The sequence below is a fragment of the Peromyscus maniculatus genome, chromosome 1, assembly GCF_049852395.1.
Source record: "Peromyscus maniculatus bairdii isolate BWxNUB_F1_BW_parent chromosome 1, HU_Pman_BW_mat_3.1, whole genome shotgun sequence".
NCBI classification, from domain to species: domain Eukaryota; kingdom Metazoa; phylum Chordata; class Mammalia; order Rodentia; family Cricetidae; genus Peromyscus; species Peromyscus maniculatus.
Genome location: NC_134852.1, coordinates 12,709,277 through 12,846,016, shown reverse-complemented (window position 1 = coordinate 12,846,016; position 136,740 = coordinate 12,709,277). Strand labels below are relative to the sequence as shown.

The 136,740-nt window shown below is 51.9% G+C and overlaps 11 protein-coding genes and 1 long non-coding RNA gene across 27 annotated transcripts in view; 8 read left to right on the top strand and 4 right to left on the bottom strand.

The window, feature by feature from the left end:
• Positions 1-10,167: 10,167 nt before the first annotated feature.
• Ube2s (ubiquitin conjugating enzyme E2 S) lies at positions 10,168-14,486 on the top strand. The gene is made up of 4 exons (XM_076569783.1): positions 10,168-10,391; positions 11,027-11,174; positions 12,093-12,283; positions 14,022-14,486. The coding sequence occupies exons 1-4, from the start codon at positions 10,389-10,391 to the stop codon at positions 14,337-14,339; spliced, it is 660 nt and encodes a 219-aa protein (XP_076425898.1). The 5' UTR covers positions 10,168-10,388; the 3' UTR covers positions 14,340-14,486.
• Positions 14,487-25,792: 11,306 nt separating this feature from the next.
• Positions 25,793-27,322, bottom strand: Rpl28 (ribosomal protein L28). Its single transcript, XM_006991940.4, has 5 exons — positions 27,191-27,322; positions 26,784-26,875; positions 26,563-26,686; positions 26,105-26,223; positions 25,793-25,929 (listed from the first exon to the last, which is right to left on the bottom strand). Exons 1-5 carry the CDS (start codon positions 27,264-27,266, stop codon positions 25,840-25,842), a joined length of 501 nt encoding a protein of 166 aa, XP_006992002.2. The 5' UTR covers positions 27,267-27,322; the 3' UTR covers positions 25,793-25,839.
• Positions 27,323-29,423: 2,101 nt separating this feature from the next.
• On the top strand, positions 29,424-34,091 carry LOC121827211 (transmembrane protein 238). Its single transcript, XM_076569765.1, has 2 exons — positions 29,424-30,099; positions 33,984-34,091. The coding sequence occupies exon 1, from the start codon at positions 29,553-29,555 to the stop codon at positions 30,090-30,092; it is 540 nt and encodes a 179-aa protein (XP_076425880.1). The 5' UTR covers positions 29,424-29,552; the 3' UTR covers positions 30,093-30,099; positions 33,984-34,091.
• Positions 34,092-35,100: 1,009 nt separating this feature from the next.
• Tmem190 (transmembrane protein 190) lies at positions 35,101-37,138 on the bottom strand. The gene is made up of 5 exons (XM_006991942.4): positions 36,630-37,138; positions 36,503-36,538; positions 35,662-35,787; positions 35,487-35,571; positions 35,101-35,369 (listed from the first exon to the last, which is right to left on the bottom strand). The coding sequence occupies exons 1-5, from the start codon at positions 36,685-36,687 to the stop codon at positions 35,144-35,146; spliced, it is 531 nt and encodes a 176-aa protein (XP_006992004.2). The 5' UTR covers positions 36,688-37,138; the 3' UTR covers positions 35,101-35,143.
• Il11 (interleukin 11) lies at positions 35,773-46,919 on the top strand. The gene is made up of 5 exons (XM_042270997.2): positions 35,773-36,897; positions 43,544-43,716; positions 43,834-43,920; positions 44,011-44,172; positions 45,601-46,919. The coding sequence occupies exons 2-5, from the start codon at positions 43,714-43,716 to the stop codon at positions 45,769-45,771; spliced, it is 423 nt and encodes a 140-aa protein (XP_042126931.2). The 5' UTR covers positions 35,773-36,897; positions 43,544-43,713; the 3' UTR covers positions 45,772-46,919.
• A 910-nt stretch (positions 46,920-47,829) lies between these two features.
• Garin5b (golgi associated RAB2 interactor family member 5B) lies at positions 47,830-57,632 on the top strand. Of its 7 annotated transcripts, none has more exons than XR_013050537.1 (11): positions 48,054-48,415; positions 48,642-48,796; positions 48,894-49,152; positions 51,082-51,106; positions 51,320-51,384; positions 52,032-52,135; positions 52,219-52,271; positions 52,365-52,441; positions 52,628-54,325; positions 57,265-57,348; positions 57,435-57,632. XR_013050537.1 is itself a non-coding variant. In XM_076569734.1 (11 exons), the coding sequence occupies exons 1-11, from the start codon at positions 48,266-48,268 to the stop codon at positions 57,265-57,267; spliced, it is 2,559 nt and encodes an 852-aa protein (XP_076425849.1). In that variant the 5' UTR covers positions 48,058-48,265; the 3' UTR covers positions 57,268-57,632. The 7 variants fall into 7 exon arrangements, 5 of the variants coding, with proteins under 5 accessions (XP_076425843.1, XP_076425853.1, XP_076425865.1 ...); XR_013050542.1 differs by having other exon boundaries at positions 48,058-48,415; positions 49,086-49,152; XM_076569734.1 differs by having other exon boundaries at positions 48,058-48,415; positions 52,628-53,122; positions 53,153-54,325; positions 57,265-57,632.
• A 132-nt stretch (positions 57,633-57,764) lies between these two features.
• Cox6b2 (cytochrome c oxidase subunit 6B2) lies at positions 57,765-59,103 on the top strand. 2 transcript variants are annotated; one of them, XM_006991946.4, is made up of 4 exons: positions 57,765-57,907; positions 58,011-58,140; positions 58,720-58,820; positions 58,925-59,103. In XM_006991946.4, the coding sequence occupies exons 2-4, from the start codon at positions 58,011-58,013 to the stop codon at positions 58,976-58,978; spliced, it is 285 nt and encodes a 94-aa protein (XP_006992008.2). In that variant the 5' UTR covers positions 57,765-57,907; the 3' UTR covers positions 58,979-59,103. The 2 variants fall into 2 exon arrangements, with proteins under 2 accessions (XP_006992008.2, XP_006992007.2); XM_006991945.4 differs by having other exon boundaries at positions 57,770-57,918.
• A 3,473-nt stretch (positions 59,104-62,576) lies between these two features.
• Positions 62,577-75,219, bottom strand: Kmt5c (lysine methyltransferase 5C). Of its 5 annotated transcripts, none has more exons than XM_076569707.1 (9): positions 75,105-75,219; positions 67,449-67,665; positions 67,143-67,308; positions 66,715-66,824; positions 66,339-66,502; positions 66,187-66,206; positions 64,137-64,273; positions 63,820-64,025; positions 62,577-63,708 (listed from the first exon to the last, which is right to left on the bottom strand). In XM_076569707.1, the coding sequence occupies exons 2-9, from the start codon at positions 67,556-67,558 to the stop codon at positions 63,197-63,199; spliced, it is 1,425 nt and encodes a 474-aa protein (XP_076425822.1). In that variant the 5' UTR covers positions 67,559-67,665; positions 75,105-75,219; the 3' UTR covers positions 62,577-63,196. The 5 variants fall into 5 exon arrangements, with proteins under 5 accessions (XP_076425822.1, XP_076425834.1, XP_006992010.2 ...); XM_076569719.1 differs by lacking the exon at positions 75,105-75,219 and adding an exon at positions 69,330-69,566 and having other exon boundaries at positions 66,983-67,308; XM_006991948.4 differs by lacking the exon at positions 75,105-75,219 and adding an exon at positions 69,330-69,442.
• Positions 68,699-69,783, top strand: LOC143272901 (uncharacterized). The gene is made up of 2 exons (XR_013050534.1): positions 68,699-68,796; positions 69,362-69,783. It is a non-coding gene; the product is annotated as an uncharacterized LOC143272901 (long non-coding RNA).
• A 20,877-nt stretch (positions 75,220-96,096) lies between the features above and the next one.
• Tmem150b (transmembrane protein 150B) lies at positions 96,097-104,425 on the top strand. The gene is made up of 6 exons (XM_006991949.4): positions 96,097-96,313; positions 96,546-96,605; positions 96,696-96,763; positions 97,042-97,169; positions 99,769-99,952; positions 104,083-104,425. Exons 1-6 carry the CDS (start codon positions 96,246-96,248, stop codon positions 104,292-104,294), a joined length of 720 nt encoding a protein of 239 aa, XP_006992011.1. The 5' UTR covers positions 96,097-96,245; the 3' UTR covers positions 104,295-104,425.
• Positions 104,426-104,506: 81 nt separating this feature from the next.
• Brsk1 (BR serine/threonine kinase 1) lies at positions 104,507-131,040 on the bottom strand. 2 transcript variants are annotated; one of them, XM_076569679.1, is made up of 19 exons: positions 130,584-131,040; positions 129,132-129,226; positions 128,939-129,024; positions 127,073-127,213; positions 123,173-123,289; positions 123,032-123,065; positions 122,878-122,946; positions 116,308-116,454; positions 115,795-115,826; positions 115,219-115,389; positions 114,317-114,414; positions 113,995-114,154; positions 113,727-113,787; positions 112,978-113,347; positions 112,522-112,570; positions 112,305-112,428; positions 111,729-111,927; positions 110,226-110,315; positions 104,507-105,179 (listed from the first exon to the last, which is right to left on the bottom strand). In XM_076569679.1, exons 1-19 carry the CDS (start codon positions 130,711-130,713, stop codon positions 105,022-105,024), a joined length of 2,331 nt encoding a protein of 776 aa, XP_076425794.1. In that variant the 5' UTR covers positions 130,714-131,040; the 3' UTR covers positions 104,507-105,021. The 2 variants fall into 2 exon arrangements, with proteins under 2 accessions (XP_076425794.1, XP_076425801.1); XM_076569686.1 differs by lacking the exon at positions 130,584-131,040 and having other exon boundaries at positions 128,935-129,024.
• Positions 131,041-136,626: 5,586 nt separating this feature from the next.
• Hspbp1 (HSPA (Hsp70) binding protein 1) overlaps positions 136,627-136,740 on the top strand; it is a 21,270-nt gene continuing 21,156 nt past the window's right edge. Inside the window, exon 1 of one of the 4 annotated variants that reach the window (XM_006991952.4) lies at positions 136,627-136,740. This exon is cut by the window's right edge and continues 32 nt beyond it. The gene's annotated coding sequence lies outside the window, so the exon portion shown is untranslated. The other 3 variants (XM_006991951.4, XM_042271091.2, XM_042271084.2) reach the window with 3 other exon arrangements.

Below are 136,740 nucleotides of genomic sequence, written 5' to 3'. Positions count from 1 at the left end.
AAGGCGCAAAGCTACACAGAGAAACCCTGTCTCACAAGAGAGAGAGAGAGAGAGAGAGAGAGAGAGAGAGAGAGAGAGAGAGAGAGAGAGAGACAGCCAGTTCATTCAAAAGGCAGTAATTCCATAATGCCTTGTGTGATGGTTTCCTCTAACAGAACCCTTAGTTCTGATAGGTTGACCTTCCGAACTCTAGCTGTCACTGCTGTGTACTCTCATGGGCTTTTGCTACCAGCGACTCTCAATAACTCAGAACATCTAGAAGATGACTACTGGGTCATCTCTCCAGCCCATGCATGGTCTTTTCCTTTTAAAGATGTGTGCATGTGTGCACGCTTGCACAGCTGATAAGTGCTTGCTTACCATGGACAAATCTCCAGCACCAGTAAATGTGGTGGTGCACACTTGTAATTCCAGCATTGTGCACACCAGGCAACCAGAAGAGGATGTTAGAGCCTGCAGGGCGGGAGTTAGAGGCATGACCTGCATGTTGGGATCTGAACTGTAGTCCTCATGATTGAACAAGTGTTTTATTTTTTAAAGATTTATTTATTTATTATTTATACAGCATGTATGACTACAGGTCAGAAGAGGGCACCAGATCTCATTACAGATGGTTGGGAGCCACCATGTGGTTGCTGGGAATTGAACTCAGGACCTCTGGAAGAGCAGTCAGTGCTCTTAACCTCTGAGCCGTCTCTCCAGCCCGTACAAGTGCTTTTAACTGCTGAGCCATCTCTCCAGTTCTAAGACAGGGTCTTGCAAGTAGCCCAGGATGTCCTCCTGCCTCAGGTGCTGGGATTATGGTAGTACATGTGAACAAGTCCAACATTGAAGTAATTTTTTTCCTTTTTCTTCTTCTTCTTTCTTCTCCTTCTTCTTTTTCTTCCTCCTCCTCCTCCTCCTCCTCCTTCTTCTTTGACAAGGATTCTCTGTGTAACAGCCCTGGCTATCTTAGAACTTGCTCAATACACCAGACTGTCCTCAAACTCAGGGATCCACCTGCCTCTGCTTCCCGAGTGATGAGATTAAAGGTGTGTGCCTCCTCACCCAACTTCACAAGTGGTTTTACGTGGTGATGAAGACTGAACCCAGAGCTTCACAGATGACTGGTAAGGCTCCACCCACTGAGCTCCATGCCCAGTTTGGGTTGAAGAACTTTTGTTGGACAGAGCCGACTTTAACCCAAAAGGCCTGTGTGAAGTCCATGTGTGAGAATGGACTCGCTCCTACCTGGTTGACACTAGGCATTCCATTGTAAATCCCACGTGTGTGCACGCGTGTGCACACCTTGTATATGTATATGCATGTGGCGGAGGCCAGAGGTCCACTCAGGGTGCCTTTCTTCAGGCACTGTTAACCTTGTTTTTTGAAACAGATGGCTCATCGGACCTGGAGCTCATCAATTACACAAGGCTGTCTGGCCAGCATGCACAAGGCGTCTCTGCCCGTCTTTGCCTCCCCAGTACTGGATCAAAAGTGACTGCTCACTGGTCAGTGGTGGTGTACGCCTCAGGCAGGCGGATCTCTGTGAGTTCAAGGTCAACCTGGTCTACAGAGTGAGTCCCAGGACAGTCAAGGCTACACAGAGAAACCCTGTCTCAAGGAGGAAAAAAAAAGTGAGTGCCACCTTTTCTGGCTTTTTATGTGCTGGGGAACTGAACTCTGTTCCTCATACTTACATGGTAAACTTTTCACTGAGTGAGCCATACCCCCAGTCGCTGGGGTTAATTTTGATGTGTGCCAGCGACAGTGCTTTTACAGCCCTGAAAGAGAGCTTCAATGTGCGGTAGTGGTTCTCGCCTTTAATCCCAGCAATCGGGAGGTGGAGGCAGAAGGATCTCTGAGTTCCAGGCCAGCCTGGTCTACAGAGCGAGTTCCAGGGCAGCCAGGGCTACACAGAGAAACCCTGTCTCAAAAAAAAAAAAAAAAAGTTACCAACTGCAAAGCCTCTGCCTTTTGCTCTGAGTCTGCCACTAGAGGGAGCACCTGGTCCACTGACAGACATATTTACAAATCAGTGGGGTCCTTCCGACCCAGGGGTGCAGGCACAGTTGAGGTAGAAAGACAGTAAGTGACCCCTTAGAAAGATTCAGGCTGCCAAGAATCCACACACAGCACAAAAGGATGCTCAGCCTCCCAGAGAGATAGGAAACATAAGGGTCCACAGTGTTGTTTGTCCAGGATTGCTACATACTTTGAAGGCTGATAATATCCAGGCACACTCCTCTGATACCAGCTGTTTCCTCTATCAGAAGTCTTCCTCTAGCCAGACAGTGGTGGCACAGGTCATTAATCCCAGCACTCCAGCACTCCGGAGGCAGAGGCAGGCGGATCTCTGTGAGTTGGAGGCCAGCCTGGACTACAGAGTGAGTTCCAGGACAGGCGCAAAGCTACACCGAGAAACCCTGTCTTGAAAACAACCCCCTCCTCAAAAAGGGGGGGGGGACTTCCTCTGTGTTCTTGTTTTGCTTTGTTTTGTTGTTTTTCATTTTGGTTTTTGAAGACGAGGTTTCTCTATATACCACCCTGGCTGTCCTGGAACTCACTCTATAGACCAGGCTGGCCTTGAACTCACAGAAATCTGCCTGCCTCTGCCTCCCGAGTGCTGAGACTAAAGGTGTGCGCCATAACAACCAGCTCCTCTGTGCTCTTACACAACTTCCTCCCTTGTTTTTTTTAACCCTCAATTCAAGTGTTCTTTTTAAAATTTGTGTGTGCCTGAACAAATGCATGCGTGCTAAGTGTGTGCTGGCACCTGAGGAGGCCAGACGAGGGTACTGGATGCCCTGGAGCTGGAGTTACAGGCAGCTATGGTCTGTCTGGTGTGCTGAGGGACTAAACCTGCCGCCTCTGCAAGAACAGTGAGTGCTTCTGTTCCCTGAGCTGCCTCTGGCTCCAGCTGCCACCTTCTCAACGAGATCTACCCTGTTTAAGTCTACAGCGTCTTCCCAGCATTCCCAAACCTCCTGGGGGCTCCGACTTCCACAGCAATTGATAGCTCTGCATTAATTACTTTTCTCGCTTTTTGTGACAAAAATACCAGGCAGAAGCAAGGTGTGTGTGTGTGTGTGTGTGTGTGTGTGTGTGTGTGTGTGTGTGTGTGATGTATGTTCATACACTTGTGTTCCGGTGTTTGAGTGCAGGCGTATGTGTACCATGTCCAGGGAGTGTGTCAGGCCTCACCAACACTTTGTTTGAGGCAGGGTCTCCTGTCTGCTGCTGCATACGCCAGGCCGGCTGACCTCTCAGCTTCTGGGGATCTCCTGTTTCTGCCTGGGATTACAAAAGCATGCATGCTACTGTACCTGGTTTTTACATGGATCCTGGGAATGTAAGATCACCTCACTCTTGCACGGCAAACTTTACCCTTCATGCTGTTTGGTTTCTTTGTTTTGTTTTTCAAGACAGGGTTTCTCTGTGTAGCCCTGATGTCCTGGAACTCACTCTGTAGCCCAGGCTGGCCTCAAACTCAGAGATCCTCCTGCCTCTGCCTCCTGGATGCTGGGATTAAAGGCGTGCGCCACCACTGCCCTGCTTGGTTTGGTTTTTTTTGACACAGTCTCATGTAGCCCAGGCTGGTAGACTAGACTAGGCCACCTCCCACTCAGCCATCCCTCCAGCCCGTCAATGGCAGAGTCTAGGCAGGTGCTCTGAGTCACACTCAAGCCCGTACCCTTTCACTTTGGATGGTCCTTTGAACAGGACATATTGGGCTTTGATAAAACCCAATATTTTGTTTTTCTTTTTTGTTTTTCTTTTTTTTTTCTTTCTTTTTTTTTTTTTTTGGTTTTTCGAGACAGGGTTTCTCTGTGTAGCTTTGCGCCTTTCCTGGAACTCGCTTTGTAGACCAGGCTGGCCTCGAACTCACAGAGATCCACCTGCCTCTGCCTCCCGAGTGCTGGGATTAAAGGTGTGCGCCACCACCGCCCGGCCCAATATTTTGTTTTTCTTTTGCTGTGTTTTTGGTGTCATGTTTAAGAAACGGATGCCTGGCCGGGCGGTGGTGGCGCACGCCTTTAATCCCAGCACTCGGGAGGCAGAGGCAGGCGGATCTCTGTGAGTTCGAGGCCAGCCTGGGCTACCAAGTGAGTTCCAGGAAAGGCGCAAAGCTACACAGAGAAACCCTGTCTTGAAAAACCAAAAAAAAAAAAAAAAAAAAAAAAAAAAAAGAAACGGATGCCTAATCCAAGGTCATGTATTTGGGTGTTGTTTGCTTCTTGGTGATGCTGGAGGCAAACTCGGAGCCTTGTGCAAAGCTAGATGTGATGTTAACCCTGTCCACTTGATGTCTGTAGCTCATCTTCACACCAGCAGGGAACCTGAAGACAAGAATCTGCAAAATCAGGGGGCAGGCCTGTGACCCCCTGAGACAAGGGGACCTGGGAGAGTGGAACTGATTAATGAGGCAGACTAAAATCTCACAGCCAACTTTATTCAGAGCCTCAGACAATTTATGCTGCTGGTTCTCAACCTTCCTGATGCTGCGACCCTTTAATATAGTTGGTCACCCCCAACCACAACATTATTTTTGCTGCCATTTCATAACTATCATTTTGCTATTGTTAGAATCGTAATGTAAACATCTGTGTTTCCCAATGGTCTTAGTCGACCCCTGTGAAAGGGTCATTCGGTACCTCACAACCGCCAGGGAGTCTCGACCACAGGTTGAGGAGCCCTGGTTTATACCCTGGGGGTTAAGAAAGGTCCCACGAGTGAAGTTCTCACGACTTCAGGCTGTATCCGATCACAAGACAAGCCACATGTGGCAAAAACGTGTTTTTCCATGGAGATATATAAAGGGTAGTCTAAACATTTAAACAACATCAGCTGCAAGCAATCAGGAGTAATCGGAAGTAAACTCATTCCCATCTGCTCTACCTGGTTGGAGCACACACACACACATTCCAAGAACAATTCCTCGTTTTGAAGAAACTGAGGTCAAGAGACTCCTGTTTTGTTTTCTTGGAGTGTTCTCACGAGCACTCAGGATTCTTCTCACACCAATCCATTCTTGGGGTGTATTCCAACACTGAGCAAGTAGACTGGTGGTTAAGAGTACTTGTTCTTACAGAGGACCTGAGTTCAGTTCCCAGCACCCACGTGGTGGTTCACAACCACCTGTAATTCCAGTTCCAGGGGCTCTGACATTTCTAAATCGGCCCCCACCCCACACCCCACCATCCCACACCCCACACCCCACTATCCCCCACCACCACCACCACCACCACCCCCCGCCGCCTGCCCCCCCTCCCCACCGCCCCCCAGGGACACCAGTTATGCAAGCAGTGCACATACATTCAGGCAAAAACACTCCTACCCATAATAAACCCTGTCTCGAAAAACAAAAAAATAAAATAAAAAATTAAAAAATAAAAAATAAAATGAATTAAACAAAAAGAATTGGTGAAAGAAAGTAGAGTTCCCAACAACTGTGGCCAGAACTCCTTGGGGAAGGGCGGTCTTAGTTTCTGCTTCCCCTCTAGCAGAGCTACAATTTTACAAGAGTCAGGACGCATGCTCATGCAGGGTTAGCTGTGAGCCGGGCTGTCAGCGCTGTGGAATCTGCCTAGGAGACGGTTCCGGCTCCTCGGGGGTCAAGGTTCAGCCTGCTCTCACCCAGCACCTGGTTCCTGGAGCTGCGCGATGTTGTCACAGGTAGACGGAGAAATACTTCTGACATTAGTAAGAGCCACCTCTGGGTTAATTAAGGGTGAGGGAAGACAGGACCTAATGTGGGCAGTACTATCCCACAGCTAGAGGATGGATAAAAGGAATGAGGCCAGAGTGTGGTGGCGCACACCTTTAATCTCCGCATCCAGGAAGTAGAGGCGGGGATCTCTGTGAGTTCAAGGCCGGCTATGGCTACACAGTGAAAGCCTCTCTCTCTCTCTCTCTCTCTCTCTCTCTGAGACAGGGTTTCTCTGTGTAGGTTTGGTGCCTGTCCTGGAATTCACTTGGTAGCCCAGGCTGGCCTCAAACTCACAGAGATCCGCCTGCCTCTGCCTCCCAGAGTGCTGGGATTAAAGGCGTGCGCCACCACTGCCCGGCAAAATCCTCTCTCTTAACAGACAGGTATAGGGGTGAGGAAGGTGTATCTCTCTGTGTGATCCTGGTTCTCATGATTTCAGTTTCTTCACACCACAACACCTCGTCATGATGGACTGAAACCTCAGAAACCATGGGCTAAAATAAATACTTTTCTCCATTTTTTTTTCCCCTTCGAGACGGGGTTTCCCTGTGTAGCCCTGGCTGTCCTGGAACTCGCTCTGTAGACTAAGCTGGCCTCAAAGTCACAGAGGTCCACCCACCGCTGCATTTCCGAGTGCTGGAAATAAAGGTGTGCACCACCATAGTCTGGATATTTTTCTCAAGTATTTGTTTAAAAAAAAGAGGGGGGTGGGGATTTATCTCAGTGGTAGAGTGCTTGCCTAGCAAGCACAAGGCCCTGAGTTCGGTCCTCAGCTCCAAAAAAAAAAAAAAAAAAAAAAAGACAAACGTTTGACACAGTAGGCAAGCACTCTATCACTAGACTGTAATCAATCCAATCCCCCACTGTTTGTTTTTCTCATGAGTTTTATAATTTTTGTTCTCACAGTCAAGTCTTTGATTCAATTTTTATGTATGCTATGAAAAATAGCTAAAGAATGGATTAAGAAAATGTGGTACATATACACAATGGAGTACTACTCAGCAGAGAAAAACAATGGCATCATGAACTTTGCAGGCAAATGGATGGAACTAGAAAATATCATCCTGAGTGAGGTAACCCAGACCCAGAAGGACAAAAATGGTATGTACTCACTCATAAGTGGATACTAGATATAAAGCAAAGAACAATCAGACTGCAACCCACAGATCCAGGGAGGCTACATAGCAGGGGGACCCTAGAATCACAGGGCAAGCATCAGTGAAACATTTCACTATTAGGATAAGAATTTGTACTGTATCAAGCTGATGATAGAAAAATAATAATAAAAAAAGAGAAACAGCATTTTTTTAAAGTTTATTTTTCACTGTACAAGACTTCATCTTATTTCGTATTGCTCATCTCCCCGCCCCATATCACCCTGACCTGTCTTTCCTTTTTAAACGGGTTTGGCTGCAATCTACAGCAAGAAATGCTTTTGGTGAACCAACCCAGTACACACGGCCACTCACGAGTCTGTGCTCCAAAATGACATCCCCGGAAAAGCTACACTGTTATGAAAGCCCATCACCCTGATTATCCTTTCTTCCTGCCCCTTCCTTCCCCTCCTTGGGGTTTTCTTTTTAGTATTATTTTTATTTATTTATTCATTTACATTTATTTATTTATTTATTTTTGTTTGTTTGTTTTCCGAGACAGGGTTTCTCTTGTGTAGATTTGCGCCTTTCCTGGAACTCACTTGGTAGCCCAGGCTGGCCTCGAACTCACAGAGATCCGCCTGCCTCTGCCTCCCGAGTGCTTGGCATTAAAGGTGTGCACCACCACCGCCCAGCCCTTAGTATTATTTTTAGATAGCCGCTCACATAGTCCCAGCTAGTTTCGACCTTGTTATGTAGCTGAGGATGGCTTTGAACTTTTTTTTTTTTTTTTTGAGACAGGGTTTCTCTGTGGGGCTTTGCACCTTTCCTGGAACTCGCTCTGTAGCCCAGGCTGGCCTCAAATTCAGAGATCCACCTGGCTCTGCCTCCTGAGTGCTGGGATTAAAGGCTTGCGCCACCACCGCCCAGCTGGCTTTTAACTTCTGACCCCCCTGCTTCCACCTCCCCCGAAGGCTGGGATTGCAGACATGTGCTTCCACACAAGAGTTTTAATGTATGCTGGAGCTCTGCAAGCACTCCACCACCTGGGCTGTAGCTCCAGCCCTGTAGATTTCTTTCCATTACCCTTTTCCCTCTTTGGTCAGTGTGGCTGGTGGGGGTTGCCATTGTTTGAAACATTGTGATTCCTGTCCTTCCTTTGCAAGGCTAAGAACACTAAGTGGGAGGCACCCCTCTGTTCTCCTGCCTGGCATCCCGACAGGAAAGAAGCCTCTAGCTGGCACCAGCTAGGTCTCAGAGACCAGGGCTAGTCTCACTCAGTACCTATGACTTCTCCCAGCACTTCTCACCCCACCCTCTCCCCTAAACTTCTCAACTCAAGGCTGGGCTTTACTTTCCTCCCCAAGCTTCCCATTCCGAATTCCTTACATAACTCAGCCGTTTTGGCTCCCTGCCCTTCTGGCTCTGCTCTTGGTTCATGCACTCTGTCGGCCTGCTTGCCCCTTCTAAAGGGACTCTAGCTAGCCCGAGTGTGGCGAACATGGTTCTGGTAGGCCTTGCCCTTCTCCCCCATCCCCTCTGCCTTGCTGAAGACCATTAGACTACATTCCTAAAGCTGGACACCAAGGTCTGTTCCCTTATTTGGTCTCTTCCTCATCCCGGGGCTGACTACCAAGGTCCAGCTATCAAAGTATTGAAGTCCAGCAATCAAGGCCCCCTTTTGGCTACCCCAATCAACATGCCCAGTTAAAATTAAACATCTTAGCCGGGCGGCGGTGGCGCACGCCTTTAATCCCAGCACTCGGGAGGCAGAGGCAGGCGGATCTCTGTGAGTTCGAGGCCAGCCTGGTCTCCAGAGCGAGTTCCAGGAAAGGCGCAAAGCTACACAGAGAAACCTTGTCTCGAAAAAATTAAATTAAACACCTCATTCTAACACGGGGTTTCCTCTTCCACCTTTATAAACCGCCATTTGCCTATGGGCCAAGTCTTGTGTCCTCTCCATCCAAAGGCAGCCCTTTGTCCCCGGGGGACAAATACGCCTTAACCCTCTCCCTTGTTCTCTTGTCTTTGTCTCGCATTTCCTGCTCCTTGTCCCTCTGGGGCAAATAAACCTTTGTGCTGAGAACTTGGTGTCTTGTACCAAATGTCAGCCCCTTCTCCTGCTCTCTCGCCCACCCCGACCCCCCAATGTCCAGTCTGGACCCTTCCAAATGCCTCCTCCTCCTCGTCCTCTCCCACCCCCAGGAGCAAGCACGTCCCCATGGCCAGCGCCCTGCTCCCCTGCACGGAGGGCTCCCCTGCACGGAGGGCTCCCCTGCACGGAGGGCTCCCCTGCACGGAGGGCTCCCCTGCACGGAGGGCTCCCCTGCACGGAGGCACCATGGCCAGCACCCTGCTCCCCTGCACGGAGGGCTCCCCTGCACGTCCCCATGGCCAGCACCCTGCTCCCCTGCACGGAGGGCACCCGGGAGCCAGGCTCCTTGCCAGGCGTACCCCAAGGCCGCCCCGACGCCCCGGCACCGGTTTCAGCACCGGTTCCGGGTACTTCCTCGGGCTGACCCTGAACACGGGACGGGGGCAGCGGGGCTGGGGCAGAGCCACAAGGCCACGCCCTGAGCAAGACCACGGGGCTTCCGTGACACTCCAAGGAATCGCGGCTTCCCCGCCACCGCAGAGACCACCAGGGGCGCGGGCCACACACCACGCACTGGGGGACCAGCGAGGGCAAAGCTTCAGAGTCCCCCCACCACGTCTGCAGGGCTTCCTAACACAGAACGGGGGCCACAGCACAAGATGGCGCCGCGTGCACAAACACAGACGGACTTCCGGACTCGGCCCCGCCACGACGTCCAGGCCCGGGCGCCCCCCTGCGCGCCCGTTCATTTGCATACAATGATTTCATTGGCCAGGGGTGAGGTCCATCACGCTAAGCTGGCTTCCCATTAGTAGCTTTCCGCTCCTCCCCACCCCACAAGCCCCGATCACGACCGCCACTCTCTATTGGTCAGTGGCCCTTCCGTCACTCGTTTAAACCCCACCCCTCCCAAGTCCCGCCTCCCCTCGCCCCGCCCCGTCCGCGGGTCGACCGTTAGCCGCGGGCACGACTTCCTCGAGGCCGGAGCGTGCGCGCGTACGCCGGGCCTGCCGGCGTCTCATTCAAACGGCCCAATCAGCGGCCGCGTCGCCTCGGGGGGCGCCCCTTGACGCTCGGCTCGGGGTTTGCAGCCTCCTGGGTCTCCCCGGTCTCCTCCCGAGCCGGCGTGAGCCATCACTGGAGAGACTGACCCATAAACTCGGCGGGAACGTGTGGCCCCGTGCGGGGAGGAGCGGGGAGGAGCGCGTCGACCGTCCATCAACGTGCGCGCTGACGTACGCGGCCGGAGCGCGCCCCCGGAGGGGGCGGGGCCTGCGAGGGGCTATAAAAGCGCCGTGCTGCGCGCGCGGCCGGCTCAGTGCGGCCGGGCAGGCGTAACGTCGCAGGCGTCTTTTTTGTAGCGGTTGTCGGAGCAGGTCGGGAGCGGAGCGGGGCCTCGAGGGGCCTCGCTAGGGCCACAGCGGCCGGCAGTTGGGCCCCCCGCCCCGGCCGGCGATCCGAGGAGTGCAGGAAGGGGGCCGGGGGGACCCGCCCCCGGTCGGCCGGAGCCATGGTAAGCGCGGCGCGGGGCGGCCCGAGGGGCGGTTGGGGACTTGGGGCAGGGAGGGCGGCTGCGGCCCGAGTGTTCCTCGCCAGCTCCCGAGCGCCTCGGCGGCACGGCCGGCTGCAGGTCCGGAGCCAGGCGTCGGCCCGGAGGCCTCTCTGCGGCCGCTGCAGGAGAGCAGGCGGGCCTTGGGGCCTTGGGGAGCGCTGTGGGCCCCTTTTCGGCCCGCCCATGGATGTTCTCAGGAGCAAGACATCCCGCCGCCATTTCGCCTAGGGCTTTTTTTTTCTTTTGCGGGGGGAGGGTGTGTGTGTGTTCAAGGCTAAGCAGGGAGAAGGGTACAGGCTAGGCCTCAGGCCCACCTAGTACTACTAGTGGACACCATTCGCGTCTTAATGAGCGGGTCTTTGGGGGGGTTTGAAGACGTGAAGCCGCCTGGAAGCCGTTTCCGAGACTATCTCTCGCGTATCTACGGGCCGACTAGCCTTAGGGCAGGCGACAGCCTGAGGCATCCGGGGTGAGGGTTTAGTTGATCGGCGATGATTGACAGCCCGGAACCAGCAAGGGCACGATTCTGGCGTCCACCGAGTTTCTAACCCCAGATTATTTCGGGCTGCTCATTCTCCTTTTCCCTCCTTGCCCAGAACTCCAACGTGGAGAATCTGCCTCCGCACATCATCCGCCTAGTGTACAAGGAGGTGACCACACTCACAGCGGACCCACCTGACGGCATTAAAGTCTTCCCCAATGAGGAGGATCTCACGGACCTGCAGGTCACCATCGAGGGCCCCGGTGAGTGTGGGCATGGGCACGAGAGGGAGGGACCACTTTTGTCTGTCTGTGACTGGATTCCAGCAATCTCAGGTGCTGGTGACAACGTGTGGGTAGGTCAGCAGCATTGTGCCCGTGAGAACTATATCTAGGACATCACACAAATATGTCAAGAAGTTCCTGGTCACTGAGCATGTAATAGAGCTCTTGCCTAGGCTTGGGCCAAGACTGTCATGCGTGACTCTCCAGGGACCTGAGGATGCATAGAAATTTAATAGGAACAGAAAGTGCACCAGGTGGTCCAGATGGTCTGAGACACTTTTAAGCTGTCCAGTGTCTGGATGCATTGCAGAGCAAACAAGACGGCATTGTGAGGGAAATGGGTAGCGATAAACTGATTGAGATTTTCTTTTCAGACCTCATTTGTCATCTGAATTTCTACAAAGTCAGCTAGGGTGTTTGAAGATTCCATGAAGTGTCAGGTCTATAGTGCTGGGGTGTGGAGTCTGCCTGGGCTGCTCCACACTTACGTAGTAAGTGGGTAGAACATCTATGATTATGATTTTCAATCAAGGCAAGTAGGTAGATGAAAACATGTCTCGTGAGGATTGGAAAGGGCCTGGGAAATGGTGTGCAAGAAAAGTTGGTGGGTGGGTTCCTTTGTCTTGAAGAGTTGGCATGTGCCTGAGACAGTCCCTTGGAAAAGAAAATGGATATCCAGGAATCCAGGGGTGTGGGCTGTAGAGCAGGGCATATAATATAGTCAAAGCATAAAGACATGTTGGCTGTAGTGCCTGGGAAGCTTGTTTGTTGCCCTAAATTTCCCCAGCCTGGTGAAGGGATTGACAGGCTATCTGCGTCAGCCAGATCCAGAAAACTGATGTTGAGGTGTTGAAGGATGCTAGGCTATCCTAACCTAGTTCCCGTCCTCTCTTCCAGAGGGGACCCCCTATGCTGGAGGTCTGTTCCGCATGAAGCTCCTGCTGGGCAAGGACTTCCCTGCCTCCCCACCCAAGGGCTACTTCCTGACTAAGATCTTCCACCCAAATGTGGGTGCCAATGGTGAGATCTGTGTCAACGTACTCAAGAGGGACTGGACGGCTGAGTTGGGCATCCGACATGTGCTGCTGGTGAGTTTCAGCCACAGTGCCTTGTTGAGTTTTTAAAAATCAGCTGTGAATAGGCACAGTCAAATAAAAATCAAGTTCCCAGCCTTTCTGAAAGCTAGCCCTATGGCACCACTTCTGTTCTGCAGTGTCAAGGGGTGGGCACCTACCTCACCACACTCAACAGCTGTAGGTTGATACAATTAAAGTGTTTGCTTACTAGCCCAAACTGCCCTTGGACTTGTCCTCCTCCAGCCATAGTTGTTAATCTTTTGAGCCAAGCATGTGGGTAATGAGACAAACTCCCCCAAAAGCTAGATTTACAAGATTGTGCCACGCTATTCAGCTAAGTAGAGTGGGTTTTGTTGTGTAGTTTGGGGGCGGGGGGGGGGGGGGGGGTTGGCTTTTCCAGGGTGTTTTTTAAACAGTGCCTGCAACCATCACTACTGTCTATAATTCAAATGTGTTTTCCTGTACTAGTGTTTTTTTTAGCTGGGGGTGGTTACACTGCCTGGGACATTTTGTAGTGTCAGGAGATATGCTTGCTTGGTTGTAAGTACCGCTGCTGGCATGTTGTGAGTGGAGGCAGGGGACACTATTAAGCATCTGCTATGTATAGGACTGTACCACAGTTCTCCCAAGTCAGTTGAGGTGGAGATAATGGTCAGGTCTAGGCCAGTGTTCCAAGGTCTCTAAAGGCCACTTTAGTAGTTAGGTCACCTGGTGCCTCCTTTGCCCCTCCCATAGACTTGAATTTTTTTTTATCTCTAATGAGCCTCTAGGGCTGATGGTAGTGAAGGTAGAGAATTGGGGTTTCCTTCAGGGCACCTGGAGAGGATTAAGTTCCAAGGTAAACAACCCCCAAACCTTTCCTGCTTTGCCTTCCTCTGGATGTCAGTTAAACTTGGTTCTGTTCCACAGTGCTGGGACTACTGTCGGGCTATGGGGTCTGCTTTTAAGCCTCTATCGAGGACAGCCAGGCCTCCAGTTTGGAGGTGCAGTCAGTGGTAAACTCTGACAGGGAGATACTGTGTCCCTTTTGAACATCTGCTAACTCAGATGTGTCACAGAAGCTCTTAGACGTACCTGTTAACCATCAACTAGCTCAGGATTAACTTTTATTCATCATTCATCTGAACTAACATTTAGAATGAACTGGATTAAATAGATACAATCCCCACTACCACCTGAGACAGGGTTTCTCTGTAGTTTTGGTGCCTGACCTGGATCTCACTCTGTAGACCAGGCTGGCCTTGAACTCAGAGATTTCCCTGGCTCTGCCTCCCAAGTGCTGGGATTAAAGGCGTGCGCCGCTGCCACCACCACCCTGCTAGACACAATTCTTAAGGCCTATGGTTACTTTAGTGTTTTTCCCTCTTGGGTGTAATCTATGACTCTGAACTTGGCGACTTGGCATTCCTGGTAAAGCCAATGATCACTTTAGGTTTCTGTACCCCTACATAGTAGGGTGGAAGACAGGGGGAAAAAATGTGAGTTCTCCAATCCTGAGTGCCCTTAGTCCCCCTGATTACTAACTCTGAACTCATGATCACCGGTATAGGGCAAGATCAAAGCTCCATTAGCTACAGAAAGTGGCTGGGACTGATAAATCAGGCTGCATAACAGGAAAACAGCCTTTAATGGCGACATAATTGAGAAAGAGGCTTGTGATCTCGGGGATGATTTGGGATTGAAGGGGAGATACAGTGTGGAGGCCATGAATCTGGGTACGTCCCCCTGACCCTCGGCCCTTTCCCCACAGACCATCAAGTGCCTGCTGATCCACCCTAACCCAGAGTCTGCACTCAACGAGGAAGCAGGCCGCCTGCTTTTGGAGAACTATGAAGAGTATGCTGCCCGGGCCCGTCTGCTCACAGAGATCCATGGGGGTGCAGGTGGCACCAGCAGTGGCAGGGGTGAGGCTGCCCGGGACCTGGCAAGTGGGGCCACAGCCTCCACTGACCCTATGGCCCCAGGAGGAGCTGAGGGTCCCATGGCCAAGAAGCATGCAGGCGAGCGCGAGAAGAAGCTGGCAGCCAAGAAGAAGCTGGACAAGAAACGGGCACTGAGGCGACTGTAGTGGGCTCTTCCTTCCTTCCTCCTGTTCTGTCCCCTCCCACTCTGTCTCTAAGTTATTTAAATTATGGCTGGGGTGGGGGAGGGATGGGGGGCACCAGAACCTGGATTTGGTTTTCTAAATAAAAGTTGGAAAAGCAGTTTCTGTGCATGAAGGTGTCGAGAACCTCTTTCCTTCCGTACTGTGGCTCGGAGCCGCTGCATTCTTAATCTGCCCCAATCCTTGCAGAGCCACCAAAGCTGGAGCCCTGGATCCATCTCGCTCCAATTAGAGTTGGGGTCACCTTTACCCTGTGCAGTGGGATTTAGAGTCTAAACGAGCAGAAACCTGTGTCGAATAGTCCTCTCTTTAACCCTCTAACGGTTTTTGGTGTAGCGGTGCCCCTTAGGGTGACTGTCCTGAATAGGTTTATTGTCTATTCCCTCCACAGCAGTGGTTATCAACCTTCCTAATGCCACGACCCTTGCCCAACCATAGAATTATTTTTGTTGCTGCTTTATAACATTTTGTTACTGTTATGAATCATAATGTGGAGATAAAGGTGAGTTGTTACCCATAGATTGAGAACCACTGCTCTAGACATCTGAGCTAGTCCTGGATTGGGGCAAAGTTACATTTCCTGTGTCACATTTCATCCCAGCTCTGGGCTTAATTTTTTTTTTTCTCGTTCTGTGTATTAATCTGCACCCTGTGTATCCGCCCCCCCCCCAACCCAGGACCATTACCACTGAGGCTGAATCCTCAGCCCCATCCATGTGTTTTGTTTTTTTCTCGAGACAGGGTTTCTCTATGTAGCTTTGCGCCTTTTCCTGGAACTCACTTGGTAGCCCAGGCTGGCCTCGAACTCATAGAGATCCGCCTGCCTCTGCCTCCCAAGTGCTGGGACTAAAGGCGTGCGCCACCACCGCCCGGCTTGTGTATTTTTAACTGTCAGAAACAACATGCCTTCAAAGACATGTTGGAGGTTCCTCAGGTTTTCACAGGCCACTTTCCTTTTCAGGAGCTTAGCCACTTGCAGTATTGTTGGGCCTTGCTTTGCAGCTCTGGCTGGCCTTGAACTCACAGACCTACCTGGATCTCTGCCTCTGGAGACTTAATTGCAATTCTTATAGTAGCATCTAGGACTCTTGTAGTAGCTACCCCTCCACATAGCCTAGCAGGACTAATTACGGCTCTTAGCTCTGGTTAGGTGAGAGTTCCAGAAAGGCTGATTAGATGGCTCAGTTAGGGATTGTTGATCTTGCAGAGGACCTGGGTTTCAGTCCCAGCACCCATATGACTGTTTACAACTGTAATTTCAGTTCGAGGGACTCCAGCCACCTCTTCTGATCTCCACCAGCACCAGGCACATACGTGGTGCACAGAGCATACAGTCAGGCAAAATATAAACATCAAATCTAAAAATAAAAAACCCAGATACTCCTGTTAGGAGTCTTGTGTTCTATTGTAACCTAAGGAGTGATTCTGGGTTTGTGCACCAGAGGGCAGTATATGCTTTCTGGTAATGTACTTAGGTTATTTGAACCAGTTTTCAACCTTAAAGGAAGGAAAAAGGCTCAAGTGATAGCTCATATTTGTAGAAAAGCTCTAAATCCAAGAAGAGTTGGATTCTTAGCACACAACTGCCCAAAACTTCAGCTCCAGAGGATTTGACACTTAAGAACTTCAATAAAGGGGGTGGGGGTGGAGAGAGCTCAGTTCAAGAGCCCTGGCATCCTGAGTTCAATTCCCAGCAACAACACAGTGGCTCACAGTCATCTCTAGTGGGATCTGATGCCCTCTTCTGGCATAAAGTTATACATGCAAATAGAACACTCACATTCTTAACTAAATCTTAAAAATAAAAGGGGGATGGTGAGCTGGCTGGCTCGTGGGTAAAGGCTGTGAACCCTGAAGACCTGCCTCTGAACCCACATGTTGAAGGAGGGATCACTGCCTACAGGTCGTCCTCCAACCACAAGTATGTCAGTACATACACATGATATTTAAAATTGTTTTAAGGGAAGGAATATATTGAGTTGCAGAGAGGGTCATAAATATCCAGGCCCAAACTAAGTGCTAGGCTTAGTAGTCTAAGCTTGTATTCTGGAGAGTGTGAGGCCAGCCTGGGTTCCTATGACCCTGTCTTCGAAGAATGAAAAATTTGACCCTTGGTTAAATGGGAGCCAGGCAGTGGTGGCTCACGCCTTTAATCCCAGCACTCGGGAGGCAGAGCCAGGCGGATCTCTGTGAGTTGGAGTCCAGCCTGGGCTACCAAGTGAGTTCCAGGAAAGGCGCAAAGCTACACAGAGAAACCCTGTCTCGGAAAAAAATAAAATAAAAAAATAAAAAATACAAGATACCAATTGATACGGAAAGTCAGAGAGCTGGGTATGAAGTGAAGGAGAAACCAGTATATTAAGTGTGAAGTGCTGTAGCACAGTGGGGGTGGCTTACATAGCACGCTGTTCAACCCTGAGTACCTGGTGTTAGGAGAAAGCAGGAATACAGCTGCATGCTGTAAAATGACATGTACAAGAATGAACTGAAACTGACCAATGAAGTCAGTAGGACTAGAATCATCAGTAGCTGCTTTTTTTTTTTTTTAAAGACAAGATTCCTGTAACATAGTGGCCTTAAACTTTCAATGTAAAAAGGGATGGCCTTGAACTTTTTTTTTCTTTTTTCTTTTTGAAAAAAAGAAAAACGCCGCCACCCGGCTGGCCTTGAACTTTTGATAGTCTTTCATCTTAGTGCTAGAGTTAGAGGAGCGTGCCACTGCGCCCAGCTCATGGTTATAGGCTGTATGCATGCTAGGCAGCTGCTCGACCATCTTGGCTACACCTCCAGCCCCAACCTGCTCATCCTAAACTGTCTCTGCTGAAGGTCAAGGGCCAGGCTGCAGCTCAGCCTATAGAAGCACACACAGACTTGTGCTCCCAGCTGCAGGGGAGGCTGAGTGTGAGGGCTTTTTGGGTTACAGAGTTCTAGGCCAGCCTTAGTGACTTGAGGAGACTGTCTTAAAAAAAAAAAAAAAATGAGCTGGGCGCACGCCTTTAATCCCAGCACTGGGAGGCAGTGGGAGGTGGATCTCTGTGAGTTCAAGGCCAGCCTGGTCTACAGCATGAGTTTCAGGACAGCCAGGGCTACCTAAATAAAAAATGGATGGATGGACAGATGGAGATAGATAGATAGATAGATAGATAGATAGATAGATAGATAGATAGATAGATAGATAGATAGGAAAGAAGACTGGGCCTACTGGACCAGGCTTGTGATCACAGCTACTCGAGAGGCTCAAGTTCAAGGCTATGCTGGCCTACAGAGAAAGTTCAAAAACAGCCTGGGCAGTTTAACAAAATCCTGCCTCAAAATAAAAGTAGAACCAAGCAAAAGAGCCAGACATGGTGGCACACACTTTCAATCCCAGAGCCAGGGAAGCATAAGCAGGCTAATCTCAGAGTTTGAGACCAACCTGGTCAACATACTGAATTCAGCAGGGACTTAGCTACAAGGTGAGATCCTGTATTCAAAAAAAAAAAAAAAAGCATTGACAAAGAGTTTAGTTAGGCATGTGCCTAGCATAGTCAAGGCCCTGGGTTCAATCCTCAGCCAGCACCACAAGCAAAATGAACATTTATAGGTAGTACACATGGAAATAAAAGAAGTAGAAGAACTGGAGATGTGAAGGTGATAGAGTGCTTGCTTGGTATTCAAAAGGCTCTAGGTTCAGTCCCCAGTACTGCATAAAATGGGGTGTGGTCCTCTAAGCCTGTGATCCCAGCACTCAGGAAGGTAGAGGCGTAGGGTTGGAAGTCCAGGATACAAATAAACAAATTGTACATACCAAGGGCCTCAAGTTGTTGGTTCAGCTAGTATAGGCCCTAATCCACCAAGCCTGACCATACGGGTTGTATTCCTGGGACCCATATATGATGGAGAAAGCGGACTCCAGTAAGTTGTCCTCTATCTTCCACATATGTATCATGGCATTCACACAAACATATATATACAAATAAATAAATACAGTATTTTTTTGACTTTTCAAGACAGGATTTCTCTATGTAGCCCTGGCTGTCCTCGAATTTAAGACATCTGCTTGCCTCTGCCTCCTAAATGCTGGGATTAAAGGCCTGCGCCATAACTGCCCAGCATGTGCCATACATTTTTAAAACATATCTATCTAAGGCATAAAAGTCCCAACAGGGGACCTGAGAGAGAGCATTTAAGAGCACTGGTCGTTCTTCCAGAGGATCCAGGTTCAATTCCCAGCACTCACAAGGCATCTCAACCATTTCTAGCTCCAGTTTCAGGGTATCCAATGCCATTTCCTCTCTGCAGGCACACACACACACACACACACACACACACACACACACACACATATATAAAAATAAGATTATATAGGGTTGGGGATTTAGCTCAGTGGTAGAGCGTTTGCCTAGCAAGCACAGGGCCTGGGTTCGGTTCTCAGCTCTTGGGGGTGGGGGTGGGGGAGGATTATAAATAAAAACAGTGCACAAAAGAACACAAGGAAGCCAGGCGGTGGTGCCACACGCCTTTAATCCCAACACTCGGGAGGCAGAGGCAAGCAGATCTCTGTGAGTTCGAGGCCAGCCTGGGCTACAGAGCGAGATCCAGGAAAGGCGCAAAGCTACACAGAGAAACCCTGTCTTGAAAAACAAAAAACAAAAAAAAGAACACAAGGAAACGGTTCCCACTTAACTCATGGCACTGTTATAGACAGAGCTCATTGTGGTTACTGGAGTAGTCCTAGATTTCTTTCCTTTGGTTGGTTGGTTTTTTTTTTTTTATTTTTTATTTTTTTATTTTTTAGTAAATTTATTTTACAACATCATTCAGTTCAACATAATAGCCACAGATTCCCCTGTTCTCCCACTCTTGCCCCCCTCCCCCTCCCCCCACCCCACCCCCCATTCCCACCTCCTCCAGATCATGGTCTCCCCCGAGGACCGGGATGGACCTGGCAGACTCAGTCCTGCCAGGTCCAGTCCCCCCTTCCCAGACCGAGCCAAGCGTCCCTGCATAGGTCCCAGGATTCAAACAGCCAACTCATGCAACAAGCCCAGGACTGGTTGGTTGGTTTTTTTAAGACAAAATCTTGACACATAGCCTACTAGCCTGGAACTCACAACAATCATCCTATCGCTGTCTCTTCAGTACTGGAACCACTATGCTTAAATCAGTCTTCGATTCCTTTATCTTGGTATTTGTTACATGGGTGTTATGTTTTGCAAGTTGTTGTTTTTTGTTTTTTTTTTCTTTTTTGTTTGTTTTAAGGCAGAGGCTCACTTGGTAGTCCAGGCTGGCTTCAAACTAAAGGCAAAATGACAGTCATTTTGCCCTGGCCTCCCAAGTGCTGGGATTATAGGCATGTGCCACTACAACCACCTTTACTGTTCTCTTAAAAGGTATAAATAGCCAAGCAGTAGTGGCTCACACCTTCAATTCCAGCACTCAGGAGGCATAGACAGACAGGATCTCTGTGAGTTCGAGGCCAGCCTGGTCTACAAATCAAATTCCAGGGCAGCCAGGACTGCTACACAGAGAAACCCTGTCTCAAAAAACAAAAACAAAAACAAAAACAAAAAAAAACCCATAAATTTCGCCATAATGGTACACACACCTGTAATCCCAGAATTCATCATATTGATGACAGGAGGATCTCAAATTGAAGGCCAACCTGGATGACAAAGCCACAGATTGTTTCAAGGAGAGAGGAAGGGAGAGCAGGAGAGAAGAGAATAAAACTTTTATGTACTGTTTAAAAATGCTATTGGTGCCTTGAGGAGGTGACGATCGCCTTTAATTAACTAGCACTCTGGAAGCAGAGTCAGGAGGATCTCTGTGAGTTCGAGGCCAGCCTGGTCTACAGAGTGGGTTCCAGGACAGGCTCCAAAGATACACAGAGAAACCCTGTCTTGAAAAAAAAATGGCAAAAACTACAATTGGCAAGACGGTTCAGTTGGTAAAGCACTTACTGCCAAGACCTAAGGACTTGAATTTGATGCCCAGGACCTACCCTCTTTGCCTGGAAGGAAAGAACTGACCCCACAGAGTTGTCATACACTTACTGTACCCACACATATCACACACACACTCAATTTTTTTAAGTTTTGTTTGTTTGGTTTGGTTTTTTGGGTTGTTTGTTTGTTTGTTTGTTTGTTTGAGACAGGGTTTCTCTGTGTAGTTTTGGTGCCTGTCCTGGATCTTGCCCTGTAGACTAGGCTGGCCTCGAACTCACAGAGATCCGCCTGGCTCTGACTCCCAAATGCTGGGATTAAAGGCGTGCGCCGCCGCCGCCGCCGCCGCCGCCGCCGCCGCCGCCGCCGCCGCCGCCGCCGCCGCCGCCGCCGCCGCCGCCGCCGCCGCCGCCGCCGCCGCCGCCGCCGCCGCCGCCGCCGCCGCCAGCTGGTTTGGTTTTTTATAGACAGGGTTTCTTTGGTAGCCTTGGCTGCCCTAGCTCTGTAGCCCAGGCTGGCCTTTAACTCATAGAGATCTGCCTGCCTCTGCCTCCCGAGTGCTGGGATTAAAGGTGGTACACCTTACCACCCAGGCTTTAAAAGCATTTTTGAAAGACAGGTGATATATTTGTTATTATGTGTGTGTAGGTCAGAGGACAACTTGAGAAAGTCAGCTCTGCGCTTTAATCAGGTGCAGTCCACGGTCTGAACTCAGGTTGTCGTGGACAGCAGGTGCCCTTACTACCAGACGAGCTCGCTAACCATGTCCCCTCCCCCAGCCCTGGCTGGCTGGAATGCATCATATAGACCAGGCCTCAAACGCACAGAGATCAACCTGCTTCTTCATCTCAAATTAGTGCACATATCACCAAACCATGTTTGGCAGTCTTTTTTTTTTAATGCAAAATTTAGTCTTGGGAGAGGAGGAGAGTGGTTAAGAGGACTTGGGTTCAAGTCTCAGCACTACATGGTAGCACATAAGTCTGTTAACTCTGGTTCCAAGGCATATGAAGCCACCTTCTGATTTCCATGTACCAGGCACATACATGGTACACGTGCATGCAGGCAAAATACTCCTACATATAAAAATAAATCTAGCCAGGCAGTGGTGGCGCACGCCTTTAATCCCAGCACTGGGGGGCAGAGGCAGGCAGATCTCTGAGTTTGAGGCCAGCCTGGTCTACAGAGAGAGTTCCAGGACAGCAAGAGCTACACAGAGAAAGTCTGTCTCGAAAAACACAAACAAACAAACACACTTTTAAGTTTTTAGTCTAGGGAGATTGCTCAGTGGGCAGTGCACTTGCCACACAAGGGTGAGGACCCGAGTTCAGATCCCCGGATCCTTATAAATTCTCACAAGTGTTCACACAGAACACACATGTGTGTGCACACAATTGTTAGGACTCAAAGGAACCCAGGACCTGGCTCCTCCAAGCACTTCTCTCCCCGACCCCTACCCTAAACCTGTCCCTCCCGGGGTGGGGGGCTGGCTCGGCTTCCCTTCCCCTATATAATCAGCCATTTTTGCTTCAAGCCCACCACTCTCGGCCTCTAGATCCAAGGTTCCTCTTTTCTTCCCCTCTCACCCCCTCTCCCTCTCATGGTCTAGTTCAGTCTGGTCCCTTCCAGATGCCTCTTCCTCAACCATACACACGTAAAATGCAAAAAGTTTTACAGGTATTGTGCTGTGTATGTGTGTGGACATGTGACATTGTACATGTAAAGGCCAGAAAACAAGCTGCAGTTCTCTCCTGTGTAAGCTTTCCAGGGATGCAGCTCAGGTCCTCAGACTTAGAGGCGCGCTCTCCCTTTCCTCCTAAGCCATCTTGCCAGCCCAGAATTTTAAAGATTATTTTCGTTCTACATTGTAATAATTAATTCTCGCCCTCTCTTACACCTAGGTTCTTTAATCAGAGACTACCCATGTTACCAGGAATCTTGTGCATTTTGTAAAGTCTACATGAATGCAACAAGCTTAAATATGGAGGGCTGGTGAGGTGGCCAGTGGGTAAACGTAAATGCTCAAGTACGGCCAGACTGACTCTTCAGTCTGAGGTGAATGTTTGTGCGTACATATTTACATGTATGTGTGTTTGGTTAAGTTGTCCCCCCCCCCCCGCCCCCCCCCCCAGACAGGGTTTCTCTGTGTAGTCCTGGCTCTCCTGGATCTCACTCTGTAGACCGGGCTGGCCTCAAACTCACAGAGATCCGATTTCCTCTGTCTCCCGAGTGCTGGGATTAAAGGCGTGTGCCCACCACCAGTTTCGGGTAAACAGAAAAACTGTAAAAGTTGCTAAGTATGATGGTTCATGCCTGAACCCAAACTAGTCTGATGCCCAACTGAAAAAAAAAAGACAACTGTGTCTATAGACAGCATCCCCATAGCTGGATCGCTGTATTAACACCTGTTTGGTGTAGTTAAGACAAGGGTAGGGTGCACATACACATTGGCACAGCCGACCTGGTCGGTCACTCAGATGCTGCTCATGCCAAAGGAAGACTTGTCTTTCTCTCTGGCCCTTGACCTTCTGAAGATAACTGAGGCCTTGGAATGCCTCTCTTGTAAATGTATCTGTCTGCCTGATTAATGAGCACAATCACTGTATCAATTTGACTTCTGTGGAAGGAAGACTCCCTTGTGAGGGTGCCCTCTGCCTACTGATTGGCTCCTGACCTAAAACTGGTATGTTGATGTGTTATACAGAGATGCTGGGAATTGTTCACTGTGTGATTCCATTGGGAGTCTATGGGGAGTAGTTAACAAAAGCTGGAGATGGATCTGGCCTCTCCGCTCATTCAGGGACAGACAGGTATTTACTGAGCACCTGCTACCCAGCAGGAACTGTAACGGACCCCAGGTGCTGTGCAGAAGTCCAAGGTTGGCTCTTTCGTGCTTTATTATTTATTTATTGGTTTTTTGAGACAGACCTTCTACGTGTAGTTTTTTTTTCCTGCCAGAAGTATGTATTTCAACAGTATTTTGAGATAACCAGAATATATGAAAAAATACTTATACCCATCCAATCTGTTTCACTAAAGGTCTTTAGTATTATAATTGAAGTTAAAAACACATTTAAATGGTCATATAAAGGCATGAGGGTCACACTGTTCATAGCATCTAGAATGACGTTGCCTCTACTAAAGATGAGATCTTGCTGTGTATCAGGGATTCCATGACTGTCGATAAATTCTCTTTTCATTTTCTCGGAACTTTTTATTTACGACTTATTTTTGGTTTTTCGAGACAGGGTTTCACTGTGTAGCTTTGCACCTTTCCTGGATCTCGCTCAGTAGACCAGGCTGGCCTTAAACACACAAAAATCCACTTGTTTCTGCCTCCCAGTGCTGGGATTAAAGGCGTGCACCACCACTGCCCGGCTTATTTATTTTTAATATATTTTTTTTAATTAAGAAATTTTCTACACCGGGCGGTGGTGGCGCACGCCTTTAATCCCAGCACTGGGAGGCAGAAGCAAGTGGATCATTGTGAGTTCGAGGCCAGCCTGGACTACCGAGTGAGTTCCAGCAAAGGCGCAAAGCTACACAGAGAAACCGTCTCCAAAAAAGCACAAAAAGCCGGGCGGTGGTGGCGCACGCCTTTAATCCCAGCACTCGGGAGGCAGAGGCAGGCGGATCTCTGTGAGTTCGAGGCCAGCCTGGGCTACCAAGTGAGTTCCAGGAAAGGCGCAAAGCTACACAGAGAAACCCTGTCTCGGAAAAACCAAAAAAAAAAAAAAAAAAAAAAGCACAAAAAAAAAAAAAAAAAAAATTTCTACTTACCCTACATAGCACCCACAGATCCCACCTCCTCCCATCCCCCAGCCATCCCTCCAAAGCTACCCTGCCCACATCCTCCAAATCAAGGTCTCCCATGGGGAGTCAGCAGAGCGGTCCCCTTTCAGGCAGGTCCAAGGTGCCACACCTCAGGCACCGAGCTTCCAAAAGCCTGCGGATGCACCAGGCGTGGGCCACCAGCGCGCAGCTCTTTCATGTTTTATATATTTGTGTTATGCACAGGGGCAAGACTGAACTTCCTGTGACGGTGCATAAGCTGTATTCCCAACACTGAGGTAGAGACAGCGTGAGGACCCACATTAAAAAGCCACTCATAGCTGGATGTGAGCACACGCCTCAAATCCCAGGAAACGGGGATCTGAGTTCAAGACTAGCCTAGTCTATAGACAGCCAGAACTAGAGAAAACCTATCTCGTGAAAACAAATAATAAAAATTAAGCCCAGCGGTGGTGGCTTATGCCTTTAATGCCAGCACTAGAACTAGTTTTAAGACAGCCAGGGCTCTACTAATACCGTATCTCTCAAAAAAACAAAACAAGCTGGGCAGTGGGGGTGCATGGCTTTAATCCCAGCACTTGGAAGGCAGAGGCAGGGAGAATCTTGAGTTCAAGGCTAGCCTGGTCTACAGATCAAGTTCCAGGACAGCCAGGAGAGCTACACAAAGAAACCCTGTCTCAAAAAGAAAGGAAAAATAAATAAATTAAAGCTAGTCATAGGCCAACAAGATGGCTTAGCAAATATCAGCTTGCCTATCAAGCTTAGCAATCCAAGTTTGATCCTGAGTCCACTTAAAGGTGCAAGGATAAAACCACTAAATTGTCTTCTGACATGTGGCGCGTCTGTGCATCACTCATGGGACACAACTGTAACCCCCAGCACTGAGGTATGCAGAGACAGGAATTTGGGGCTTGCCGCCTTCCAAGGTAACTCCAGGTTTAATAAGACCCTGTCTTAAATATAGAGCAGGATACCAGACATCCTGACTTCTATGTACCATACTTTTTTTTAAAAAAGAGGGCAAATTTTATTTATACCCCCCCCCCAAAAAAAATCTCGAGGAAAAGCTGGGCAGTGGTGGCGCAACCTTTAACCTCAGCTTGGTAGACACTCAATAGCACGACAGCAGGAAGCCCCAGCTGAGAGCTCGAGTGCTGGGGACCGCCACTGGTTCACAGGTCAGATGAACAGAACACAATTTCTACCCACTGAGTGCTCACCGCACACAGGACCCACTCCCAGCCTCTAACTCACTCCATTCTGCCGAGGATGGTAACTCAAGAGTGGGGAACCTGAATCTGAGGACTGGGACCTGGTAAGACAGCCCCCATCTCAGGCGGAGGCTCAGCACATCCGACACTGTCAGCTGGTCAGAACCTGAAGTCACTCATCCTCACTCTCCTCAGGGAATTAACTGGGGCCTCTACTTCCCCAGCCCCGTCTTTCCTGCTCCACTCCTCATGGTACCCAGATGGCCCTGTGAACAGCTTTAACGCCTGAATTCCTCCAGGCAGAAGACAAATTTTTTAGACGCAAAGGAAAATTTAGCCCTGAAGTCAGCAAGCTAGAAAGAGTGATGACCCAACGCTCCATTCCCCGTGTGTCTAGCCTGACAAGCACCCCCTTCAGATGAACAAGCCCAACATTAGTAAGAATTTGATCGAACAGCTCAGTGAGCCACAAAACAGGAGGCCCAGTGCAGATGGTTGAAAAGGTCAGTGGACTCTTTATTGCTTCTGGGGTGGGGCTCAGGAGCTCTTGGTGGGACGGGTCCGTTTCCTCTTCACCACCACGGGCTTCTGGCTTCGCAGGATGGCACTGGCCCTTCGGATGGCCGCCTGAGGACAGGAGAGGGAACTTAGCCCCCCAACTCAGAGACACTCCCACTTACTGCTCCCTGCTGCCCAAGGGCTGGGGAAACCAGGATTCTCCAGCCTAGTTCCAGCCAAGCAGAGTCCAAGCATCCAGGCCTGCATCGGTCCCTCCTGCCTTAAAGACTCATCCATCACTCACCATGCGCAGATCGGGGCGGTACTTGTTCTTTCGGATCATGTGCCTGATGCTGCTGAGGGTGGCCCGTGCATTCTTGTTGATGGTGGTCCTTACGTAAGAAGTGGCTGGTTTTCGCTGACCTGGTACGGGGAGCCTAGGAATCAGTCCACCTGTGTGGGCCCTTCAGAGTATCTCCCAGATGGGGAACACAGAACCTCACCCAAGAACCTGCTCTCCCGTACCCAGCTGTCTTTCCACCTGTCCATTCAGCACACCCACTAGGTGTCAGTCTCCACCAACGCCCGTGGAAATCCCATTCCTCTCTCTTTTAAAGTCCCCTCAATGAATCACTGAGTTTATCCAGTTCCGACTTACGCAGCGGGCAAGCCAGGGTGAGGGCGGGGGCTCCCCTGGCCCACACTCAACCCCAGGGACACCGTGAGGCCGGGAAAGGAGACCTCTCGTCTGCAAAGGCTCACCCGATCTGCGTTTCATGACCACCACGACGCCTTTGCCGTCGGCCGCGGGCTCCACTCCCACGGTCTTGCGGTGGATCAGCCCGTTGTAGCGGAAGGAGTTGCGGGCCTTCAGGTTATTGGGTTCCTGGCGAGGTGCAGGAGATGGCGCTGAGCCCGGGGGACGCGCGAAGGCGGCCCAGCCGCGGGCCCCGGGGCGCCCCTCCCACGCGGGCCCCACTTACAGTGCTGTAGGTCTGCTTATTCCTCTTGATGAGAAAGCTGGAGCAGTTCCGAACGACCATCCACTGCAGATGCGCGGACATGGCGGCGGCGGCTGCGGGGACACGTGCGAGGGGTTAGCCAAGCGGGGGAGCGAGCGAGGCCCTGGCGCCCGGGGAGAGGGGGACACCGCCGGGAAACGACGAGCAAGGGCTCCGCCGGCCGGAGGGGGCGACCGGAGGAGGCAGGCCGGCCGAACTAGGGCGGCTGCGACTGGAAGGTGTGCGGGGGAAGGGGAAAGATGGCCCTACTTCCGGTGGCGATGCGGGCTGCGGATGGCGCTGGGGCACAGGGAGGGAAACAAGGCTGAGGCCGAGGCGGCGGGCGCGAGATGGCGGCCACGAGGGGCCAGGAGACGACCCGCACTCACCTCCTCTCCCGACGGCGGCCGGAGACGGAAAGAGGGGCGCGAGGGGCGGGCCGACGCCTTTAAAGTGGCAACGCATTTCCGCTTCCTCCCCGGGCGCGCCTGAAGTCGGCCACCCAGCTTCCTCCCGTCCTCGGGTTCCGCCTCCGAGTCGTCTCGACGGTCTCTTCGCGTGCCGCTCGGGAACCTTCGGAAATCTTCGGCTATCTTCGGCTAGAGATGCGGAGGCGAGTTCTCGCGGTGGAACCTTGCCGCGCCCCGGGCGCTGGGGAAGTTTTCGGAGCCCAGAGCCCGGCTCTCCGAGAGTTTCCGAACGCACAGGCACCGAGACCGTGGCTCTGGTATGTTCAGTTAGCCCTTGGCACGCGGCGGGCACTAAGTAAACATTTCAAAAAAGACTTTTGCTCTCTTGGCTGACTGACTTTGAACTCACATCCTCCCTTAGGATTCCAGGAGTGCGTCCTTACTCCAGGCTTTAGAACTCATTTTAAGATTTTTGTTAAATTTTATTTTTATGTGCATTGGTGTTGTTTTGTTTTCCCGAGACAGGGCTTCTCTGTGTAGCTTTGTGCCTTCCCTGGATCTCGCTCTGTAGCCTAGGCTGGCCTCGAACTCACAGAGATCCGCCTGACTCTGCCTCCCGAGTGCTGGGATTAAAGGCTTGCGCCACCACCGCCCGGCGTGCATTGGTGTTTTACGTGTGTGTGTGTGTGTGTGTGTGTGTGTGTGTGTGTGTGTGTGTCCGATCCCCTGAAACTGGAGTTACAGACAGTTATGAGCTGCCATGTGGATGCTGGAAATTGAACCTGGGTCCTTTGCAAGAACAGCAAGTGCTCTTAACTGTCACGACTTGATCTTTCAAAGGGCGCGTGGACTGTTTTAAGCATTGATGTGGCATGGAGTCTTCACAGTCACTGAACTCTCTCCCACGAGAGCACCAGGGCCCAGTGGACCATGTTCAAACCTCTCCAGGAATACGCTGGTGGGGCTGCCACCTTCACTTGATTGTCTTGTGCCTGGTTCAGTCTGCAGAAACACTCTGTGTCTGTCCTCAGCACATCTGGCCAATTCCGGCTGCCCACTGGCAATTTGCTCCACAACCTTTCTTAATGTTTTGTTAGCATTTATTAATTATGCATTGTATGGGTTTAAATGACATTTTCATATGTGTATATGTGTGTATATACTGCATTTTGATCATATCCTCACACTGCAGTTAATCTGTATTGTGTGTGTCCCAGTGAGTTTCCTTGGTGTTGATTACAGGCTCATGGATGGGAGTTTGTTTACAGGAGTGAGTGCATTTTACCAGTGGCTACATCACTAAAGAAAATGTAACTTCCTCCTCCATCATCCTGAGCCTTCTTCAACTCTGATGGGCTTGGGAGAACCCAGACAGAACTGCTTGGAAGTTTCCCACTCCGGGGAGCAGATGTGTGGAAGATGTTGGTTCTGTTTAGTGTTCCACATAGGTCGGCCCAGATGTTTGCCCGGGCCATGCTGCCTTCCAGATGAGTGCCCTGGCCATATCTGTTAAGTTCTCTTGAAGTCAAAGCCATCTTCATAGACCAGCTCCCACAGCAGGGAAGGACTTTTTCTAGAAGAATCTATCAATAAGAAAGCCACAGTTTCGCCGGGTGGTGAAGCCAGAGGCAGGCAGATCTCTGAGTTCGAGGCCAGCATGGTCTACAGAGCGAGTTCCAGGACAGCCAGGGATTTTGTCAGGGTCACATATGAGTAGCACAGCCCTGACCTGGGTGTACTGTGGGTCAGATAGAGTCAGTCAGCACCTGAGAGATGGGTTCATTTTCCCACCCTGGGTTTCACAAGGCCTGTGCTGCGCACAGGAGATCCCAAAAAAGCAAGAGCGTTTCAGGGCTTTGGCCGCTGCTTTTGTGCCCGAGAGAATGTTTTTGTGCTGTGCAAAGCATGGAACCATGCTAGGCAAGTGCATGCCTAGCAAGCACAAGGGTGTCCCGCGTGCACTGTCTACCAAGTGAGCTACATCCCCAGCCTGCCCAGCGATTGGTTCTGGTCCCCATTTGGGTTCATCATGGGCCTGATGGCACAGGAGGCCTCAGGAGGCGGGCACTAAATAGATACAACATGTTGCTAACTTACACCACCACCAAGTTCGACCCTAATCACCTGGCGCTCCTGAACGGGCAGGATCGTGCGCCGCTGCCCCCTCCCTGACCTCTGAGCCACCCGGGCCACCAAGTCCAGGCTGTGAGCCCCAGTCCCGCTCAGGTGACCACACAGGCGCTGGGCACACCTGGCGCAGGGCCCTGACCCCGCCCCGGGCAGCCGCACCCCGGGACGCTCTCGGGGAGCAGGCGGCGGCGGCGGCGGGCCACCGAGGGCCATGGCGGCGGTGTCACCGTCGTGCGTCTCCCAGGCGTCCCCGGCCGGCGCCTCGTCCCCACCCGCGCCCGCCCCGGCTCCGGCGGCGGCCGGCCTGGGCCGCTGCCGCATGGCGCTGCTGCTGGCGGTGGCCTTGGACGTGGCGGGCATGGCGGCGCTGCTGACCGGCGTCTTCGCGCAGCTGCAGGTGCGCGGCCGCGACTTCGGGGACCTGCTCATCTACTCCGGGGCGCTGCTGGTCTTCCTGAGCCTGCTGGGCTGGATCCTCTGGTACACCGGCAACATCGAGATCTCGCGCCAGGAGCTGGAGCGCGACTACGGCCTGCGGCCCTCGGCGATCGCCCGCCTCGCCCGCAAGCTGTCCCGCCGCTGGTCGGCGCCCGCCGCCGCCAGTGCCCGCGCCGCCCCGGGGGCCCGCGCCGCGCGCCGAGCGGCCCGCGCGCCCCCGACGTCCTCCGCCGCCGCCGGCTCCCGCCGCGTGCGCCTGCAGCTCGCCACGCTCGAGGCGGGGCCCGGGGCGGCGGGCGCGGGCAGCGAGTGAGCCCCAGGTGAGGACGCGGGGAGAGAGAGAGGGAGAGGTGGTGGGGGCCACCCGAGGGGAGTGAGTCAGAGAGAGCAGAGACGCCGGCCCGCCGGCCGGAGCAGGGGTGGGACGAGGCTCGGCCGCCAGGCGCACCCTCTCTTTGCCCCACGTGCACGAGCTAGGCCTCACCCCATCCCCTCGCAGTACCCAGTTCTCCGAGTTCATTCCTGTTACTGTACCGTAAGCCCCCGGGGGTGAGGGCCATGCTTGTCCGGACCACATAATGTGCAGTGGGTACATGGCGAGGGGGATCACCCTCAATTCCTTCTCTTTCTCTGTTGTTCTTCTTCGAGACAAGATCTCACTGTGCAGCTCTGGCTGTCCTGGAACTTGATATGTAGACCAGGCTGGGCTCGAACTCAGGGAGTTCGGCCCGCCTCTGCCTCCTGAGTGCTGGGATTAAAGACGTGTGCCACCACTCCCGGAGTGGAGTTGTAGGCAGTTTTGAACCCCTGCCGTGGGTGTTGGCAACTGACCTTGGGTTCTCTCTCTTTCCTCTTTCCCTCCCTCTCTCTCCTTCTCTTTCTCTCAGAAAGAACTCTTAACCACGCCAAATTTTATTTTTAAATTATCAAACTCAGGTCATCAAGCTTGGTGGTTTTACCCAATGAGCTACCTTGCCTGGCCCCTGTGTTCCCCCTCCCTTTTTAAAGATTTACTTATTTTTAATGCGCATTGGTGTTCTGCCTGCACTATGTCTGTGTGAGGATGCCAGATCCCCTGGAACTGGAGTGATAGACAGCTGTGAGCCATGTGAGGGCTGGGAATTGAACTCAGGTCCTTGGGAAGAACAGCCAGTGCTCCCAACCGCTAAGCCATCACTTCAGCCCCTATATTCCCTTTCTTAAACACACACACTTCTTCAGCTTTCCGGCTTCTGCTCAAAGACTGGCTAGGGCTCTCTCTTGCCCTCTTATTAAACCCAGGCGGCTTGCCAATGTGTGGAACCTCTGCTTTGTAGTTCAGCTTCTTTAACACTGTTTGTTTGTTTCTGTTGTTGTTTTTGAGATGGGTCTCTCTGTGCAATCCTGGCTGTCCTAGAACTCACTCTGTAGACCCGGCTGGCCTCGAACTCAGAACTCACAGATCCGCCTGCCTCTGCCTCCCAAGTGCTGGGGTTAAAAGTGTGCATCCCCCCACCCCCACCGTTTCACTTCTTCCACACTTTATCTGCACTTGTATCTCTCAGACCACAGACAGACAGCTAGCTGTCCTTTATAACCAGGAGGGCCCTTGCTGTCTGCCATCCAGCCAGGAAACTTGCATGTTCTTCAGGCATCAGCTCCCGCCTCTGCCTGCCTCTGAGTATTCATATTGTCTGAGTCGCTCCTGTGCCCACTTGGATAGCCATAAAGCATGTCTCTGCGAGCTGGTTCTCACACCTGACAGGAAGCCCTGTACCGGGGAAGCCTGAGTCTTTGGGGTCTTTGTTCCTAACACTACCCAGCAAAAACTGTGAACTCAGGAAAGGCTGAGAATGGGTAGGCAGGTGGAAGGATGGATCAATAAATAGATGGTGGATAAAATGTGTTAAAAGATGAATGGAAGATGGGTAGATGAATGAATGCATGCGTTTTAGTTGATAGATGGGTAAATGGAGCATGGATGAGTTGGCTGATGGATGGGGTGGCTTGGAATGGTTTATAGAAGAGTTGGTTGATGAATTGGGTGCATGGGAGCAGAAGAACTAATGAATGGATTCACTGATGGATGGGTAGAATGGTGCATAGAAGGTTTCATAGGACTGATGGATAGATAAATGAGTTATGGTTTTGTTTTGTGTTTGAGACAGAGTCTTGCTGTGTACCCCAGGTTCACAATGTGAGGTCGTCCTCCTTCAACCTCAGATTAGTTAATAGGTAGATGTGATGGGTGAATGGGGGCGTGAATAGGTAGGGTTGGATGAAGAGAAGTGGTTGGATGGATAGTTTGGGCAGGTAGACATGAGAAAAAATGGATGAGTTTGTGGGCGGATGGGAATGATTGAATCCATTTCCTAAGTGGGATTTCTGTACAAGAATTAAACCCGGGGCTGGAGAGATGGCTCAGAGGTTAGGAGCACTGACTGCTCTTCCAGAGGTCCTGAGTTCAATTCCCAGCAACCACATGGTGGCTCACAACCATCTATAACGAGATCTGGTGCCCTCTTCTGGCCTGCAGTCATACATGCTGTATACGTGGTCGGTAATCCCTATAATCCCAGCACTCAGGCAATCACAGGACGTTCAAGACCAGCCTAATGTACATAGTGGGTTCTAGGCTAGCCAGGACTGTAATAGTGAGATGTCTTCAAAACACCAAAACAGGGGCTGGAGAGATGGCTCAGAGGTCAACAACATGGCTGCCCTTGCAGAGGACCTGAGTTCCATTCCCAGCACCCACATGGCGGCTCACAAGTGTCTGCAACTCCAATTCCAGATCTCATGCCTTCTTCTGGCCTCTTCTTGAGGCACCAGGCACACATGTGGTGCAGAGACATACAAGCAGGCAAAACATTCATACACATAAAAAATAAATCTTAAAACATACTCACACATTGCCAGGTGGTAGTGGCACACGCCTTTAATCCCAGCACTCGGGAGGCAGAGCCAGGCGGATCTCTGTGAGATCGAGGCCAGCCTGGTCTACAGAGTGAGTTCTAGGACAGGCTCCAAAGCTGCACAGAGAAACCCTGAACCCTGTCTCAAAAACCAAAAAAACCAAAAACAAAAAAGCCCACACAATATTTAAAGACTGAACAACTATGCATGTGTGAAGCATGAACCAATGTTGGATCACAACATTTGACATATGCCAAAACAGCCATCTGTGGTTAAAATGGCTCTTGACGATCTTAACGCTCCTCGGAAGTGTGCATTTGGGGAGACCTCAAAGAACTTGAATTTTGACAGAAGGGCATGCTCTAGTAATGCTGACTTCCCGGGACCAAAATTCACACATGGGCAATTCTCCTCCTCCTCCTCCCCTTCCTCCTCCTCGCCTCTTCCCCCTCCTTTTCCTCCTCTTCCCTCTCCTCCTCTCCCTCCCCTTCCTCCCCCTCCTCTTCCTCTCCCTCCTCTTCCCCTCCTTGTTTCCCTCCTCCTCCCCTTCCTCCCTCCTCCCCCTCCTCCTCCTCCACTCCCCTTCCCTAACATGGTCTCATTATATAACATAGGCTGGCCTTTAATATGTGGTACTCCCCTGTCTCTTACATGCTGGGGTTACAGTTTGAGCCACCTCATCCGGCTTGGTTCTTTTCGGCTTGGTTTCCATTTGGCTTTTAATTACATCATTTATGTTGGATCTGTGTGCTTCTGTGTGCTGTGGGGTGCATATAGAGAGCAGAGGATAACCAGCAGGAGCGGGTTCTCCCCTTCCACCACAGGGGTCCAGGGGAGCCAACAGGCAGTCAGACTTGGTAGCAAGCAACCTAGCTCTCCAGCCCCTTGGCTTGACTTTTTTGAGACAGGATCTCACAGTCTGTAGCCCAGGCTGGCCTCAAACTCTGCACTGCAGACTGGCCTTGAAGATCCTCTTTCCCAGCCTTGCAGGTGTTGGGGTCCCCCCAGCTGTTTCTCTGTCTTCGCCTGTTTTCTCCATCTCGGTTCCTCCCCCTGTCTCTGTGCCTCTCTGCTGTTTCCTGCCACAGACTCACCTGTGTCAGGGGATGCTGCTGAGTGAAAGGCACACACACTTGTGCACACACACGCACTCCTGGGGCTCCGCGGCAGATGGAGGGAGGGGTCTAGGTGAGCTTGAGTGCCCATCAGTGAGTCAGGGGCTCCCTGGCCTTTCATGGACGGGGACCTCAGAAGAGGACAAAGAGGAGTAATCCTAACTGTTCACTAACCCCACCTTCCCTTCCCACAGACAACCTCATCCCCCTGGACCTGACGGAGATGCACAGCTGCCCTGTCCATCACCCGGCCGCCAGGACACCCACCTGTCCCCTCACTTGGATAAATGTCTCGTTTTGGAGCACTGCCTGCCTGTCTGGTTAGGGGCCTGAATGGGTGAAGGAGATTGATACAAGCTTCCTGCCAGACCAAGCCACCTTTGATCTTGGAGGCCCTTGAGCCACAGGGGATATAGGACCCCAACTTCTCCCTGGCCCTCCACCGGGGGCACCAGGGAGGTGAGAGGCTCTTGAGTGCAGACCCACCCAGCCCAGACTTCCATTAGGGTAGTCTGATCTTCCAAGAAGAACAGACACGGGGGGCCACTGGACTTGCAAGATATTTACTGTGGGGGTGGTCCTTACAGAGGGTAGCATTGATGCAGGATGCTTGTAAGACTAAGAGGAGAGAAAGGGCTGATTGGCAGGCCAAGTCTGAGTGCAGAGGACACACTTCCAGGGAAAGGCGTGGCCAGTGGGGACTCCGGGACGGTGCAGGTCCTTGCTGGACTCTCCTTATTTATTTATTTTTAATGTGCATTAGGGTTTCACCATGGGGGTCAGGTCCCCTGGAACTGGAGTTACAGAGAGCTGTGAGCGGCTGTGGGGGTTGCTGGGAATTGAACCCAGGTCCTCTGGCAGTGCAGTCAGTGCTCTCAACCTGTCTCCAGCCCCAAGCCCATACTTTTCCGTACCCACTCAGGCATTGGTGCTGGGGGGGCAAGAGAAGTGTGAGAAAAGGGGCTTGTCAGTCAGAGGTGCTCCCCGAAATAGGACAGCTCAGGACACCTTCCCGTGGATATGCGTGTCTCTGGTCCCCCAATGACCCCTGTTGCAAGCTCGCTTCATTCTAGTTCCCACAAGCTCCCTCGCCCAGAACTACCTCCGGTCCACTTCCCCAGTTCAGACCCACGCCAGGTGTCCCCAGAACTCACTCAGACCAGAGCTTCCCTAGGCTCAGTTCACAGCCCCCGATCATAACCACCCCGTGTTCCCACTCAGTCCTTACCCGGTGAGCTTTCTCAGACACACATGCGGCAGGGTTCCCATACAGCCCCCGGCTCCCCAACGGGTCTCAAAAGAAGACACACATTTATATGCCATGTCTGTATTGAGGGGTGCTACCGAGTCGCCCCTAATCGTCATCTCCTCCCTCGGTGTCGTCTCCGCCTTCTGTAGCTTCCGCTTCAGTGGTCCCTGAGGGCTCTGTCCCCTCCATGGGCACCGAGACAGTCGTGGTAACCGTGGGTGACTTCTTGCTTGATGGTCGGTCCTTAGACAGTAGGGAGACTGTTCGTGACAGGTCGCATTTCCCCTGTAGAAAGTGTGGCAGGTGCAGCATGTCTCGGCGCTTGGCCCACCTGGCGAGGAGAGCGTACGTGCTGCCTGAACCCCCCTGCGCGCAGCCTGAACCCCCTGGGCCTTCTGTGGAGAACCAGGCCTGCCGCCTGCCGGCCTCCCCCACCCACCGCACTCACCAGAAGAGGCAGATACTGGCGATCAGGAAGAGCAGGCTGCCGCAGGTCCAGCCCAGTGCCCACATGTGCTTCCTGCGCATGTTTTCTAGAAAAGGGGGAGGGGGAAGGTCCGGGGATGCAGCAGCTGTGCCATCTCGCCCTCTGAACCACCCCGTTTCCGGGCCGGGCCACTCACCGTCTGGCCGCTGATGGTAGCACACACCATCCCGATAACAGCATCGCAGGCGCAGGCAGAGGTTGGGGTTCTCAATCGCTGCCTGGCCCCCACAGCTCTCTCGGTCCCACACATCTCCCTCGCAACCTGAGGGGCACCACAGTAGGCGTTAAGTGGCGGACCTGGCCCTGGAGGCTACAGACGCAAGGGTGCCAAGGCCAGGCTGTGGGGCTGGGGTGCAGTGTTTTGGGGGCACTATTCTATATGGGACCCATCTCTCCTCCCTCAGCCCTGGGCCTCCAGACCCCAGCCCTCCTCCCTCAAACCCAGGGGTCAAGGCCCCAGCTCTCCTGACTCAGACCTCAGACCTAGGGTTCTAGGCCCCAACCCTCCTCCAGAAGCAGGGATCAAAGCTCTAGCCCTCCTCCTTTATAATCAGAGTTTTCAGACTCTTCATCTCCTCCCTCAGACCTAGAGGTTGAGTGTCCTGATCTTCTGCCTCAGATCTAGGGGTCCAGGCCTTAGCACACACACACACACACACACACACACCCCATACCCAGGGTTGAGTCCCCTGACCTCTTTCTTCAGGTCTGAGGAGGTCTGACCCTTAGCCCTTCCTCCAGACCCGGGGATCAGGCTCCAGCTCTCCCCCCTCAGACCCAAGAGTCCAGGCTTCAGCCCTCCTTGAGACCCAGAGGTTGAGACCCTAGCATTGCCCTCCTAAGACCCAGAGGTTATGTTCCAACCCCCCCCCCCACCTCAGACCCAGGGGCCCACATCCCAGCCCTTCCCCCTCAGACCCTGCAGTCTTAATTTGGGATACCCTCCCTGGAGCCCCAGGATTTTGTCCCCTGCTTACTCCATGGATAGAAAAATCCCTGGATTCCATTCGCATCTGTGGGAGGAAAGGGGTGATGTTGGGAGACTGTAAGGCAGCCAGGGTGGCCCTGTCCACAGCCCCCCGATGTCCTTATCAGTACCCTCACCTACTGAGCCCTGAATCAGCAGGAGAAGGCCCAAAGCTGCGACCCCAGACCCCACCATGTTACCTCCCCAGACCTCTGGGGCCTCTGTGGAGAGAAACCTTGAAGGACATCACCCTAGCAACAACTGGGCCCCGCCCCAAAGCCTCAGCCCCAGAATTCTTAGTTCTGTTGCCAGGGAGTCCCCTCAGCAAGGGGTTCATAAGGAGGGGTGCCCTGGCCCCATCATTTCTGTCTGGGGAGTAGCTCCCTTAGCATCTATGGAGAAGAGGTGGGTGGGCATTGGGAGATTTCAGATTCAGGGTCTTCTCGGCAAGGGAAGAGGGAGGGAGAAGCCAGGACCAAGCCCGGGCGGGGCTGGAGATGTCTCTCCTGTTCCATGGGGTACTTGACAGGGTACAGATCTGGGACAGGGGAGATCTCCGAGCTGCAGAATCCCTCTTTCCTAACCCGGAGTCCAAAGAGGCAGCCGCCTCAAGTGGCCCAAGTTCAGAAATCCTCTTTGCTGGGATGTCCTTTCTTTTAGCAACCAGGAAAACTGGCCCCAGGACACTGAGGTTTCATTGAGCCCCATTGTTAGAAAAGGTTTCCCCAGCAACCAGATCAGGAGGAGGAAGGGGCAGTGGGGGCTTGTGGGGTGGCCCTGGGCGTCTCATCTCAGGCTGTCCCTGTCTGCGGGACTGACTGACCATGCCTGGCCCCGCTGAGCTTGAGGTGCGGACACTGTTGGAGCTGTGAGGGTGACTCCTGACAAAGAGACTCAGTTTCCCCATCTGTGAATGAGGGAACACAAACTAGGGCGTCTCGAGTTGTTTTCTTTGTGGTTGGTCTACCCAAGTCTGCTGAGGGACTAGCCAGATTTGGGGGGGTGGGTGTGCTATGTCTCCGTTTCCTAGTTCACCTGGGCTCGGTGTCCACTTGGCATAGTGAGAAGGGGACGTCAGTTCCTGAGAGAGGTCTGGACTCAGCCCTGGACTTGTGCAATGCCTGGGGCATGGACCTCTGGATCTGGGGGCAAGGGGATGGGGGAGGCGGACTGGAAGATGGGATTCCTGGGTCTGAGGGAGCGACGAGGTCTGGGGAAGGGAACCCTGGGTCTAAAGGAAGAAGCAAGGCTGGAGTTTGGGCCCCTGGGCCTAAGTGGGACCAGGAGTCTAAGGAGGACTAGGTCCTGATCTTTATCTGAGGGAGGAGAAATGGGGATAGGACCCTGGGTCTGAGCAGGGAGAGCTAGGTCCTGGGCTCCTGAAGCTTGGGGATGAACCCCTGAGTCTAAGTAGGGAGGAGGCTAGATCCTAGACTCCAGGATTTCAAGAAGGGGGGCTCCCAAAGTCTGAGAGAGACGTGTTAGGGTCTGGACCCCTGATTCTAAGTAAGTCTGGGCCTCCTGGACTCGAGATCTGAGGGAACAGGGCTGGGACCTGGGTTGTCCATTCTGTGGGAGGGAGGGGTCTGAGTTCAGACCCTGTTTCCCAAGAAGCCTATGAGACTGAATCCCTATCCCTTTCATCCCCGGGTCCTCCAGTAAACATCCTAGAGGGTGCTGAGTGGGTCCTGGGCTGACTCCGTCAGAGATGACACAGGTCGGAGGGGGCTCGGCAGGGGGTATGGGGGTGGGGGTCAGAGGGGTTGTGGGGCTGAGGCCGGGCAGCTGCTGACCGTTTCCTGTGTCAACACCATCTGGACCCACTTCCCAATTCCCTGGATTCCTCAGGGATCAAGGAGGGGGTGGGGGGTGGGGCTGCCTGGCGCTGGACCGCGGATTGGGATTGGGGGGGGGACACCGTCAAGGCCCTCACCACTAATGACAGGTTTGGGCTGCCTCTGTGGCTGACCTGCCCCGTCACCCCCCCAGAGGCCAGACAGGACCCCCCAGGGACAGACAGACGGACACACACAGCCTGGGATGTGCTGACATCACACCCAGCCAGTACCAGCTCACCCAAGGGGCCAGCACACCATCAAGGCCCCCCGGCTAGACCCTCACATCCTAGGGACACCTCAAATGCCTCTGAGCCCTCCGAGGTCTGCTCTCTGCCTCCTCTTTGTTTCTGAGTACTCAAGCTGGTCTCCCGAGCACTGCTCATCTTTTCTTGCATCTGCCTTCTTGTCGCGGGGCTTTGAGATCCTGTTTGTGTTGCTTGCCTCTGTCTTCCGTCATTTGGGGGGTTCCCAGAGTCTCCCACCCTATCTGTCTCTGTCTTTGTCTCACTTCCACAGGACTGGTATTCCTACCCTCACCAAAGGAAGACCCAGGAGTCCCAAGTCCACTCCTCAGTCCTTTTGTGGTCACCCTGGGGAAGATGAGTCTTTCCCCACAACCCCCGGGGTGAAGAGTGAGGCAGGACTAAAAACTAGCAACGGCCCATGACCCAGACCCACAGACGTCCTCAAGCACAAAGGTCCCCCAATTGTTGGACATCAGAATTTTCTTCCACTTATATAAAAATGAGGGTTTAGTACCCTGGGTCTGAGGGAGGAGGGCTGGCTGGGGTCTGTTCTCTAGGTCTGATGGAGGAGGGCTAGGGTCTGTACATTGGGTCTGACGGAGGAGGGATGAGTACCTGTGACCCTGGGTCTGATGGAGGGGTGGGGTCTGGAGCCCAGGGTCTGATGGAGGAGGGCTAGGGTCTTGTACTCTGGGTCTGATGGAGGAGGGATGGGTACCTGTGACCCAGGGTCTGATGGAGGAGGGCTGGGGTCTGGAGCCCTGGACCTAAGGGAGGAGGGCTGGGGTCTGTACCTGTGTCTGAGCTTAACTCTCCCAGGAGGGTTAAGTACCCGAGCCCCTGGGCCTGCGGGGGACAGGCTGGGGTCTGCACCCTGGGTTTGAGGAATAGGGAGGGTGGGAAGGTGAGGAGATGGTGTAGTTCTTAAATCTCAGTTGGGGGAAGGGGCTGGCATCTGCAGTCCCTGGTATTGGTCCAGGTCTGGCTGCAAGCCCAGTCCCTATCCCCTCAGGCCAGTCCATTCCCCAAGGCTGGTGGCCTGAGTCACCTTGGCTAGCCCCCATGGTCTGGGGGGGGCGCTACGTCAGCTCTCCCCTCACTGACGCAGCCTTGGGCCCCCCACGCTGACTCAGCCGGAAACAGGCCCCCTGAGGGGCGGAGAGCCAGTGGTCAGAAGCCTGGGTCCCTTGCAGGAGCTGGGGCTGAGGAGGGCCCCTGGGGGGCCCCTCAAAGGGGTGGTGTGACAGACCATGAAAGAGAAAGAGCTCTTACCTGAGGCGATGAGGTCATGTCCCACCATGGGGGGGCTGTGACCTCACCTCCTGGGGGATCTGAGCAGTTCTCCCCCCACCTTGTGGTGGAAGGTGGGGAGGGGAAGCCTTTGGCTGCCAGTCAGTCCAGAGTCAGCACCCCCACCCCCCATCTCCAGCCAATGCATTAGTCGCAGAGGGTGGGCATGGGTGGTCTGCAGAGAGATTTTATTTATTATTTATTTTTTAAAGTCCATGTCACTGTCCTGTGCTCTGAGCTATCTCATTCTCCTCCTGAGGAGGAGGCTTCTGGAGATGTGTGAGTTCACTTCTTTGTCCCCATCCCTCCCTCGAGGGACTGTGAATTCTGAGCCAAAGGTGGTCCATTGAACACGGTGTGTGGGCTCTGCTTCGGTCTGGTGTGTTCTGCCCTTACCTGGATAGACAGATATTACGTCTACCCGCTTCTCTGGATGGGGCTTTGTCTTGGTTTCTAGTAGCCACCCACTCCCCTTTGCCACCTTTCCCAGTGGCTACCGGTGTCTGGAAAACTGGTAAATGGGGGGTAGTTTGCGAGTTACCCTCACTGTGGCGTTTAGGGATGGGAGGGTATGTGTGTGTATGTGGGGTGTGTGTGTGTGTGTGTGTGTGTGTGTGTGTGTGTGTGTGTATGTGTGTATGTGTCGGGGGTAGTCACACCTATGTGCTCGTGTACAGAGGCCGGAGGAGGACACTGGGTGTCCTGCTCTACCCCTCTCGACCTTCCTTGTGCCCTTGAGAAAGGGTCTCACACTGAACGGGGAGCGAGGCTGGGAGTCAGCAAGCCCGAGCGACCCTGCCGTCTCCACCGATCCAGCCACAGTGCTGCAGATGCACGCGTCAGCTGGGGTCAGAGGTGCTGGGGATTCGACTCGGTCCGTGCAGCAAGCGCGTTTACCCACCGGGCCGTCCCCTCAGCCCTAGAAGACGGTCTTACTAGCCCCATTTACAGATAGGGGAACTGAGGCAGCGGGGGGTGTGGGGTGGGGGTGGGGTGTGGCAACACAGCCAGAGGCCTCTGCGGAGAGCCTCCATGCCTCTGTTTTGGTCCTCCCCATCCTGCCTCCTCCTCCGCATCTCATCTAACTTCTGTCTCTCAGGGGACCCCATCTCTGGTCACGCTGCTTTGCCATCCCCATAGGCTTGGTATATTCTTCTGCAGCCTGCTTCTTCTCTCCAGGTCCATGTCCCTCTTCTCCTCAGGGTCTCAGGTAGCCCAGGCTGGCTTCAGTCTCACTGTGTAGCTAAGGATGACCTTGAACTCCCGAACCCCCTGTCTCCACCTCCCAAGTGCAGACACTTGCAGGTGTAGACTAACTATCGCACCCAGTGCTGGGGATAAAACCCAGGGCCTTTGTGCATGCTAGGCATCACTCCGCCAACTGAGCCCCACCCTCAGCTCCTCAGTTTCCCTGCATGTCAGAGACTGGGCATCTGTCTATCCTGCCCCCATCTCGGGGCATCTGTGGTCCTCTGTCTTGGAGTCTCCCCCTCTGTCCCAATGTTCTCATCCTTCTTGCTCATTTAGATCCCCTCTCTCACCTCCGTCTCCCCAGGCCCCTCACTGGCCTCTCCGCCTGCCTCCCCATCTCTCCAGAAGCGGTAGTGCTGGTCCATCCAGACCCCCACCCACAGCCCAGGCTCCACGGAGCTCTTGAGCCTTGTGTGTGTGTCCCAGCCCATGGAGGTGGAGGGAGGGGACGCCAATGACCTCACCAGCCCCTCTCAGACCACCCCCCCCTCCACTTTTCAACTTTTCCAACTTTTCCTTCCGTGCCCTCCTCCGAGCAAGGCGGTGTGAGCCCTGCTAGGCAGCCGGCTCGTCTGAATGGAAAAGGCAGAGGGGAGGGTGACTCAGGATGTGTCAGGCCGCCCTCCCCGGCTGCCTGCCCCCCGCCCGCCCGCCCGCCCCGGCCCCCTATATAACCCCCCAGGCGTACACACTCCCTCACTGCCTGGCCCTTGCGGCTCACACTCACATACCTTCCCCTCCCCAGGCCGAGGCCCAGCTGACCCCCTGGGATCCCCCGGCAGCGGACAGGGAAGGGTTAAAGGCCCCCCGGCTCCCTGCCCCCTGCCCTGGGGAACCCCTGGCCTGTGGGGACATGAACTGTAAGTTGGTTCCAGTTCATGGGGTGAGGGGACAGGGTGGAGGGGAAGGAGGAAAGGATTGGGGGGTGGGGTGGGGAGGGTGGGAAGCACAGTAGGGAGAGAGGGCAGAGGAGAGGAGTCACGGGGAGTCCGGCGGAGAGAGAAAGAAGAGTCGGAAAAGTAGGGGTTTGAGAGGAGAGATGGACAGAGAGACATAGATAAGTCGCGAGTCAAAGAAGCAAGGGACAGCCAGACACTGACAGAGCGGCAGATGCTGGGGGATGATGACCCTGAAGGGTCCGGGTATCCCAGGGAGTCAGCGGGAAGCGAGGGACTGAGACCACCACCAACTCCCAACAGCGAGGCTCAGGGAGGGAAACTGAGGCAGAGAGTCCCAGATGATGACAGCAAGCCCCAGAGGACGGGGACCAGGCAGGCGAGGCAGACGAAAGAGGGGTGTGGACAGAGAGAGAGCTTAAAGAGCCAGACAGATGCGCACCGGCTAGGGGACGGACGGATGCACCAACAGACGGGCCGAGGAGGGGCCGCGAAGGACTGGCCACGGCCGGAGGGGACCAGGGGGCGGGCTGGGGGTGTGATACAGGAGCCTGGAGGCCCGGGGGGCTCTGATTGGCTGCTTGTCTCGGAGGTGGGCGGAGCAGCTGGGGGATGGGCAGCCGGCAAAGGAGCTGTCCCAAGCCCCTGAGCCCCACGCGCCGCCAGCCGGGTCTCCCGCTGCGTGCGTCCCGGAGCGCCTCGCAGGCCAGGTGCGCCCAGGTCCTTCCCGACCCAGGGGTCCAGCTTTCCGCAGCCACCTTCGTGGGCATCCGGGAAGGGGTCCGGGGCGCCTCCCTGGAGAGGAATCGGTGTGTTCGGGTGTCAGCTCCAGTCTCTGGCTCCTTCCCCCCCCGCACCCCCCTGTTCCCAGGCCGGCTCAGGCTCCCTGGGCAGGGGAGGGGGCAGGTTCTGGCCTGTGCCTCCCCCCTCATGCCCCGCCCCGGGGCCCAGATTCCGGCGTCCGGGGGCGGACGGGAGACGCCCGGCCCGTCTACCCGCCCCGGGCCGCGTCTGCTCCGACGGGCGGGGCAGCCAGAGCCAGGGAGGGAGAGGGAAGCCCGCCCGGGCTCGGGCTTTGCGACCTGCCCCGGGGCGCCCCACCCTGAGACTCAAGACCTCCAGGTCCTCCTCCCTCAGATCCAGGCGTTCAGGCTCCAGCCCTCCTCCCTCAGACCCGGGAGTCCAAACCTCAGCTCTCCTCCCTCAGAACCTGGAGTCCAGGCTCCAGCCCTCCTCCTTCAGACCTTAGAGTCCAGACCCCACACCTCCTCGTTTAGACTCAGGGTTCTGGGCCCCAGCCTGTCTCCCTCAGACCCAGAATCCAGGCTCCATCCCTCCTTCTTACAGACTGTAAAGTCCAGACCTCGGTCTTACTCTTTCAAAACCCAAATTCTGGAGGCCAGCCTGCTTCACTCAGACCCAGGCAGGTCCTGTACTCTGGCTCGTCTTCCTCAGAGACAGGAATCTAGAGCCCAGTCCCACTCCCTCAGACCCAGAGTTTGGCCTGATTTCTCCCGCCTTCTGTTTCCAGGTGTTTGTCACCTGGTCCTGGTGGTGCTGAGCCTCTGGCCAGATAGAGCCGTTGCCCCTGGGCCACCATCTGGCTCCCCACGAGTCTCTCCAGATCCTCGAGCAGATCTGGACAGCGCTGTCCTCCTGACCCGATCCCTCCTGGCCGACACTCGGCAACTGGCGGCGCAGATGGTAGGTGACTGAAGGGCCAGGGCCGGGGCTGTATAGGATGACAGTCACTTTCTTCTCTTGGGCACCCGAAGACCAGGAAGGCTTGGGGTCCCCCTCAACAGCTTCTTTTTTCACCAGAGAGACAAATTCCCAGCAGACGGAGACCACAATCTGGACTCCCTACCTACCTTGGCCATGAGTGCTGGGACGTTGGGATCTTTGCAGGTGAGAGCTGGCTGGTGGGGAGGACTGAAAGATTGGTGGCCAAGGGGTATGTGTGCGAACTGTGCCCTGATTTCCACCCCTGGTCCTCAGCTTCCAGGGGTGCTGACAAGGCTTCGAGTAGATCTGATGTCCTACCTCCGGCATGTACAGTGGCTGCGCCGGGCAGGTGGCCCTTCCCTAAAGACTCTGGAGCCAGAGCTGGGTGCCCTGCAAGCCAGGCTGGAGCGGCTGCTCCGTCGTCTACAGCTCTTGGTATGTATGCTTTGACTCCAAGACCCTTTACCTCCGTTCTGAAACGTTTGACCCCCAAGAAACAGTGGTCTGAGATTTTGATTCTCAGGATCCCAGACAGACTTTGAACACCCAGTGCCCCCGCACCCCCCAGATCTGATGCCTGCAAATGAGACATCCACGATCCTATAACCATGAGACCTTGAGGTCTCATGACCTCAAGACCCCAGAATTCTTCAGAGCAACTCTTAACTGACCTCCAAGGCTCCAAGCTATCGGTTCATGATCTTGTGTCCTCTAAACCCCAGCCCATAATACTATGAGACACACACACACACACACACACACACACACACACACACACACCCCACCAATACTGACAACCTGTCTCAAAGTCTAGACCCTGAATCCCAAGACTTGAGACCCAAGAAACCTACCCTGAGTCCTCCGGATCCAAATCTTCCCATGAGAATTAGAGGCCTAGGCCCTAAGATGCCTAAACGCCCCAGATCCCAGCCCTGAGAGCCTCGTATCTCAAGGACCCAGCCCCGGCTCCTAAGATTCAAGATCCTGACTCATCTAGCCTTGAAACTCACTCTGTAAAGCCAGACCTCAAGTACAGACCCTAGCTGAGCTTGGTGGCCTATAGTTTGAGCACTCAAGAGGCAGAGGTGGACGACTGCTACAAGTTTCAGGCCAGCCTGGTCTACTTAGTGAATTCCAGGCTAGCAATGACTAGATCCTGACTGTAGTCCCAGTATTTGGGAGGTGGTAACAGAAGGGTGACGAGTTCAAGGTCATCCTCAGCTGCATAGTGAGGTTGGGGCCAGTCTGGGCTCTGTGAGATCTTGTCTCACACTAAGTAAATACCCCAATCCCATGTCTCATTTCCAATCTCATGAGGTTGAAAAATATCAAGACTCCAAATTTTACAACCTCAGGCCCAATACTCCAAAAGACTTCAAACTCTGGTCCCTGACTGCAAAGACCTTCAAATCTCAAATTCAAATCTCAAATTCTTGCTCCTAGCCCCAGGCTCTAGACATGGTCCCTAGACTCCAAGCTTTCTTTCCCTCTTTCTTTCTTTTTCTTTTTGGTTTTTTGAGACAGGGTTTCTCTCTGTATCTTTGGAACCTGTCCTGGAACTCACTCTATAGACCAGGCTGGCCTCCAAGTCACAGAGATCTGCCTGGCTCTGCCTCCCGAGTGTTAGGAGTAAAAGCATGCACCACCACCACCTAGCTATGAGCAAGGTTTCTTGTAGCCCAAATTGCCTTTCCGATGAAGCCTTGAACTCCTGATCCTTCTACCTCCACCTCTGCAGAGCTGGGATTACAGATGTGAGCCACCTCGTCCAACCCAGCTTCAGTTTTCGGAAACCCCAGACCCTGAGGAGATCCTAGACGGGACCCCCTTGCCTTTTGCTAATTTTGTTTCCCTCTTTAACAGACGTCTCGCCTGGCTTTGCCCCAGACAACCCCAGAACAACCCACAGTCCCCTTGGGCCCCCCTGCCTCCGCCTGGGGAAGCGTCCGGGCTGCTCACGCCATCTTAGGCGGGCTGCACCTGACCTTGGACTGGGCTGTGCGGGGTCTGCTGCTGTTAAAGACTCGGCTGTGACGAGGACTGAAAGCCACCACCGACATCATCGTTCAAAGCCACATCTTATTTATTTATTTATTTTGGTACTGGGGGGGGCGGGGCGCATGATGATCAGGGGCATGCCACACCCCACACAACCGACACCCAGCTAGATACACTTCCTCCAGGAGACCTGGGTGGGGGTGGGGTCACCTGTGTGGCTTATTTATACTTATTTATTTAAGGAATTGGGGGTGGGTGGGGACAGGTGGATCTGAGACCTCGAAGAACAGGGAACTGAAATCCTGGATTCTGGGGTCTCTATGAAATCTATCCACAGTGTCTTCCTCGCTTCCTCCATTATTTATTAAACAATTACTTTTTTGTTTTTTTTTTTTTTTTTTTTGGTTTTTTCGAGACAGGGTTTCTCTGTGTAGCTTTGCGCCTTTCCTGGAGCTCACTTGGTAGCCCAGGCTGGCCTCGAACTCACAGAGATCCGCCTGGCTCTGCCTCCCGAGTGCTGGGATTAAAGGCGTGCGCCACCACGCCCGGCCCAAACAATTACTTTTTATGTTAAGGGGTTTTATACCAAAATGTGAGACGTTTTTGTGAGACAGAAAAGGGGGTAATTTAAATACATATCCACTTGGAGGTGAATAGCAGAGGGATGCCTAAATGGTCTGAGTCTGACCTGGTGCCCAGCACTCCAGAGCTCCTCAGCAGATACTTAACAGAAGGTTCCAGAACATCACCTTAGAACTAAAAGCCCCTGCGTGGTACAGAGCTGCAAAGCCCTCAAGGTTGTTCCTTTCGGCGACATTCATGCTGGGTTCGCCAGTGGGAGCTGGATGAATAAAAAGGGAGACATCCGTGTGATGGAATCCTAACCAGCCGGTCTAAACAATCCAGGCAAAGGCTGCTGATGACGTTGAACGGCCCTGCACCGTGAGAGCAGCAGATGGTAGAAACCACTCTTTCGATACCTAAGTATGGATTTTTTTTTTTCAAAATGGAAACACCAAAATGTGGACAATGACTGTCTCAGGGCTGAAAACATGAGTTGGGGCTGTGGGGTGACTTTGTGTGTGTGTGTGTGCGCGCTTGTATTTTCCAGAGTTTTTACCATGACTGTATTTTGCATGACACATTTAAAGACAACAATAAACACTATTTTTAGAATGACAGAATATCAGTCTCTGTCTCACCCCACCGTACACACGCCACAAGAAAAAAAGGCCTCAGAAGGAAGCAAGAAACATGGTGATTGGAGCCCAGGTTCTGGGCTATGCTGAGCCTGAAATTTTTTTTTTTTTTTTTTTTAACAATTGTCTCAGCCAGGCAGTGGTGGCACAAGCCTTTAATCCCAGCACTCAGGAGGCAGAGGCAGGTGAATCTCTGTGAGTTCAAGGCCAGCCCGATCTACAGAGCGAGATCCAGGACAGCCACCAAAGCTACACAGACATTCGCTGTCTCAAAAACAATTGTCCCAGATCCTCAAAACATGACTTATTTTATAAAAGAGGTAAACTGAGGCTCAAATGAGAGGAGTTGATTTCTGTAGAGGTCTTGTTGTTTGTTCTGAATTTTACCATGAGGCTCTGGCTGGCCTGGACCTCACAGAGATCTGCCTGCCTCTGCCTCCTGAGTGCTGGGACGGAAGATGTATGTCACCATGCCCAGCTTATTGCTGTTATGGTCACACAGGGAGTTAGCCTTACGTCGTTATGGTGCTGGGATTGAACTCAGGGCCTTGTGCATGCCAGGCAATCTCCTTACCACTTAACTACATCCCCAAGCCCTGGTTCTACTTCCATTATCCATCATGTATTTATGTATTTATTTATTTTGAGTCGGGGTTTTGTGGCCTCAAACTTAGTCTTCCTGCCTCTGTATCCCTAGTGCTGGGAAGACAGTTTGTAGTCCCCATACTCAGCTATGATGGCCCTTTACAATCCAGTGTTCAGTGAAAGTCACACACACACACACACACACACACACACACACACACACACACACACACACCCCATTGAGAAACTGAGGCTTAGCATGGCCTTGTTGAGCATCAGGAGCAGAGCTTGGCTTGTGACTTAAGTCTTTGGGTTAATGTGTCCGTATATACTAACACAGACCCCTATGGGGGGTGGGGTCCGTGTCACAATTTTGGGTCCAGGAGAGGGGGTGTTCTGATGGAGCTCTGAGTCACCGATCCCAGCTCTCAAGACTCCAGGCCATGTTCCAGAAGGATGAGGCCTCTGGAGAGTTCCCAGGAAGCAGGCCCTTGGTGTCCAGTGAGGTCACAAAGCCCCTATCAAAGGCTCCTCCCACGGCCTAGAGCTGACTACCTCTCTGCAGGGCCATGGCCATACCAGAGTCTCTCAGCCCTGGGGACACCCCACTTTCTGTCACTGCTGAGCTCCTGACATCTTTGAAGCCCAAGGGTCCGAGGCTGGTGGGCTGGGGTGGGGGTCAGGGCTCCACCTGGGTCCCGGACCCCTGAATCTGTACGGCCCCACCCGCTGTTCTGACAACCACTATGAAACGACTGTTTAAAATCCGGCGTACTCAGGCTCCGCAGGAACCCCAGAAGTGGGTCCCCATCCTTGGGGAGCTGCAGAAGACCCTCCAGAAGGGCGAGTACCTGCCCCTCCGCCCGCTGCCCATGTTCGAGAGTAACTTTGTCCAGGTCCCCAGCTCCCTGTGCCCCGGGGGAATGGGGGAGGAGGGCGGAGACGCAGGAAGAGAGGGACTCCCCATGCCCCCCAAGACTGAGTGGGTTGAGCTGGGATTTGGAACTTGAACTTCTGTAGGTAGGAAGTGGGTTCGGAAAGAAAGGAGCCTCTCAGGGGAGGGGATGCTGGAGGCATGTTGGAGAAAGGACTGATCCCAGCCCTGCTCCCTGGCTGCCCCAGGTGACCAATCACGGGGCTCCCGCCTTAGTGCACCACAAAACCAACAAGCTGACTATGGGTGTAGCGGCGTCCTTGCCCGGGCTAGTGCTGCCCGACATTCTGTTGCTGGCTCGGCCCCCGGAGGACAGGGATTGCTCCAATCTCAACCTGACCAGGTACATTCCTCCTCGTTTCTCGGGCTCTGACCCCAGCTCGCTCCGCTCCATCTTCCCTGCGGCATTAGCTACCCGGGAGGTCTCCCACCTCCCGCAGGATGATCCCTCTAGACCTTGCCCACCTCTATGTCCACGATCTGCCCACCTGGCGCCTGAAGCTGCGGCTGATCACCGGCCGCTACTACTACCTGGAACTGGATGCCCCTGACCATGAGCTGGGCTTCTTGTTTGACCGCTGGCTTCGCCTCATCAACCTGCTTCATGAGCCTACCATATCTTGGGCACCCAGGACCATGAGCATGCCCCCCCTGGACGCGACCCGAGACGGAGCGCCAGCCTCCACCTGGCGCCTTCAGGTGGGGATTCAGTAAGGCGGGCTTGGAGACTACTGTCCTGATTCCACAGAGAACGGAGGACCCACAGCCCAAAGCCTAGGGGGCCCAGGAGAAAGAGCTGGGTTCCTAGAATGCTGGGTCTGAAGGGAGGGTCTGACCTCATGAGACCGAGGAAGGAAAGCTAGGGACGACGTTGCTGGCTGGGCAGGTAACAGACAGAAGCCCCGGGGCAGGAGAAAGAGCTCAGTTGATCAAGAGATTGCCTTGGGAGTATGAGGACCTGAGTTCAACGCCCTCAGAACCCACATAAAAAGGCTGGGTGTAGCGGCACATGCTTGTAATCCCAGTGCCGGAGAGGCAAAGACTGATGGATCCCTGGCCTTGCTTGACCTACTTGGTAGATTCCAGCCAGTGAGAATGACACATGAGGATGTCCTCCGGCCTCCACATGCACACACTTGCACACACCTGCACACACACACACACACACACACACACACACACACACACACACACCAAAAAGTGTCCAAGCACCCAGGCACAGTGACACATACCTGTAATCTCCACAGTTGGGAGATGAAGGTAGGAGGCTCTTTATAAAGTTGAAGCTATAGCCAGGCAGGGATGGTGCACACGCCTTTAAGCCCAGCACTCGGGAGGCAGAGGCAGGCAAATCTCTGTGAGTTCGAGGCCAGCCTGGTCTACAGAGTGAGTTCCAGGACAGCCAGGGCTACACAGAGAAACCCTGTCTGGAAAAACCAAGACCAAAATAAAGCAGCCACAACACTGAGGCTCTCCTGGTTTACACCCTCAGCTCACTGGCCTATTCCCACTCTTTTTTGTGCATACGTGTGAGCAGAGTGCACACTTGGGTGTTGGCTCTTGCCTACCATGTGGATCCTGGGGATCAAACTCAGGTCATGAGGGTCAGCAGCAAGTGTCTTGACTTGGTGTGTCTCTTGGCCTGCCCTTGCCTCTACTTCCCATTTTGGGGAGTGATTTCTTTCTCTTTTCTTCTTCTTCCTTTTGGTTTTTGGAGACAGGGTTTTCTCTGTGTAGCCCTGGCTGTCCTGGATCTCGCTCTGTAGACCAGGCTGTCCTGGAACTCACTGAGATCCACCTGCCTCTGCCTCTGGAGTGCTGGGATTAAAGGCCTGCGCCAGAACCGCCCCTGTAATGTAAAAGAATTTCCAATTCTTTAAAAAAGGAAAAAAAAAAAGGTTTGGTGGCTCATGCCTGTAATTCCCAAGACTTGGGAGGCCAAAGCCAGGGGTGGGGGGTACTGCAACGAATTTGAGACCAGCCTGGGCTATACAGAGAGTGTCAGGCCATCATAGGCTATAAAGTGAGACCCTGGGTCAGCACAAAAGTAGAAACAAAAGGAGGAGCTGGAGAGGTAGTTTGAGTCCACAAAGGGCTTACCTTGCGAGTTCGAGAACTAAATTGTATTCCCGCCTCCAGAATCCACATACAAATGCTCCCCTAGCCAGTGAGAGGAGGGCTCAGCGGGTAAGGGCACTTGCCTCCAAGTCTGTCCCCCTGAGTTGGATCCCCTGTCCCACGTGGTGGAAGGAGAGAGCCACCGCCTCAAAGCTGTCCCTTAACCTCCAGGGAGGTGCCATGGCATGTGCACCTCCCCAAAATAAATAAGGACATGCGATAACTATCTTAAGGGCCTGGAAAGGTGGTTCAGTGGTTAAGAGGCAGAGGACTTTTGGCTGCTGAAAACCCACCAAGAGCGGTTTGCAGCCACTCATAACTCCAGCTTAAGGTGAGCCAATGGAGGGCCGAGCCCACATTAACATGACGTGGTATATGTACATACATGTAGGCACTCATATATACACATAAAAAGAATAAATAAGCAAATCTGAAACTAAAATAGAATGAAAGTAAGAAAGGGGGGGGGACCAGTAAAAGACCTCTGCAAACTGTCCCCTCTCTCCACAGGACCAGTCTGGAAGCCGGCTTACAGGTGAGCCATCTCTGTGAACCGCTGGGCCGTCTTCCTCTGCATGTCAGGTACCCTCCCTCAAAGCCTGGGTGGAGCTCAAACACTTCGAAAGGTTCTGGTGCACTCCCTGGCTGAGCTCGCCCTGTCCTTAGAGTCTGCCCCATGTCAGTCCCCCCCCCCCCCCCCCCCCCCCCGCGAGGTCCTGGACCCTCCTCTCTCTGCCTCTCTCCACAGCTGAAGTTGCTGAGCGCACCTTTCCTCGCAAAATGTTCTCTTCTCAAAAACAAAGGAAGAACAAGGTGAGGCAGCCAGGGCCTCTCTCTCTCTCTCTCTCTCTCTCTCTCTCTCTCTCTCTCTCTCTCTCTGTGTGTGTGTGTGTGTGTGTGTTATTCAAATATTAGATAGTCTTTTAATAAAAAAAAAAAAACTCGGTACCAGATATTGGGGTAAAAGCTAAAAGATCAGAGAAGCAGAACAAGCCACAGCTACCACCTCTTACCTCACCAACTCCATGAATCCTCTGAGTCCTCACCCAAATGGGTCTCTGCTGAACTGCCTTAGTTCCTGTTTCCTCAGCCTCATATACCTTTCTCTGCCCTGCCGTCACTTCCTGGGATTAAAGGTGTGTGCCACCACTGCCTGGCTCTGTTTCCAGTGTGGCCTTGAACTCACGGAGATCCAGATGGATCTCTGCCTCCCAAGTGATAGGATTAAAGGTGTGTGTGCCATCACTGTCTGGCCTCTATGTCTAATCTAAAGGCTGGCTTTGTCCTCTGATCCTCTGGCAAGCTTTATTGGTGTACACAATATATCACTGTGCATGTGTGTGTGTGTGTGCGTGTGTGTGTGTGTGTGTGTGTGTGTGTGTGTGTGTGTGTGTGTATACATGACTGTGCGGCCCAAAGGCTGCCCCTCCTCTGAGTGTCTCCTCTCTGCCCATGGACAGATGGCCAAGCACAAGTTCAGGTCTCAGGCTGTGGGTGACTCTCTGCCTCTCCTCTGGTCACAACTACAACCTCCTAAGGATCAGATGAAAGTCACAGAAAAGAAGTAGGCAACGAGCATTGTTTTGGCTGGTTGTGTTTAGGACCCTGGCTCGATATCACTAATGTTCTACCACGTTACTTCTGTAGGGCCTACCCAGGTGCCTGCCCTGCTGGATCCAAAACTCTAATCCATGTTTCTGGTATGACCAATAGCCATGCTCTGTCCCCTGCATGAACACGCTTGTGAATTTGACCCCTTTCCCAGAGGGCTTAGACTTCTTTCTGCCCCACAGAGAAGGCCAGCATCACCATCCGGACCATCTTCAGCATCATCTCTGGCACGATGAACCAGGACAACTCCACTTCAAAGGCCAGCTATTCACTAGGGGCTAGACTCCAGGGTCCAAGGGAGGAGGGCTGGGGCCTGGACTCCAGGGTCCAAGGGAGGAGGGTTGGAATGTGGACTCCTGGTTGGAAGAAGGAAGGCTGGAAAACAGGATTCCCAAGCTTTGTGTCTCCCCTGGTCCTGAACACGCCCCACCCCATCCATCTACAGACCTACACATCTGATTCTGAGGGAACCATAGGCCGGGGCCGTCTGATTGAGACTCCTACACAGCGTGTCTCTCACAACGCCCATGATTTATCCTTCATGGACTCCCGTGGTCACATGGACACCTTCCTGTGGACCCAAGACCTGGACAAGCTTATAGACACCGAGTCCACCTCTCTGTCTTCCCCCTTGCGCATGTCCCCTTACTCTCCTGCCTTCTACATCTTTCCACCGGGCTCCTCCTTAACGAAGTCCAATGACAAAGCCAAGCCCAAGCCCATAGGCTCGATGAAATACATGTCCTCCCCTATCACATCAGGGAAAACACCGTTCATTTGGGACAAGTCTAATAAGGTACCAGCTGAGCCGGCCCCAGCTCAGAAGGCCCCGGCTGCACCACGGTCAACCCAGAAATCTTCAGCCAAATCTAGCCCCTTCTATAAGACTCCACCTTCTGGTTCCCGGAAGACCCCATCCGTCCCTGGGCCCCCCCGGAAGGCCCCATCCGTCCCTGGGCCCCCCCGGAAGGCCCCGGTTCTAGTTACCCAACCCCAGAAAACTTTAACCCCGGTTTTGAAGCGTCCAAAAGCACCTGCAGGTTCCCAGAAGGCTGTGCCCCCAAAGAAGGACATTCTAGTCCTAAACACTCAGTGTCAGGCTCCAGCGGCCCGGTCTCAAGCTCCCGACTCAAAGGCCAAGGCCCCTGTGGATCCGAGCATGTTACAGGCAGGAGATATGCTCGAGAGAAAGTCTGAAGGGAAACAGGAACCTGGGGTGGGAGAGCAGAAAAGGAAAGCGGTAGAGATGAAGGCCACGTCCCCGCAGCTGCCCAGCACCACCAACAAGAAGCAATCCAAGGAGGTCTTGATTAGTAAAACCCAGGAGATCACTGTGGAGGCCTTGAAGAGCAGGGGCAAGTCAGAGGAGAGGGTCCACAAGATGGAGAAGACAACTGTGAACTTGCCTGATCTGAAGTCCTTGGAGATAGAGAGTCAGAAGAAATGGGTCTTGACCAAGGAGGTAGCTGTTGGGGGCCCCTGTCTGGAGGACAGCAGGCCTTTCTCTGTGGAGGGGCTCGCCCTTGCCAAGATGATGATCATGGCCAACTCCAAACAGCAGCATCTGAAGCCAACTACCATCTCTCTGCCCTCCTGGTTCTCCATGACTTCCAGGGCGTCCGCCATGTCTGTGTTGGCCAATCTGCCCTTTAACACCAGCCAGATGACCTTGCCAGAGAGGACACAGGTAGTGGTCAGGGAACAACCCAGCTCCTATACTGAGATGAGAGAGAACAAACCACACCAGACGGAGAAGAACCCACCCAAGGGCTCGCTGAAGATGTCCAAGGGACCCACAGCGGAGCTGCCAAAGACTGTTTATATTAGCTCAAAGGTGCACGTAACTTCTCAGCCTCCCATCGCCGTGCCCGTCTCAGGTTCGAAGGACACGTCCCAGCCACCCACATCCCTCACAGATCCTGTCTCCAAGACAGAGTCCTCAGTGGGGGTGCCCCAAAAGCCTGGGGTGAAACATCAAGGGCCCAAGCAAGTCAAGCAGGCGAAAACCCAGCAGCAGCCCCTGGCTGTCGCGGGGCCAGCCTCAGAAGTTCTCCTTCCCATCACCTGGGAGATGGAGGATAAGGGGACAACGGCCACGAAAGATAAGATGCCAGTGAAGAAAGCCGGTGCCCATCACGCTCAGGTATTTGGGATTAGCAGTGGCATCCACTGTCAACTCTAATACACACACACACACACACACACACACACACACACACACACACACACACACACACAAGAGGTGGGGAGAGGGGAGCAGCTTCTCGGGACTGAAATCAGACCATGTGTTATGCTAAGTGAGCCAACCCACGACTGACGTCACTAGACATAGATATGAAGTGTTGACTGTGTGGCGGGCATTGCTCTAAGCAGTGGAGATACAACACCCAACAATAAGGGTGGCAGAAGTAGATTATGCCGCTTGGCACCTAGTGGTCGAGATAAGGCGTGTTGCTAAATATTTGCCTCGCAGGGGACAGACCCCACCACAGCGCAGCGGCCTAAGGTGGCCTCAGCCTCACAGCTGGAGTCATTTGTGTAGAGTCATGAGAGGGGGCTGGAGATGTAGCTCAGAGAGCAGGGAACTTATGTCGCGTGCACAGAGTCTTGAGCTTGAACTGCCCAACACTGAACAAAACACGAAGGCAGACGGTATGGGAGTCCAAGACCGGCCTTGGCTATCCATAGTGAGTTGGAGACCAGTCTGGGATGCATGAGACCTAGTCTCGAAACAAAACAAGAAAGACCTGTGGGGGAAGATGGAAGCATCCAGGGGGAGGGGAGTTCCTGCAGAGCCGTGGTTCTCAACCTTCCTAATAGTGGGACCCTTTAACACAGTTCCCGACGTTGTGGTGACCTCCAACCATCAAGTTATTTCACAACTGTAACTTTGCTATTGTTATGAATCGTAATGTAAATATCTGATATCACGACCCACATGTTGAGAACCGCGGTAGAAGGAACCAAGTCCCTGAGGCAGAAGCTTGCATGCTCACTGTGCCTTTACCAAGTGTGCCCTACGCAGAGTCCTAACTCGGGGATGCTGTCAGGGGAGCCATTGGGTGTTGGGGGGTGTGGGGAGTGTGAGAGGGAACCCATCGCCCGGGAACTGCAGACAAGTTTAAGGATGGTGGCTTTGACTCTGAGCAAGCTGGAGGGTTGGGGCCAGAATAGTTGGAACTGATTTATGTGGAATGGGCTCTCCGCTGGGCTCCAGAATGTAGAGGGGACGGAGGTGGGAACCGGGGAGTGTTTTTACGTTGGAGGCCACCCAGGAGATGATGGTAGCTTGGACAAGAGGGTGCTGAGAAGCCTTGGAGTCCACAGACACTTGGAAGGGTAGAGTAACGGGGCTGCCTCATCCATCAGGCACATGGCGCATACGGAGCTATGTATTGGTTACTTTCCTCCATATTGTGACAAAATAACAGAGAAAAGGAAGAGCTGGTTTCTTCTGGTGCACAGTGTGAGGGTACGATGCCATCACAGTGGGGGACGTGTGTGTATGTGTGGGGGTGATGGTGTGAATGTGCTGGCCTGGGCATGCACGAATGGAGGACAGAAGTCAGCTTTGGGTGTCTTCCTCTGTGAAGACTTTCCCTTTTATTTTTTGGAACAGTCTCTTGCTACATTTAGAGCTTGTCATTTTGGTCTAGAATGACTGGCCAGCGAGCTCTGGACACCCACCTTTGCCCACCCATGTGTGCTGGGGTTACAGGAATGTGCCACCGTCCCTTGGTTTTCCATGGGTTCTAGGCTCCCAAAGCCATGTCCTTATGTTTTCACAACTGATTTATGTGGCAATTTACCCACTGCACCATCTCCTCAGTCCCATTTTCTCATTTTTATTCAGTCTGGCACCCCAGACTGCAGAATGGTGCCACCTATATTGAGAGTGAGTCTTCCCACCTCGATTAGCTCCTTACAGATGTGCCCAGAAGCTTGTCTCCTGGGTGGTTCTCGATCACATCAAGTTGACAATATTAATCATCCCCGATGTCGAGGGTGGCAGGGATGTTTAGCGCTTCGGAGACCTGCAGAATGCAAAAGCCCCAGGCAGCAGTGTGTGTGTGTGTGTGGGGGGGGGGGGGAGACAGCGAATGGAGGGCTCAGGGAGGAGATTCTGAGGTGGCTGGGGAACATACCTGACAGGTGATGGGATGTGGGAGTCCAGCATTCAGGGGAAGTGGTTGGGGGAACTGTGAGATGGGAGGAGATATCAGGAGAGGCAAAGGGTGTGGGGGATGTAATGCACGTGGTAGAGTGCATGCCTGCCCCTGGGTTTGATCCTGGCACCAGATAAAACTGGGTGTGGCAGTCCATGCTTTTGGTCCTAGCACTCGGGAGGCAGAGGCATAGGGTCAAGAGCCCAGGGTCACCTTTGGCTATGGATCAACATCAAGGCCAGCCCGGACTACAGAGTGACCCTGGTTCAAACTAAGAAAATAAGAGCCCCTGAGGTGGTTCAGTGAGTTAAAGTGCTTGTCACCAAGCCTGGCAGCCTGCGTCCATCCATGGGACCCATGTGGTGGAAGGTGAGAACAAACTTCCCCAAGTTGTCCTCTGATGTACATAAGCATCCATGGCATCCTCTCCCCTTTAATCCCAGCACTCGGGAAGTAGAAGCAGGTGGATCGCTGTAAGTTTGAGACCGTCCTGATCTACATAACCGGCACCAAGCCAGCCAATTTCCAGGCCACAGTGAGACCTTGTCTCAAGAAAAAGAAAACAGTAAATAAAAATTACCATATACCAAGGAAAAGAAACAGACCCCAAAGCCAACCAAATACGATTATATTTCTATGAAATGTCCAGATATCCATGGAGCAGAAAGAAGACAGTGGTTTAAAAGAGCTTAGAGACGTAGGAATGGGAATGACTTCTAATGTGTTGGGAGAGGGGGGGTGAAGGGTAATCAAAACAAATTGGAACTAGGAAGGAGTGATAAATATATTGACCACCTTTTAAGGTGTAAATAACAGCTGTGAATTTCATATACATATATACTTTTTTTTCTGTACTCTTGGATACCTGTCTCTCTGCCAGTCCCCCTGAAACATTCTCTGCCTTTCTCTCCCGCAGTAAGCAGCGACCCAAGGATTTAAGATAACATAATACAGGAGACTCGATCTATCAACAAGTCGTCCAGAAGCCCAGTGGGGCCAGGTACCCCTGAGACCCGGAAGATCTGGACCTGGAAGAGTGGGTCTCAGGAACCAGGAGTCACCCTCCCTTTCCTCCTCCCCTCACAGGCCCACGGGGTGCTGTGCACCCCGGACTGTAAGATGCGGACTGCTGAGAACACCGTGTGTGGTGTGGTGGGGAATCCTCCCTCTCCCGTAGAGACCAGAGCTAGATATACGTTTATATATTGGGGAGGGTCGGGCGGGGCAGATGTCAGGGAGAAGCTCAGCTTTGCAGGGATTAAAAGTCTTAGTCTGAGACTCAAAGCCCAGACTTGGTGCCTTGTTAATGTGCGTGCGCTCGAGCGCACGGGTCCCCCCCAGGGGGCGTCCCTCGAGGAAGAGGGGGAGGGGCGTGCACTGGCCCCGCCCCCACACCACAGAGGGCTCCTATTGGCTGGGACTCCCGGGGGCCAGCCAATCGGCCCTGAGGGTCGTGGTCTCCCTGCGCTTTGGGGACCCGCCCTCACTCCTCCAGCTAGACGCAGCAGGTGGACGCCCCGCAGCCCTGCTGCCCAGCTCCGTTCGTCCTCATCCGTCTGGTGAGGGCAAGGTGGGCTGGGTTTGGAGTGGGTCAGGAGCTGGGACAGGTCGGAGTGAGGGGCGCCCCTTAGGCCCCACGGAGCCCCGCGCCCCTTCCTGCAGATGCCGACCTTTCCGTGGATGTTGGATGTTGAAGCCCAGATGCCCCCTCCGGACGAGTGGAAAACGCCCCCCTTCGACCCGCGCTTCCCTAACCAGAACCAGACGCGTAACTGCTACCAGAATTTTCTGGGTGAGACCGTTTGGGCCAGATTAGAGGGGAGGCCCCCGCCTGGAGACCCTGGAGACCGTTGGAACGGGAGGCTAGGTCCTGGCCCGCAGGGGCGGGGCCTGCACCGAAGTGGGTGGGGCTGAGCCGTGGGGGGCGGGGCCTGGAGTGGAGGCGGCTGCCTGTCTGGAGGCAGAAAGTTGGCCGGCTTGGAGTGAAATAGACTGAGCCAGGAGGGGATGGAGCCTTGTCAGTAAAGGGCAAGACTAGGAGTGAGGGGACTAAGTCATGAGAAAAGGAGCGGGGCCCGAGGTGAAGGGAGGCCCCTGATCTGGGGCCAGCTGGAACTGAGTCCTGGAGGGGCAAGATGAAGCCGACAGCCAGAAGGAACCGGACCTCGCCAGGTGGTAGAGCTCAGTCGAGATGGGAGTTTGTCGGGGGGGCAGGCTGTAGTGGGAAGGAGGCGCCCTGTTGGTTGGAACTGAGTCCTGGAAGGGCCGGGCGGCCGTAAGTAAGTAGGGTGGGGCCAAAGCCTAGAAGGGCGTGGTGTGGCATGGTCTTGACTGGGCGTGGCTTGCACCCCCACCCCGAGGCCCTCTGCAGACTACCACCGGTGCGTGAAGAGCATGAGCCGCCGCGGGAAGAACACACAGCCCTGCGAGTACTATTACCGCGTGTTCCATTCCCTGTGTCCCATCAGCTGGGTGAGAGGGCGGGGCCGGCCTAAGGGCGCAGCAGGGCTGTTGGAGAGGGGTGGTGGGCTCAGACACAGGCTGAGCAGACGCTGGGGTCCCCTCTGCCGCTCCAGGTGCAGCGCTGGACCGAGCAAATCAAGCAGGGGACTTTCCCGGGCAAAATCTGACTGTGCACTTGAGCGCTGCTCCCCTGGAGGCATCAGCCCCCAGTGACCTCCGTCCTCTGACCCCAGCCAGGGTCACCCACCTCCGCTCTGTCTCTACGCCACAAATAAAGTTATGGTGCTGCTAATATTTGTTTTCTTTCTGGTTTTGTGTTTTTGAGACAGAGTCTCTCTCACTAACCCTGGAACTCACTGATGAGCTAGACGAGCTGGGATCCCCTTGTCTCTGACTCCCCAGCACTGCGATTACAGCCTCGGCTTCTGCACCAGGCTTTTTATGTGCATGCTGGGGATCCAGACTCAGGCGTCATGCATGCTTGGCAGGTGCTGAGCCCCCTAACACCGCTTCTTTTGGTCCTGAGGGCAAGGATTGCTGCCCCAGAGTTGAGGCAGTCACGGCCCCCAGGCAGGCAGAAACAAGCTCAGGGTTCTTGAGTCCTGCCGTGATGGTGAAGTCAAGAGCTCAGCATTTAAGGTAGCCCATGCCTTTAGACCAGTGCTCCATGCACATTGACATCTGTGAATCTGAAGCTAGCCTGGTTCTACGTAGTGAGTTCAAAGCCAACCAAGACTACAATACAATGAAACCCTGACCAAAAAACAAACCAATAAACAAAAATCACAACAAAGACTCTTCCACCAACAGGGTCCCAGGGTGCTTGTCTGTCAGTCATCACACCTCCCTGTTACCCTTCTTCAAATGCCCACCTCTCAGCCTCCCCTCCTGCAGGGCCGTCTTGGCTGTCATATCCACCCATCCAGCCCCTGGTCCTGAGGAGTCTTCATTCCATGACCCAGTGCTGACCCACTAGTCCCTGACCACCCTGCTCTGACACCTATCGGCTTTCTGTCATGATCTGTCTCCACTGGTCCCGTTTCCCTCCAAACACACCCTGTCCCCACCACAAGAGCCCTCTTGTCCTAACAGGGCCCCAGAGACTTCTCCATCCTTCAGCAGCCCCACAGCCTGGCACAGCAGCAGCCTCTGATTTAAAAAAGGTGTATGAATAAGATATTCATGTATGTACATATACCCGTTGAGTGACTGGTGCCCATGGAGGCCAGAAGCCGGCCCTGGATCTCCTGGAACTTGGAACAGCAAATGTCCTTAACCACTGAGCCATCTCTCCAGCACCTACCCCCTTTGATTTCTAATGCAGGTCTACCCTGTGCTCATCTGGGGCCATCTGTCCCTTTCTCCATAGGTGGCACTTGTGATTCTCCTACTGACCCCTTCAGCACACTCCACACTTCCGTCTTAATCATCCTTTGTTCTTTCCCATCTTTTCCAATCAGCTGCCAATCACTCTGGTTCCAGAAACTCCTTGGCATATCTTCCAAACATAAGGAAGGCCATCCTCCTCTTTATGTAGCCCTGGCTGATCTTGAACCCACAGAGATCCATCTACCCATGTCTGCCTCCTGTGCACCACCACCCTGCCCGGCTGACTCCATAGCCCCCTTTTTAAAATGTATGAGTAGGTGGGTGGGTGCTGGTGAGAGGTGGCCACCAGATGTCCATAGTCACTGGATGGAGAACGTAAGCAGCCCGACGCCAGGTCCTCTCGAAGAACGGCAAGGACTAAGCCACTAAGCCTCCTCTCTCTCCTGAAGTCAACCTGCTGGTTTATTGTTTTGAGATAGGTCTCATGTAGCCAGGATAGCCTTGGACTCTCAATCCTCCTGCCCCTAGTTCCCACGTGTTGGGACGATAGCCACCAAGCCCAGCACCAGTAACCCTTAACAGAGCCAGAGGCCTCTAGGTTGGCTGTGCTGGCACCTGCTGCTATCCACAGCTACCCGCCTCCTGGCTGGACCTGAAATCATTCTCAAACTCTGTCTTCCAAGGCCTCACGTGGCTACATTTAACTCCCAGGTTCAAAGTAACTTTGATTACGTATGTCAGCTTCCTGAACGACCAACCTCAGCTTCTCCAGCTGCCTCAGAGTCCCGTTATCAGAAGCAGGATGGGGGGGGGGGTTTGGCTGAGCTCCAAGGACTGACCGGTCCCACCCTTGGATGACCTGTCCACCACCTGCCCCACAGGCTGCTCACCAAGGACACACCCCAGATGGCCTAGCATGACTATGTCTAGACCTTGGCCTCAGACTGTCTGAGCACCACCTGAGAGGGAGGGCACCGTGCAAGTACAGGACGGGGACCGGCTACGGGAAGACACTGGCCACTCGCCATCCCCACAGGCGACACTGCTGACAGGCTGTCACGGGAGAGGTCACATGCTGCCGGAGGGCGAGGATGTCACCTGGTTGAGTGGCTGGGGCACAGGCCCACACCTTTGTCCCGCCCAAGACCTGGGTCTGGAGTCACTGTTTACCCCCAGTGTCCAGCCTTCCTCTGCCTCCTCCCTGCCATCGTCACCTGACTACTTCCTGTCTCTTTCCAACACTTGGAAAGGCCAGACTGGCTTCAAACTCCCCTCCATCCTCTTCCCGCAGGCTCCCGAGGACCGGGATTACAGGTGTGCCGCCATCCGAGGCCTCACGCCCCGGCCAGCTTTGCCCAGGCCTGAGGAGCCTGTGAACCTTCCCCCCACAAACTCAACCCCTCTTTAGGCCCCTCAGCTAGTGTTCCCCACCCACATCCCCTGGGGCAATTTCCCAAGATCCCAGGGCCACACTCAGCTCTCTGCAGCCTCCTCTGGCCTTTCCCCTTTCCTCCAGCTCTGTAGTTCCTTCCTGGGCGGGGGTGAGAACCTCTCTGCTGCTCTCCGGCTGTCCTGCGGATCCTCTTACAGACACCCTCTCCCTACAGCGTGCTATGGCTCCTGCAGTCATCTGGTCAACCTCCGAGGTTGGAGAAACAGGGTTGGGACAGCCCCACAGAGGCAGCACCAGCTTCCACACCGGCTCTCTTTACTTCTTGGTTATTTCTCTTCTTTCCCGAGACAGAGGACTAAACTTAAGACTCGGCACTGGCCAAACAAGCCCCCTTCCACTGAACTACACCGCAGCCTTTCTACCTCCCAGAGCACAGCAGGGAGTCTGAGGCCACGTGGGCAACCTGAGACTTCCTCCACCCTCACCAGGCAGGGCTGGGCTTCTGGACTCCATCGATGCCATCTCCCCGGAACCTGCTTTTGCACAGGCCCAACAACTCCCTGCCACCCCCCAAGACGACGACGACGATGATGATTTCCTACAGTCTAGGAAGCCTTGGCTGGCCTGGAACTTCCTGTGTGTCTACTACAGCCTAGACTTGAACTCAGACATCCGCCTGCCTCTGCCTCTCGAGTGCAGGGATTAAGGGGTGCCACCACCCAGGCCCTGCACTAGCGGTAAGGGCCTCTGGCTGAGAAGTGAGAGGGACCAGCCCCTACACGGCCTCAGGCAAGCCACTCTGCCTCCTGTCACCCGGCGTCGTTCCTGATCTCACTTTCCCACAACAGAGAATGCACTCGGTCATCTCCCATAAGCGCTGTTTTTGTGGTCACTGGGCTTTACCTTAGTAGTCGTCCCCAGAACCCACCGCCCCCTCCCTTAAGGCTTGTCAGGGTAGCTATCAGTGTCCAAGGCTCGTCCGTCATCTCCACCTCCATCTCTCAGCCTCCCACTTGACACCCCCCTAAAACATCCCAAACTCCTAAGGGCTTAGAAGGTTTTAATAAAAAGTTCAAGTTCTTCCAATCCCCCACCACACCCCATTCTGGTGTGGGGAGGAGAGAGAGCCTCCCCACACCCCAGTAGCACCAGGGATAGCACCGTGAGAAAGATGAGGTCATACCTGGCCTCCCTGAGACCCATGGGGCGGGGCCAAGGATGTGCCCCTGGGTACCCCCCACCCCATCTGACCGCCCCTGCCTCCAACACCTGCAGAGCTGAGCCAACCCACTCCCCACTGTGGGGGCAGCCTGGGAGGGCACACTCCCAAGTCAGCTCCACCTCCTGAGGCCTGAGCTTCTGGGGAGTTGCCATGGAGAGGCCCCCTACCCCTTATGGCTTTGCTCCCTGGGGAGAAGAGGCTGAGGGGAGGGGTGGCTCCTACAGTCCTGAGGTGGGGGCAGGGATGGGGCGGGGGCATCAAATGGCCAGGGCTCCCTGCTTGGGTGGGGTTGGCTCAGGGGTCAGCAGTCATGGAGTAACAAGGATCAACTCCCTAGGGATGGCCTAAAGAGCACACACTCCCAGGACCAGACCTGGGTCAAGGGTCAACTCCTTCCTTCCTTCTGGAGGGGTCCAGTCTGGGCTCGCTGCAGGCAGCCCATCATGGCTCACCACTGTTGATGTCCAGATCAATGGAACCGTGACTGACCACTAGCCGGAGGCGCTTAGGTGGGCAGAAAGGAGCGAAGGCAAGGGCCTGCTTAGGGACGAGGTCGGGGGTGGCGACGGGGGCTGGGCTCCCAGCAGGGGCAGGAGCGGCTGGTAGGGCTGGGGCCAGGCGGCTAAGGTCCACACGCACCACCGAAGGCAGCCCGTAGCGCCGGGCCCAGTACCAGTCCTGTCGAAGGGTCCAGCGGCTCTCGGGCAGCACGTGGAGGGCCACCGTGGCCTCAGCCCGGAGTTGGCAGTGGGGTCCACAGCCTCCCCAGCGGTGCAGGGAGACAGAGACAGCATGGAGGGCAGGGGGCCGGGAGGCCGGGCGGGTCCCGGGGCGGCGGCGGCGGCGCTTCCGTAGACGGACTCGGGGCTGGGGCTGAGGCATCCACTGGAGCCAGAGGGGCAAGGAGTCCAGGTGGGGGCTGGCGGGCAGCAGGCATGGCGGCCGGCAGGCAGCTGCGGTGGCCAGGGGAGAGGGAGACAGGGGGGGCGGTCAGCAGGGTCTGAGCAGTCCCTCCTCGGGGCAGCTCAGAAGGAAGGGGCGCAGAGGCTAGGGAGCAGGCTCACCACAGAGCGGGTCCCCGCGGCGGCGGCGGCGGCGGTGGCGGGGTGCCGACAGGTGGGAGCAGGCCCGCAGCCCCAGCAGGCTCTGCTGGCTGCTGTCCAGGCCCCGCTGCAGACGCCGCTTTGTCTCTCGGAGCGCGTACTTGTCCGGGGGCTGCGGCCGAAGCTCGGGTTCCCTGGGCCGAAGTCTGAACGCTCCCTCACCTTTCCTGCAGGAACGGGAAGGGGCAAAGGCAGACAGACGCCGGGGGTTTCAGAGCGAAGCCCGCCGAGGATGCGCCCCAGCCCAGGGACTCTGCACCTACTCCGGCCATGCCCACCTCTCGCAGGTGTAGCATTCACAGTGCTCATTCTTGTCACCGAAGAAGCCCTCCCCGTAGAAGCACGTCACCTCGTCCCCTGGCTCGATGTCCCGGAGCACCTTCACACAGGCAGTATTCCCATCTGAGGGCACAAACTGAGGCCACGCCCACTCAGTACCCCAGCCGGGGCCCAGGGCCGGAGCTCTCTAGCCTCTCACCCTGGCCAGGCACCCTGGTCTGAAGGGTTATGTAAAGGGCACCCACCCCATCACTGATGGGCAGCAGAGCCCGTCCCGCCTCCTTTGTCCGTCCATCCCTGCAAGCCAGGGGTCTCCCAGCAGTGTGCAGTGCCAGCAGAGTCCACTCCTCGCGTTCCTCCCCTGACTCGGTCTACCCACCCACGGCACCCGCGCAGTCTCGCAAGAACCACTCACTCCTTGACACTCTGCCCCCGTGGCCACCTCCCCTCCTCCCAAGGCTTGTGTCCACCTGTAGCCCAATTCCCATGTCCTCCTGTCCTGCCTCTGGGATCACTCACCCCAAGGCGACCCTACAGACTCCTGGTCTTGTCTCCCTCCCCATCTGCCTCTGCCTCTGCACTCCCTATCCGGGAGGAAACGTGGTCACCCTAGCCAGCCAGCCACCCAAACCTGACACCCCTGCCGGATGGCCTCCAGGCCAAGTGGCCAGTGCCTCCTGGGCATGCCACCTCCTCTGTGTCCCCTCTCATCCTTCATCACCCCAAGGTGCGTCGCCCGCCAGTCTCCTCCAGGCCATCCTCACTCTGTGCACTTCCTTCCTTCCCAGTCAACTCCTGTAAAGGGCTGCCACAGCCATCTGGAAACCCAGCCTCCCACGCCGCAGCCTGGAGAGTCAGCTACGCTCACTAACGTGGCTGTCACCATCTCCGCCTCACTAGAGCCCCTGCCTTATGAAGAACTCCGATCCCCCAAGCCTGCTGGTTCCGGGTCACTGAGAGCTGGTGACCGTGTGCACGCTGCCCTCGGCTTCCTGGCCCACCCCGTGTCTGCATGAGGGCTGTGTCACTCATCCTGAGAGCCTCGGACACATGGGACAAGTCCGCGTAGTCTCAGATGTCCACCACCTGACCCCAACAACTGTCTTAGGGGCGTCGACAGGAGAAACCCGAGACCAGGCAGTGCAGCCATAACTCTTACCAGTTCTGAGTCAGGAAGCTGAGCTTTGGCCCTAATTCATGTCTTGGGGGCTCCCGCAGGAGGCCCGAGGTCTGTGCCCTGACAGGACACAATGGGGTGGGGGGTTCCCAGGGACACCCCTTACCTTAATATTATTATTACTTGGTTCCTTTTTAGTTTTTTGAAGATGAGATCTTGTTACTCTATCATCCTAAGTGACCTGAAACTCACTATGTGGACCAAGCTGGCTTCCCACTTGCAGCAACCCCCCTGCCTCTATCTCCCAAACACTGACTTCACAGGTACAAGTCAGGGTGCTCCACTAACACTCTGCCTTTGCTCCCGTTGGTCCGCGGTTTGAACTCAGACCACTCACACTCTCAGCAGGCACTCGACCCTGAGCTGTATCCCTGGCCCTTTTGAAGTACAGTTTCTCTGAAGGTGTCCAGATCAGCCTACAATTTAGAATTTTCCTGCCTCAGTCTCCCGAGACGCTGGGATGACAGGACAATGTCGCCACACCCCACCAGACCTTTGCCAGTGTTCCCGCCAGTTATCCCCCGCCCTTTGCCTTCTACCCACAGTTTCTTAGCAGAGAGGTCCCTGGCCGCCTGCATTTTCTCGGCTTCTCCCCTGCTCCTGCCATCAATGCTGCCTGGGTGAGATGAGCCACCCCCTAATCTGTCCCCCATCACACCGCCAGTAACTCAGGCTCTGCCACAACAGTGTACACACACGGACGCGCCCCTCCCCCTCTGACATCCTTGGGGACACATGCCTTCCCACGCTGCCCGCCCCAGGTGGAACTGTCAAGGGTAGGGAACCCCTTTGTCAGGAGAGTCCAAACCCACCCATTCCTCCCGCACCTTCCTTCCCCAGGTGCCCACCCCCCCACACTCTGCGGGTCTCACCTTGCAGTTGGGTTTGCAGTCTGCCGCCAGTTGGGTGGACAGACGGACGGACGTGAGAGAAGAGAAAAGAGAGTGAGCGCGTGCAGGCGGCCCCTTTCCCTGGGCTCAGACACTTGAGCCCTCCAGCACCCTCGCCCTCGCCTTGCCCTCACCGTGGTTGATGAAGGCGGCCGGGCCCAGCCACAGTTGGGCGCTCCTCTTTCGGGTGGAGTACATGATGCTGAAGTCGTTCTCCCCGGCCCGGAGCAGGTTCTCGTCCTCCTCACGCAGCTCCGCGATGCAGCCTACCAGCAGCTCCAGCTTCTCGTTCTTCTTCCTGCCAAGAAGAGTCTACACTGTAGGGCTCTGAGTGAGGCCTCCCAATCCTCGCTGGGGATGAGGGCCTCTCGTGCAGAATCACCCAGGGAGCAGGGGCTCCACGAGGCAGGGCCGGCCATCGCAATCTCCAGCCTCACTAGCCCCACTTCCTCCCGGTCCTACCCCATCCACAGGGACCGACCGAGTCTCTGCTCCCAGCAGCCCCCTTACCAAGCACGGGTAGACACGATCTTGGCCCCATTGGTCTCCATGGAGTAGCGGGTGCAGGGCAGAATGGTGAAGCCACTCTCAGGCAAGAAGGCGCGGAGGTAGCAAAATATCTGCAAGAGGGCAGGAAAGTGAGAAGGTCCAACCACAGGGGCCCCTTGCTCTTGGACCAGGTCTACTTTGTCGCTGACTGTGTGGCCTGGGTCCTCCCTGGGTCTACGCGCCCTCCTCTGTCAAAGGAAGAGGAGCCTGGACTCATCTCAAAGCTCACCAGCCCCCAATTCTCCTCTTCTGGGATTCTGGGCCTTGCAGGGTGTCTCCTGGGGCAAGGCAGTCTGGGGCCTGGGGGTTGCTCTCCTAAGGGCTCCAGAATCTGCCGGCTCAATGGGGAGAGCACAGTGCAGGGCAGAGCAGGGCATGGGCTCCCTCACGTGGGTCTTGAGGGCCGCCTCCTGCCGAGGGGCCCGGCTCTGGAAGTAGTGGGCCATCCAGCCTCCCAGTGTCAAGGCCCGGTAGGCAGCCTCCAGGTCCCGCTGTCGTAGGAAGGCTTCCAGTGCGGATCGGAGGTGGTGTTGTCGTCGCAGCGTGGGCACGGGGCTGGGAGGAAAGAGTACACCTCAGTTCCGGGGACTTTCAGGCCCCTGACCTCCCCCCCCCAACCTGAAGCTTCAGGGTGGCTGGGCTCAGAGTTATGAACATACAGGAGAAAGGGCCATCACCCCCGGACAACCCCTCACCTGACATTCATCTTATGTGTGCGGAAGCCAAGGTAGGGGTCAAGAACGAGGCTGGTGGCCAGGTCATCGTTCTCGCACAGTTCCCGGGCTGTCACTCTGTCAGGCCCCATGGCGCTCTGAAGACCATGCTGCTTCTGGCACACAACAGGGCACAGGGATGTGCTCTGTGCCACTCAGCAACTGTGTGAGATGTCTGTGGGCCCCACAGCCTGCTTATCTGTAGGAGAGCACGGGGTGGGGGTGGGGGTGGGGGTAAGCAACACCGACTTCACAGGGCTCTAAGTAAGAAAGACACCCAACAGGTACTTCTGACAGTGAGGAATTCCCCCCGGCCCCCCACTGTGAGAAACGCGGTCTCTTGGGCATCAAGCACTTCCCTCCCCTCTTGCAAAGCAGGTCCCCCAGGCACACGCGCGCGCGCGCGCGCACACACACACACACACACACACACACACACACACAACCTCTCCAGGACATGTACACTTTCATGGATGTCAGCACACACACACACACACAGACCAAGTGCGCATGTAGGAGACAAGGCCCTGAGCACCCAGGGGAAGGCAGATTAATTGGCGATCTGAGATAACTCCAAAGCCTTAGCATTGCAGAAGGGGGTTGGGATAGCTGGGCCCATCCAGGGAGATGGGGGGGGGGGATGAACTCAATGATTCTGAGCTTTCTAGCCCTTGCTGCTGGCTGACTGTCTTCACCACCTCCCTCCAAGGTCACCCTTCTCTGGGAGTGATCAAAAGGCCGTGGGTGGGACCCAGGCACCCTGGAGGGGAAAAAGAATCCAGTACCTGCTCCCTGACTGAGAATTCCAGCAAAGGGGAAGCCCTCCTGGAGGGGACAAAAAGCAGAAGAAGGAAGACACAGAATAGAGAGAGAAGGAAAAAGTCAAAATAAAAGGGAAGGAGGCAAGAAGCGAAGAGGCAAAATAAAATCAGAATCAGAAGAGCCAAATCAGGAAACAGAGGGACAGGTGACCCAGTACCCTCATCATGGTGTGTCTGGCAGACCTGCGCCTTGGGAAAGAGCAATGTAAGAACAAGGAAGGAGGGAGAGTAGCTGAGACACGAGGAGAAGCTACAAGAACTGGGAGAAAGATCTGGAAAACAAAACAAAACAATAAGTCTGGGTTAAATGAAGAAGGTGCTAAGAAAAAGCCTGGAAGCTGGGGAGGAGCTTGTGGGAAAAGACAAATAAAGCCAGGTACGGGGGGGGGGGGGGGGGGGCATGTTGTGAAGGAAGAGAAAGGCTGCAAACATGGAGGGAAGTCGAAAGGACGTTCGGGGGCGGGGGCGGCACCTACGGGTGCAAGGGAGGAGCCCACGAAATCCAAAGGGTAGGTAGGCATAGGTCCGGGGTCCGAGGAAAGGGCCCAGCGGTTCCCAAGTAGGGCTTAGGGGAAGCCTTGGGGGGGATCTGATGTGATGACAACATGAAAGACCCCAGGGGTTCGAGGAGGGAACTGAGGAAGCGAGGGAAAGCCTGGGGGAGGCTGTAGAAGCGGGTGGGGGAAGCAGTGAGAGCAAGGGCCTCACAGGAGTCAGGAAGTGCCCCGAGAGTGACAGAGGAGGTTACGGTACGGGGGAGAGGGGGGGTGGAAAGGTGGCAGGGGCAGACCCTGGTGGTGCGCAGAGCCGCCCCAAAGGCGCTAGGAAAGACCTGGGGGCCAGAGAGGAGCCTGCGTGGGCTCCGAGGGTGCAGGGAAGGCTACGAGTGCGGAGCGCGAGGACCCGCGGGGCCGGAGACTTGGGCGGCAAGGCTCGAGGAAGGGCCCGGGGACAGCCGGGTCAGGGGGTGGCTGGGAGGCCGGGCGGCGCGGGGCGGGGGCCGAGAGGGGGCTCAGAGGTCGGGCCCCGCGCCGCCCCTCACCCGCTTCTCCTCCTCCTCCTCCTTCTCCTCAGGCGCCCGCGCTGCCGCCGCCACCTCCACCACCACCTCCACCTCCCACCGCCTCCTCCGGCTCTCGTCCGGCACTGCCGCCGCGCCGCCCCTCGGCCGGGTTGACGGCCGACGAAGCCTTCTATTGGCCCAGCCCGCCGTCACTCGCCCGTTGCTATGAAACCCGCGCCGCTCTTATTGGCTGACTATCATTGCTCTCTCTTTCCCCCCCCTCCTGGCCCTGGTCGGTGCCCCGACAAAACCCCGCCACGCCCTCGCTGTCAATAAACCCGACGGACTGCAACTAATGGCTCGCGTCACTGTCCTTCAACCGTTGCCGGAGAGATCCGGCCCGCCCCCTCCCTCCGCACCGCCCCAAATCAATGCTTTCATTGGCTGGAAGCGCCGTCGCTCCGAGCGAAACTCGGTCTGGGTCAGGTTATTCGGGTCCAAGTGGAGGGGGGGCGGGCTCTGCCGGACCCAAACTTTGTGTATCATTGGTTGGCCTTGGGCAGGCCCATGCTTCCATTAGCTAAGGCCTCCGTCCATCACCCTAGAGGTCCCGAGCTCTAGTCTCTTTCTTTCAGCTTCAGGAGGGCAAAAAAATCTCAGAGCGAACCAGGAAGGAAAGAGGTGAATGCGCGCGCGCCACCGCTGCCCTCGGCCCCGGGAGGCCATTGGTTGCCATGGCAACAAAACTTCATTGCCAGCCGTGCTTGGCAGGAAGACCTCTCTCTCTCTCTCTCTCTCTCTCTCTCTCTCTCTCTCTCTCTCTCTCTCTCTCTCTCTCTCTCTCTCTCTCTCTCTCTCTCTCTCTCTCTCTCTCTCTCTCTCTCTCCCCCCCCCCCAATATTCCTTATCGTTTTGCAAATTGCACCTACGAGAACTCTGTCAAGTTTTCTTGCCCTACTTATGAACAGGTCGGAAAGAGGGGACGCTGAGAAGTTGGGACTTTGCAGACAGGCTCTGACTCATGGGGCGCTCCCACGGGGAAACCCCTGTAATTAGGATTACCCCTCTTCAATCCTAGAAATATAATTAGCAGCGTATCATAATTACGTCCAAACACAAATAAGCTCCGTGCTTGAAGCAGGCAGTCTTTGGTTTTGTTTTCCATGAGTTATCTGTTCGGTGGGTTAGAACAATGCCCAGGGCACAGAATATTTAGTTAATACAGACTGAAGGAACAATGAAGTAGCTCAGCGGGTAAAGGCGTCTGCCCCCAGCCCTAATAACCAGGGTCCATGAAAAGAAAGCACAGACTCCCGCAGGTTGTCCTCTGACCTCCACGTGCATGCCGGGGCCTGTGCATCCTCACACATGCACTTACACACAAAATAAATGAGTTGAGATATAATAGCTTCTTTTTTTTTTGAGACAGTATTCAGCTCTGACTGTCCTGGAACTCACTACGGAGTCCAGGCTGACCTTGAATTTACAGAAATCCTCCCACCTCTGCTCCAAAATGCTGGAGTTAAAGGTGTGCACCACCATGCCCGGCCTAACATTTTGTTTTTAATGAGGCTGAGGGTTTTTTGCACTGTTCTGTGACCTTGGGGAAGTGTTCTGCCATCTGTCTACTTCATGTGCTTCATGGTTCCGTCTACAAAACGAACAGCCCACACTGGTACACTTTTCAGCTTCTGAGGGTCCATACTACACCACCCTTATTCCTCCTGGGTTCTAAGACACCTCCTGACGTAAGCACCTCTCCAGATGCCATCACATGGACCAAATCTAGTGCTGACAGAGGGGAATCAGGCCTGGATATTGCCCTGCAGCAGCCCCTGACAGGGTGACCCTTGCTATAACGTCTCTGGTTATCAGTTTAGGAGAGATTGACGGCAACAATCAGGTATGGTGCTGTATCACTGCAATGGTGTCTGTGGTGGTTTCAACGGGTATGGCCCCCACCGACTCCTGTGTTTGAATGATTAGCCCGTAGGGAGTGGCACTATTAGGAGGTGTGACCTTGTTGGAGTGGGTGTGGCCTTCCTGGAGGAAGCGTGTCACTGTGGGGGTGGGCTCTGCGGTACTATATATGCTCAAGCCACGCCCAGCACAGTCTCTTCTGCTGTCTGTAGATCAAGATGTAGGACTCTCAGTTCCTTCTCCAGCACCCTGTCTGCCTGTACGCTGCCATGTCCTTCCATGATGATAACAGACTAAACTTCTGACACTGTAAGCCAGCCCCAATTAAATACTTTCCTTTATAAGAGCTGCTGTGGTCTTGGTGTCTCTTCACAGCAATAGAAACCCTGAGACAGTAACACGTGGCAGCAGGAAGATCAGGAGTTCATGGTTATGCTTGACTGCACAGTGTGACTGGGGCCACCCTGGGCTACAGGAGACCCTTTCTTTGAAAAATTAAAAGCAAATGGATAACTAGGAAAGAAGCAAAGAAGGGCAGCTGCATTCAGAACTCTTAAAAATGTGCAACTGGCCGGATGTGGTGGTGCTCGCCTTTAATCCCAGCAGTCGGGAGGCAGAGGCAGATGAATCTCTGAGTTTGAGGCCAGCCTGATCTACAGAGCAAGTTCCAGGACAACCAGGACTACACAGATAAAACTTGTCTCAGAAAACCAACCAAACAAACAAACAAAAACCAACAACAAAAAACTGTGGCTCTTCAAAGCACAGCCCTCATCTATGAGACCAGCACCTTGGTCTCATAGAAACTGTCATGTGATCCAAAGGCATACGTGGGAGAGTGCTTGCTGCCAACAACTGAACACCTGAACTGTCCCTTGATGTCTACATGAAGAACCGACAGGTGGGCCGTCGTACATTCCCACAAAACAGCGCCACCAGACAGTGGAAGCAGGAGAGTCCATGATCATTTATCTACCTGGAAGACCTTTAGTGCAACCTGTCCAGAAATCGATGTCGTTCAATCCCACTCACAAACTTTCCAAACTCGTGAAACAATTCTGAGGCCCAGCACTCGCACGCAAGAGTGAAGGCCGCAAATAGAACCTGTATACATTTTGGGCAAATCCCAGGGCTCAGGAAGTGGAGACGGGATTTCCAAGAAAGCTGGCTAGCCAGAGTCTTCAAATCGACAAGTCCAGGCTCAAGTGAGAAACCCTGTCTTAATAAACAATGCAGAGAGCCAGGCAGATCTCTGTGAGTTCAAGGCCAGCCTGGTCTACAGAGCAAGATCCAGGACAGGCACCAAAATGACACAGAAAAATCCTGTCTCAAAAAACAAACAAACAAACAAAACAAGAAAGATGGAAAGAAAAAAGAAAAGAATAAACAAGGCAGAAGCCGGGTGGTGGTGCTTCATGTCTTTAATCCCAGCACTCAGGAGGCAGAGGCAGGTGGATCTCTGTGAGTTCAAGGCCAGCCTGGGCTACAGAGTGAGTTCCAGGACAGCCAGGACTGATTCACAGAGAAACCCTGTCTTGAAAAAACAAAACAAAAAATAAAAATAAAAAATAAAAACAAAAATAAAAATAAAATAAAGGTGGAGAGGACTGGTGTTTTACTGTCCTGGCCATCTAATTTTTGACAAAGGTGTCACAAGCTTACACTGAAGAAAAGACAGTGTCTCCAATAAATTGTGTTGGAAAAACTTGGTTTACACAAGTAAGAATGGAATTAGGAGGGAGGGAGAAGTGGTTCCAGGGGTAAAGGTGCCTACTTCTAAGACTGAGAGCCTGAGTTGGATCCCTGGGACTCACAGAGTGGACGGAGAGAACCTACTCCTGAAAACTGTCCTGTGACTTCCACACACATGCCCCTCCCCACCTAATAGAAACCCTAAGACAGTAAATAAATAAATGTAATAAAAGTATTTAAGAAGACAGACAGAAAGAAAGGAAGGAAGGAAGGAAGGAAGGAAGGAAGGAAGGAAAGGGAGGGAGGAAGGAAGAAAGGAAGGAAGAGAAAGGAAGGAAGGGAGGAAGGAAGGAAGGAAGAAAAGAGAAAGAAAGGTCAGGTGTGGTGATTTATATAATCCCAGAACACTTGATGTTAAGATAGGAAACTGTCTCTAGTTCAAGGCCAGCCTGGGCTACATGATTGTGAGGCCAGCCTATGCTACCTGTGTCTTTGTCTCAGAAAAATAAACAAACAGACAGACAAAGAAGCCACATACATTGGCTCACAACAGTAATCCTGGATACTCAAGCAGGAGGATTGTGGTCCTTCAGTCTGAGGCCAGCTTGGGTCACATAGTGAACGCAAGGCCAGGCCTGGCTACATGAGACCCTCTCTCAAATATACTCACACATACCGTATCAGATGGCAGCTCAGTGGTAGAGACTAGAACACACAAGGCCCTAGGTTCAATCCCTAGTTCTGAAAAGAAGAAGGAGGAGGAGAAGAAGGAGGAGGAGGAAAGAAGGAGGAGGAGGGGAAGAAGAAGAGGAAAAAGAAGGGGGGGGAAGAAATAACTATAGCTCCAGGGGATCAAATCGCTTCTTCTGACCTCCGCAGGCACCAATACAGGCAGGCACCAGGCATGCATATGGTGCACATACAAACAGGTAGGCAAAACACGTATACATTTAAAATAAAAAAAAAATAGAAATAGCCGGGCGGTGGTGGCGCACGCCTTTAATCCCAGCACTCGGGAGGCAGAGCCAGGCGGATCTCTGTGAGTTCGAGGCCAGCCTGGGCTACCAAGTGAGTCCCAGGAAAGGCGCAAAGCTACACAGAGAAACCCTGTCTCGAAAAACCAAAAAAAAAAAAAAAAAAAAAAAATAGAAATAATTCAAAGAAATTGTTGCACGAGGTTTTCAAATAACTAATAAGAATGCATTTAAGAAAAAGAAAAATAGGGGGAAAAAATCACAAAGTCACGTCCAGAATGTTGTTGAAGTAGATTCCAGGGTAAGGGTGTAGCCTGTGGTTACAGGGACAGGCACCAAGGGTGAGGCTTGTGGTTAATCTTCACATTGCAAGAAAAATAGGTGTGCATGGCAGACAACCGCGGCCTTGTGCCATCAGCCGGGGGAAGAGCCCAGGTACACTCCTTGGATTCCTGATCTTCCAGCCTCATGGCCCTCACCATGCCTAATTTAACCCGGGGTTTCCTACCGGCTAGGAAGAGCTCTACCCCCTGAATTACATCCCGGGTGCTTTTGTTTGTTTGTTTGGCAAACAGGATTTCTCTGTGTAGTCCTGGAAAGGACCAAGCAGATGCCGTAACAGCTGCTCAGTCTTCTCTCAGAGATCAGGCCTGGATGTCAGTTTCCTGAGACTGAGAAAGCAGTTTCTGGGAGGGCCGTGAACAAAAGACAGCCAATCACCAAGGCCCCTGCCAGCAGGGCAGGGAGACAGGACACACCAAGCCCGGCCACTGAGCAGCCCCCACAGTATGTGCTAGGCCAGCCAGCCTCCACGGCAGTTCAAGGACAGAGCCTGGGACTTGTCCAGGCCTGCCCCAAAATGGATAACTGTAACCCCAACTAACCCTAGTCAGTTAAAAGTTACTAACATGATTGCCACTCTCACAAACCAATTCTGAGTCTGTTCCTATGTAGTCTGAAGACCCCACCCACCCCCCACCCACCCCCACCTTGCTTTACCTCCTATAAAAACCCTGCCCCATTGCTACTTGGGGCCTCTCCTGCTCTGCTGCTGTGTCAGACAGACAGACGGACAGAGAGGCCCGGGCTAACTTGAAATAGTAAAAAGACTCTTTGCTTTTGCTTTGGATTTGGTCTCCCGGTGATCTCTGGGGCACTCTGGGCACAACATTTGGAGGTTTCGTGGAGATCCCCAATCCCACCCCAACCACCCTCTGTTGACTCTTACTGTGCCTATTATCAGATTTGCCCGGCCAGCCTTTTCAGTTTCTGGTTTCTGTTTCTGGCCATTTGTAGCAGTGGGAGCTCCGTCTGTGAAGCCGGCGTTAGATCTATGATGGACGCACCGATGGATCGCCGATTTGGGTCCTGGAAGACGTCCCAGGGCTCCTGGGAGGGGTCAGGAGACCCATCTTGAGGGGGACTGGATTCCTTTGGTTTCTCTGGAGAGGCTAAGCGGGTCAAGACCGCAAGCCAAAAGTCCGATGACTCATTTTCAGATCTGCCCTGCTGATAGATAAACGAGCGCTCCTTGTCCTTGTCTTGGTCTGTGTTCTGACTGTTACTATGTTACTGTTCTGTTCCCTAGGACTGGACGGAGATAAGCAGGTAGCTCCTGCCAGGTGGGGCTTGCGTTCAGCAAGAGAGGCCATCTGTTACATGGGGCTGGCTGACCCCGCGTGAGGCCAGTGTTTATGTCTAGGGCAGGGTTACTTGTTTCTGGCTCCTCATCTCCCTCACTTTCCTGGAAGAGGAGAGAGAGGCAGGCAAAGGCCCCCTCCCTCCGGGGCTCTCTTGCTTTCGGGCAGGTGGGGCTGGTCTGGGTCTGCAGGAGAGGTCTGCAGCCAGCCAGCAGCTCTCACAGAGGGTGGGGGTACAGTGCAGAGATGGGATCTTCGGGCCGCCGGGCAGCAGGGAGCTGACTGCCTGCAATTGACAAACGTCAGGAACACCGAACAGAGAATCTGGGATTGATTGTTAATTATTATAGTCAGAGGAGTTAACAATTTTTTTTTTTTTTTTCAGGAACACTGGCAGCCAAGGACACACTCTGGGCCAAAATCCTCCTTCCTTCCTTCCTCCCTTCCTAAGCCAAGTTCTTTACCATGATAAAGTCAAGATCTCTTCTGCTGGCCATCAGCTTCCCACCTTAACCCTTCTCTGTCCTGATACTACTTTAAAAAAAAAAAAAGTTAAATTACCGGCCTGCATACTTTGAAAAGCTTTGACTTTAAAATAAAAATCAAAGATACATTATATTTGGAAAAAAATTATGCTTTTACTTCCACAGGGAAAAAAAATTCATGGATTTTGGTCATTTGAGTTCAATGCATTACAAATACTTGTCATCATTTAAGAAAATTGATTACAAATTACTATTGAGAAGGATTTTAAAAACTGCTGCTAGTCTCAAGTGTTTCACATTAATACAGGTTTTTCTATATTAATGCAAATATAATTTTTATTATAATATATACATATATATTTCTATTCTTTTTTTTTCCTGTAGCTAAGGACCAAACCCAGGGCCTTGCACTTGCTAGGCAAGAGCTCTACCACTGAGCTAAATCCCCAACCCCATATTTCTATTCTTGTTTAAAATATTATACTTATGCAACGTTCTAAACTGCTGGGAAGAAACCACAGGAAAAGACTTTGATGAAAATTTGCCCATCATCTGAAAAGTAAGAGAAGGCAAAAGACTGAAATAATAAAAGGAAAGGGGAAAAAACTATATCTATGTCTGGGTCTACCAGAATAGGGAAAGGCCTGATCTAAAGATATATGAAAAATTATAAAAGGCCAGAGGAAATATAAACTATACCGAACTTTAAGGAAAATTATAAAATATATTGGGGATTTAACCATTGGTTTCTTCATTTAGAAAAAAACCTGATGATTCTTTACTGCAGAATATTATATTAAAAATGGAATCATGAGCCAGGCGGCCGTGGCACAGGCCTTTAATCTCAGCACTCAGGAGGCAGAGCCAGGCAGATCTCTGTGAGTTCGAGGCCAGCCTGGTCTACAGAGACAGCCAGAGCTACACAGAGAAACCCTGTCTCTAAAAACAAAAAAATAAAAAACAAAAATGGAATCATGCCTGTAAAGGAGAGAGGAGGACTGAGATCCAAAATACAGGTTAACGATTAATCATCATATTCCAGCCCTCTGGATGACAGGAGTCTATATGTTGGCCTCCCATGAAATGACAAAGCTAAAGCTCTTAGCTATTCAGAGTTTCATAGAGAAATCCAAACCTGTTCCTTAAAATTGTCAATATCACATCTGTAATCTATAATGAAAACTGCAGTCTAACTGCTCATATAATGTCTATATATAGGAAAAATGCTTATAAAATATACTTATAGGAGAAAAACAGAACCTGAGAGGTCCATTTGACAAATACATCTACAGGATAACAGATTGGCCTGGTTATTGTTACCAAACTTAAAGATGTTTTGAAGATTAGGCCTAGATTTGTTTGGCTCAGTTGTATTTAATAGACAATGGTCCTCAAACCTGTCAAAGATCTGATGAATATGGCGTTTAAATTATTTAATAAAAGGCTTACAGAGACTCCCAGCTCCTAGCAATGACTCCCAAGGTCTCCAAAGAAGATATGGAACAACGACATGAGGCTGCTACCTGAATTGTTGACAACACCGACCGCTGGGCAAGATGCCGGAGTCAACACCTGCTGCCAGGGATCCGGCCCAGACTAGATGAACAAGACACTGACAAAATAAGATCGGTCTTCCCCAAGTTCCTCCCCCACGGGGAGAACTTTCACCTTATGGGCCCAGCAGCCAAAGACTGATGCTGTCCTGACACCTGTCCTGCCAACGCTGTGAAGACTACAGGAGCCTGGGATGATGGCGGGTCTGGGTAATGGATAGTCTCTGTCATTTTTTAATAGATTTGGAAGCTGCTTAGTCTGCACACAGAATTTATCCTTCTCAGGCTGGAGAGTTGGCTTAAAGGCACTGGCTGATCTTCCAAGGTCCTGAATTCAATTCCCAGCAACCACATGCTGGTTTACAACCATCTGTAATGAGATCTTGTGCCCTCTTCTGGCCAAAAGAACACTGTATACATAATAAATAAATCTTTTTAAAAAATAATTTATCCTTCTCAGATCTCTGTGGGCATGGATGACTGGGCTAGCTACAGCTCTGTCAGCTTATCAACATCAGACAACCAGAGTCTTCCACAAGGTTGCAGCCACCTTATTAGTTCATTGATCAATGCATTAATTAATTAAAGCTATTAGGTCTCCTGAAAAAAAGAGAGAGAGAGACAAACAAGTTTGCCTTATTCACAAGCTTCATATTAAGGGATAAACAGGTTTCAAACATAATTTGAAATGGCTGTTCTTAAATAATAGCTGTTTATATTTCTAAGAAATAATAAATTCTAAGGATCTAAAAAATATAAAGACGCGAGGAAGATATATAAAAGACATTACAAAGCTTTTCTTTTCTCCACCATACTGTTATTGCACTGGAACTTCAGAATTTTTTTTTTTTAAAGATTTATTTATTTATTATGTATACAGCATGTATCCCTGCAGGCCAGCAGAGGGCACCAGATCTCATTACAGATGGTTGTGAGCCACCATGTGGGTGCTGGGAATTGAACTCAGGACCTCTGGAAGAGCAGTCAGTGCTCTTAACCTCTGAGCCATCTCTTATCTCTTCAGCCCCGGAACTTCAGAATTTAACATTAATAGAATTCTGATAGCCGAGTAGAGCAATGACTGCTTACTGTTTGGACTATGAGCTCAAGATCTTAGATCTCTTTTGGTTGTCTTCTAAATACAGACTTACAGATGCTTTTCATTAGGCCAAAGACATTTCAGTCCAATTTATACCGGGCTCTCTATACAGAAGCAAAAAATATTTTTTTTTAGCCCAAATCTATAGCTTTTGCTAGGACTCAAGGGCATGAGTCTATTCCTGCTGGTTGCCTGTCCTGGATCTTGATCTGTAGACCAGGCTGGCCTCACAGAGATCCACCTGGCTCTGCCTTCAGAGTGCTGGGATTAAAGACCTGTGCCACCACTACTGCGGCTTACTCCTACTGTTTTACAGATACCTGTTACCTGCTTTTTCTACAATATGGGTTTCAGTACAGATTGAGAACGCTAATATATCTGGAACTTTTATGTCTTTTCATGAAATGGAAACTCACACAAACTTCAAAAAACTGGCAAAGTCATAAAACTTGGATCCACTTCTCATAGGCCAAAAGGATGCCGGATAAATTCAGCCTAAGTTTCCCCTCCGGTCTATTCCTGAGGATGGTGTTTTTCTCTCCCCCCGGACTTGGGATCCTCCCTTTCCTCAATTACTGAGACTATGGGTCTGAAAGTTCCAAATAAGTTCACGAATTTTAACTCCTGTTCCTGGTTTCTATCTATCTCAACAGGTTTCCACTCAGCTGACAGACACATTCAAGCATCGTTTGCTGGTGACAACCTACTCCAAATGACTGTGAGCCCTGAAGTTGCTGAAAGCTGATATGGACCAATCCAGCCGGTAAAATTGCCGTCTCTTCAGCTGGTCAATGAGCCGGATGCTTCTAAATTCCCTCCTTGCCTTTGGCTAACATTCTGGCTCTCCAGGGTCCTGACAACAACTTCCCAATATCAGCAAGAAGCAATTACAGAAGAGAAAATGTCACCCTTGTTCCCCCCACCCATAACACGAATCATAAAAAGTCTTATAATAAAAACAAAAACAAAAACCCAGAGCCAGATATTGGGGTGAAAGCTGAATGATTACAGAAACAAGCCACAGCCAACCTCACCTTGCCAACCCCTCAGTCAGTCCTCTTTCCATGAATCCTCAGACTGAAAGCCTGAGTCCTTACCCTTGAGGGTCTCAGCTGAACTGCTTAAAAGCTTCTAGTTCCTGGTCCTCACGCCTTATATACCCTTCTGCTTCCTGCCATCACTCCCTGGGATTAAAGGTGTGTGTCCTTCCCAAGCAAAGACATGAGATCTCAAGTGCTGAGATTAAAGGCATGTGCCTCCATGCCTGGTTCTGTTCCTAGTGTGGCCTTGAACTCACAGAGTTCCAGATGGATCTCTGCCTCCCGAGTGATAGGATTGATGGTATGTGTAGCTAGAGTTTTTTCAGCCTTGCCCACAGTCAGGACAAATCTTTGTCACCTGCCAGTCCCACAGCCGCTCAGACCCAACCAAGTAAACACAGAGACTTATATTGCATACAAACTGTATGGCCGTGGCAGGCTTCTTGCTAACTGTTCTTATAGCTTAAATTAATCCATTTCCATAAATCTATACCTTGCCATGTGGCTGGTGGCTTACCGGAGTCTTCACATGCGGCTTGTCATGGTGGCGGCTGGCAGTGTCTCTCCTCAACCTTCTGCTTCCCAGAATTCTCCTCTCTCCTTGTCCCATCTACTTCCTGCCTGGCCACTGGCCAATCAGTGTTTTATTTATTGACCAATCAGAGCAATTTGACATACAGACATCCCACAGCAGGTATGTGTGCCATCATTGTCTGGCCTCTGTGTCTAATCTAGTGGCTGGCTCTGTTCTCTGATGCTCAGATAAGTTTTATTTATTAGAACACACACAAAATATCACCACACCCTCCCACCTCCTGAATGTTAGCTCAAATGTAAATTTCTTGTCATAGAGAACCTGAGATAAAATAATAACTGTCCCCATTCTCATTTCCCAGTTCCTTCAGGATAGGGAACTCTGTCAGCCATCACAGGGCTTTTGGCCCTTCTGCTTCTGCTAATTGCTATTGGCTGTTATGTCATCCATGCCTTAACTAAATGATGACTCCTGTCTGGGTACCACTAAACTGAGGATGCTAGAATCCCACTATCAGCCCCTGAACCAAACCCATGAGACACTTGCAGACGGCAACGATTATATAATGGAGGCTCACTTTGCCATTGAAATGGGAAATGGGCTCTGTGTGGAACAACCCCTACATGGCCCCACCTCTGTAATCTCACTCAGAACCCAGTGGGAGCTGGCTTCCTGACCCCACTGGAAGATACCTGGTGGACATACGCTTCTGGCTTGTCCCCCTAAGTTAGCGTTCAAGTTTTAGATCAAAACAAAAATACTCTCACTTCCTGGTCCAATTAATCTCCAAAATAATCTACTACCCTGGTGATAAAGTCTTTTACCAAAAAGAAACATCTCCAAGATGGGAGATGATATACAACTCAAGGGGGGAATGAACGGACCAAGCAGATGCCATAACAGGCTGTCAGTCTTCTCTCAGAGATCAGGCCTCAATTTCAGTGTCCAGAGACTGAGCAAGCAGTTTCTGGGAGGGCCATGAACAAAAGACAATTAATCCCTGATGCCCCTGGCCAGCAGAACCGGGAGATCGGACGCATGCATGAAGCCTGGGCCACTGAGCCAGCCCCCACAGTCAGTACGCGAGGCCAGCCAGATAACTGTAACCCCCAACTTACCCTAGCCAACTAAAAGTTCCTAACGTGATCGCCACTCACATAAACCAATCCTGAGTCTGTTCTATGTAGTCTGAAGACTCCAAGACCCCCACTTGCTTTACTCCCTACAAAAAACCCTGTCTCATTGCTACTAGGGGTCTCTCCTGCTCTACTACTGTGTCAGAGGGACGGAGGAATCCGGGTGTACCCGCAACAGTGAAAAGACTTTGCTTTTGCATCAGATTTGGTCTCTTGGTGGTCTTCGGGGGACTCTGGGTACAACAGTCCTGGCTGTCCTGGAACTCACTCTGTAGACCAGACTGCCTTCAAAATTAAAGACCCACTGCCTCTGCCTCCGGAGTGCTGGGATTAAATGAGTTGGACACTCATCCCCGCTCCCTGCCCCCACCACTGGTGTCCAGCGCCTGTGTTTTTCAGAGAGAGTTTTTATAGCCCCAGCTGGCCTGGAAGTCACCCTAGCTCGGGCTATCCCCAGAGATCCTCCTGAGTGGATCTGAGTGGATCGGACTCCAGAGTGCTGGGATTACAGGCTGGCACCACCGCACCCGACTTTGGTGTACATGTTGACTGTCACCCCACAAGCAGAAGCCAGCTGGGACAGACCTTAGCACAGCGGAGACCGTGATGGAAGCACCGTTCAGGCCTTAGAACCCAGCACATAGGCAGCAACACCTGCCAACGTGAGAACAAAGCTCTGAAACCCATCATCGTCCACAGTTCTGGGGAAGTCTCCAAATATACTAACCGTGCCTTTTGGCTTCTGGAGTTCTGCTTCGGGCTGTTTTTGTTAACTGAAGTATGTCAACCCAGGATATGGTTTCTGTGCTTAAAAGCTCACCCTGAGAAAAAGCTCCGTGCTACATTGGATCCCAAACACTGAGCAGTCACTGGGCTGCTCTCTAGGGACTGTAGAGGTGGCTCCGTGACTAAGAGCACTGGCTGCTCTTCCAGAGGATCCCGGGTTGATTCCCAGCAGCTACACAGCAGCTCAATATTGTCTATCATTGCAGCTGCAGGGGATCTGACACCCTCATACAGACGACATACAGACATACATGCAGGCCAAACACCCATGCACACACCGATGCCTCGCAACAAAGCCAGAAATGTGGGCCAAGGCGGTGGTGGTGGTGGCGGCGGCGGCGGCGGCGGCGGCGGCGGCGGCGGCGGCGCACGCCTTTAATTCCCGCACTCGGGAGGCAGAGCCAGGCGGATCTCTGTGAGTTCCAGGCTAGCCTGGGCTACAGAGTGAGTTCCGGGAAAGCCAGAGCTGTTACAGAAAAACCCTGTTTAAAAAAAAATGAAGGCGGCAGAAATTTGGGCGATGCTGAGTAACGTCTTAGGTCTGGTGTTTCTCTAGTTAACACATTCCTAGATTAAAATCTGACTTTCTAACAAGCCGCACCTCCCACACCAGCCACTCAGTCTTAAATTGTTTGTCTCCCGTGACTTCTGGGACCTCGTCCATTATCTATTCCCTCATCAGTTCGGCCTGTAACAAACCTCCCTGAGAAATGTTGACTGTGGCTTGTTTTTTGGTTGGTTTGTTTGAGATAGTGTCTCCTGTCGCTGGTGTTGTCCTCGAATTTGTGCACAAGCTGTCCTCGAAGTGGCCTTCTTGCCTCTACCTCCCCAGTGCTGGGATCCCAGAAATCTATCATTATCATTTGATAAAGATTTGCTGGGGCCAGTAAGGCGGCTCACTAGGCAGATGACACTCGGCAACCAAGCCTGACACACACACACACACACACACACACACACACACACACACACACTAAACGTATTTTTCTTTTAAAGATTTGCTGAAGGATGTAATAATAACAACCACAGAAGAAATAAGGGAGAGGGCCTGGAGAGATGGCTCAGTGGTTAAGAGCACTGGCTGCTCTTCCAGAGGACCCAGGTTCAATTCCCAGCAACCACATGGCAGCTCACAACTGTCTGTGACTCCAATTCCAGGGGATCTGACACCCTCACACTGACATACATGCAAGCAAAAAAACCAAAAAAACAAAAAACAAAACAAAACAAAAACCAAAAAAAAAAACAATGCACATAAAAATACAATTTTAAAATTAAAAAACAAAAATGAAATAAGAGAGAAAATATAGGCTCAAAGAAAACTGTTATTCATAGACAGGCAGGTGTTCTTCTGGCCTCCACATGCACACCGTAATCCCAGCATGTCCACACACATACACAAATAAAAGTGTTTGCACACATGCACATACACACAAACATGGAATAAATACAAAACAAGCAAAAAATAAGGTGAGGGTCCTTTTCTTCCTGTTTTCTTTTTCCTTCCTTTGCTAACCAATGTGGAGTTGGGCTTCATGAGACTCCATCTCAGAACAGTAAACCAAGCAATAAATAAAGCGTATGGTCCAGTGACAATACAACATCACCTCTAACTAGTTCTAAAGCGTCCCTCTCACTCCCAAGGGAAACCTCGAACCCACTGCGCAATTATTACTGTATTTCTCCCCTCACCCGCCTCCCTTGCCGCCTCTTACCTGCTTCCCAGCTCCATGCATTTGCCTACAGGCAATCTCGGTGCCTCATTTCCCACAGGGCATCAGGCTCTCTCAGAAGGAAGGACTCTGGGATCTGAGGTTCTCTCCGCTTTCCTCCTCTCCTTCCCGCACCCCCGGGGGGTCAGAGCCAACTACACCACAAACCCCATCTTCTCGCCCATCCGGTATGAATCTCTGGTGTTGTCTGCGAGAACCAAGCCACACAGCCAGCCATCTGCTTTTCAGGGCTACAGTTAACTGCAAAGCCAGGGGTTTGGAAATACATAACACCGGGGTGTGGTGGCGCACGCTTTTAATCCCAGCGCTCGGGAGGCAGAGGCAGTCGGATCTCTGTGAGTTTGAGGTCAGCCTGGGCCACAGAGTGAGTTCCAGGAAAGCCAGGATTGTTTCACAGAGAAACCTTGTCTCTAAAAACAAAACAAACAAAAAAAGGCCACCAGAAGAAGACACAAGATAGGTGCAGAGGGATCCGGAACGGAAGGAAGTGCAATGGATCAGGGACTTAGAGGCAGAAGAACGTCTTGAGAGGCCATGGAGGAGGATCCCTGCACCCCAAGGCAGGAGCAGGGCTTATATGCTAGGCTAGACAGAGGGCTACAGCCAGAGAGGATATCCCTGGGCTTTCTCTAAAGCTATTAACCTGTCATTAGTGAAGAAGCCGTCTGGAAGCTGGGTGTGGTAGTTAATACCTGTAATGCCTGACTTTGGGGGCGCCGAGGCAGGCGGAGCAAGAGGTCAAGAGCAGCTTGGGCTACATACAACTTGGTCTTTAAAAAAAGTAGAGTAGTACTTGGCACTTCCGGAAGTGGAGAGGGAGGGAGTGAGGAAGAGAGGGAGGGAGAGACCAGCTGAAACCGCTCAGCGGACTTTCTTTTTTGTCTTTCTTTTTTGTCTTTCTTTCTTTCTTTCTTTCGTTCTTTCTTCCTCCCTCCCTCCCTCCCTCCCTCCCTCCCTCCCTCCCTCCCTCCCTCTTTCTTTCTTTCTTTCTTTCTTTCTTTCTTTCTTTCTTTCTTTCTTTCTTTCTTTCTCTCTCTCTCTCTCTCTCTCTCTCTCTCTCTCTCTCCTCCCTCCCTCCCTCCCTCCCTCTTTCTTTCTTTCTATTTTTAAATTTAGTCCACTGCCAAGACCAACACACGGAATTCAATCCCCATGATGCTTATAGTAGAAAAAGAAAAGCTACTACTTCAAGCTGTCCTCCGACCACGAGGGCACCTTGGCATGTGCCCTACTCCAGCCCAAAGACACACACAAAATCAATAAATACAAATGTCACTAACTATTTATTATTTTTATTTTGAGATGGAGTCTCACTAGGTCGCCCTGGCTGGCCTGGAACTCACTATGCAGGACCCAGTTTAGCCTCGAACTCACAAAGATCCACCTGCCTTTCCTTCCCAAGTACTGGGATTCAAGAGGTGCAACATCACACCCTGCCAAGTTTTTTAAAAAATTTTGTATTATTTTCCCCTTTATTTTTATCTTATGTGCATGAGTGTGTTCCTTGCATGTGCATATGGGCACCTTGTGTGTGCATAAGGTACCCAAGAAGGCTAGAAAGAATGTCTGATCCTCTGGGACTGGAATGACAGACAGTTGTGAGCCACTATATGGGTTCTGGGAATTAAATGGGGGTTCTCTGTAAGAGCAGCCAGTGCTCTTAATCACTGAGCCATCTCTCTAGCTCCTCCCAATTTTATTTTCTTTTATTTTTTAATTTTTTGTAATTTTTAAATTTTAGGCTAGGCAGTGATGGTGCATGCATTCAATCCCAGCACTCAGAAGGTAGAGGCAGGCAGATCTTTGTGAGTTTGAGACCAGCCTGGTCTACAAACTGAGTTCCCAGATAGCCAGGGCTACACAGAGAAACCCTGTCTTGAAAAACAACAACAACAAAAACCAAGAAAAATATTTAGTTAACTTTTTTTCTTTGAGTCAAGGTACCATGCAGCCTGGGCTGCCTTCCAATACTCTACAGCTTACAGCTGAGAATAACATCAGTGGTCCTGCCCCCTCTCAAGGGCTAGGATCACAGCCCCGGCCACGCTACTCCGTTTGTGAGGGTTGGGGCTGGAGCCCACAGGGCTTTGTACATGCTAGGCAAGCTCTCTGCCACTGAGCGACACCCCAGCCCTGTCCAAGCCTTTGGTTTATTTACTCAGTTATTTATTTATTTACTCATTTATTTATTTACTTATTTACTCATTTATTTATTTATTTATTTATTCATTCATTCATTCATTCGTGTGTGTGTGTGTGTGTGTGTGTGTGTGTGTGTGTGTGTGTGTGTGTGTATGCCTATATGGATGCCAGAGAACATCCTTCTCAGTGGTACTCCTCAAAAGACATGTATCTTATTTTAAAATTTTTTTTTGTTCCTTTTGTTTTTTCAAGACAGGGTTTCTCTGTGTAACAGCCCTGGCTGTTCTGGAACTCACTCTGTAGACCAGGCTGGCCTCAGACTCACAGAGATCCACCTGCCTTTGCCTCCTCAGTGCTGGGATTAAATGAGTGCGTCACTACCGCCAGGCTGATTTTTTATATTTTTATTTTTTGGGTGCGTGTGCACAAATGTTTAGAATACATACAGAGGAGTGTGTCAGCTGTTGTGTAGGTACAGGAAACCCAGGTTCTCTGCAAGAGCAGCAAGTGCTCTTAACTTCTGGGCCATCTCTCCAGCCTTATTTATTTTTTAACATGGGCACAGGAGATCAAACTCAGGCCTTCATGCTGGGGAAACAGTTACTTTACCAACTGAGCCTCATACTCCCAAGGGCCAGAAGCAGAAAGGGAGGGGAGAAGATGCTGTAATGAGCCAGAAGATGGACTGGAAAGTGGGGGGAGGGAGGGAGAGAGGGGGGGGAGGGAGGGGGAGAGAGGAGGAGGGAGAGAGAGGAGGAGGGAGGGAGGGAGGTGAGGAGGGAGGGAGAGGTCACTAGACTCACAGAGCTAGCAGGCAATGAATGATAGTGAGGAGCGTTTGTAACGTGAGCATTCTGAAGAGAAGAAATTCATTGTCATCTTTAGCACATAGGGAACTGAGACCAGACAGGGCTGTGCGAGTCTCTATCTCAACAGGGTTCAGTGGGTAAAGGTGCTTGCCACTGAGCCCCACAACCCGGCTCAGGCTCTGGAACCCACATGATAGAAGAAAACTGACTCCTGATCATCTCAGGTACAACGGGTTATGCACACCAACACACACACACACAGGCGCACACACACACACACAGAGGTACACACACAGACACACACACACAGACACACAGAGACACATACAGAAGCACACAAGCACAGACACACATAGACATACACACACACACAGAAACACATAGACACACACAGAGGTACACACACAGACACACAGAGACACACACAGAAGTACACAAGCACAGACACACATAGACACACACACATAGACGCACACACACAGAGACACACAGACACACAAACACACAGAGAGAAATACACACACACAGACACACACACACAATAAAAACATAATTTTTAAAATGTCAGGAAGTGGCCGGGCAGCGGTGGTGGCGCACGCCTTTAATCCCAGCACTGGGGAGGCAGAGCCAGGCAGATCTCTGTGAGTTCAAGGCCAGCCTGGTCTACAGAGAGAGTTCCAGGACAGGCTCCAAAGCTACACAGAGAGACCCTGTCTCGAAAACAAAAAACAAAACAAAACAAAACAAGTCAGCAAGTGGACTCTGTCTGGAGCTTCTGGGAAGGAAGCAAACAAACGAAGACTGGATCTCAGCTTAATGAGACCTTGAAGCTGCAGATTCCGATCTGTGTTATCAGTGGGCTGCCCTGCCATAACCACAGTTAGTCCCTCCTACTATTTTTGCATTAGAGATGACATCTGAACTCAAACCCGCCTGAGCTGAAATCTTGAGTTTTCAGGGGAGGGGGGGCGGGCAGGGGGGTGTCATAGTCTTTTTCTCTTTCAGTGTTAGGACAGGACCCGGGGCCTTGGGCCAGGCAAACGCTCTACCACTCACTACAACCCCTGCCTGCCGCAATCTCTTGAATCTGTGCAATTTGGGATGATTCCAGGTATTCTGTCCTCGGGGTCACTGGGCTGTGTGGATGTGTGTGAGTCATATAGACATGAGTCAAGAAACGGAGCATCCCCTGCACGTGGTGCATGCCGGCAGCCCCAGCCACCGGGAGGATGAGGCAGGAAGATGGACACAAGTGTGGGGCCAGCCTGGGCACACGGAAAGAGCCTGAACAGAGAGGGACGGACAGAGAAATACAGACAGAGAATAGTAATGCCAGACACTACGGGCATTTTCATGGTTCTCTCCTCTCTCTCTCCCCTCCCCTCCTTTCCCGTCTCCCTCCATTTCTTTGAGACAGGGCCTCATGGATGGACTCAAATTCCCTTGAACTTCAGCTGCTCCTGCCCCACCTCCCCAGGTGGGCAATATCACTTCTGGTTAAAGTGGTGTTGCTGGTAGAAACCAGGCTTTATGAATTCTAGGCACACTCTCCCAACTGAGCTACGTCCTCAGCCCTGTTTATTTGCGACTTTGTTTTTCCGAGACAGGGTTTCTCTGTGTAGTTTTGGTTGTTCCAGACCAGAACTCACTCTGTAGCCCAGACTGGTCTCGAACTCACAGAGATCCGCCTGCCTCTGCCTCCCGAGTGCTGGGATTAAAGGCGTGCACCACCGCCGCTTGACGCTTGACATAATTTTGTTTTTTTGAGACAGAGTCTCACTACTGAGCTCTGACAGGCCTGGAACTTCCTGCATACACTGAGCTAGCCTTAACCTTGAAGCAATCCTCTTGCCTCTGCTTCCCAAGAGCTGGGGCTGGGCTGGCAGGCATAGCCACCACTCACTGTGTGTGTGTGTGTGTGTGTGTGTGTGTGTGTGTGTGTGTGTGTCTGTCTGTCTGTCTGTCTGTATCTCTCTGTGTGTATGTGTGTGTGTCTCTGTGTGTGTGTGTGAGTATGTGTCTGTGTCTGTCTTTCTGTGTGTGTGTGTGTGTCTGTGTGTCTCTCTGTGCGTGTCTCTGTGTCTATCTGTGTGTGTGCGAGTATGTGTGTGTGTCTGTCTTTCTCTGTGTGTCTGTCTGTGTCTCTGTGTGTATCTGTCTCTGTGTGTGTGTGAATGTGTGAGTATGTGTCTGTGTCTGTATTTCTGTGTGTGTCTCTGTATGTGTGTGTGTCTGTCTGTCTCTGTATGTGTGTGTCTGTCTGTGTCTCTGTGTGTGTGTCTGTCTGTCTCTGTATGTATGTGTGTGTCTGTCTGTCTGTGTGTGTGTGTGTGTGTCTATCTGTGTGTCTCTGTATGTGGGTGTGTATGTCTGTGTCTCTGTGTGTGTGTTGTCTATCTGTGTCTCTCTGTGTGTCTATCTGTGTCTCTCTGAGTGTCTGTTTGTGTCTCTCTGTGTGTGTGTGTCTGTGTGTATCTGTCTCTGTGTGTGTCTCTGTGTGTGTGTGTGTATGTGTCTGTGTGTGTCTGTGTGTGTGTGTGGGTGTCATTCTCTTTCTTGGGTCTCACTATGTAGCCCTGGCTGGTCTGGAACTCACTGCCTAGACCAGGCTGGCCTCAAATTCACAAAGATCCACCTGCCTCTGCCTCCCGAGTGCTGAGAAAGGCGTGTGTCACCACACCCAGGCTTTATTTGTTTCCTGATACTCAGTATTTTTTCCTCTGAGTCTTCCTGGTTCAAAGACCTCCCGAGATTTCCCAGTACCCCAGGGAACCATCCCAAGTCTTTGTGGCATCCTAGACCTTTGGGTTTTACTCTGTTTTCTACTGACTGCTCCCTCTGAGCTTACAGAGGCATTGCATTTCCACAGGCCAGGTTTGGGGACGGCCCCGACTCTGCAGAGGCCTTCTCTTACTCTGCAAATCCTCACACATCCTCTTTCTCAGTGCGGTTGGTGAGGCTTCCCTGTGAGCTTCCCCCCCTCCTCTTGTGGGGGACCACTGTGCCCCTTATTACAACTTGGTTACCCCCCCTCCCCTCCGTGAATTTATGTGTTCTTGTTTTGGGGGAGGTGCATTTCTGTGTGCTAGAGTGTACGCCTGCATATGCGCATATATGTGGAAGCCAGAGGACAACGTCCGGTGTCCTTTCTCAGGTACCACCCACCTTGAATTTTGATATGGGGTCTGTAACCAGCCTAGAACTCATGACTAAGCTGGCTGGCCAGTGAGCCTCATCAGGTCTCCGGCACTGGGATTACTGGCAAGCCACCATGGCCAGTTTTTACTTTATTTTATTATTATTTTAATTACATTTATGGGCCAGCCATGGTGGGACACAGCTTTAGTTCAGCGCTAGGGAGGCAGAGCCGGGTGGATCTCTGTGAGTTCGAGGGCAGCCTGGTCTACAGAGTGAGTTCTAGGCCGGAGAGGGCTATGCAGAGAGATCCTGTCTCAGAAAACAAACAAAATTAAATATGAATTTTTTAAAAATTCATGTGTCCGTGTAAGTGTGCAACTCCAGCACACGTAGGACCCGTCAGAGATGAAGCAGTGCGTCAGTCCTCGCCGTCTGTCGTGTGAGTCCCAGAGATTTAACCCAGGTTGTCAGGTTTGGTGACAGCGTCCTTGCATGGCGAACCATCCCTCCAACATCCTCCAGCTCACTCCCGCGGCCCCGGCCCCGCCCCGCCCCCGGCCCCCGCCCCCGCCCCTGCATGGAGTCTGGGGGCCAAACTTCCATCCTCAGGTTTACGTGACAATGACTTTACCTACTGAGGCAGGTTTCAAGGATCAAACCCAGATAGCCAGGCCTGTTCCGCAAATGCACTCACTCCTCAGCCCTTCTCTCAGCCCCTCAGTATTGTCTTTTTTCGGAGCTGAGGACCAAACCCAGGGCCTTGCGCTTGCTACCACTGAGCTAAATCCCCAACCCAAATATATATATGATAGCCTCATGGAGCCCAGGCTGGCTTTGAACCATAAGGATGAACTCAGATCTCTGAAACGCCTGATTCTGTCTCCACAGTGCTGAGACAGCAGGTGTCTCTGGTCCCAAATACCTATGCTAGCTACCTTGGTTTCTCTTACGTTCTTCCTCTCAGGGAAGGGACCCTGTTGTATTAGTGGTTGCCTTCCAGATGAAACATTCCTTCCAGGAGGGAGAGAGAAGACTCACGAGACTTGGGAGGTCAACACAGTTCACATGCCTGGGAAAGAGGAAAGGCTTTTCCTTAGGAACAATCTCACACAACAAAGCCTCAAGTCCTAGTGACAAAACACTGGAAATCCAGCAGAATTTAAGGTCTAGGACCAAAGAGATGGGGTCAGTGGAACATTACACAGCCCTAGAAAGGATGCTGTGTGTGTCTCAGTCTGTGTTCTGCTGCTGCAAACAGGAGACCACAGACTGGGTAAGTCACCAAAGAGAGCATGTGAGGCCCAGAAGCTACACCTGGTGTTGGCCTTCTTGCTGACCAAGTCCAGAGATGGTGCTAGCATTAGATGTCGGGAAGACAGGAGGCTCCTAGAGACTCAGTTAAATTAGTCTACAAGTAAGACATCCACTACCCCAATGAGTGATTAATTGTCTTTCTTTTTTTAATTTCCCTTTAAAAATTTTAAAATAATTTTTATAATATATATTATATATAACATATATATATGACTTTTGGAGACAGGATTTCTCTGTATAACAACCCTGGCTGTCCTGGAACTCACTCTGTAGACTAGGCTGGCCTCAAACTCACAGAGATCCGCCTGCCTCTGCCTCCCGAGTGCTGGGATTAAAGGCGTGCGCCACCACCGGTTGGCCTTTCTCTCTTTAAAAACAAAACAAAACGAAACAAAACAAAACGAAACAAAAACCACAAAAAACCTCAAAGCATGAAAATCAAAACAAACATACTTAAAAAAAAGAAAGAAAAGGCTGGATGGTGGTGGTGCATGCCTTTAACCCCAGCACTGGGAAGGCAGAGGCAGGCAGATCTCTAAGTTCAAGGCCAGCCTGGTCTACTGAGTGAATTCCAGGACAGCCAGGGTTACACAGAGAAACCCTGTCTTTAAAAAAAAAGAAAAAAGAAAAGAAGAAAAGAAATACCCAAAACACACACACACACACACACACACACACACACACACACACACACACATAGAAAAAGCACGGAGTCCATTTTGTTTTGGTCAACTCTTCATTGGAGTGTGGTTGATGTACCCATGACACTCCATCGGAGAAAACTGATTTTGCCTTTCTCAGCAGATATCAATTGCAAATAGCTTCTTGGTTAGTCACGGAACTTAGTGTCTGCTTCCTTTTCTAAGTTCTGGAATTCTGGTGTGGTTATCTACTAAATTAATAAAAAAAAAAAAAATCGGCTGGGGTAGTGGCCCAAGTCTTTAATCCCAGCATTGAGGAGGTAGAAGCAGGTGTATCTCTGTGAGTTCTAGGCCAGCCTGGTCTATGTACATGGTAAATTTCAGGAAAGCCAGAGCTACACAGAGGTCCTGTCTCAAAAACAAACAAACAAATAAACAAAATTTTAAAAAAGATTGTTATTGTGTGCATTCCTGGTGGAGAACATATGCCATAGTGTGTGTGTGTGCATGTGTGTGTATGTGGATGTGTGTGTAGGTGTGTATATGTGTGTATTTGTGTGTATAATTGTGTGTATATGTGTGTGTATGTGTGTATATGTGTGTGTATATGTGTGTGTGTATATACACGTGTGTGTATGTGAATATATGTGTGTAGGTGTGTATATGTGTGTGTGCAGGTGTGTGTGTAAGTATGTGTGTGTGTGGATGTGGATGTGTGTGTGTAGGTGTGTATGTGTGTGTATAATTGTGTGTATGTATGTGTATATACACGTGTGTGTGTGTGTGTGTGTATGTGTGTGCAGGTGTGTATATGTGTGTAGGTGTGTATATGTATGTGCATATGTGTGTGTAGGTGTGTATATGTGTGTGTGCAGGTGTGTATGTGTGTGTGTGTGTGTGTGTGTGTATGTGTGTGTGTATGCCTAGAGGTCAGAGGACAACTTTGTGGTGTGAGTTTTCTCCTTTCACCTTCACACGGGTTCCAGGAACAGAACTCTGGTTGCCAGGCTGCCATGCCAGGTGTCTTTACCCAGTGAGCCATCTTATCACACCAATCGATCCATTCATAGAAGCAGAGCTCCAATCAGCTTTTACCACCGTGGAGAACTGACCCAGATCCTTGCACAGACTAGCAAATTGCTCTACTCCTGAGTCACATCCTCAGCTCCCCTCATAACAGCTCGTGACAAGGACATGGACCTCAAGAACAAATATCAGGTTGGACATGAGGGACACACCATCAATCCCAGCACTCGGGAGGCAGAGGCAGGGGGATCGCTGTGAGTTTGAGGCCAGCCTGGGCTACAGAGCGAGTTCCAGGACAGCCAGGGTTGGTTCGCAGCATCCATGTTGGGTCACTCACAACCAGCTGTAATTCCAGGTCCAGGGCATCTGACATCTTTTTCTGCCTCCAAGGGATTGAGTCTACGTTAGGTGACTTCTATCCAAATTAGAAAGAGAGGAAAGAAAACGAGTGGGCTGGCTCAGCAGATAAAGGTGCCTGCCATGATGCCTGAGGACGTGAGTTCAGTCCCTGGGGTCCACATGGTGGGAGAGGACTGACTTCTACGAGACGTCCCCCCCATGACCTATACATATATGCCACTGTACATGTGTGTGCCCCCTCCCCCCCAAATTAAGCAGCTGGTTGTCACCACACACCTTCAATGTCAGCACTCAGGAGGCAGAGGCAGGTGGATTGCTATGAATTTTGGTCCACTCAGGTATACATGGCAAGTTTCCAGGCTATGCAGGGTTGCATGGTGAGACCCTGCCTTTAAAAAAAAAAAGTGAATAAATGTAATTTTTTATGATTTATTTTTATTTCATATGCATTGGTGTTTTGCCTGTATGTTTGCCTGTATGAGGGCATCAGATCCCCTGGAACTGGAGTTACAGGTGGTTGTGAGCTGCTATGTGGGGTCCCATGGAAGAGCAGCCAGTGTTCTTAACCACTGAGCCATCTCTCCAGCCCCAGATAAATGTAATTTAAAAAAATTAAAAAAGAAATGGGATGTTAGGGCTACAGCTCCGTTGGTAAAGTAATGGGCTAGCGCACATGAAGCCCTGTGCTCCATCACCAGCCCTGAACGAACTCGGCATAGTGGTGTACACTTGTAATCCCAGCACTCGGGAACTGGAGGCTGGCGAATCAAGAGTTCATGGTCATCCTCAGCTTCATGGTGAGTTTGAGGCCAGCCTGAGCTACATGAGACTCTGTCTCCCCAAAACAAAAAAAAAGAAAAGAAAAGAAAAGAAAAGAAAAGAAAAGAAAAGAAAAGAAAAGAAAAGAAAAGAAAAGAAAGGATAGGCAGTGGTGGCGCACACCTTCAATCCCAGCACTCGGGAGGCTGAGGCAGGCGGATCTCTGTGAGTTCGAGGCCAGCCTGGTCTACAGAGTGAGTTCCAGGACAGCCAGGGTTACACAGAGAAACCCACTCTGGAAAAAACAAACAATCAAAACAAAAAGAAAAAAAAAGAGGAAGAAAAAGAAAGGAAGGAAGGGAGAACAAAGAAAAAAGAAAGCAAGAGAAGGGTTTGCGGAGGGAGGGAGGGAGTAGGATCCAGTCTCCTGATTCCTCAGAGAAAGGTGGAGATGTGACCCAAACATGAGGGCACCAAAGAGGGGACAGACCGGAGAAGGAAAATGGCAGTCGGCTTTTTATTATCATCGTTAGCCATTGCTTTTATTTATTTATTTATTTTGCATGTGCCGTGACGTGAGTGAGGGGTTCAGAGGACAACTTGTAGGCGTCAGGACACACAGTGCCCCATGTGTCCCAGAGACTGGACTCAGGACTCAGGTCCTACTTCAGACTTGGCAGCACGTATTGCCACCTCATTGACCATTTATTATTATTATTATTAATTTGGTTTTTCAAGACAGGGTTTCTCTGGGTAGCTCTGGCTGTCCTGGATCTCACTCTGTAGACCAGTCTGGCCTCGAACTCACAGAGATCCGCCTGCCTCTGCCTCCCGAGTGCTGGAATTAAAGGCGTGCGCCACCACCGCCTGGCACCCCCTGTTTATTATTTTTATCGTTATCATAATTTCTGCGCTGTGTGTGTGGCCCTGTACTGCCCTGTGAGTGCCTGCATGCAAGCAGAAGGCAGAGGAGATGGCGCGAGTCTTCACCATCTTCCTTTTCCCGCCAGGGTTTGTTTATTGGAAGGGAAGCTTGCCATCCTTCAGGCGAGGCTGGCTCTTGGGATCTGTTTGTCTGACTGTCAATCAAACAGTTATGGGAACAAGCAGCCATGCCTGAGTGGTAGGTTTGCATAACAAGTGCTGTTATCCACCGAGCCATCTCTCCGGGCCTGAATTCCGGGCACTAGGAAGGCTGAGGCAGGAGGATTTGCTTTTGAGACTGGCCTCCTCGATGTAATAAGATCTTATCTCAGAAAAATAAAGAAATAAAGAATAAGTGGCTGCTGGCAGGGGCAGGGGTTTCCCACCCACACCCTGCCTGCTTTGGGGAACTCGGTTCAAACACAAAAAGAAAGGATGAGGAGAGGATGTGGGGCGGGGTCATCAAGAACCCACATCAAGCCACCCAAACAAACCGACTGCACCCAGAAAGCAGAAACCCATAACCAACAACCCGCCTGGTGGTACAGGACCGTACTTCCGGCTACCCCGGAGACTGCCGGTCACAAATTCAAGTCAGCCTGGGCTATGGCAGAATCCAAAACTAAGAAGCCTGAATTTGCAGGTAGGTAAGGTGCATGCATTCTGGGAGGCTGTATCTAGCTTGTCGGGAGGATGAAGTGCTGGGGGATTCCGACGTTGAACCCACATAGCCATGGGAAGGAAGTTAGGGGCTCCCTGAAGCTGAGGTGATGCTTTTACGCATCTGAGACAGGAAGTGGTAGTTTGGGTGTCTTACAGAAAGTGACTGATTAGACCCAAGGCCATATCTCATATACACTCAGCCCGGACTTTGCCTCTGTGGGTATGTGGAAGCCTGCCTTCCTGGCCACACCTGGAGTCAAAGCCTGTCTTTCCGGATACTGTCACCCAGATCTAAACGTACCGAGAAAGTTAGGAGAACTCGAGGGGACTTGGAGAGGTGAAGGTCCTAGGGGAACCCAGAGACCGGGAGGTGGAGGTGAAGGAGAAGAACCAAGAAGACAGACAAACATCAGTTGCTTGAAGGTGAGAAAGATAGGGAATAGTGCCCTGAGCAAAGGCTGGCCTGCCTCAACCAGTCTTCCAGCAAGTGTGGCCACAAAAGCAGGTGTCTTCGACCCCATATATCTGAGGACTGCTCCCTGACCTGGGAGACCCAGCCTCTCCACTTCTACTACAAGAGCCCAGCATGTGGAACTACCTGTACTTGCTGCCAGTCTTCCTAGCTCTGTGGGCCGCGGCTGGCATCTGGATTGTGTAAGTAGCAGAGGCCCAAAGGATGCTTTGGTCGGAGGGAGAAGAAGGGTTGGACGGAGGGCTGGATTCCTGGGTCTGGGGGAGGACAGCTGGGTGTTGGACGCCTGCTTGTGACGCAGGATGGGGCCAGAAGTCCATGAACACAGTGAAGTGTTTTGTTTGGCCAGCAGAAGGGAAAGTTATCATCCTTAAGATCCTCTTATTAACACTTCCTGTATCTTTCCCATCTCAGCTTTGCAATTGCCGTGGCTAACGGGAGTGTGGACCTCGGGAAAGGCTTCCCCTTTATCAGGTTCTTGTGGCTGAGGGGGGTGATGGGGGGAGGAAAACTGAGGGTCTTACCTCGGAGGAGCCAAAGGATGACCCTGTTCATCTTCTGCAGTAAATGTGGGTCTTACGCTCCCCAGAGCTGCATTTTCGGCCAAGTCCTCAATATAGGAGCTGCTCTAGGTAAGTATTTCCAGACCTTTTACTGCCAGCCCAAAGCTGCCCAAAGAGTCCCTAGCTCCTCCTTCCCCAGATAGGGGCAACTAGCCCCTCTTCCCCGACAGCTGGGACTCCACATCCCAGCCCTCCTCCCTCAGACCCAGGAATCCAGACCCCAAAGCCCTGCGCTTCCAAATCCCTTCTTCCATTATGCTACCCTTATCTCCGATCTTAGCTTCTCCCGGTTTCAAGTCTTCCCCTTCAGCTGGGAACCCCGTGGTGAGTCTGACTCTCCTTCCTAGCTATTTGGATCTGCATTGTGCGTTATCATCAACTCCGGGACTGGAGAGTCAAAACGTGGCAGAACCAGTTGATTCTGTGGACCGGGCTCCTCTGTGCCCTGGGAACCTCCATAGTAGGCAATTTCCAGGTGAGATGCGCTGGGGAGCGAACCCGGGGGTGGCCAGCCTCCGGAAACCGGACTACAATTCCCTATGTTTCCCGCGGCTTCTAGCGGCTCTTTCTGTGGACTTGGCTCGCAAGGCTTTCTGGGACTTGTAGTTCTCATTCCTCTTGGACCGCGCTAGCGCATAGAGGACTTTGTAGAGTGAGCAGCCTGTGCTAATAAGGTGTGTACTCAGAACCTCGCAGAACCCTCCTCTGAGGTTGGGAGAATTTTATTGCAGCCACCATTCTCCGTTTCAATAAATCATGAAATTATTGCGATCGGTACAAAGGTTGAGTCTTCTCTCTATACAGAATCTCCACAGAATTCTATTCGTCCCTTTGGCTGTACCCTAACGAGCAAGCAGCTTGTCTGTGGGTGGTCAGAAATGAACAGAGATTCATAGACTCTAGTTACGGCATTCATGCGGCTCTACAGATAATTGTAGAGTGAATGAGTGGACAACCGATAGGAAAAATCTCACTGGTTTTATTTTGTTACTGTGTTTTATGTCCTGTCTCTGATGTTCGGCCCCTGACTGAAGGCAGGTGAGGTGCAGGGTGGGCGAGACCTGGTCATGGCTTAACAATTTATTTGCTTGCTCTATGTTCCTCAACCTAAAGAACACTTTTTTTTTGGGGGGGGGGGGCTCTCAAGTAGCCCATGCCAGTCTGAAACTCAGTATGTATTGGAGGATGGCTTTGCATTCTTCCAGATCCTCCTGCCTCCACCTCATGAGTTCTGGGATTGCAGGTGGGCCCCACTCCTGTTTTATGGGCACTGGGAACCACACCCAGGCAAGCACTCTGTGGACTGAGCTGCCTTCTCAGGCCCTATTCCATTTGATTGCCTTTCTAGGGAACTTCCTAGGCCTCTCTCTCCAGTTTTCTCCCCCTCAATGACTTATTATTTGAGACAATCTGATTATTATTTATCTGTGTTGACCTTGAGTTTGCATTCTTCTTGTTTCAGCATCCACAGTGTGAGGATTTCATGAATTTTTTGGGGGGTGTGGTGGGGGTTGAGACAGATTTCTCTGTGTAGCTTTGGAGCCTGTCCTGGAACTCGCTCTGTAGCCTAGGCTGGCCTCGAACTCACAGAGATCCGCCTGCCTCTGCTTCCCAAGCGCTGGGATTAAAGGCGTGCGCCACCACTACTACCACCACCACCACTGCCCGGCCTTTTCATGAATTTTTTTTGTTTGGTTCTTTGAAACAGGGTCTGTCTCTAGCTCAGGCAGTCCTGGAACTTACTATGTAGCCAAGATTACATGTGTGTGCCATCACATCTGGCCTTATTTTAAAAAATGCATACATTTTTAACATGTGTTTCTGTAAGTCACAAACCATTATCACATTTATGAAATTTTCACCTGCCAAGTACCAAAATTTCGGAGTCATCCAGACGGTTCAGCATGTGAAAGTGCCTGCCAAGCCTGATAAGCTGAGTTCGATCCTCAGGACTCACATAATAGGAGAGAACTAACCCCTGGGCCTTGTTCTCTGACCTCCACACACGCTCCATGTTGTGACACCCGCTTCTTCCCTCAAAATAAGTGCAATAATTCTTTTTTTTTTTTTTATGACAGGATTTCTCTGGGTAGCCCTGGCTGTTCTAGAACTTGCTATGTAGAGCAGGCTGGCCTTGAACCCAGAGAGCCACTTCTCTGTGCCTCCAATAATTTTTTTTTATCTAAATTTTGCTGGGCGTGGTTGTACAAACCGGTTATCCTAGCACTTGGGAGGTAGAGGAAGGAGGATCAGGAGTTCCAGGTCATATATATCAAGTTCAAGGACAACTTGGGTTCTGTGAGACCCTGTCTTTGGTGTGTGTGGGGGTGCTGTAGCTCAGTAGTAGAGTGATTTGTCTTGATACATGAAGTCCTAGGTTCAATCCAGGAGTTGGGATGAAGAGTCAGAAAGACCCTGTGTCAAAAAAAAAAAACTAAAACTAATAAACAAAAAAAAAATTTCCCTTTAGGGTATGTTTCCCTCTCCACACTTCGGGGAATTCAAGATTTATTGTACTCACGTTTCCTGAACGGCTACTTTGTGGGATGTGCTATTATTGGTGTTAAGGGTTGAGGACCTGGCAGTGGATTTAAATTTAAACGGCTTGGCGATTGATAACACTTGTTGCTCCTCTGGAGGGCCCAAATTTGGTTCCAAGCACTCATAAGCACTTGTAATTGCAGCTTCAGTGGAACCTGCACCCTCTTTTGGCCTCCAGACAAGGGGCATGCGCATACACACAAATAAAAACTGATAAATGCTCTGTGGAGCTGACAAAGACCAAGGTACCTAGTCTGATGGTTGGTGAGAGGGTGGCAGGTTCTGTGTGTGGGAGTGGGTGGGTGGGAAGCACTTGCCTGCCGCAGCATGTAGGTGGAGGCCAGAGGACATGTTTTAGGAGTTACTTCTTTTCTTCCTCTGCAGGTCCCTGAAAGCATTTACCAGCTCAGCCACCTCAGCAGCCCCGGGTTTTGCATTTTCCGTTACATCCGTTGGACTGGTTCAAAGTCTACTTCCTATCATTCCCCTCCCATCTGCCATAATTTTATTTCAATTCTCCTCCCTTCCCCCAGGAGACTAACCAGAAGGCCACACACCTGGTAGGGGCCTTTCTGGCCTTCATCCTGGGCAACCTGTACTTCTGGCTACAATTCTTTCTGTCCTGGTGGATGAAGGGCCTGCCCCAACCCGGGCCCCGCTGGATTAGGTGTCTGCGCCAGAGCATCTGCATCCTCTCCACCATCCTCATCGTGGCCAGTATCCTTTCCCGGGGCTGAGGACTGGTCAAAGGCGGCTTTTCTCTGGGGTTGTTCCCTCTGCCTTTTGCTGTGTGCCATAGTGGGGATCCCTTCATGTCTTTGGGCCTTAGTGTCCATTCAGGATCACAGCTCTGGAGTGGAAAGTGGAAACCCAGGCATGGTGGCACAAAGCCTATAATCCTAATACTGGGAGGGAGGCTTATGAGTTCAAGGCCAGCTTGGGCGATGTAGTAGGACTTTGTCTCAAAAGCAAAACAAGCGAAGTAGATAGCACTGACTTTGAGGTCAGATTGGTTGCTCAGGAACCTCACTTTCTCTGAGGATTATGTAGAGGAATCTACTGGTTTCTTCTATCCCTGAAGTGCCTCAGTTTCCTCTCTTATCAAGTGCAGATAAGGCTGAGGCAAAAAAGATCACCATGAGCTTGAAGCTGCTAGCCTGGGCTACTTAGTGAGACCCCGAGCTAAGGAAAACACAGGTAGTGAACTGATCTCAGTGGTGTGAGGAAGAAGCAGGACTTGTTTGTGAGCCGCTTAGTTCCATTCCCAGCATGCGCTGTGTGACCAGCCCGCATTCTGTTCATGACTGTCAGCCAGGGGTGTCAGCCAGGGGTGTCAGCCAGGGGTGTCAGCCAGGGGTGTCAGCCAGGGGTGTCAAGCATCTCTCTGGGTGCTGAAGAGGTGCAGCAGGCTCAGACGGGCAAGTCTCTCGGCCGAGGGGAAAATGCTGGCTGGACTCAGGGGCAGGCAGGCTGCAGGCGACTTGTGCGGGCCCCGAGACCAACCTGAGTGTTCATGTAAGTGACCGCCACAGGGAGTAGTATTTACCCCTGCGTAAGTAGAAATGCTACTAACTAGAGCCAGCCAGGGGTGTGTGTGTGTGTGTGTGTGTGTGTGTGTGTGTGTGTGTGTGTGTATGTGTGTGTGTGTATGTGTGTGTGTGTATGTGTGTGTGTATGTGTGTGTGTATGTGTGTGTGCATGTGTGTGTGTATGTGTGTGTGTATATGTGTGTATGTGTGTATGTATGTGTGTATGTGTGTGTGTGTGTATGTGTGTGTATGTGTGTGTATATGTGTGTATGTGTGTATGTATGTGTGTATGTGTGTGTGTGTGTATGTGTGTGTATGTGTGTGTATATGTGTATGTGTGTGTATGTGTGTATGTATGTGTGTATGTGTGTGTGCATGTGTGTGTGTATGTATGTGTGTATGTGTGTGTGTATGTGTGTGTGTGTTCTGCTTGAGTGCATGCATGTGTGTGCGTGAGAGAGAGATGGAGGGAGAGAATGCCAGTCCAGCAATGTAGTCTAGGGTGGCCTCAAGGGCACTACGTAGCCGAAGATGACCTAGAACTTTTGATTGTCCCACCCCTACCTTCTGAGTGCTGGGATTCTAGGTGTGGGGGACCACACCCTCTACCTTTTTCTGGTTCAGAGGACTGAATCCAAGGCTTTCCACATGCTAGGCCAGCACCCTACTAACTGAGCTATGTTCTTCAGTCCCACCCCACCCTTTCGAAACATCTATTTAGTGCGTGCCTATGAATGTATGTGTGAATGCTCCTGTGCCACAACGCTTACATGGACATCGGAGTTGGTTCTGACTACCATGTGATTCCTGAAGACTGAATCGAGGTTACAGGCTTGGTGGCATGCACCCTCGCTTGCTGAGACACCTTGCCTGTCTCGGCCTTCTCCTTCCTTTCCTTCCTTCATCCCTCCCTCTCTCCCTCCCTCCCTCCCTCCCTCCCTCCCTCCCTCCCTCCCTCCCTCCCTCTCTCCCTCCATCCATCCCCCCCCTCCCTCCGTTCCTTCTTTTAGATTTATTTCATTTGGAGGGTGTAAGTATTTTGCACCTATATGTACATGCATCGTGTTTAGGTCTAGTGCCCAAATCGGTCAGAAGGTGGTGTTGGATCCCCTAGAATTGGAGATATGAATGATTGTGAGCCACCATGGGATTGCTGGTAATCAAACCCAGATCCTCTGCAAGAGCAGCCAATGCTCTTCTTATCCACTGAACCATATCTCCAGGCCTTGCCTGCCACCCCCCACCCACCCAGACAGGGTTTCTCTGTGTAGCTCTGGCTGTTCTGGAACTCACTCTGTAGAGCAGGCTGGCCTCAAACTCACAGAGATCCGCCTGCCTCTGCTCCCCAAGTGCTGGGATTAAAGGGGTGCGCCACCACTGCCCATCCAGAAACTTTCACTTTTAAGAAGCTTTGAAATCCATGAATGAAGCCAGACTTAGTGAATACTTGTAATGCTAGCAGCAGGAGATCATCTCAAGAAGATAAAGATAAAGCTCAGTGGTAGAGAGTTTGCCTAGGGAGGTGCTGGGTTCAATATCTAGTCTCCCTCCAAAAGACTGTATTTTGCAAGCAACTTTAGGAGGATGTTTGGAGGTTAACTTACAGGTGGATGAGAAAAGTACGTCAAAAAGCATGCACAGAAGGACAATACGGCTTAGCAGGTAAAGGCACTTGTCTCCAAGGTCTGAGTTAGATCCCTAGGGCCCTCATGGCGGGAGGAGATGGATTCACCTGGCTTATCCTCTGATCTCCACACAGTGCTCATGCACAAGGAAATTAGTGAAAAGATGTTTAAGTAGATAGAAGACAGCGACTCGGGGCTGGACCTTGGAAGGTAAACTGACAAAAAAGGTTTTGTTCCCCTCCCCCCCCTTTTTTTTTTTTTGGTTTTTCGAGACAGGGTTTCTCTGTGTAGCTTTGTGCCTTTCCTGGAACTCACTTGGTAGCCCAGGCTGGTCTCGAATTCACAGAGATCCCGCTGCCTCTGCCTCCCGAGTGCTGGGATTAAAGGCATGCGCCACCACCGCCCGGCTTGTTTTTGTTTTTGAGATAGGGTCTCACTATGTAGCCCTGGCTGGTCTGGAACTCTATGTAGACCAGGCAGGCCTCAGACTCACAGGGATCAGAGATCCACCTGCCTCTGCATGAAGCAGCACCATCAGCAAAAAAGTTTTTGTTTGTTTTTTTGTTTTTTGAGACAAGGTTTCTCTGTGTAGTTTTGGTGCCTGTCTTGGATCTCGCTCTGTAGACCAGGCTGGCCTTGAACTCAGAATTCACAGAGATCTGCCTGGCTCTGCCTCCCGAGTACTGGGATTAAAGGTGTATGGCACTGCCGCTGGGCCAAAAGACAGGTGTTTTTTTTTTTGTTGTTGTTGTTTTGCAAAAAACAGTTTTAAGGAGTTTAGTGAAACAAGGTAAAGAAGCAGTGTGTGTGTGTGTGTGTGTGTGTGTGTGTGTGTGTGTGTGTGTCTATGTGTGTGTCTATGTGTGTGTGGTGGTGGTAGTGGGTAGAGCAGACAGGACAGAAGGTGACCAGTTGGTCTAGGGATTGGAGAATTCCCAAGTGTCAACTTGGGTCCAAAGGAGGGTGGAGTCCCTTACAAAGAAGAACAGGTTTGGGGCAAGGAGATTCAGTTCCTTTAAGGAGTTAATGTGGAGGAGGCTGTGGGTCACGCAATAGGGAGAAACCTGTACATAGCCTGAGACTGGCGGGGCCGGGGACATGTTTAAGAAGTTCCTAACCTGGGACTGGTAGTGTAGCTCAGTCGGGCGAATGCTTGCCTAGCATGCAGGAGGCTCTAGGTTCATACCCCGGTACTGAATAAGTAAGTTGTGGTGGCACATGCCCAGAAACCCAGCATTTGGGAAGTGGACCGCAGGCCTGGAATTTCAAGGTCATCTTCAGCTACATCTCAAGTTCAAGGCCAGCCTGGGCTACATGAAGGCCTGTCTCCAAAAAGCCCAAACAAAAGGGGGGAAAAACCCCAAGCAGCAATACAGCCGGAGGGAGCAGGGACGGTGTTTTTCTTGGGGTTGTGTGGAAAACAACGGGAGAGTCATCCTGGGATCAGGAAGGATCCACGGATTGGAAAGTGGGTGCGGAGCCCTGGTACTCCATTCCCAGTCAGAGTCACACGCGAGGACAGACCAGGAACAGACGGAGAGGGCAGGGTTTGGAGGGCACCGGAGAAAGGATGGGCGTGAGGCAGGTGACCAGTTATGCCAGGGCAGGGGAGCACCTCAGATGGCCTGAAGTGCCAGTGCGGCTGAGGTGGGCGTCGGGGCTTCAGCACGTGGCCCTTGACACTGCTGTGAAGTGATCGTCCTGTACTCCCGACGTATGCGATCCGCCTCCGCGGCCTGCGAGTGGGCCGTGGCCATGCTGCTGTTCGTTCTCTTCGGCTTCTTTGCCGTGGACTTCTCCACCTTGCGTGGCTGCACCCTGCAGCTAGAGCCCCGACTGGACTCCAGCCTCCCGCCGCCGCCTGACACTGAGTCTCCAAAGACACAGACGTCTCAGGTGCTCTGACTAGGCCCCCGACTGTTGCTGGAGGAAGAAAGACCCCGCCGGGCCGGGCTCACACAAGGATGACCCTGAGGCTGCGGGGACAGCCAGATGATGGATGCGTGGCCAGGGGGTGGGCTTGCGCTCACCCCTCAGAGAGGCAGCATCTTGGGACCCGCCCGTCCCTGTGACCAGAAGAAGCACCCCAGGAATTGAGAGGCGAAGGCCAAGCCGGCTATCCCTGATCAAGGCTATTTATTAATTTTGTTGTTGTTGTTGCCGCCGGCGGAATCAGACACAGACGCAGGCAGGATCACGCGAAACCAGAATTCCTTCCGGGAGAGCAAATCCGTACAGAAGGTCGTAGTAGGGGAAGGAAGAAGGACCTGGTGGGGAGCAGGGGGGGCCCAGGAAGGGGAGTGGGGGCCGGGGATGACACAGAGACAGAGGGCCCTGTCCGGATCTGCTAAGCCACCCCCAACCAGCTCCCACCCCTCCCCCACCCCACCCGCAGAGACTGATCAATAAATAAAATAATAAATTAATAAATAAATAGAAACAGCTCCCACCCCCTGTTTTGCCCTAGAACCTCCCCCCATTGGGCACGGCCCTGGAGCCCCATCCCTGCAGGGCAAGGCCGAGTTTTATGTACCCCCCCCAACATACTCCGTGGGCCTTATATACAGATTCACAGTAGGGGGGCAGGGAAGGGGGGTGGAGGGGGCGCCCCTCCTTCCCTGGCCCCCTGGGGTCAGGGTAGAGGGGTTCCATTGGTGGCCAGGAGCTTCTTGTCCTTAGGGGGTCCTCGGCGGGGAGAGCTGCTCAGATCAGGGTCAGGGCGGCCTGGTGGGGGCTGCAGACTCCGGGGTGGGGTACCAGCAGGCCGGGTCTGGGCTCCATTCTTCTCGTCTGCGAAGGAAGAAGCAGTTTTGTATGGGCCGACAGGCTGCTGAAACCTATCCGCTGGTCTCAGCAGCCCCAAGAAACCAAAGTTGGCCGGCAGGATGGCTCAGTGGGTAAAGGCGCATGTCACCAAGCTTGATGACCTAAGTTTGATCCCTGGGACCCACATAGGAGGAGAGAGACTCCAAGGTGTCCTCTGGCCTCCACATGTACACCATGATGCCCACTCCCCCATACACAAATAAATAAATGTAATAGTAATAACAATAATCATAACAGAGATCAAATCCACCATCTGTGAGACTTCAAGTCCCAGAGAAAGCTGCCATAGGGAAGCCCACCTTTCCCTACAGGGGGCCCACAGGTTCCCTGTGGCTTTCCGAGGTCCAAGCTAGCCCACCACAAGAACTTCTCAGCTCTCAGAGGCAACCGCAGGGTCGACATCTGCTGTACCCCTTATCTACAACTAGGTAATTCTACGGGAATGGAGTTCACAGTGCTGTGAATTGTCTTGGGGGTCTCAGACCCTTCTGGTTCTGCTGACCCGAGGAAGGCCACACTTTGTACACATGGGCTAGCATGTGTGTGTACACGATTTTGTGTGTACACGGAGGTCGACATCAGAACTCTCTATGTAGACCAGGCTGTCCTCGAATGTACAGAGAGCTACCTGCCTCTGCCGTCTGAGTACTGGGCTTAAAGCTCACTGTGTTTGGTTTATCTTATTTCCAAGGTTACATTTTTAAGCATTTATTTTGTGTGGGGACACACACATCCTGCAGCCCACAAGTGGAGCTCAGAGCACCGTCTGGGGGAGTTTGGGTCTTTCGCTGAACCTGGAGCTTACCAATTGGTTGGACTGGTTAGGGGCTCCCCTGTGTCTCGGTGCTGGGATTACAGGGCTACACTGTAGTACTGGCCACACTTTCTCCCCGGGAGCTGAGAACAGGACCCTGCCTCACTAGGCAAGCACTCTACCCCTGGGCTAAGTCCCCAGACCCTTGGCTTTTCCTCATGGGTTCTGGGGATGAAACTCAGGCTCTCATGCTTGCTTATCTTACAATGTACTCAGCCCTTTCTCTGCCCCCCAACCCACCCCTTTAGGTGTTCTTTTATGAGTGGTTTCCTGCATGGATGTGGGCCATGTGCATGCCTGGTGTCCACTGAGGTCAGAAGAGAACATCAGATCTCCTAGAACTGGAGTTCTGGATGGTTATGAGTCATCATGTAGGCGCTGGGGTCTTCTGCAAGAGCAACAAGTGTTCTCAACGGCTGGTTCGTGTCTCTAGCCCACCCCCACATAGCTCAGGTTGGCCCTGAACTCACTCTGTGGCAGAGGATGACCTTGAGCACCTGATCCTCCTTCCTCAGCCTCCCAAGTGACTGGATCACAGGTTAGGTTAACAGGATCTGGAGCCATCACGAAACAAGGCTCTGAGCATGCTTGTAAAGGATGGTCTGGAGTAGGATAACTAATGTGGGAAGACCCACCCTAGTGTGAGCTGCACCACTCCATGGGCGGGGCCGCCATGTCCTCTCTGCCTTGATGGACGGTCCCCTGGAACTGCAGGCCAAAAGAAACCTTTTCCTTTTCCTCCTTTTTTTTTTTTTTTTTTTTTTTTGGTTTTTCAAGACGATTTCTCTGTGTAGCCCTGGCTGTCCTGGAACTCTCTCTATAGACCAGGCTGACCTTGAACTCACAGAGATCCACCTGTTTCTGCCTCCTGAGTGTGCCACCACAGCCCAGCATTTTCCTTTGTGTGTGTGTGTGTGTGTGTGTGTGTGTGTGTGTGTGTGTGCTGCAGCTCCAGTTTGCTCTCCTTTCCATCACGTGGGTCACGGGGACCTAACTCAGGAGGACCTTCAGATGTTGAGCTCTCTTGCCAAAACCCACTTCCTGAAGTTGCCCCTGTAAGGTATTTTGTTGCACCAACCAGTCATTTAACTAATCCTCCTGGGCCTGAATAACTCTGCTGTGAGAGGTTTTCTGTGAGTTACAAGGTTTTTCAGCGTCCCTGGTCCCCACCCACACGAAGCCAATGGCATCTTCCTGCTCTCCCTGTGAGACCTGCCAATTGACCCCCAGGGAGGCTGTGGTAGGCTGAATAACGCTATTCCCCACAGGCATTCACATCATAAAGCTGGGGACCTGTGAAAACGTTGAGATCATGCCTTGTGACTCAGAATAATCCCTGTGGGTGGGGAGACTACCTGGGATTATCTGGGTAGACCTAGTTTAGTCACACAAGTCCTTAAATGAACCAGTCATGTCAAGGGCAGAGCAGTGTTCCTGGCTCTGCAGCATGTGGCCACAGGTGAAGGAAGGAGCTGCAGAGCAAGAAAGGACAGCTCTCGGGAAGACACCCTGATGTCAGCCTGGGGGCTGCACCTCCAGGACAGCAGGATGGAAAATCTGTATTGTTTCAGGGACCAACTTTGAGGTCTTCTTTTTTTGCCCCCCTCGAGACAGGGTTTCTCTGTGTATCCTGTGTGTCCTAGAACTCACTTTGTAGACCAGGCTGGCCTCCAACTCACAGAGATCCGCCTGCCTCTGCTCCCGAGTGCTGGGATTAAAGGCGTGCGCCACCTCCTGGCTTGCGGTCATTTATTAACGGCAGCCAAGGAATCCAGGGTCAAGACGAGCCCTGTCAAGAGTCAAGCTACTAGTGTCCTCCAGTGTCTGCTGTACTCATTGCCGGATTCTCTGCGCTCGATCCCTTCCATAGGGGTGGGGACAGAGGGGTGTCAGGCTGATTCCTCTGGACTCTTACGGACCTGGCATGCCCCTTTCTTACATCCTACAGTGGAGCATGCTTTTCTCTGTAAACGCTTCATTCACTTAGAATTCTCATCTCTGTACCTTTGGTTGCTATGACAGACACCCCTGGTACTACAGGCTAAATGTTGTGTCCCCCATCATTCACATGCTGAAATCATCACCCCTAAATCGATGGGGGCCTCTGGGAGACGATTAGATTTTTTTTAGGGTGGAGCCTTCATATATGGGCTTCGTGCCACGAAATTATCAAAGACCTCAGTGAACGCTGGACCGGTGGTGGTGCACGCCTGTCATCCCAGCAGCTGGGACGGAGGCAGGAGGATGGGGAGGTCAAGGTCATCTGTATCTACAAACCGAGCTTGCGGCCAGTCTGGGATAGAAGAGAACCTGTTTCAAGAAAAGGAAAAAGGGGCCAGGCGGTGGTGGCGCACGCCTTTAATCCCAGCACTCGGGAGGTAGAGCCGGGTGGATCTCTGTGAGTTGGAGGCCAGCCTGGGCAACCAAGTGAGTTCCAGGAAAGGTGCAAAGCTACACAGCAAAACCCTGTCTCGAAAAACCAAAAAAAAAAAAAAAAAAAAAAAAAAAAAAAGAAAAAAAGAAAAAAGGAAACCTAAGGAGACACAGTGAGAAGAGGCCATCCGAGAATGAGGAGATGGGCTCCAGACAGACACAAGATCTGTCGCGCTGCCTTGACCCGGGACTTCTAGTCTGGGAACAAAAGCTCTTGGGCTGGAGAGATGGCTTCCTGGCTAGGAGCCCTGGCTGCTCTTCCAGAGGACCTGCATCTAATCTCCAGTGCACAACCCTCTGTAACTCGACTTCTGGGGGCTCTGGTGCCCTCTGCTGGCCTCCACACACACCAAGCATGCACACGGTGCACAGACACACATGCAGGCAAAAACACCCATGCACATAAAATATAATGCTAGTAAAAAAAAAAAAAATTAAATTTTTTTTTTTTTTTTTTTTTTTTTGCTTATTTCCGAGACAGGGTCTCACAAATTCCTGTCTGGTCTCAAATTTGATACATAGCTGAGCATGACTTTGACTTTCATTTTTAAAAAATTTTAAAAAATTTATGTGTATTGGTATTTTGCCTGCATGTATGTCGGTGTGAGGGTGTCCGATCCACTGGAACTGGAGTTACAGACAGTTGTGAGCTGCCATGTGGGTGCTGGGAATTGAACCCGGGTCCTCTGGAAGAGCAGCCAGTGCTCTTAACCACTGAGCCATCTCTCCAGTCCTGATTTTCTTTCTTTATTTGTTTTGTTTTTTAAGACAAGGTTTCTCTGTGTATTTCTGCCTATCTTGGAACTCCCTCTGTAGGCCAGGCTGGTCTTGAACTCATAGAGATCCGCCTGCCTCTGCCTCCTGAATGCTAGGATCAAAGGCGTGCGCCACCACCGCCTGGCTGACTTTGAATTTCTGATCCTCCTGATTCTAATGCTGCCTGACGGTACAGCTGTGTGACACACTTACATGGTGCCAGGATTGAACCCTGGGATTAGTGCATGCTGGCCAAAACTGAGCTACCTCCTCAGCCCCATTTGTTTGCCTTGAGACAGTTTTACGAAGTGGCCAAAATGGCCTTGAACCAGTCACTCAGGATGGCCTTGAGTTTGTGGCAATCCTCCTGCCTCAGTTTCCTGAATGCTGGGACTACAGGCAAGCACCTCCATACCTAGTTTCCTATTACTTAAAAAGCCACCCAGATCATGTCTTTTGCTTGTCTTTTTCTCTGTTGGGGATTGAACCCAGGACCTTGCTAGGCAAACAGTCTACCTCTGAGCTAACCCTAGCCGGTTTATGTTAGTCTCTTATGGAAACCGGATGAATTATAACACCTCCCCGAGGCCTGGCCTCTGCTCTGCCCTCTGGATGCCAGATGAGAACTATGTCCTTCAATTCCAATGACATTTGGGACCTGTAAAGGGAGCCACTAATACATCCTATCTGTCCTGGTTTTAGCCTAAAGGTTATGCCTTGCCCCTAGTCCCAGGCACGCCAGGATGGCTGGGAAATCTCCCACAGAGCAGAGTTCCACAGCTCTGCGGCACCATGTTCCATTGCTCCCAACATGGAGGCCACTGTCCTCTAAGAGCCTCGGGGGTGCTGAGGAGCCCCTTCTCAGAGACCCCAGCCTTTTGTGGGAACATCTATTCTCAACCGTGCCGGGGAGGCCTCGGCAAGACACTGGCCAAAAGTCCAAGAAGTGGGCAAGCCAAGCAAAGAGAGAGCAGCGTTTGCACCCGGTCACCCCGGATGTCACCCACCTGCTAGGGCCTGCACAGAGGGCTGGTCGTGAGTGCTCAGCAGCTGTGCCTGGATGGTTTCTACCACTCGCTTGAACCGACGGCTGGGACCTGGTGGGGGATGGGCAGATAGGAAACAGGGTCACTCAGAGTGGAGGCAGCAAAGTCCCTCGGTCAAGCAAGACAGTCCTCCTCTGACTCTGCTGGGCCTGCATCAATAACTGGTTCCCAAACGGATCTCTGCCCTGCACCTAAGGAACACTGTTACACCCAGACACCTTCATTTTAATATAAGGAGCGATAGGTGTTGGTTTCTCTTTAAATAGATGCTGCTGTTTGCTCAACTTTCCTTAAGGATGTGAAGAGAAAAAAAAAGTGAGAAAAATAAGTGAGGGGCTGGAGAGATGGCTCAGTGGTTAAGAGCACTGGCTGCTCTTCCAGAGGGCTTGAGTTTGATTCTTAGCACCCACGTGGTGGCTCACAACTACTTGTAACTCCAGTCCCAGGGAATCTGACAGCTTCCTTTAGCTTCCTTGGGCACGAGGCACACACATACTGCACAGACATACATGCAGAAAAAATACTCATATTCATAAAAAATGTTTTCCTTAGCTGGGCGGTGGTGGTGCACACCTTTAATCCCAGCATTTGGGAGGCAGAGCTAGGAGGATCTCTGTGAGTTCGAGGCGGAGCCTGGTCTACAGAGTGAGTTCCAGAACAGGCGCCAAAACTACACAGAGAAACCCTGTCTCAAAAAACCAAAACAAAACAAAAAAAAAACAAATTTTTTTTTCTTTAACATAGAAAAGTAAGTGAGAGAAACAGACAGACAAATACCACCACCACCACACCATGGGCTGGCAAGATGGCAACTTGCTGCCACGCCTGACAACCTGGAGTTCAACCCCTGGGATCACATGGTAGGAGATTCCCATAAACTGACTTTTGACCTCCAGTTGACGTCACACACACTCATTGTAAAGTCATCCCCTGACCATAACATATTAAAACTGGTGACGAAGAGAGCAAATATGTATATACTTCCAATGTATATACTTCCAATATGAAGGCCCAGGAACCAAGACTTGAAAGCAAGGCATTCCTGTGGATTTTCTTCTCTCAGGCTAACTCTTGATTGGTCATGGCTGTCTGGAGTTCAAATTCTGAGGCTACAGATGAGCTCAGAAAGAACTCCACAGATAGACTGGTGATGTCTGCTCTGGGCAGGGCACTGATATTGGAGGCTAGCATGCTCACACTTCTAATAGACAATGAAAAAGTAACACAGAGCACTCTATAGACTTTTTTCCCCTTTGAAAAAACGAGTGATTACTGATACCAATGACATGATTTCTCATTATATACGCCCATGGAAAGACTGGGAAAGGAAAGCCTGTGTGTGTGGGGAGGGGGGCTCACAGAATCAGCACAGTCTGTGCTGATTTCCTTTTCTTGCTGCTCTCCTGTGGGGATAACCCTATTTGGAGATCGTGAGTACCCCAAGGCTGGTCAGGAGAGACGCACCGGAGATGAGAGTGAAGGTGACGGAGTAGACGCCACCTCCACTACCGCCATCTCTTCGGGGGGAGGGCTCTGGACCCTCGGAGGAGCTGATGTCCACCTGGAAGCGGACAGGCTTCTGGAAGACGGAGGGGCCACCGCTGGCCTTGTATTCGGCCCTGAAGCTGGTCTGTGACAGCACACTGTGACTCAGGCTGGGGATCTAGAAGGTAAGGATACAAGGATGGGGTGAGTCTGAGGGACAGATCACCCATCAGCCACTGGGGGAAAGAACTGTGGGACTGGCAGTAAGTAGGAAGTGTTAAGGTCCACTGAGAAAGGACTTTCCTCTACCACCCTCAGATCTTGTGGCGAGGCACGACAACTCATCCTCCCCCTGGTACTCAGGAAACTGTTGTTGAGGGTCTTATTTCAGCACTTTGGGCCCAATGGTCTGCTCTTGCCTCCCTGTCCAATACTGACCAAGTCCAACTCTTGCTGGAAAACTACAAATCCCATGAGTCTCAGAAGCAAATCCGGCCAGGGATAGAGCGGTAGGGGGTGCAGCTTTGTGGTCAGTGGGGACGCTAGGGCTCTCACCGACAGAAAGGCATGGACAATGTCCGCTTTGATGCTGCTGAGAGGTTTGTCCTTTAGCACGAGGAATATTTGTTCTTCTTTGTCCAAGGAGATGAAGTTCCCGAACCAGGAGCGTTTTGCCAGCCTGCGTGGAGGGGATAGAAACAGTAGGGTCACGAAGACGCTAAAAGACGGACCCCCTCAGTTCCCACTCAGCTCCTTCCCTTGTTGAACTCACTCGGGAGAGGATTCTGGTGTCAAACTGGACATCTCCTCAGCGGTGGGGACTGGTCAGGGAGGGGAGAGAAAGTAGTCAATATTTATTATTTATCATCCAGGGCCGTGTAGGTGCAAGTCACCTCTCAAATGGCTAACCCTAATGAGGCAGTCTGATCTGGCCCCTTCAGGAAAGGCAGTGGTTAGGCCATACCCCTCAGGGTGAGGCTCAAGCCCCAGAGTACACGGACCAGAGTACATCATACAGGACCTGTTCCCATCGCCGCTTTCCGGAAACCCACCTCTTCTCTCCACACGTTATCATCTCAATTTGTCTTGGGACTTGGAAAGATGGCTCTCTTTCCTACCCGAAGACCCCCATGGAGATTGCCCGAAGGACAAGACATTTAGCCCTCTCCTTCCCACATTAGAACTCAGCAGCTGGCAACTCCAGCCTTGCATCTGCCGAGACCCCTACCCTGCATCTTGCGCCGGTGGAAGCGAGGGGAGCCCAGGAAACTGTTGCGGATGGAGTTGAGACGACTTCTCCAGGCGGCTCCCCCGACGCCACCGCCTGGACTGGGCGGTGGTGTCGTTCCTGGGGTCCCAGTAGGGCTGGCTCGAGGCGTGTGCAGAGGTGAGTGCAAGGGGGTTCCGCCGGAGGAGCGCGGGGAGCCTGGTGGTCCGGGCAAGGGTGTGGAACGGGCACTGGGGGGCGGTGGCTGCTCCCCAGCGCCCCCGCCTCTGGGGCCCCGAGAAGGCAGCGTCTGTGTTTTGGAAGTCGGGGAGCCTCCGCCTCTAGCCTCATCTCCAGCTCCTGGCTCCGGTGAGAAGGAAAAGACCGGACTCTGTGGAAGAGTGGAACCTGGTATGAGTTCGGACTACAACTTCCAGAACGCTTTGAAAGCACTGCTTGCTTAGACTCTCTGGGGAGGTCCGCGAGGCATGCTGGGAATTGTAGTCCAGTCAGCCCCACCCACGCTCAGGATTTGAGGCACTGGCTCTGTATCCCAGCCCAGGCGAAGCAGAGACTGACATACTGAATGTGCTCAAAGAACTTATGTAAATGATTAAACCCTTCGGATAAACTACAAATCCAATCCTAAGAAGGCAGAAATGGGGTCTTTGACACTTCTGGGGTAAAGGATGCCTCATGGAACTGTGTTTCCTGTTCAGTCTTTTTGACTACTCTGTATCTGTCTTAATTCTCTGAGGGTCTCGACTTACCCTTGGGCTGCTCAGAGGGCTGGAGGACAGACCAGTGGAGGCTCCACTGACGCTGCGGGATCTGTTTACAGAATTTAAAAAAAAAATTGCGCTTCAAAAGGTTCAGATGTTCCTTCATTTCCATGTCCTCCCAGGGAACGAGGACCAGGCAGGGCAGTGGTTTGTCCCAGGTACACGGGAGACTTGAGGTTGAGCAGGGTCTAGAATGCTCTGCTCCCTCTATATTCTGGGGCTGAAGACCCTTCCGGAGGCGACAACAGGCTCTCACCTCTGACTGTGCTGGGCCATCTCTAAGGCCCGTCTGGTAGGCACCGGGGAGCCACCACTGCCAGCATCTGTGATGCTCAGAACTTCCATGGACTTCCGCTCTGGCCTCCGCTTCCCGTGTCGGCTCAGCATGGGAGAATCCACACGCTTCCGAGGTGGGTCTGCAAGGAGAGAGCATCGACCTCCTCAGTGGGCAAACCGAGGCCCGGAGCAGAGAGAGGTTCTCATAAATGTCTAGCTGTCTAAACGTAGACTCCCAAGGCCTGCGGCATCCTCCTCCCTCAGGAATCCTAGGATCCCGATCGCCCAATCTGCCGTCTCACCGACATCATTCCGAGGAGGCAGGTCCTGGTCTTCACAGCTGGGATACCGCTCTTTCCGATCCAAAAGCAAATAATAGATCATCTTTTCCTGGTTTTCCCTGAGACAAGGAAGAGGGAGGCAGGGAGGACTGAGGTCAGAAATCAGCGCCCAGGGCCGGAGAGGTGGATGAAGGTCCTTGCCACGAAAGGCTGATAGCCGGAGATGGATCCCTGGGACCCACATGGTGGAAGGAAAGAACCGAACTCCTGCCAAGTTATCCTCTGATCTTCAATCGAATATGCCTTGGCACACACGCCCCCCCCCCCCACGTAAATAAATGTAATAATGAAAAAAAGTATGTAAATAAATGTAATGAAAAAAAGTATGTAAAATAAGGAAATTTGTGTCTGAACGAGACCTCGCTCCCTCCCATCTGCTGTGGTTCCTTGCAGTCAGGGCACCTAGTGGATCTGTCCCCAGACCCAAGGGTTCAAGTCCAGACCCCACCCCTCCCATCACAGGTGTTCAGGCCCAAGCCGCAGACCTCCTCTCTCAGACCCAGGTGTTCTGGTCCTGTTTCTCTTCTCTCACCCAGAATGCCATTTCCCTACATCTCAGCATGGTTGCCTTCCTAGGGGCCAATGCACATCACAACTTAATTTTACCCAGCAGTAGCTAACGCTGGAACACTCACGAAGTACATCCTAAGTTCTACTTGACACAGACCTCATCCGACATGCCTGCTCGGCGGCGCATTTCTCTCCAGGTCACAATTGCTCCGGCGCACACCAGCTCTAAGCCATGCCTGGTTCCCTAAGCCTGGATGTGGCACGCCCCCTGCAGGCAGTCTTGGGAACTGCCACAACCCATTCAACCTGTGAAGTGGGGGGTGTCTGGGTGAGGATCTTGGGGGCGCTCTTACTCCTCGCTTCGCAGTTCTCGATGCAGCCGCTCGCGGTCTCTGAAGCAGCCCAGAGATGCCATGCTCTCCAGAACGTCAGGGTCCAGCTCTCCATTGGAAGGCAGGCTCCGCATGGCTACCCTGCGGCCCGGGGCTGGCTCCAGGCAAGGGTCTGGTTCGTGTTTCCCGCCCCTGGAAAGGTGCAGAAACACTTTGGAGAAAAGCAGCATCCGTAAGAGAGCCTTCATCATCCTAGGCTTAGGTCCCAGGCCCAGACTACTCCTCCCAGGACCCGGAGAGTCGGGGTCCCCAGCCTGACTTCCTGAGACCCAGGCAATCGGGATTTAGCTCTCCTCCTGCAGACGGGAGTCCAGACCCTCGTTCTCTCTCTGACTCAAGATGGACCCCTGGCTCCCTCCTCCCTCTGGTCTGACACACTTTCTTCAGCTCTGTCCTCTTCTGCCCCGGACTTATAAGTTTGAGACTAATTCCTCCCATCCTGCCCCACCCAACATGGCATCCCGCCCTCCACCTCTGCTCTGGCCCCGAGGCCCTACCTCCCTCGGGTACCCAACGGTTCAATTCCCTCTTACTCACAGGTACCAGGGATGTTTCTGAATTTGCTCCAGCTGTAAAGGGGTGGGTTACAGAGGAGCAGAAATTAGGTCATATACACACAGAGGGTGAGCAATTAAATAAAATCAATTAGACTTGATTCTGGGAGGTCCCTCCCCAACCAGAGGCAGGATGACATATCATGTCTCCCTCTGGTGGTCGTAAAGCATATCGTTACGTGCACCTACAGACGACCATTTTTAGACTCTGGGTGGCAGTTTTCTGCGTGCACAGTGCCAGCCTTTTCAACCCCTGCCCATCGGCACATGTGCCATCCCCAAGGCCTGGGACTCTCCGATCCAACCTTGGACTGCTTCCTCTCTAGTCTGTAAGTTTTAGGTTTTGCTGGACCTTGGGCTGTAGGGTAACCGGCGAACGCCTCCATCCAAGGATTGACAGGCAGGCTCTAGGAACTGTTCCGTCCCACGACTCCCCTGGGAATTCTGGCATCTCACCCACCCACCGTTCCTCTTCTGCCAGTCCCCACCAACTTACACTGAGCCTCTTTTCCGGCTCCACTTCGATCATACCCCTCAGGAGGCTCTGGCAGTCCGGAGGAATGAAGTGCGGCATGTGGAAGACACCGCGTTTCACCTTCTCCAGCAGCTGGCGCAGGTTGTCATCATCGAAGGGCAGCGCCCCCTGTGCAAGACATGACCAAGGCCCTTAGGTCAGTGGCTCTCAACCTACGGGTCGCAAACCCTTTGGGAGGGTCGGACGATTTTCTCACAGGGGTCGCCTAAGACCATCTGAAAACACAGATATTTACATTATGACTCACGACGGTAGCAAAATGACAGTTATGAAGGAGCAGCGAAATAATCTGATGGTTGGGGTCACCACAGCCTGAGGAACTGCATTAAAGGGTCGCAGCGTTAGGAAGGTTGAGGACCGCTGCGTTAGGTGGATTAGCCAGGGGAGGTTCCGAGTGCTGCTGATGCACCCACACACCTCACCCTCACCATGGGCACGAGACGGGGTAGGACAATCTTCATAGCCTCACCTACAAGGCTGGAGATGTATTCCAGCTGGCGGAGTGCTTGCCTAACATTCATGAAGCCCTGGGTTCGATCCCCAACACCAGGGTAGTGGCACATGCCTACAATCCCAGAACTTGGGAGGTAGTGGCTGGAGGGTCAGAAGTTTAAGGTCATCTTCAGTTACATAGTGAGTTCAGGGCCAGCTTGGGTGACATAACACCCTGCCACAAACAGAAACCACATTAAAAAAACAAAACAAAACAAAACAAACAAAAATCACAGAAACAAAACAAAATAATTCTCCCTTAAAAAAATTACTTTTACTTAGGTGCATGTGTGTGCGCTACATGTATACAAACAAGTGCTTTTGGAAGCCAGATCCCTTGGAGCTGAACTTACAGACTGTTGTGAACTGGCGGATGTGGGTATAGGGAATTGAACTCAGGTCCTCTTGGAGGAGCAGTAAGTGCTCTTAGCCACTGAGCCATCTCTCCAGCCCATACTCCTCACTTTTGATGGGGAAATGAAGACACAAGGAACTCAGCAGTTTGGCAAAGGGCTGCCCAGTGTGTAATATGTAGTAGAGGCTTGCAAGGGGGAAGTGTGTCTCTAAAAACACAAACAAAACCCACCACTGCAAGTCTGCGGCCAGCATGGTCTACTAAATGAATTCTAGGCTAGCCAGGGCTGCATAGTGAGACCCTGACTCAAATAAACAAACAAACAAAACAACCAAAGACAGGTGGAACAGCCAGGTGGTGGTGGTGGTGGTGGTGGCGGCGGCGGCGGCGGCGGCGGCGGCGGCTCACGCCTTTGATTCCAGCACTGGGGAGGCAGAGGAAATCAGATCGCTATGAGTTCGAGGCCAGCCTGGTCTACAGAGTGAGTTCCAGGACAGCCAGGGCTACACAGGGAAACCCTGTCTCGAAAAATGAAAACAAAACAAAACAGAACAAAAAAGACAGGAGGAACATCTGGAGATAGAGTTCAGTGGTAGGGTGTTTGCCTATTGAACACCAGTCCCCAGGTTCAGTCCCCTGTGCTGTGGGAAGTTCCACTACACTTAACACACTGTGTTTGCCAGACATGGCGATGCATGCTTGTAATCCCAGCCCTCAGGAGGCTACGGCAGGAGGATTGATGCAGCCATGAGGCCACCCTGGGCTACCCAGTGAGTTTTATTCCAGTGTGGGTTACATAGCAAGACCAAGTCTGAAAGAGTAAAGGAGAAGGAGACTGCCCGGTGTGGTGGCTCATGCCTTTAATCTCAGCATAAATAAATAATGCATAAATAGGTATACCAATAAAACAAGTGAGGGCTGGTCGTGGTGCAATCTTAGCATTCAGGAGGCACAGGCAGCTAGATCTCTGTGGATTCAAGGCCAGCCTGGTCTACATAGTGATTTCTAGGCTAGCCAGGGTTACCAGTGAGACCCTGTCTCTAACTAACTAACTAACTAACTAACTAACCAACTAACTAACTAAGAGGGCTTGACTAACTGACTAACTAACTAACTAAACTAACTAACTAACAGGGCTTGACTAACTAACTGACTGACTGACTAACTAACTAAGAGGGCTTGATGTGGTGGTACACACTTTTAATCCCAGAACTTGGTAGACTTAGGCAGGCAACCTCTGATGGTTCCAGGCCAGCCTGGCCTACATAGAAAGACCCTGTCTGAAACCAAAAATGGCCAGGAATATGGCTCAGATGCAGTAGTGTGCTTGTCTAGCATGCACGAAGCTGTGCACAATCCCACCCCTGCATCAGCAGAACATGGAGTTGACTCCTGTGTGCTGTGGAACAATCCTTCTATACACTGTGTGAATATATGTCGCTAGTATTGGTTTAATAAACAAGCTGACTGGCTGGTCGCTGAACAGGATAAAGTTGGGTGGGCAAGCCAAAGTGGGGATGATGGGACGAGGAAGGGCGGAGTCAGAGAGATGCCCAGGAAGCAAGACATGCTAGAGGACAGGTAAAGCCACGAGCCGCGTGGAAATACATAGATTAATAGAAATGGGTTAATTTAAATGTGAGAGTTATCAAGTAAAAAGCATGAGCTATGGGCGGAGCATCTGTAATTAATATAAGCCTCTGAGTGATTATTTGGGATTGGGTGGTCGGGACAGGAAAACTCTACTTATATCTGTAACCCTAGTACCAGGAGGTAGAAACACAGTCAAGGTCATCTCCAGTTACACAATGGGGTCAAGGCCGGCCTTCGATATATGAGAACCTGTCTCAAACAGGGCCATGGAATGACTCACTGGGTAAAGGCATGTGCCACCACGCCTATGCACCAGAGTTTCCTCCCTGGAACCCACATGGTGAAAGAAGGAACTGCCTACACACACACACACACACACACACACACACACGACAAATGAATACATAAATGTTTAAACAGAGCAAGAATAAGAGAATACAAGGAGAAACAAAGGAAAACCATTACGGGCTGGAACGGGGTGATGTGATCATCAGGACTGGGGACAGAGCAAGAGGAGAGTCTGGTTTGACCTCAGGAGTCGGAGGAGGGCTCTTGGGAGATGACGCTGTGAATCTCAGGGCTTTCCCGAGTGTTTTAAACGGTCGTCCCTCGTACCTAAGGTGCGTGGACGGAATGCAGGGTGAAGGAAGCCGGGGAGGGAGAGGGCACCTCGCTGCTGGTCTTGGGGTCAAAAAACCCACCTTTGGCTCTGGCGCCTGATGCGTGGGCGGTGAGCCTCAGCCTCTGGCCTCTGTGGACTGGGCAAGGCTCTGGGACAGACTGAAAATACCAGGCCCGCCACAGCTGGTCCTCGTTACCCTGGGAAGTTCACTTTTATGTAATCACGGTGAAGAGCGAGCTAGGGAGCACTGGGCGAAAACCAGCGAGGTCCCTTCTCCCCACTGCTCCCCGCTTCTTCTTACCAAGGTCAACCTGTCATTACCCTGACTTGTTTTTCAGTGTGCTTTCTGCGGCTTGTCTGTTTACTGTACTGGGAGTACTAGTTTAAGTCTTCACAGTTGCTGGTACTGTAACTGTCCTCACTGTGTCCATAAGGACACAGGCGTACGGAGAGAGAGTGACTTCCTTGTCCAAGATGAGGAAGCAGAGATTTGAAAACTCTGTCTTTTCCCCATTTGATGACAAACACCTGAGAGGAAGGATCTGGAGATCTAGGCCAGTCGGTAGAGAATTCGCCTTGCCCACACCAAGCCCTGGGTTCAACCACCAGCACCGTACCCACCTGGCATGGGCAGTGGAAAGAGGCGCAGGATTTCTTTCTTTTTTTTTTTTTTTTTTAATTTTATTTTTATGTACACTGGTGTTTGACCTGCATGTATGTCTGTGTGAGGGAGGTGGAGCCACTGGAACTTGAGTTACAGGCAGCTGTGAGCTGCCACGTGGGTGCTGGGAATTGGGTCCTCTGGAAGAGCAGCCAGTGCTCTGAACTGCTGAGCCATCTCTCTCTAGCCCCACGGCACAGGATTTTAAGAGAAGCGATATAGTGAGCTTGAGGTCAGCCTGTGTTACAGGAAACTCTGTCTCAAAACACCTAAAAAATGCATCAAGGGAGATGGCTTGCAGAGGACCTGGGTTTGGTTCCCAGCATCAACATGGTGTCTTATAGTTACCCATAATTCCAGTTCTAGGGGATTTAGACTGCTCCTCTGGCATCCGCAGGCACCAGGTGAGCACAAAGTTCACAGATATATATGCAGGCAAAACATTCATATACATAAAATAAAAACAAATAAATCTTAGCTGGGCAATGGTGACACTTTAATTCCAGCACTTGGGAGGCAGAGGCAGGCAGCTTTCTGAGTTTGAGGCTAGCCTGGTCTACAGAGCAAGCTCCGGGATAGCCAGGGCTACACAGAGAAACCCTATCGAGAGAGAAAGAGAGAGAGAGAGAGAGATAGAGAGAGAGAGAGAGGGAGGGAGGGAGGGAGGGAGGGAGGGAGGGAGGGAGGGAGAGAGAGAGAGAGAGAGAGAGAGAGAGAGAGAGAGAGAGAGAACTCTTAAAAACAAACAGGGCTGGAGAGATGGCAGAGGTTAAGAGCACTGGCTGCTCTTCCAGAGGTCCTGAGTTCAATTCCCAGTAACTACATGATGGCTCACAACCATCTGTAATGAGACCTGGTGCCCTCTTCTGGCCTGCAGGTATACACGCAGGAAGACTACTGTATACATAATAAATAAATAAATCAATCTTTAAAACGAACAACCAGAAAGTGTGCTCAGGGTGCTAGAGAGATGGCTAAAAGTACACACCGCTCTTCCAGAGGACCCAGGTTCAGTTCCCAGCAACCACACTAAAAGACGCAGAGCCACCTCTAACCCCAGCTCCAGGGAACCTGACATCCTTTTTGTTCCACAGACAACCATGGACACACACAGACACACATAAATAAAAGATAAACCTTAAAAACAAAACATGCCCAGAAGAAAGCCTGCTTTGAGTCAGTTATTAATGCATGCTGCATTAGGAGGTCTACGAGAGGCCAAGTCTGGGTCTTCAGAGATGAGTCAAGTAAACAAACCCACGAAGATGAAAGCCACCGATATGGGTCCCAACCTCAAGGAGCTCATGACAGACAAGGAAGGGAGATAAGGCTTGAAAAATCATGCAACAAAATACATACTGACAACCCTACCATGGCCGGGAAGAGGAGCACCTGCCACAGGATCTGACCTGGGGCGGGGTGTGTGTGTGTGTGTGTGTGTGTGTGGGGTGTCAAGGGAGGACAAAGACGGAGGTTTTGGGAAGCTTCTGCGAGAAATGACCACGGGGCTGAGGATTTAAAGAAGTCTTGAGGGCTGGAGAGATGGCTCAGAGGTTCAGAGCACTGGCTGCTCTTCCAGAGGTCCTGAGTTCAATTCCCAGCACCCACATGGTGACTCACAACCATCTGTAATGAGATCTGGTGCCCTCTTCTGGCCTGCAGTCATACGTGCAAGCAGAACACTGTATACACAATAAATAAATAAATCTTAAAAAAAAAAAAAAAAGAAGTCTTGATATCCACGAGGTAAAACACAGGACGCAGGGATGGAGGAACGTCCTAGGCCTGGCACGCAAACCCCAGGTTCAGTCCCTAACAGTGCGCACACCAAGTATGGTGGTGCACGCCTGTGATCCAAGCACTTGGGAGAATCAGGAGTTCAAAGACATCCTTGCCTATATATGAGTTCAAGGCTAGCCTGGGAGACATGAGACACTGCCTGTCTCTCTATATCAGTGGTGGTTCTCAACCTGTGAGACAGGACCCTCTTTTGGGCGGGGGGGAGTCGAAGGACACTTTCACAGGGGTGGCCCAAGACCATCGGAAAACACAGATATTTACAATTCTCAACAGTAGCAAAGTTACAGTTATGAAACAGCAGCAAAAATAATTTTATGCCCGGCGGTGGTGGCGCACGCCTTTAATCCAACACTTGGGAGGCAGAGGCAGGCGGAGCTCTGTGAGTTCGAGGCCAGCCTGGAAAGGCGCAAAGCTACACAGAGAAACCCTGTCTCGAAAAACCAAACAACAACAACAACAACAAAAATTTTATGGTTGGGGGTCACCACAACATGAGGAACTATAGTCAAGGGCTGTAGCACTGGCAAGGTTGAGAATCACCGTTCTCTATATAAATCCACACACATGTGGGAGATCACACCTATACTTGAGAGATCAGACACATATATTTACATTAATGGGATCACCCCCACACACATGTATTTAAGAGATCACCCATACACTCACATACCCTCACACACACACACACACACACACACACACACACACACACACACTTGGGAGATCATATATATTTTTGAGATCCCTCTCACAAACATCTTTATATATTCAAGAAATCACACACACTCACATATATATGTGTGTGTATATATATAATATATACACACATATATATATAAACATACAGTCACACATGCTTACAAATATTTGAGAGGACACACACACACACACACACACACACCCATTCTTTAGGAGGTGACTCTGGAGACGAGGATACATATGAGGTTCTATACTCTATTGGGTGACATTGTTCCAGAAATACGGAGGTAGCAGCCAAAGGCACCTTACCACAAGCAGGGCAAACAGGATGACTCCACAGCTCCACATGTCTGCCCGGCGGCCATCATACTTTTCCCCCTGGAAGGCAAAAGGTGTCATCCCAATGGCATCTCTGTGGTCACTCTGTCCACTCCCCTTGCCCTCCCCTTATCCCCTCACTCACCTTGATCACCTCTGGACATGCATAGTGGGGGGACCTGGAGGAAGAGAAGGAAAAAGAGAGAGGGGGTATGAGGGTGTGAGCCCTGGCCAGCTTCTCACCCTTCCGGGGACTTCGGGGGAAGGGCCTGGGCCTCCCACTCACCCGCAGCTTGTCTCCAGGAGGCTATCCCCCACCTGCAGGGATGCCATGCCAAAGTCTGCGATTCGGATGTTGTTCTTCTCATCCAGCAGCAGGTTCTCTGGCTTCAGGTCTCTGTGACTAAGACAAACCGGTGAAGCTCAGCTTTGGCTGCTCCCAGGGAAGCCGTCCTCACTCACCTATGACCTCTTAGAGTGAGATACTTCTAGTATTTTGTTGTTGTTTGTTTGTTTGTTTGTTTTTCTGAGACAAGGTTTCTCTCTATAACAGTCCTAGCTATCCTGGAACTTGTTCTGTAGCCCAGGCTGGCCTCGAACTCACAGAGATCCACCTGCCTCTGCCTCCTGAGTGCTGGGATTAAAGGTGTGTGCCACCACTGCCTGGCACTTCTTGTATTTTTTGAAGGCAAGGTGTCAATGTAGCTGAGGCTAGCCTCGTACTGATATTATATAGTTGAGGATGCCTTTGATGTATGTGTGTGTGTGTGTGTGTGTGAGAGAGAGAGAGAGAGAGAGAGAGACATACTATAATGTCTAGATATGTAGCTCAAGTTGACTCCAAACTTGAGTCAATGCTTCCGCCTTCCTCTCTCAGGTACTGGGATTACAGGCATATATCATCACTGTGCCTGACTCTACTGCTCTTTTGTGTATGGGCGTGGACATAGGTATGTGCGTGCATGTGAAAGCCGGAAGTTGACATCGAGTGCCTGCCTCAGCCGCTCTCCACTGTGCATTTTGAGGCAGGGTCTCTCGCTGTCTCTGGAGCTCATCAGCATGGCTAGCCTGGCTGCCCAGCCAATGCCAGGGAGCCTTCTGCCTCTCAAGGCCTCCTGAGCTTGCACCAATGCAAGCTCTCGTCCCCGCTGAGCCGTGTGGACAGCCCCTGCCAGGGCTTTCCTGCAGGTATGTACTGGCACCCTGTGAATGTCTGGAGCTGGAGAGGTAACGCAGGAAATTAGAACCAGGTCTTAAAGGGCAGCCAGTGCTCATACTCACTGATCCATCTCTACAGCCCCAATTTAAAATTTACTTATGTATTCCTTTTCTTTTTAGTTTTTCCTGGAGACTGGGTTTCTCTGTGTAGTTTTGGAGCCTTTCCTGGAACTCACTCTGTAGCCCAGGCTGGCCTCGAACTCACAGAGATCCACCTGGCTCTGCCTCCCGAGTGCTGGGATTAAGGGTGTGCGCCACCGCCTCCTGGCCTACTTATGTATTTCTTGAGGCAGGATCTCACTATGTTGCCCTGGGCTGGCCTGGAACTCATGGAGACTACCTGTCCCTGCCTCCAGAGGTATGTACCACCACATCCACAATGAACTGGTTATTAGAAATATAAAAATTGGGCCATTGAGATAGCTCAGGAGGTAACGGTCCTTGCTGTCAATGCTGATGACCTGAGTTTAAGCTCTAGAAGCTACATGAAGAACCCGAATATTGTCTTCTGACCTCTACATGTGGGTCATGGCACTTGTGCCTCCCCTTAAATAAATAAATGTTTTTGAAAAAAAGAGTAATGTAAAAATACAGCTAGGTGCCAGGTGGTAGTGGTGCACGCTTTTAATCCCAGCACTTGGAAGGCAGAGGCAGGCGGATCTCTGAGTTTGAGGCCAGCCTGGTCTACAGAGTGAGTTCCAGGACAGCCAGGGCTACACAGAGAAACCCTGTCTTGAAAAAAACAAAACAAAATAGTGAGGTATGGAGTGTCATATCTGTAATTCTAGCACTCTGGAGGCCAAGAAAGGAGGACTGATATGAGTTCAAGGCCAATCTGGGCTACACCATGAGACTCTGTCTTACTTAATACCCCCAATAAATATAAAAATAAAAATTTCCATGTCAAGTAATTTTTTTTTTTTTTAAATTTTCAAAACAGGGTTTCTCTGTGTATCCCTGGCTATCTTGGAACTTACTCTGTAGACCAGGCTGGCCTTGAACTCACAGAGACCTACCTGCCTCCCAAGTGCTGTGATTAAAGGCGTGTACCACCATACCCAGATATTATTATTATTAATTACTATTATTGCTGTTATTGTTATCATTATTTGAGGGGGAATATCAAGTAATTTTTTTAACTTCTTAATTTTTTTGAGGCAGGGTCTCTCTATGCAGCTCTGGCAGTCTTGGAACTCACAGAGATCGACCTGCCTCTGCCTCCTGAGTGCTGGGACTAAAGGCGTACATTACAACAGGTTTCAAGTAATTAACAAAACAAAACCCTGCCACTCAAAGCAGGTAACTGGTTCCTTCCTCAGGACATTTATACTCCTGGATCAAACTCCTCAAGATTTAAGGGTCAAATCTGGAGGGAGGTGGGGCTGTAGGATTCTGCAGTTTCTATTTGGAGCGGTCAGTAAGTGGGTCGCACACAGTATGTTGAATATTGCCCCCTACAGGCAACAGTCTTCACTGCCAGTCTTGATATCCTGGCTACTCAAAAAGGTGAACTTAATTTAAATAGCCTGAGTTTAGGTGCCTTTTAAAAAGATTTGATTTTTAAGTGTGTGTGTGGCTTCAGGTGTCTGGTGAAGCTAGAGATATCTCATCTTTCTGGAGCTGGAGTTACAGGCAGTTGTGAGACTTTAGATATGAGTGGTGGGACTTGAACTTGGATCCTGTCGAAGACTATTACATTCTAACCACTCAGTCATCTCTTTAGCCACACCCCACCCTGTTTTTGAAAACAGTATTTTTCTCTTGGGGCGGGGGACGACACAGGTTTGAGACAGGGTTTCTCTGTATAATAGTCCTGGCTGTCCTGGAACTCATTTTGTAGACCTGATTGGCCTCAAACTCAGAGATCCACCTGCCTCTGCCTCCCAAGTGCTGGGATTGAAGGTGTGTGCCACCATGCCTGGCAAGAGAGAGTCTTTCTATGGAGCCCTGGCTGGTGTTGAACTCTCAATGATGCTCCTGCCTCTGTCTCCTGAGCGCTAGGATTACAGGTGTGTACTTCTCACCCTAAATGCAGCACACATTGTATCTTGTCTAGGCTGAAGTCATTGAGGAGAAGAAATATCTCTTTGCAGGGTTATTCATATGTCAAAAACATGAACTGCAATTCTTACCTCACATCAAACACTTGAAAGGTTTGAAATTAACTTGAAAGGGACCCCAGGATTAGATGCAAGAGATAAAACTGTACAACTTCTAGAAGAAACCATAGGATACCATCTTGGTGACTGTGAGTTGGTTTTAAAAAGGACAGAGTGCTGGCAAGATGTTTCAGGGGGTAAAGGCACTCGCCTCCAAGCCTGATGACCTCAGTTTGATTCCCCAGGACCCACAAAGGGGAGAGAACAGGATCCTGAAAGTTGTCCTCTGACCTCCACGTGCACTGTTGCACACATGTGTACACACTCTCTCTCACACACACTAGTAAAAAATAAAATGTAAAAAATACCAAATACAGAGGCATGTGGTGGTACACATCTGTAATCTCAGTACACAGGAGGCTGAGTCAGGAGGATCGCAATGAGTTTGTGGGCAGGCTAGTCTACATAGTCTACATATAGAGGTGTTATAAGAAACCTGGTTTCTCTCTCGCACACACAGAAAAAAAGAAAGAAAGAAAAAGGCCGGGGATATATGGCAAATGGTAGTGCACGCCTAGTGTACGCAAGCCTCAAACTACACACACACACACACACACACACACACTTATAAAAAAAAAGTTCTAAAATTACATAGCAACCACGCACAAGACTGAAAGTGTATTTAAAACCACGAAACTGAACACTTCTTCAAAAGGGTAAATGGTATGGTCTGAGTTACAATACCAGGAATTTTAAAAAGGTTAGGGTTGAGGGCTAACCACACTGGTTTCTGCTCAGCCCTCCACGTGGTTGCAGGGACCTGCCTCCTGGCCACCCTCAGCCATCTCCCCCTCCAGCTGTCCCCTCACCAGATGGAGTAGCTGTGGCAGAAGTCCAGCGCTGACACGATCTGTCGGAAGAACTTCCGGGCCTCCTTGGGCGTCAGCCTCCCTTTTTTTACCAGGTAGTCAAACAGCTCACCACCAGAAACATGCTCCAGAACCAGGTATCTGGAAGACACAGACGGGGCAGAGGGCTGGAAGGGGCCCGCGAAGGGCCAAGGCCTGCTCTCCCTTTACTGAAGACAGTGAAGCCCCAATTCCTACCAGTCTCCGCAAGGAAGACATTGCAACTGCTACGAGGACCTGGGAAAGAGGCCCGATTGCCACACGCCTCTAGGAGAAGTGATTCCAATATCCACGCGTCTCTAGGAAACCAAAACTCTATTCCCACTAGTCCCTCCCGGGTAGCATAGATTCCCAGGGAAACTTTTGGTTGTTTTTGGAGATACAGCAACTCCATTGGCACCTGAGGTCAGAAACCACAATTACCATGGAACTCTGGGAAATAAAGAGCCTATTCTCATTAGCACATTCCCCCAGGCCAAGCCTCTGATTCTCCCAAGCCTGTGACTTGAATAGACCCAAGTTCTCCGTTCCTTCTTGGGCAGTAACAATTACAGTGTACACCAAAGAGAAACTACAACTCCCATTAATTCAAAGAAGTTTATAAAAAAAAAAAAACCACCAAACAAAACAAAGCAAAAACCCCTCCCACTTCCCATAAGCCTCCGGGACATAGAGAGTCCCAATTCCCATCAGCCACCTGGATTCTAGAGACTCCAAATCCCATCAGGCTCTGAAGGATTAGACCTCCAGCTCCTATCAGCTCCCGGGAAACAAAAACTCGGTGTCTGAGACGTTGGACGGCTAGATTCCCATGTGAAGCACAAACCCTCGTGAGCCCTCCCTCAGCCCTGATGATGAGTGGGAGTGGGAACATCAACTTTGGAGACGATGACTTCCCCTTCCCTCCACACCTGGCAAGCCTAAGGACTACAACTCCCATGAGACCCCGGGGCCAGGCACGGCTTCCAGCCTGGGGAAACCCGTCCCACCAACCTGATGGTTGTTGGAGTGGCTTCATCCTACACCCTGGGGATGTAGGTTAAGGGGGTGGGGGGAGCGTGAGGCCTGTCCCCTCTCCTGCTGTCCAGTCCAGCTGTTCTCTGGGCCACCAGAGTCTGGACAAAGAGTCATTCTCTGATGCCCAGACAGCTGACCCCCCCACCCCCACCCCCATCTTAACTGGATGGTAAAGGAGTCTGTGATACTGACTCAGGACTCCCAGAGGAGGTCCATTGTTGGGGTGGCTAGCCCTGGCATCGGAGGTGATGCCAGGATAGGAGAGATCTCAGATGTCCCAGAGTGGGAATTTGGAAGGCTCCTTCAGGCTTTACTAGGCTAGTGCTAACTCTAACTGCCTCAGGGAGGAAGAGGCAGTTAGCTGGGCTCGGTGCAGACTGGTAATCTCATTTACTTAGGAGGCTGAGGCAGGAAGGCAGTAGTGAGAGGCTCCGCCTCTGTCCCCACTAAGGGCCACTCTGGTCCTATATCAGGCTGGAGTGTGAATTGCAGGTGTTGCTGTAACCAAGGGAAGGGACTGGACCAGGTCACCTTCACCTGCAGCTCATACTGGCCTCCAACAACACAGCTATGTAGTTGAGGACGACCTTGAACTTCTGATACTCCTGCCTCACCTCACTAGAGCTGGGATTACACACGTGTGCTGCTGTCACATCCAGTTTATGCGGTGCTGGGGGTCGAACTCGGGGCTCCCTGCTTTCTACAGAAGCACTCTATCGGTTGAGTTTTGCCAGGCTACATTAGGTCCTGTTTCTGGAATAATAACGCGGGGAGGGAGAATGGAGGGGCTGGGCGTCTATAAATACCTACAAATATTTCTTGTTCTCGTAGACGTCATGGAGCTTGAGCACGTGGGGATGTTCGATGAGCTTCAGGATGGCAATCTCCCGCTCCACCTGAGGGGCCACGGACACGAGAGAAGGGGTCAGCACGACCTCCCTGCCTCACCCTCAGCACCAAAGGGTACTCCGGCCACAGACACATTCTTCTTATGCACACGCACCTTCATCAGCACCGATTCCGACAACTTCTCCCTGTTCACGATCTTGACGGCAACCTTCTGGCCCGTGATGCAGTGGACCCCAAGTTTCACCAGCCCTGGAGGTCAGATTTTAAATAAATATGGAGTGTTCTCCTGGATCTCCTCCCAGGTCTTAAGTTGTCAATCACTCCTCAAGGCCCCCTCCTTCCGGCTGACTGTCCACCCTCGGCCTACCCCTTTACCAGTGGCCTCCCTCCCCCAGCTTCCACGCTGACTCTCCGGCCCAACTTCATCTTTCCAGATTTTCTTTCTCCCAATCTGTCTCCTTGCTCTCTCAACCAACCCATCACTCCCTTGAAATCTCTGCCTTTCAGACTTAGAAACCCCATAATCTCACAGAGAACACACTCTCAAGTTTTCTTCTTTCCCAAGCCTCCCCATCCTCACCTCCTTCCAAACCTCAAACCTTCAATTATCTTTTTTTAACTCTTAAAAAGTAGCTGCCATGGTCAACAGCATGCAAATTCCAAGCCCCCCCCCCCCCTCAGGAAACCCTACCTATTCCTGGGAGTCCTTAACTCAACGATTTAAGCAACCAGAGCTCGGATATGTACCACCTTCTCAGTCCCAGGAGTCTTGGCCCCAGCCCTCCTCCCTGAGACCCAGCAGTCCAGGCTCCTGACCCCTCCCTCCTTCCATAGTTCATGAATTGAGGTCAACAACACTTCACACTCTTACTACCAAGATGTACAGTCTGACTTCCCCTTCCTATCTCAGGCCTGGCGCTCGGCTTCACAGGGGCCTGGGACGCACAGCCTGGGACACCAGAGGTCGGCTCCTGGTTCACCTCCACCCACCACCCAGAAGGAGGTGGTTGCGGCCACAGTCATCAAACACAACCCTGCTTTCCGGGGCCACTCCTGGGAGCCGAGCTTCCTAGAGCCCGCCTCTCCATCCTGTTTCCACGCTGTGCAGAATGGGGAGAATGCGGTCGACCTCACACCCCAGGGCTCCAGCTGGCTGCCCCGAGCGCAGGGGGCCCCTCCTGAGCTTGAGAAGAGGAAAGCAGCCTCTCTCAGGGTGGACGCACCTCCACCCTGCCCGCACCTCCACCCTGCCTGCGGCTCTACTGCAGCAGCACCCGCCTGCCTCAGCGTGCAGAATCAGCCGGGGCCCCACACCCGCAGCGGGCCTACTTCCCCACCGCCCCTGGAGCCCCTCCAACATCTGCCCCGACAGGAGTCCGGACCCCTACTTCTCCCTCGGACCCACAAGTCCCAGACCCCTGCCCTCTCGAGGCCCCCAGAGTCGGAGTCCCTACATCCGCACACCGCGGGCACTTGGAACTCAGGACCCAAGCCCCTTTCCCATGAGGGACCCCGGGGTCTGCCCTTTAAATACCCGTGGTCCCGCCTTCTGCCCCCTCCTGCACCCCGCCCCCGCCCCAGGTGTCCGCTCAGATTCCAGGCTCACCTGTCTGTCCTTTGCCCAGCGTCTTCTCCAGCCGATAGGGGCCCACATATTGGGCGTGCTGGGGTGGGTGTGGGTGTGGGAGGTGGTAGGCGGGGGAGCCCCCGCCACCCTCCTTGGACCCGGACGACATGGTGCCCTTGGTCCCGGCCCGACCGGTCCCCCGGCCGCCCCCCCTGCGGCCCGTGGCCCCGTTCCTCCGGTGGGGGCCGGCGACACCTCCGTCCCGGCCCCCCCGGCTATTCCCCACTTCTCCGGGGGTCCCCAGGGGGCTGGGCTGGCCCCCCCGGTCGGTGGGCCGCAGAGCTGGGGGAGGGGGGGCTGCCGGGGGGGTCAGGCCCCTGGAGTCAGCATGGCCGGGGGGGCTGCGCGGCCCCCCCTCCCCAGCCCGACCCTGGCCGGCCCCCCCCTTCCTGTGCCTCCCCCTGCAGGGGGGGTCTGAAGTGCGGGGCCGGCGGATGCTGCAGGCCGAGATCCCCCCCGCCCCCCCACGCGCCCTCTCTCCTCCGCCTCCTCCTCCTCTCCGCCTCCCCCCGCCACCTCGTCCTTTCTCTCCGGCACGCTGACATCACCATCCGGGGACTCCCGGCCCTTCCCCACGGTTAACCCTTTCGGAGAGAGGAGGGGGAGTGGCAGGGGGCGGGCCTGGACGCTGGACGGATGGAGAGGAGGTGGGAAGATGCTGGAGTGGGTGGAGGGATGCTGGAGGAAAAGGATGCTGGGGCAGGGAGGGATGCCTGGAAGGATGGAGAGAGAGATACAGGACCAGTAGACAGGCAGAGGTGGAGGCACAAAGGGAAGGCTGACATACATGAATAGATGGGACGATGCAGGGTAGCAGAGACAGGGCGCGGAAGAGAGAGAGAGACAGAAAGAGAAAAGGAGGGAGGGAGGATCAGGAGTTCAAGGCTATCCCAGCTCTACAGTGCCTTTGAGGACAGCCTGGACTACGTGAGACGCCCCCACCCCGCGGGGAAAAAAAAGAGCGAAAGGGTCAGGCAGGGATAGGAGACAGGGAGGACCAAAACAAACAGCCAGATGGGATGAGGGGACCGAGAAATGCTAAGGAAGATGCAGGGAGGGGGGGGGGGCACAAAGAGAAACAAGGACTGTCACGGGTCCAGATATTCACAGGAGGAGGGGAAGGGCTTAGATGGGAACAGACGGCAGGCTGTGTGTGTTTGGGGTCAGGCAGAGGATAAATGAGAAGGGAAGGGCTTCCGGGAGTTGTAGACGCAAGTGCGATCTATTTCTCTATGTCCTCCGAGGTCAACACTCTGTACTCCTGGGGCAAAGTCCACGTTCCCACCATTATCAGAGCTCCATGTCCTGTTATTGTTTTTTTTTTAAGACAACGTCTAGCCTAGGCTGATTTCAAATTATGAGGTTGAAGATGACCTTGAACTTTTTGATCCTCCTGCCTCTGCCTCTCAAGTGTGGGATTACAGCCCGGGAGAGATGATTCAGCAGTTAAGAGCACTAGGCTGCTTCCAGACGACCCAGGTTTGAGTCTCAGCACTCATAAGGCAGTTCATGGCCATATGTAACTCCAATTCCAGGGGACTCACTGCAGGGCACCAAGCACACATGCGGTACACAGACATACAGCCAAACACCCACGCACATAAACAATTATTTTGTTTTGCTTTTTGACACAAAGTTTCTCTGTGTAGCCCTGGCTGCCCTGGAACTCACTATGAAGACCTGACTAGCCTCAAACTCAGAGATCCACCTGCCTCCCGAGTGCTGGAATTAAAGGCGTGTGCTACCACGTCTTGCTTAAATATATAATTTATGTTTATTTTAAGTGCATTGATGTTTTGCCCGCATGTGTACCTGTATGAGGGTGTCAGAAACCCTGGAACTGGAGTTACAGACAGGTGTGAGCTGCCATGTGGGTGCTGGGAATTGAACCCAGGTCCTCTGGAAGAGCAGCCAGTGCTCTTAACCACTGAGCCATGTCTCCAGCCCTAATGTTTCGTATACCTAGATAGGTAGGCAGATAGATCCCGATGCAGTCTGTGCTTCTTGTTAACTCCTAACCTTCACACGGGCCCCCGGTATAATCCATACACTCCGGTGAGGGCACCATAGATCTGCATTCACCATATGGAATCCAGTCCCTCTTGGACTTCCACACAAGCCACAGCCTTCCTTCCCTATGTTGGGTTCCCAAAGCTGCTAGACGCCCATTTGATCCCCAAGTTTCTCACAGGGTGCACCCACGAAACTTGATGCTCTCTTGAAATGGCAAGCCTGTTCAGGGACCTTCATTCTAGCAATCTGTATAGAACATCACATCTGAACCACTCAGTGTTCTGAGTGGTAAGGATGTGGCAGAGTGCTAAATCAACAGACTTCCTCGACCTCTGGGATTTCCGTGATAGCAGAGAGGGTAGCTGATGAACAGGGCAAAGTCGTTGTTAGCGGTTTTAGACAGTCCTGGTTTGTGCTGAAGACATGACTAAGGGTGAGGACATGTGTCTTTTCTTAGGATTTTAGTTACGGGTGTGTGTATGAGCATGCACATTAGGGTGTCCTTGGAAGTCAGGAGAAGTTGTTGGACCCCCTGGAGCTGCAGTTACAGGCAGTTGTGATCTGCCCAGAGACTTCTCCAAGTAGTAGCTCTTGTGATAGTAGCTGAATTCCATTGCATTTTCCTGTGGCTTGCGGCAGGTGCTGGGAACTGAACTCAGGTCGTGTGTGTGTGTGTGTGTGTGTGTGTGTGTGTGTGTGTGTGTGTGTGAGAGAGAGAGAGAGAGAGAGAGAGAGAGAGAGAGAGAGAGAGAGAGAGCAAGTGCAGAGGTCCTGAGGCAGGAGTATGCGGGTCATGCCCAATGACACTGAAGAGGCCAGAGTGTCCAGAGGTGAGTGACCAAAGGCAAGGAGGAAGGCAAGAAAGCAGCTGCCTAGGGTCTAGAAACCGGTCGTCATATGTCTTTGCTTTATGCCTGGTCTTCTGTAATTATTATAACCTTTCATTCCCTTTTAAAAACGTAAATTGCATTTTGAAAAGTTCATACATGTGTATAATGTATTCTCCCCACATCTGTTCTGTAATTTACTGTGTGTGTGTGTGTCTGTGTGTGTGTGCAGATGTGAATACACACATGTGCTTAATTCCTCATGAGTTGTCTACCTTGTTTTTTTTTTTTTTTTTTTTTTTTAAAGATTTTTGATTTGTTTGTTTTTTGAGACAGGGTTTCTCTGTGTAGACCAGGCTGGTCTGGAACTCACTCTGTAGACCATTCTCTGTCTCTGGGTGCTGGGATTAAAGGCATATGCTGCCACCACCTGGATTGACTTTTGATTTAAAACAATTTTTTCAATGTATGAGTGCTTTATATGCATGTACACCTGCATGCCAGAAGAGGGCATCACATCCCATTATAGATGGTTGTGAGCCACCATGTGGTTGCTGGGACTTGAACTCAGGTCTCTGGAAGAGTAGTCAGTGCTCTTAACTGCTGAGGCATCTCTTCAAAACCAACTTGCCAATGAGGTTATACAGGATGGCTATTGCATCCCAGGGATCTTCTGGTTTCCACCTCTCCATCACTGGGATCACAAGCATGCACCACAACAGCCACCCTGTGGGTGCCAGAGAGCAAACCCTGGTCCTTAAACATGTGCAGCAAGTATTTTATTTACTGAGCACTCTCTCTCTAACCCCATTCTGTTTTCCTTTTCCAAACAGGATCTCATGTAGCCCAGGATGGTCTTGAACTTGCTATATAGCTGGGGCTGACCTTGAACTCCTCTTTGTCCTGGAGTGTCTCAGTAGAGATGGCAAAGTTATACAATTACATTCCTTACAGGTTATTGTAAAGTTTTCATAGGATATCTATGCTTCATATTGTAACTTTCATAGAATGCACAGGAGCTTTCATCTAGGCTACCAGCATGATGTGTGTATAAAATTCATATATACATATAAATATGCCATATGTATATTTATACTATGTGACAAATATCTATATATATTATACATAGACTTATACATTCTAGTTCTAATTCCCAGAACCTCTGAACCTTATATGCCATAGGAAACTTTGAAGATGAGATTCTGTTAATGATTGTTTTTGGGGAGGTGGTGAGAGGGTTTTACTAGAAGGCCTTGGTTGGCCTGGGACTTGCTAAATAGATAAGGCTATACTCAAACTCACAGAAGTCTGACTATATCCTGAGTGCTGAGTTTAAAGTGTGTGCTACCACACCCAGCTCTTGGTTAAGGATCTTGAGGCGAAGAGAACATCCTGGTGGGTGTGGATCCCTCATAATCACAAGCTCCTTGTAAGAAGAATGGTGGAGGATGAGAGTCAGGCAAGGAGACGAGAAGATTCGAGAGGCCAGAGGGATGTGGCCACAGGTGAATAAATTAGGGTGGTTTCTAGAAGCTGTTAAAAGGATGGAAAACAGCTTTGCAGAGACCTGAAGGGCTCCTGTCCTCACCTTGACTTCAGCTCAGAAATAGCCATTTTAGACTCCTGTCTTTCACAACTGTAATATAAAAATGAGTGTTGTTTTAAGTCATCAAGATATTTGTGAACAGCAGCAGTAATAGTTCTAGGGAACAGATCTTATCTTCTGGTCCCCCAGGGTACCAAGTATGCACATGACGCACGTGTATGCACAAGTGTGTGTGTGTGTGTGTGCAGTACACTCATACACAAAATAAAAATAAAATAAGCCAGGCATGGAGGTGCACACCTTTTTGTAAAGATTTATTTATTCATGTATATGAGTGCTCTGTCTTGCACACCAGGTGGAATCTGATTCTATTACAGATGATTGTGAGCCACCCTGTGGTTGCTGGGAGTGAACTCAGGACTGCTGGAAGAGCAGCCCGTGCTCTTATCCGATGAGCCATCTCCCCAGCACTCAGGATGCTGAGGCATGTGGGTATTTAAGAGTTGGAGGGCAGCCTGATCATGTTGAGCTCCATGCCAGCTCAAAACAAAAAGAAACAACAAAAAATCAACCAAGCCCAAAACCAAAACCAAAAGGGGAGGGTTGGGTGGGCCAGAGAGAGATAGCTCAGGGATGAAGAGCTCTTGTTGTTTTATCGCTCTTGCTAAAGATTCAGGTTCATACTTGGCTCACAACCATCCATAGCCCCAGTTCCGGGCAATCCAACTAGGACAAGCATATGGTGCATACACACGCTTGTAGGCAAAACATTCACACGCAAATTGGTAAATAGATATATCTAAAAAATTAAAAGCCAACAACAACAACAATAATAATTTGAGGGGCTGGAGAGATGGCTCAGCAGTCAAGAGTACTTACTGTTCTTGGAGAGGACCTGAGCTTGGTTTCTAGCACCCATAAATGGGTGTCTCAAAACCGCCTGTCACTCCAGCTCCAGGGGATCCTATGTCTCTGGCCCCGTAGGAATCTGCATTTTCGTGCATTACCCCCCATCTACATAATTAAAAATAATCTTTAAAGGAAATTTCGGAAAAGATTTTTAAAAACATGAGGCGGAGATTGAAGGAGAAAGACGCCTGAAGTTGACTGCTTCCCACACACACCATGCTTAGCCGCTGCACAAAGACATAACATACACCACTCGCACAAAAGAGTGGTTCACACCGAAGCCGGAAATGAACGGGGAAACTGAGGCTGAGGTGAGACTGAGCACTGGGGGCGATAGCCCAAGACGCAGCAGAAACAGCTGTGAAGATCAGAAGAGACGAACGCGAACCCGCCCGACCCATAGCAGGGAGGGGCGTGGCCTGAGCGGGGGCGTGGCCAAACGGGACGGGCTGCCGGTCCAGGTGCCTAGGAAAGAGGCGGGGCTAGACTGGGAAAGGCCGAAAGGCCTAGAACAGAGGCGGGGCATATGGGCGTGGGCGGGGCCTACGCCTGGAAGGGGAGGAGTTTGCATTTCCAATGAGAGTCCGGAGTTCTCTAAGGTGCGCAAAGGAGCCAGGGGGCGGGGCTTACAATAAACGCGCGAATGGGGGTGTGTGTGGCAAATGGGGGCGCGGCGGGTGGGGCCTAGTCGAGAGAGGCGGAGCTAAGTACGGTATCCGCCGAGCAGGGCGGCTTAGAACCGGGCAAAACAGCCTGGCGGGAGGCACTTCCGACCGAGACCGTGCGTATTTCCGGTGAAGATGGCGGCGCCCACCGGCGTCAGGTGCAGGCGAGGCTGTCT

Coding starts and splice junctions, on each gene's coding strand:
- Ube2s (XM_076569783.1), top strand. Junction 11,175..12,092: donor GGTCACCATCGAGGGCCCCG/GTGAGTGTGGGC, acceptor CCTCTCTTCCAG/AGGGGACCCCCTATGCTGGA. Junction 12,284..14,021: donor GCATCCGACATGTGCTGCTG/GTGAGTTTCAGC, acceptor CTTTCCCCACAG/ACCATCAAGTGCCTGCTGAT.
- Rpl28 (XM_006991940.4), bottom strand. CDS start 27,266: ATGCGTTGCCACTTTAAAGGCGTCGGCCCGCCCCTCGCGCCCCTCTTT. Junction 26,687..26,783: donor ATAAGCAGACCTACAGCACT/GTAAGTGGGGCC, acceptor GCACCTCGCCAG/GAACCCAATAACCTGAAGGC. Junction 26,224..26,562: donor GGTCATGAAACGCAGATCGG/GTGAGCCTTTGC, acceptor TCCCCGTACCAG/GTCAGCGAAAACCAGCCACT.
- LOC121827211 (XM_076569765.1), top strand. CDS start 29,553: ATGGCGGCGGTGTCACCGTCGTGCGTCTCCCAGGCGTCCCCGGCCGGC.
- Tmem190 (XM_006991942.4), bottom strand. CDS start 36,687: ATGGTGGGGTCTGGGGTCGCAGCTTTGGGCCTTCTCCTGCTGATTCAG. Junction 35,788..36,502: donor GGGATTTTTCTATCCATGGA/GTAAGCAGGGGA, acceptor GGTGCCCCTCAG/GTTGCGAGGGAGATGTGTGG. Junction 35,370..35,486: donor GCCAGTATCTGCCTCTTCTG/GTGAGTGCGGTG, acceptor TCTCCTCGCCAG/GTGGGCCAAGCGCCGAGACA.
- Il11 (XM_042270997.2), top strand. Junction 43,921..44,010: donor GGACGTTGGGATCTTTGCAG/GTGAGAGCTGGC, acceptor CCTGGTCCTCAG/CTTCCAGGGGTGCTGACAAG. Junction 44,173..45,600: donor TCCGTCGTCTACAGCTCTTG/GTATGTATGCTT, acceptor CCTCTTTAACAG/ACGTCTCGCCTGGCTTTGCC.
- Garin5b (XM_076569728.1), top strand. CDS start 48,266: ATGAAACGACTGTTTAAAATCCGGCGTACTCAGGCTCCGCAGGAACCC. Junction 49,153..51,081: donor CCTCCACCTGGCGCCTTCAG/GTGGGGATTCAG, acceptor CTCTCTCCACAG/GACCAGTCTGGAAGCCGGCT. Junction 51,107..51,319: donor GTCTGGAAGCCGGCTTACAG/GTGAGCCATCTC, acceptor CTCTCTCCACAG/CTGAAGTTGCTGAGCGCACC.
- Cox6b2 (XM_006991946.4), top strand. CDS start 58,011: ATGCCGACCTTTCCGTGGATGTTGGATGTTGAAGCCCAGATGCCCCCT. Junction 58,141..58,719: donor CTGCTACCAGAATTTTCTGG/GTGAGACCGTTT, acceptor GGCCCTCTGCAG/ACTACCACCGGTGCGTGAAG. Junction 58,821..58,924: donor CCCTGTGTCCCATCAGCTGG/GTGAGAGGGCGG, acceptor CTGCCGCTCCAG/GTGCAGCGCTGGACCGAGCA.
- Kmt5c (XM_076569707.1), bottom strand. CDS start 67,558: ATGGGGCCTGACAGAGTGACAGCCCGGGAACTGTGCGAGAACGATGAC. Junction 66,825..67,142: donor AGGCGGCCCTCAAGACCCAC/GTGAGGGAGCCC, acceptor GCCCTCTTGCAG/ATATTTTGCTACCTCCGCGC. Junction 63,709..63,819: donor CCGCGGGGACCCGCTCTGTG/GTGAGCCTGCTC, acceptor TGGCCACCGCAG/CTGCCTGCCGGCCGCCATGC.
- Tmem150b (XM_006991949.4), top strand. CDS start 96,246: ATGTGGAACTACCTGTACTTGCTGCCAGTCTTCCTAGCTCTGTGGGCC. Junction 96,764..97,041: donor CAATATAGGAGCTGCTCTAG/GTAAGTATTTCC, acceptor TCTCCTTCCTAG/CTATTTGGATCTGCATTGTG. Junction 97,170..99,768: donor CCATAGTAGGCAATTTCCAG/GTGAGATGCGCT, acceptor CCCTTCCCCCAG/GAGACTAACCAGAAGGCCAC.
- Brsk1 (XM_076569679.1), bottom strand. CDS start 130,713: ATGTCGTCCGGGTCCAAGGAGGGTGGCGGGGGCTCCCCCGCCTACCAC. Junction 122,947..123,031: donor CATGTCCAGAGGTGATCAAG/GTGAGTGAGGGG, acceptor TTTGCCTTCCAG/GGGGAAAAGTATGATGGCCG. Junction 115,390..115,794: donor CAGAAACATCCCTGGTACCT/GTGAGTAAGAGG, acceptor GCACCTTTCCAG/GGGCGGGAAACACGAACCAG.